The sequence below is a fragment of the Cervus elaphus genome, chromosome 11 (assembly GCF_910594005.1).
Source record: "Cervus elaphus chromosome 11, mCerEla1.1, whole genome shotgun sequence".
Lineage (NCBI taxonomy): Eukaryota > Metazoa > Chordata > Mammalia > Artiodactyla > Cervidae > Cervus > Cervus elaphus.
This window is the reverse complement of record NC_057825.1, coordinates 64,064,980-64,209,158: the sequence shown is the minus strand read 5'-3', so window position 1 is coordinate 64,209,158 and position 144,179 is coordinate 64,064,980.

Below are 144,179 nucleotides of genomic sequence, written 5' to 3'. Positions count from 1 at the left end.
TGACTATGTATATGTATCACCTGGGATCTTTTTGAAATGCAGATTCTGATGTAGAGGAGCTGAACTGGGTCCTGATAATCCACATTTCTAACCAGGTCCTAGGTGACACCCAAGCCACTGGTACTTGGAACACTTTGCATAGTATGACACTAACAGAAATTAAAAGGAATACCAAAAATAAAGTCCCTAAACACAGGCTACTCACTCCTGCAAGACAGCACCTCAACGTACATTTGACACTGATCTCAGAAATAAAGAACAGCAATTTCCACTAGGTACTTTCTCCTCACAAGGCTCTCCTCTCACCTCAACTGTCTTTCTGCTAAATTTCAGGATATTGGGAAACATATGTCTATTACTCAAACCCAGATCAGGAGATCTCTTCCTCCAAAATGAGCTTGACTTCTTACCTCTTTCTTAGAACTCCTCTTAAATGTCATGCAGCTCAGTACTGAATTTTCTTTAATTTTTGCCATTATAAATTTTACAAGCCAAGGGCTATGCCTCATATTTCTCTTAGCAAAAGTTAAGGACAAGAAGGGGTTTCCCTGATGGCTCAGCAGATAAAGAATCCACATACAATGCAGGAGACACAGGAGATGCACGTTCAATCCCTGGGTTGGGAAGATCTCCTGGAGAAGGAAACGGCAACCCACTCTAGTATTCTTGCCTGGAAAATCCCATGGACAGAGAAGCCTGGCGGGTTACAGTCCAGTGGGTCGTAGAGCTGGACTAAGCGCAGCAAGGACAAGACTCAATAAATATGTGCTCACTAAATCGTGTTCAGACAGACCTCAGGCATTATTAATATACAGATACTGGGAAGCTCTTGGCCTAAGCAGTTAGGTTGTAAAAAAAAAAAAATATGAATGGGTTACTGTTTAACTTTCTTTTATTTATTTTAATTGGAGGCTAATTACTTTACAATATTGTGGTGGTTTTTGCCATACATTCACATGAATCAGTCATGCGTGTACCTGTGTCCCCCATCCTGACTCTCCCTCCCACCCCCTTCCCCATCCCATCCCTCAAAATCATCCCAGTGCACCAGCCCTGAGCACCCTGTCTCATGCATTGAACCTGGACTGGTTATCTATTTTGCATATGATAATATACATGTTTCAATGCTATTCTTTCAAATCATCCCACCCTCACCTTCTCCCACAGAGTCCTAAAGTCTGTTCTTTACATCTGTGTCTCTTTTGCTGTCTTGAATATAGGGTCATCGTTACCATCTTTCTAAATTCCATCTATATGTGTTAATATACTGTATTGGTGTTTTTCTTTCTGACTTACTTCACTCTGTATAATAGGCTCCAGTTTCATCCACCTCATTAGAACTGATTCAAATGCATTCTTTTTAATAGCTGAGTGATATTCTATTGTGTGTATGTACCACAACTTTCTTATCCACTCATCTACTGATGGGCATCTAGGTTGCTTCCATGTCCTGGCTATTGTAAATAGTGTTGCAATGAACATTGGGGTACACATGTCTCTTTCAATTCTGGTTTCCTTGGTGTGTATACCCAGGGGTGGGATTGCTGGGTCATATGGCAGTTCTATTTCCAGTTTTTTAAGGAATCTCCACATTGTTTTCCATAGTGGCTGTACCAGTTTGCATTCCCACCAACAGTGTTAAGAGGGTTCCTTTTTCTCCACACCCTCCCTAGATTTATTGTTTGTAGACTTTTTGATAGCAGCCATTCTGACCAGTGTGAGAGGGTACCTCATTGTGGTTTTGATTTGCGTTTCTCTGAAAATGAGTGATGTTTACCATTTTTTCATGTGTTTGTTAGCCATCTGTATGTCTTCTTTGGAGAAATGTCTGTTTAGTTCTTTGGCCCATTGTGTGATTGAGTCGTTTAATTTTTTAGAATTGAGCTGCATGCAGGAGCTGCTTGTATATTTTTGAGATTAATTCTTTGTCAGTTGCTTCATTTGCTATTATTTTCTCCCATTCTGAAGGCTGTCTTTTCATCTTGCTTATAGTTTCCTTTGTTGTGCAACAGCTTTTAAGTTTAATTAGGTCCCATTTGTTTATTTTTGCTTTTATTTCCAATATTCTGGGAGGTGGGTCATAGAGGACTCTGCATGATTTATGTCAAAGAGTGTTTTGCCTATGTTTTCCTCTAGGAATTTTATAGTTTCTGGTCTTACATTTAGATCTTTAATCCATTTTGATTTTATTTGTGTGTATGGTGTTAGAAAGTGTTCTAGTTTCATTCTTTTACAAGTGGTTGACCAGTTTTCCCAGCACCACTTGTTAAAGAGATTGTCTTTTCTCCATTGTATATTCTTGCCTTTGTCAAAGATAAGGTGTCCATAGGTGCATGGATTTATCTCTGGGCTTTCTATTTCTGTTTAATTTATACAACATGTATGTGATTGAAATACTATACTATACTTCTTTAAAATAGGAACACATGGTATACCAGCTGCCTGCTGAATTTTTCTTCTATGTCTCTTGAACATTGAATATCTATATAATACACAACCTGTTCTAGCATCATGCTTAAAAATGAGGGCATTAGAAAGGTCTCTGTGGACCCTGGAATCTTCGTCCATCCATTAACTGAGACATTAAGTTCTCTTCTCTGAATTTCATGTCTTCTGCTTTTACACCACAACCTTATTAAAATGTGGGTATCAGCAGAAGGGAAACAGTTCAAAAAATGCATTATTAGTAATCTGTCTACAAGTAGAAATGAAGAACTTAAGATCCAGTTTGACAGACATAGGAACACAGAAAGGAAGAGTACATACCATAATTCTATACATGGCAGTTTCAGAAAGACCTAATGTTCCCAAAATTGACACTTGTCAAGTTGACTAAAGCTTCCATTCAAACATCATCTCAGAATAAACCAAGCATACTCAGTTCATGTAGTTAGTATGTGCTTAGTAGCTACTATGTATACAGGTGTGTGTGTCACTCAGTTGTGAGCAATGCTTTGAGACCCAATGGAATGCAGCCCACCAGCCTCCTCTTCATGGGATTCTCCAGGCAAGAATACTGGAGTAGGTTGCCATTCCCTTCTCCAGGAGATCTCCCGATCCAGGGTTCAAACCTGGGTCTCTTGCATTGCAGGCAGATTGTTTGCCTTCTGAGTCACCATGGAAGCCCTACATAGTTATATAGGATAATTATAATAAAATGAAAATTTTCTCCCCAAAAAAGTCACATGCAAATTAGGAGGTATAGTGATAGAAAGTAAGGAAATGAATTTATAAACAATAGGAAGAGCTATTATATAAGGTGTGTTGTAAAGACAAGGTCATTAGCTACTTCTCTCTTCTGAAGTTAAAACAATGCAGGTGTGCCCATGACAGTAAGGATAAAGTGTCCACTGATCCTAGTCAAACATTCTGGAGTCAGGTCACATTTATCTTTAACAGTACTTTTCTAAATATGCTTTACCTTGCATTATACATGGTCTAATCTTTTCATTATGCAAAGCATTAACATTAACCTTTCTTAGATAAAGGTGATATATTAAATCCATATTTAAGCAATTTCTAGAATAAACTCAGCTTGTTATTCTTTTTGAGTTTTTCCTATCGACAATGTCTAAAACTCCAAAAGCAGGAAAAACTAAGTGCAATAAAACCTGGATAACACACACACACAAACACATGCACACAAATAGGATCTAAACTAAACTTACACAGTTAAAAATAAATACAAACCAGAGAGTTTCAGAAAGTTCTAACCAGGACACAAAGACAGCGTGCAAGTCCATTTTCACCTACTACAGTTAATTCTCCTTCTGCGCTTATCTCAGGCAATAGATCTCTGTTTTTGCTTTCATATATTAATTTGCATTTTTTTTCTAGAATTGTATTATACAATTGTCAAAAGTTACCACATTGAACATTTTAAATGGAAGCAGTTTGTGGTACATACAGAATTCTCTCCCCTTCATAGATCACTGCCTTGTCATGGAGAAGGGCCTTGTGTTAACTCAATGAAGCTATGAGCCATGCCATGCAGGGCCACCCAAGATGGACAGGTTGTAGTAGAGCATTCTGACAAAACGTGATTCACTGGAGGAAGCAAACCACCCCAGTATACTTGCTGTGAGAGCCTCGGGAACTGTATAAAAGGCCAAAAAGATATGACACCAAAAGATGAGTCCCCCAGGTCTGAAGCTGTCCAATAAGCTACTGGGGAAGAGCAGAGGAGAAATACCCACTGCCCCAGAATGAATGAAGTGGCTGGGCCAAAGTGAATATGACACTCAGTTGTGGATGTGTCTGGTGACGAAAGTAAAATCTGATGTCGCAAAGAACAGTACTGTATAGGAATCTAGTATGTTAGGTCCATGAATCAAAGAAAACTGGATGTAGTCAAGCAGGAGACTTGTCAGGTAAGAATAAACATTGACATGCTAGGAATCAGCAAACTAAAATGGACGGGAATGGGCGAATTTAATTCAGATGACCATTATATCTACTACTGTGGGAAAGAATCCTTAGAAGAAACAGAGTAGGAGTAGCCCCCAGAATCAATAAAAGAGACCAAAATACAGTACTTGAGTGCAACCTCAAAAATGACAGGATGACCTCAGTTCGTTTCCAAGGCAAACCTTTCAACGTCACAATAATCCGTCTATGCCCCTACCAGCAATGCCAAAGAAGCTGAAGTTGATCAGTTCTACAAAGACCTAGAAGACATCCTAGAACTAACACCTAAGAAAAAAAAAAAAAAAGATGTTCTATTCATCAACAGGGACTGGAATGCAAAAGTAGGAAGTCAAGAGATACATGGAGTAACAGGCAAGTCTGGCCTTGGAGAACAAAATGAAGCAAGGGCAAAAGTTAAATTAATTCTGCCAAGAGAATGCACTAGTCATAGCAAGCACCCTTTTTCAACAACACAAGAGACAACTTTACACGTGGACACCACCAAATGGTCAATACTGAAATCAAATTGATTACGTTCTTTGTAGCCAAAGATGGAGAAGCTGTATACAGTCAGCAAAAACAAGACCTGGAGCTGACTGTGGCTCAGATCATCAGTTTCTCATAGCAAAACTCAGGCTTACACTAAAGAAAACTGGGAAAAACAACAGGCCAGCCGGGTATGACTTAAATCCCATATGAATTCACAGTAGAGGTAATGAATAGATTCCAGAGACTAGATCTAGTTAACAGTGTGCCTGAAGAACTATGGACAGAGGTCTATAATATTTACAGGAGGTGGTGAACAAAACCATCATGAAGAAAAAGAAAAGCAAGAAGGCAAAGTGGTTATCTGAAGGGGCTTTACAAACAGTGGAAGAACGAAGAGAAGTGAAAAGCAAGGGAGTGAGGGAAAGGTACATCCAATTAAACACAGAATCCCAAAAAATAGCTAGAAGAGACAAAGTGAAGGAAGTCACTCAGTCGTGTCCAACTCTTTGCAACCCCATAGACTGCAGCCTACCAGGTTCCTCCGTCCATGGGATTTTCCAGGCAAGAGTACTGGAGTGGGTTGCCATTTCCTTCAGGAGATCTTCCCGACCCAGGGATTGAACCCAGGTCTACTACATTGTAGGCAGACACCTTACCATCTGAGCCACCAGGGAAGCTCAAAGTCTTCTTCAATGAACAACACTTAATAATAGAAGAAAGCAAAAAAAGGGGAAAGACTAGAAATCTCGTAAGGAAAATTGGAAATATCAAGAGAGTATTCCGCCCAAAAATGGGCACAATAAAGGATAAAAATGCTAGAGACCTGGTAGACACTGAAGAGATCAAGAGGAGATGGAAAGAATACATGGAAGAACTGTGTAAAAAAGATCTTAATGAACTGGATTACTGCAGTGGTTGTGGTGAGTCACCCAGAGCCAGACATTCTGGAGTGCAAAGTCAAGTGGGGCTTAAGAAGCACTGCTGTTAATAAAGCTAGTGGATGTGATGAAATTCCAGGAGAACTATTCAAATCCCAAAAGGAGGATGCTATCAAGGTTTCACATTCCATTATGTCAACAAATCTGGAAGACCTAGCAGTGGCCACAGGACTGGAAAAGGTCAGTCCTCATCCCAATTCTCAAGAAGGGTAGTACCAAAGAATGTGCTAACCATCAGACAATTGCACTCATCTCCCATTCTAGTAAGGCCATACTTAAAATCTTGCATGCTAGGCTTCAAACATTATGGGGACCAAGAACTTCCAGATGTCCAAGTTTGGTTTAGAAAAGGAAGAGGAACTAGAGATCAAATTGCCAATATTCACCGGGATATAGAGAAAGCAAAGGAATTTCAGAAAAACATCCATCTCTGTTTCATCAATTATGCTAAAGCCTTTGACTGTGTGGATCATGACAAACTGTGGAAAGCTCTTAAGAGATGGGAATACCAGACTATCTTGCCTGTCTCCTGAGAAACCTGTATGTGGGTCAAGAAGCAACAGTTAGAACCCAGTATGGAACAACTGATTGTTTCAAGATCAAGAAAGAAGTACAACAGGACTATTTGTTGTCATCCTGCTTGTTTAACCTATACACTGAGCACATCATGAGAAATGCCCGGCTGGATGAGTTACAAGCAGGAATCAAGATAGGCAGGAGAAACATCAACAACCTCAGATATGTGGATGATACCACCTATTCAATGGCAGAAAGTGAAGAGGAACAAAAGAGCCTCTTGATGAGGATGAAGGAGGAGAGTGAATGAGCTGGCTTAAGACTAAATATTAAAAAAAAAAAACTAAGATCATGGTGTCTGGACCTGTTACTGCATGGCAAATAGAAGGGGGAAAGGTGGAAGTAGTGACAGATTTCCTCTTCTTGGGCTCTAAAATCACTACAGATGGTGACTGCAGCCATGAAATGAGAAGACGATTGCATCTTGGTAGGAAGGCAATGACAAACATAGTGTGTTGAAAAGTAACATTACTCTGCCAACAAAGGTCTGTATCTTTGAAGACCATAATCCTATGGTCTTCCCAGTTTTCACATATGGTTGTGAGAGCCAGACTGTAAAGAAGGCAGAACGTCAAAGAATTGATGCCTTCAAACTATGGTGCTGGAGAAGACTTCTGAAAGTCCCTTGGACAGCAAGATGATCAAACCAATCAATCTTAAGGGAGATCAACCCTGAAGATTCACTGAAAGGACTGATGCTGAAGCTGAAGCTCCAATATTTTGGTCATCTGATGTGAACAGATGACTCATTGGAAAAGTCCCTGATGCTGGGAAGGACTGAGGGAGGAAGGAGAAGAAGGCATCAGAGGATGAGATGGCTAGACGGCATCACTGATGCAATGAACATGAACTTGGGTAAACTCTGCTAGGTGGTATGGGACAGGGAGGCCTAGCCTGCTGCAGTCCATGGGGTCACAAAGAGTTGGACACGCCTAGGCGACTGAACAACAATAGAATTCTTTTAAAAAAATGATGAAACAAATAATAGGACAAGTTTTTAAAAGTTTTTTTTTTAATTTAAACATTTTGATCAAGAACTTGTTTACTGAGTCCCAAGATGTCACATAATTCTAGTTTCCTACTTCTTTCTCAAGAATGAAGAAAGCCTTGGAAAAGAGTGATTGATGAATCTCTAGAAGGACTACTCAGCCTGCCTTGGGAGCCAACAGATACCCCAAAGAACTGACACAGTTAGCTTGGTATTTCCAAGGTAATTTTGCCTCTGTGTCTATCTCTAAGTGTTATTCAACTACAAATAAGAGCAAACAGTTATAATTTCCTTAATTTTGCTTCCTGATTAAGCTTGTATATCAAACTTACACCCCAATTCTTCTCAGCCTAAAAATGATAGATAGATAGGCAGATAGACAAATAGATAGGCTTCCTAGGTGGTATTAATGGTAAAGAACCCACCTGCCAATGCAGGAGCTTTAAGAGATGAGGGCTTGACCCTGGGTTGGGAAGATACCCTGGAAGAGGGCATGGCAACCCACATCAGTATTCTTGCCTAGAGAATACCATGGACAGAGAAGCCTGGTGGGCTACAGTTCATGGGGTCACAAAGTGTCAGACAAAAATGAGTGACTAACAGACACAAATATACACACACACACAGACACACACACACACAGACACACACACACACACACACACATATATATAAGAGTGTGAGTCATTCAGTCGTATCCAACTCTGCGACCCCAACCAGGCTCCTCTGTCCATGGAATTCTCCAGGAAAGAATACTGGGGTGGGTTGCCATTTCTTTCTCCAGGAGATCTTCCTGACCCAGGCATCTAATGAGAGAACCTAGGTCTCCAAGGTCTCCTGCACTGAAAGCAGATTTTTTAACATCTGAGCTACTAGGTAAGCTATACACACACACACACACACACACACACACACACACATATACATATATATATATATATATACATATACATATACACCTATATATATACCTATATAAGCTCATATATAAGCTTCATGAAAGTTTAATCATCACATAGGGTTTTCCATTACAAAGAAAAATAGATTTGCCTTGGAATAATGTATCATAGTAGTATAGGAAGATGTGGGAGAAGGGGAATTAGGGTTATCCAAAATTTTTCAGAATCACAGTAAGCCTCATCACAAAAAGGTCCATGAGACTATAGATTTAGCTCCATTTGTACAGGAGAGAGTTCTAAATGGTAGGCAAATCAAACTCTATTTTTAATACCAGATAACCTAAAATTATCCCAGGGTGAATTCTTTGGTTAATTAAAGAATCACTTTGAACTTTAATTGCTTTGGAATTCCAAGGCTCCAGTTTACTTTCTTAAAGTAGGCTCCATTTATAAAGATTTGTGGGTTTTTCTCTGTCATCCTCATCTCCCTCTTGTTTATATCATCAAAAACATCATCTCCACTTAAACCACATTCACTGTTGGCCACATTTTTGCCAAGAAACAGAAAGAAAACATGGTCTTCGAAAAAAGCAAAAATCTTGGGAAGTGGGAGTTGATAAATCTCATTTCATTATGATGAAACACCTTTGATATCTTGACATTTAGTGCTCACACTAAATTCTTCTAAAATATATCACTAATCTGCTCAGAGTCCTCATGTGGCATCCTGGTATGATGAGGAAGCGAATATTGCAAAGTTGCCAAAAGACCAATTTCAACCTAATTAGGACTTGTGCTGCTTCAGTGGAGGCTACATAAACACTCTGTTAATATTCACAGCAGCAGCTTTGTCGATAACTCCCCCAGAATCTTCAAATTTATAATGGAAATCAGCAAACTATTGATTTCCTGACACTGATAGATCTATCCAGAGTCATTGCCTCCTTTCTCATGCCTCTGCCCCAATAGAGGGGACAAACGCCAGTCGCTCTAATCGGCTCCTAAACACTGAAGGATCATTGTTAAAGTACGGCTGGCATCCCTGATCATTAATTATAATCTTGTGCACATATGCAGTGTGATTGCAGGAAATAATCAGCTTTGTCTGCCAAATTGGCAACATTTAGAAACTAATTTGTTATGACACAGCATCAAAGATATTTAAACAACAAACTCAAAGCTCTGCTGCTCTGCATACATTGTTAAAATATCAGATAACATCATTAAAAAATAGTTAACATATCCAGAGGGAGGTGGTATGTATCCTTGAACTTCCATTGGAGTGGAATTATCAAATATAATGTTTATGGGCAGTCACATGTTGGGGATGCCCCTCCAGCATGACTGCCATTTAGGGGGCTGCCTAGAAGAGCAGCTGTCAATCTAGTGTAATTAAGTGGGCATTGGAAGGATGATTCAAAGTGTACCGTGGACAAAGATTAGACAGGATTGCTAGTTTTGTGTCTGGGGTACACTAGAATTAGAATTCATTTCCGTACTTAATTCTTGACAGGTCAAATCATAGCAGCAGCTTCCTCACACTTGTGTACACTGTAGTGAAGTAGAAGAAATGATTTTAAGGCAGTTATGTTCATTGCATGCCCAATGCTATTCTGTTCACTCCAGAGTGAGAATGCTGAATTACGGAACTCTGAGATGCACACTGTGGATCTCTCCCTCTCCTGACCTTTCACTCTGGACAGCAATGCAACTCTTCTGAGCCCATGTTTCTACCGTGCGCTATTCAGAGAACTTTTTTTTTTAATTGCATCTGATTTTTTATTTGCATAATTTTGTTATATGTCTATTTTCAAAAAACAGCAACATCTTAAAAATGAAAGAATACATGTACAAATTAAAGCTTAAAATGGTAGCATTTACAACAGAAAATGAGATAAATATCTGAATTCATACTCATATACAATAAATGCTGATATGTATCCACTCTTTTTTATTGGAGTATAATTGCTTTCCGATGCTGTGTTAGTTTCTGCTGTATAGCTCAGTGCTCTGTAATAACCTACAGGGCTGGGGTGGGGGGCGGGTGGAAGGGAAGCTCAAGAAGGAGGGGATATATGTATAAATTTGGCTGATTCAGGGAACTTTTAATCCAATGCTTTTCCTCCATTATTTCCTTTTATCTTCCTCAGAAGAATCAAGCCCAAGCCATGTGCTTCATCCTCTTGCCAAGTCTCTCTCTTCAACTCCCTAACGCCTCTCAAATACACACACATGTAAGTTTGCTTCATTTCTTTTACACATGAAAATACAAATTATAATACCATTTTATAACAGTTTCTTTCAAACGATTCCAAATACTTCTAGAAATGTTACTATTGATTCTTTTTTGTACCCCTCCAAAAGGAGTTAAATATTAAACAGTGCGAATAATCCACCTGTAGAAAGTAAAAGTCCTGAGTGCTTGTTGGAACAACAGTTCCCCCTCCACCCTGAGTGGGTATACACTTTGGCCTCTCTCTACACTTTTATTCACTCCATTTGGGTTGAGGGTGTAATTTGGGGAAAAATAAACAAGACTGACATATCCATTACTTTACTTGGACTGTGAAGAAAGCTGAGCACCAAAGAATTGATGCTTTTGAACTGTGGTGTTGGAGAAGACTCTTGAGAGTCCCTTGGACTGCAAGGAGATCCAACCAGTCCATCCTAAAGGAGATCAGTCTTGGGTGTTGATTGGAAGGACTGATGTTGAAGCTGAAACCCCAAAACTTTGGCCTCCTCATGCAAACAGTTGACTCATTGGAAAAGACCCTGATGCTGGGAAGGATTGGGGGCAAGAGGAGAAGGGGACGACAGAGGATGAGATGGCTGGATGGCATCGCTGCCTCGATGGACATGAGTTTGGGTAGGCTCTGGGAGTTGGTGATGGACAAGGAGGCCTGGCGTGCTGTGACTCATGGGGTCGCAAAGAGTCGGACATGACTGAGTGACTGAAATGAACTGACATAGCCAGAACCTCCTTGCTTCCTTTCGAGACTAAGCTGCCCACAGAAGCAGCCATTTATTCTCCACTGTTCTCCCAGGGCAACTCTTTGCCCACCTCTACCAGCTGGGGCCAGCCTAAGTCCAGTGCAATCTATCATCTGTACATAAGTCTACCTAATTTTGGAGCTTCTCATGTAAGTTCATTTGGCCCTTAAACTTTGCTAAGTCCTTCAACTTAGCATTTACCAAAAATAAAACTGACATTCTGATTGTTGTTGGCCATCTTTTTATTTTTTTTAAATTTTTCTGAACCTTGGCAAGGAAATAGGATGCTATTTATTGGACCTCCACAAAGATGACAACAGTTTCTATATTTTACATAAAAAAATACAAGCAGAAGATATTAAGAAGAGGTATAAGAATACACAGAAGAACTATACAAAGAAGATATTAATGACCCAGAAGCATGATGGTGTGATCACTCACCTAGAGCCATACATTCTGGAGTGTGAAATCAAATGGGCTTTAGGAAACATCACTGTGAACAAAGTTAGTGGAGGTGATGAAATCCCAGTTGAGCTATTTTAAATTCTAACAGATGGTGCTGTTAAAGTACTGCACCCCGGTATGCCAGCAAATCTGGGAAACTCAGCAGTGGCCACAGGACTGGAAACAGCCACTTCTCATTCCAATCCCAAAGAAAGGTAATGCCAAAGAATGTTCAAACTACCACACAATTGCCCTCATTTCACACACTAGCAATGTTAGTCTCAAAATTCTCAAAGCTGGGCTTCAACAGTACATGAACTGAGAACTTCCAGATGTTCAAGCTAGATTTAGAAAAGGCAGAGGAACCAGAGATCAAACTGCCAAGGATCATAGAAAAGTAAGAGAATTGCAGAAAAACATCTACTTCTGCTTCATTGACTGCACTAAAGCCTTTGACTGCGTGGGTCACAACAAACTGGAAAAGTCTTCAAGAGATGGGAATACCAGACCATCTGACCTGCCTCCTGAGAAACCTGCCTGCAAGTCAAGCAGCAACAGTTAGAATCAGACATGGAGCGACAGGCTGGTTCCAAACTGGGAAAGGAGTACATCGAGACTGTATATTGTCACCCTGCCTATTTAAATTATATGCAGAGTACATCAGGTGGGATGAAGCACAAGCTGGAATCAACGTTGCCAGGAGAAACATCAATAAACTCAGATATGCAGAAGACACCACCCTTATGGCAGCAAGCAAAGAGGAACTAAACAGTCTCTTGATGAAAGTGAAAAAGGAGAGTGAAAAACCTGGGCTAAAACTCAACATTCAAAAAACGAAGATCATGGCATCCAGTCCCATCACTTCATGGCAAATAGATGGGGAAACAGTGGAAACAGTGACAGACTTTATTTTCTTGGGCTCCAAAATCACTGCAGATGGCAACTGCCACCACAAAATTAAAAGACACATGTTCCTTGGAAGAAAAGCTATGACAAACCTAGACAGTACATTAAAAAGCAGGGACAATACTTTGCCAACAAAGATCTGTATAGTCAAAGTTATGGTTTTTCCAGGAGTCATGTATGGGTGTGAGAGCTGGATGGCAAAGAAGGCTGAGCATTGAAGAATTGATGATTTTGAACTGTGGTGCTGGAGAAGACTCTTGAGAGTCCCTTGGACTAAAAGGAGATTAAACCAGTAATCCTAAAGGAAATCAATCCTGAATATTTATTCAAAGGATTGATGCTCCATACTTTGGACACCTGATGAGAAGAGCCAACTCATTAGAAAAGACCCTGATGCTGGGAAAGATTGAAGGCAGGAGAAGGGGATAACAGAGGACAAGATGGTTGGATGGCATCACTAACTCAGTGGACATGAGTTGACCAAGCTTTGTGAGATGGTGAAGGACAGGGAAGCCTAGCATGCTACAGTCCATGAGGTCTCAAAGAGTCACACACGACTGAGCAACTGAACAGCCACAGCAGTATAAATAATAAAAATAAAACAGAATTTGGGAGAATAAAATATGCCACAGAGAAACTTCTAGTAAGGCTAGGACATGGCTGTCTAGGACTGCTTCCAACCAGGTGGTAAATCTGCCTAACACTAACCTATATCTTCTCCTCCATCTTGTATTTTATTAGTAAAGAAGCTGACATTTCAGTAACCATCAAACAGTCTTTTTTTCCTTCAATTTTTTTCAGAACTTGAAGTGGGGGAAGCTTTTGAAGAGTAGAAGCTATAATAATAGGAAAGTGAGAAAGAAGAATCACTGAACTAATATATGATTTAATTAAACAATTTTTGTTTTCTTCATTTTAAATTACCAACATACACAGACTGGATGAAACATACTCTTTGTTTCATGACCAGCGCCATCTACTCTCCTTAGTTATGTTATGTTTAATAAGGTACTAAATACCTACCTCTTCCCAGTCTCCGTTGCTGAATCCACTTCCTGTTCCAGTCTAAGAACCACAAAGTCATGAATCTGTTCTATTCTTAATCTATATTCATTCATTATAGGTTCTCACCCAATTCACTGGCTTCAAAGAAGAGCTAAGTATCTTGACCCTTACTTAAAATCCACACTCACATACCAAAAGGCTACATGATACTTCAATATAGCTAAGGAATATTTTCAACTTAACCTATCCATGACAGACTTCCAGATCTTTCTGCCCAATTCTGCTCCACATGTCTTGTGATGAAGCCTGCATGAACGGATGGATACACATGAAAGGACCAGTGGAGGGGAACCAAAACCCCGCCTTTAGTTCTTGGCCTTCACCAACTGTCAGACCTCTGAAGGAGGCCTTCCAAAACCAAGCAGTTGGCGACTGACTGCCCACCGACCACCTAAGCACTCACTGAGCTCGGCCATCTCCCTGGAGTAGAGTCCAGACATCTCGGCCGCACCCTTCCCACACGGCCCACACACACAACTGTCAGCAAATTAGCGGTAGTTATTTTATGTCACTAAGGATTCTGATACCTTTGGGAACAGCAATAAACACCTGATAGACTTGGAAACATAAGGTTTTTGGTGACTTCTCACCACAGTTAGAAGGAAATCCGAAGTCTGCACCACGATTGTAGTTTCTAAGACCTAAACCTTGTGGTCGCCGGCTCTCACAAAACCTCCTGCCACTCGCCATTGCCCACTGGAGTCCAGTCCTCAGGCCTCTGTGTGGCCCCACAAAAGCAGCAAGGCGCCTTCTACCTCAGAGCTTGTCTACAGCTCTTCTCCCTGGGGATTCTTTTCTGCTAAATATTAACTGATTTTACTTCTGCACCTCACCTGTCTTTGTTAGTCTATCATCTCCTCAGAGAGGTCTTTCCTGATCACTCCATCTAAAACAAAAAGCAAAACAAACAAACAAAAAAAAATCCTAGACACCATGTCCTCTTACCTGGCTTTACTTTTCTTCATCAATATCCTCATCTGATATCATATAGATGATTCTATATGTAACAGTATGTAACTATGTGTAACAAGCAACAGTAATTGCTTGTTGCATATTACTTATATTCCCAAGGGAATATTGGCTCAATAAGAGAGACAAATTGTTTACTCTTATTTTCCCAACACCTGAAACATGCTGTTGTATTTGCTCAGTTGCTAACTTGTGTCTGACTCTTTGCAGCCCCATGGACTGTAGCCCGCCAGGTTCCTCTGTCCATGGGATTTTCCAGGCAAGAATACTGGAGTGGGTTGACATTTCTTCCTTCAAGGGATGTTCCTGACCCAGGGATCGAACTCACATCTCCTGCATCAGCAGTGGATTCTTTACCACTGAGCCGCTGACAAATGCTGGCTAACTGAATGAATGAATCGTGTGACTTGACTGGAACACAGGATAAGTGAAGAGCAGCAGCAGGAAATAGGCCTTCATAGGAAGGAAGATTGCCAAGTGTCAACGGAAAAAGGTGCTGGACATTGTTGACACTCTGCCTACCTTCCTTGCAGTCCTAGGCACTGATCACCTGGCCTGTATGCTTTGCTTCTATTGGCTTGCACCCAAAATTTTTTCCTAAGGATGTCATGTGGGTTATGTTCAATACTTTGACTATACAGGCCAGAAGTCAGAAATGCTGGGAGTTTATGTCTCTCCCAGGGTGACTCATTGCCAATGACTGACCAGAAATATAAAGCCAGCCCACCTCCACAGCCTCAATGTGCAATAGACCTTGAGGTGTAATGTATATTTCAGAGCTCCTATGAGATCCAGTGGGTGTTCAGATGTCATCTGAATCATTCATAGATCTTCCCCTTCCGTCTAGATTCCTGCACTTCACTGTCAATTTCTCCAGGCAGCATCTCCTCAGGTAATCACTCACACATGAAACCTCTTCCCATCGTCTGCTTCCAGGAAGCTCCACTGTATCTTCCCTTTATGAACAATGGAAAGTCATTTATGGTCTCTGCATAAGAACACAATAATAGCAAGTATTCACTGGATGCTAAGTGCTTAGCCCTGTATTAAGAATGTTAAATGTTTTATTTCTTTTAATCCTCACAACCTAATACCATCCCATTTTGGTGTAACAAGTATTTGTATTTTAAAAGTCTATTCAAGCAGCAGTATATTAACTGGAGGCCATCTAGTCAAAGCTATGGGTTTTCCAGTAATCATGTATGGATGTGAGAGTTGGACTACAAAGAAAGCTGAGTGCCGAAGAATTGGTGCTTTAGAACTGTGGTGCTGGAGAAGACTCTTGAGAGTTTCTTGGACTGCAAGGCGATCAATCCAGTCAATCCTAAAGGAAAACAATCCTGAATAGTCATTGGAAGGACTGATGCTGAAGCTGAAGCTCCAATATTTTGGCCACCTGATGTGAGGAGCCAACTCATTAGAAATAATCCTGATGCTGAGAAAGATTGAAGGCGGGAAGGGAAGGGGACAACAGAGGATAAGGTGGTTGGATGGCATCACTGACTCAATGGACATGAGTCTGAGCAAGCTTTGTGAGATGGTGGACAGGGATACCTGGCATGCTGCAGTCCATGGGGTCGCAAAGAGTCAGACACGACTGAGTGACCGAACTGAACTGAACTGAAAGACACCAGAGAGGAGGCTCCTGCAGTAGTGCAGGCAAGAGATAACAAGTATTGGGATTTTGTCACCAGAAATAGAAACAGGAAGGCAGCCACCAGAAACCAAAGCAACAGAATTTGGGATTGGCTCTGCCCATATGTAGTGACTCCCTCAAATGTTCTTCACCTTAGTTTTCTTAATCGTAAAGAAATGGGTTTGGGAAAAAGTTGTCTGTCTCAGAGTTACTTCCCTTCAGGAAATCCAGGAAGACACTGGGCATAAAGTCTTTCAAAGTGAACTGAAATTCCCCATGACTCCTCACAGCATGGCACAGAAGGAACAATGTGGGTGGTAGGCTGGTCGTACTCAAGGGAAGATTCATATTCATGTATTTTTTTCTTTTTTTTTTTTTTGCTCATTGACTCTAGATAAATTAAATCTGATGAGTTTCAGAGTACTTACTTGCACAATGGGAATAACCATTACCTTACCTTACTTTACCTTATAGGTAAGGCTGAGAATTGTGAGAATAAAATACAAGGTGCCTAGTAATCTGAGTTCATTATTCTGCAACTTTGTCTCATCTTCTTTATCTCATCTTCTTTTTCTCATCTTTCTTTAAATCTAATTTCCTCTAGTTCAAAATTTGTAATAAAAACCCTTATTATATTTTGATCTTTTGCTTTATTAGCATTAGAATAAATTTCTTTCTCCAAATTTTATTGTAAAATAAAATGTATAAATTATATTATGGAGTTAAATAGGATTTTTTTATGTTGGCCTGGAAGACACATTATCATTTTTAATACTGCATCTATATGCTAAAAATTTACTGCTGAGAGTAAAAGATTCACAAATATATTTTCACAAAGGAAAAATGCTACATGAAACAGTTTTTTCATGAGGTTGTGATGAAATGTTATTTACCTTATACAAATAAGGAAAAAATGGAAAAAGGACAAGAAGTAAAGGGAAGAGAATAAGAGAAAGCAAAGAGAATTCAAATAAAAGAATTATAATATTGAGTCTTCTAATTCTAGGATACAGAATAGCTACTTACTAAGTCTTTAATTTCTCTCAGCAGTGTTTTGAGATTTTTAAGATAAAGAACTTGAATATCTTACATTAGATTTATTTGTAAAGGCTTAATACTTGTAAAAGTTTAATACTGACTCAATGGACATGGATTTGAGCAAACCCCTGGAGAGAGTGGAAGACAGAGAAGCCTGGCATGCTGCAGTCCATGGGGTTGCAAAGAATTAGACACAACTTTGCAACTGAACAACAAAAATACTTTTATGCTATTGCAAATCATATTTTTTAAAAATTTATTTTCTCATATTTAGTTAGTCAAAAATGATCATACATTTTTTTATACTGACTTTGATTCTAGCAAACTTATTAAATTAACTGCAATAATTTGTATATTCTTCTGATTTTACATGCAGTCATGTTAGCTAAAATTACAGTGTTGTCTTTCTTTATAACTTTTCTTTCTTTTTTGTCTTATTGAACTAAGATTCATAGTACAAAGTTAAATATCAATTATAATTGTGATTATAATTGCTCTGTGCCCAAACTTGCTCTGTGCCCAAACTTTGGAAGAAAGGATTTAATATTTTACTATCAAGTATGATACAAACTTTTTAAAATTCAATAGTGTTTTTCATATTAAATAAATCTCCTAGTTGAGACTTTAAAAATATTAATGGTATTAGATTTTATCAAATGCATTTTTATTCATGTATTGAGATAATCATACTAATTGATTCTGTTAATGTGGTGAATTATATTGATTCATTTTAGAATGTTAAAATGATTTGAGAGTGATTCTAATTATAGGAAAATTTTTGAGGTAGATGAACTTTGGAATATCATTAAAAGTAAGGTTTTAAAAAAAAATTCTAATTTTAAAATATATGTAAAATATATTCATGTGGTAGATGCTTTATCTCATGTAACTAATCTGTCTAAAAGAGAATACTCTATCTGTTTCAATGAAAACATGGACAAGAGAAACAGCCTGGAACAGCCATCAGTAAGAAATGTTGAGCAGTGGCAGAAGGAACCTGGTTCTTTACTGTACAGGTGAGTTGCCTCTCTAGTCCTCGTATGCCTATCCTCAAATTTTGTGGTATGTATGTAAGTCTACTTCTTCACTGAGCTTCTGTTACTTAAAGCCAAACACAATAATGTCTAGAAAAGAATATATTTCCATAAAATTAATTCAAACTGGGCACAGAAAAAGTGATGCTGATAAAATACATTAAAAAGTTATCAATTAGTTATCCTTGGCTTGCAAAAATACAGTTGATGCTTTTTCCTTTGAATTCATGATTGTTCAGAAATAAAAGGCTTCACCTATCTCTTGACCCAGCCACTTCATGCATGCGCATTCTGACGGTGCTTTAGCCCAGGTCATAGAACCATTTCCATAAACCCTTCACTCTGTCCTGGGAACTGGACAGTCAAAGTATTTCACTTGTGGGGTGAACCTTTAATCAGTAAGGGAAGGAAGCCAGTTGACAATTCTCCCTTTTTTCCCCTAATGAATTGTCCTGAGACACAGTATGCATGGCTTCTGCGAGGACTTTGCTGTTGGATTAAGCAATCTATGGTGCTTGGGAGTGGCCAACTTATCTGATAAGGCATCATCACCTTGTCTTTCCTTCTCCTTGTTTCATTGCCTTGCCCCTCATCCTGTTCCCTAGGATTAAATATACAAGCCGCCTGCTTCAGTCCCTCCTTTCTGGGAAACCCAAGCTAAAATAATACATTTCTGTATTCTGTGTTTGTAATCATTCACAGATAATACCAAGTCAAGTGATTATCTGGAAGAATCTATTTTATGCTATTTTCAAAAATTTCCCCACACAATCTTTATATTATTTTAAATTTTAAACCTCTCTTCCCATGCTTTAACTTAGTCATGATGATCCAAAAAAATAAAATAAAATCCCTACCATTTCTAATTTAAAGAATATACCTTTTAAAGTATGCAATCCCTGAACATTCCTTCAGGAAATATTTAGGTCATATTTTCATTTGAAAGTCAAGATACACCAAAAAACTTAGGTAATATCATGCCTAGAAGTCTAAATTATCACAAAACTTATCTTTATAACTTGCAAGATTAGACTTTAATTTGCCATTTTTTCATTTATCAATTAATATGCCAAATAGCATATTAAAAAGCAGAGACATCACTTTTCCAACAAAGGTCCTTACAGTCAAAGCTATGATTTTTCTAGTAATCATGTATGGATGTGAGAGTTGGACCATTAAGAAGGTTGAGCACTGAAGAATTGATACTTTTGAACTGTGGTGCTGGAGAAGACTCTTGAGGGTCCCTTGGACTGCAAGGAGATCCAACCAGTCCATCCTAAAGGAGATCAGTCTTGGGTGTTCATTGGAAGGACTGATGTTGAAGCTGAAACTCCAATACTTTGACCACCTGATTAAAAGAGCCGAGCCAACCCACTGGAAATGATCCTGAAGCTGGTAAAGATTGAGGGCAGGAAGAGAAAGGGGCAACAGAAGATGAGATTGTTGGATGGCATCACTGACTCAATGGACATGAGTTTGAACAGCCTCCGAGAGACAGTGAAGGACAGGGAAGCCTGGTGTGCTGCAGTCCATGGGGTCCCAAGAAGTTGAACGCTAATGAGTGACTGAACCACAGCAACATTTATCAATTGCATTATGAAATCTATGTGACAATCTTTAAATGTTTAATACTCATCACATCCAATGAATATATAATTTATCTTTCAAATAAAATATTTAGGTGTATTTTTGAATTCTTCCTATTGAAATCAAAACATATATAATAAAAATATTTGCATTAGAGTAATATATTTAAAAAATCATTTTTAGATGCATATATGGTAGGTTTTATTTGTAGACCTGAAAAAAACAGGTTTAAAAATATACTTTAAAACTTGCACTCCTTCATATTGTATTGGAAAAGTGGCCCTCAGTTATGTGAAAGGTCTTCTGATGAGCAGTAACCAAAGCAGTAGATGATAGCAAATAATTTCACTAAAAGTGAGCCTTGTGGCTCAGCTGGTCAAGTATCCGCCTGCAATGTGGGAGTCCTGGGTTCGATCTTTGGGTTGGGAAGATCCCCTGGAGAAGGGAAAGGCTACCCACTCCAGTATTCTGGCCTGGAGAATTCCATGGGCTGTGTAGTCCATGCGGTCACAAAGAGTCAGATACGACTGAGCAACTTTCACTATAAAACATAAAGGTTGGTAGAAATGGGTATTCTGCCTCTAAATACTTCTCAATCATTTATGGAGTCTGAATTTCACCTGTATAATTTTTATTTTTAGTTAAAAATGTTATCATATTAAGATTAAAATTTGGATGGGAGGAGCCAAGATGGCGGAGGAGTAGGACGGGGAGACCACTTTCTCTCCTACAAATTCATCAAAAGAATAACTGAATGCAGAGCAAACCTCACAAAACAACTTCTGATCGCTAGCTGAGGTCATCAGGCGCCCAGAAAAGCAGACCATTGTCTTCGAAAGGAGGTAGGACAAAATATAAAGGATAAAAAGTGAGACAAAAGAGCTAAGGACGGAGACCCGTCCCGGGAGGGGAGTCTTAGGCGGCCTTGCTTGGGCTAGGGTCCGGGCCTGAGTGCCCTGAGGACAATCGGAGGGAGCTTCTGTGAGGTGCCAACTTGAACTGTGGGAGACCAAGGGGGAGAGAGTTGACCGGCCGGAACACACTGCCGGCCGTTCGCAGAACAAAGGGAACAAAGGGACGGAGAAAGTCCCAAGAAGAGGTCGCAGGCTGCGGACCCGCCCAGCCCCGCCGGAGGCAGGAGGCAGGGGGGAGGGGAAGGTCGCGGCGAGACACAGGGCGCAGGCACCCGACCGGCGCGGGCGGGGACTGGGGCTGGGGACGCGGAGGGCGGAAGGCGCGCGCACCCGACTGGCGCCAGCGGAAACTGAGACTGGGTCCGCGGAAGGGAGTGAGTGCGCCACACCTGGGGATAGTGCGCCCATCAAGCCCCTCGCTGCCTGGACCGCTCTGACGGGGAAGGCACAGAGAGCAGGCGCAGCTTTTCCTTCCGCGCTTTTGTGTAACACCCGAGGGCTGGAACCTAGCGCAGCGCGGGGCGCGCTCCATATAGAACAGCCGGGAGCCTGAGCAGCGGCAGACGGAGAAAGCAGCGTCAGCCCCTCCCGGCAGCGCCAGCCCGCCCCCGCAGGGCCAGCTCCTCCCCGCAGCGTCAGCCCCGCCCCGCAGCGCCAGCCCCTCCCCGCAGCGTCAGCCCCTCCCAGCAGCGCAATGGAACTAGCTGACTGAATAGGAGTCCACCTCCGCCTGCCTGTGTCAGGGCGGAAATGAGGGTCTGAAGAGACCGGCAAACAGAAGCCAAATAAACAAAGGGAACCGCTTCAGAAGGGACTGGTGCAACAGATTAAAATCCCTCTAGAAAACACCGACTTCACTGGAAGGGCCCTGTAGATATCGAGAAGTGTAAGCTGGAACGAGGAGCTATCTGAAACTGAGCCGAACCCACACTGACCGCAGCAGCTCCAGAGAAACTCCTAGATATATTTTTACTTTTTTTTTCTAAGTAAGGAAAAAAAAAAAATTTTTTTTTCTTTTTATATTTTTTCTTTTTTATTTTTTCTCTTTTATTTTCCTTTAAAATTCCCTATTACTCCCCCATTACTCCTTAACTTTCATTTACATAGATTTTTACGATTTTTTTAATTAGGGGAAAAAAAAATTTTTTTTTTCTTTCTTTCTTTCTTTCTTTTTTTTTTTTTTTTTTTTTTTTTCTTTTTTTTCTTTTTCTTTTTTTTCTTTTTTCTTCTTTTTTTTCTTTCCGTTTTCTCTTTTATTTTCTATTTTTCTTTTTCTCTTATTTCTTTTAAAGTCCTCTAGTACTCCTCTACTACTCTTCATTTTCATTTTCACTACACTATAACCTTACCAAAAAAAAAAAAAAAAAAAGAGAAGCCCTATCTTTAAACCGAAGATTATTCTCTCCCAATCTTGACTCTCTGTTTTCTACCTCAGAACACCTCTATTTCCTCCTTTCCCCTTCTCTTCCCAATCCAATTCTGTGAATCCTTGTAGGTGTCTGAGATACGGAGAACACTCTGGGAACAGACAGCTGCGTAGATCTGTCTCTCTCCTCTTGAGTCCCCCTTTTTCTCCTCCTGCTCATCTCTATCTCCCTCCTCCCTTTTCTCCTGTTCATGTAACTCTGTGAACCTCTCTGGGTGTCCCTAACAGGGGAGAATCTTTTCGCCATTAACCTAGAAGTTTTATTATCAGTGCTGTATAGTTGGAGAAGTCCTGAGACTACAGGAAGAATAAAACTGAAATCCAGAGGCAGGAAACTTAAGCCCAAAACCTGAGAACACCAGAAAACTCCTGACTACATGGAACTTTAAGCAATAAGTGACCGTCCAAAAGCCTCCATACCTACACTGAAACCAACCACCACCCAAGAGCCAGTAAGTTTTAGAGCAAGACATACCACGCAAATTCTCCAGCAACACAGGAACATAGCCCCGAATGTCAATATACAGACTGCCCAAGGTGACACCTAACACATAGACCCATCTCAAAACTCATTACTGGGCACTCCATTGCTCTCCAAAAAGAAGAAATCAAGTTCCACGCACCAGAACACTGATGCAAGCTTCCCTAACCGGGAAACCTTGACAAGCCAATCGTCTAACCCCACCCACTGGGTAAATCCTCCACAATAAAAAGGAACCACAGACCTCCAGAATACAGAAAGTCCACTCCAGACACAGCAATCTAAACAAGATGAAAAGGCAAAGAAATACCCAACAGGTAAAGGAACATGAAAAATGCCCACCAAGTCAAACAAAAGAGGAGGAGATAGGGAATCGACCTGAAAAAGAATTTAGAATAATGATAATAAAAATGATCCAAAATCTTGAAAACAAAATGGAGTTACAGATAAATAGCCTGGAGACAAAGATTGAAAAGATACAAGAATTGTTTAATAAAGACCTAGAAGAAATAAAAAAGAGTCAATTAAAAATGAACAATGCAATGAATGAGATCAAAAACACTTTGGAGGGAACCAAGAGTAGAATAACGGAGGCAGAAGATAGGATAAGTGAGGTAGAAGATAAAATGGTGGAAATAAATGAAGCAGAGAGGAAAAAAGAAAAAAGGATCAAAAGAAATGAGGACAACCTCAGGGACCTCTGGGACACTGTGAAACGCCCCAACATTCGAATCATAGGAGTTCCAGAAGAAGAAGACAAAAAGAAAGGCCATGAGAAAATACTCGAGGAGATAATAGCTGAAAACTTCCCTAAAATGGGGAAGGAAATAGCCACTCAAGTCCAAGAAACCCAGAGAGTCCCAAACAGGATAAACCCAAGGCGAAACACCCCAAGACACATAATAATCAAACTAACAAAGATCAAACACAAAGAACAAATATTAAAAGCAGCAAGGGAAAAACAACAAATAACACACAAAGGGATTCCCATAAGGATAACAGCTGACCTATCAATAGAAACCCTCCAGGCCAGAAGGGAATGGCAGGACGTCCTGAAAGTAATGAAAGAGAATAACCTACAACCTAGATTACTGTATCCAGCAAGGATCTCATTCAGATATGAAGGAGAACTCAAAAGCTTTACAGATAAGCAAAAGCTGAGAGAATTCAGCACCACCAAACCAGCTCTTCAACAAATGCTAAAGGATCTTCTCTAGACAGGAAATGCAGAAAGGTTGTATAAACGTGAACCCAAAACAACAAAGTAAATGGCAACGGGACCACACCTATCAATAATTACCTTAAATGTAAATGGGTTGAATGCCCCAACCAAAAGACAAAGATTGGCTGAATGGATACAAAAACAAGACCCCCATATATGCTGTCTACAAGAGACCCACCTCAAAACAAGAGACACATACAGACTAAAAGTGAAGGGCTGGAAAAAAATATTTCATGCAAATGGAGACCAAAAGAAAGCAGGAGTCGCAATACTCATATCAGATAAAATAGACTTTCAAATAAAAGCTGTGAAAAGAGACAAAGAAGGACACTACATAATGATCAAAGGATCAATCCAAGAAGAAGATATAACAATTATAAATATATATGCACCCAACATAGGAGCACCGCAATATGTACGGCAAACACTAACGAGTATGAAAGAGGAAATTAATAGTAACACAATAATAGCGGGAGACTTTAATACCCCACTCACAACTATGGATAGATCAACTAAACAGAAAATTAACAAGGAAACACAAACTTTAAATGACACAATGGACCAGCTAGACCTAATTGATATCTATAGGACATTTCACCCCAAAACAAGCAACTTCACCTTTTTCTCAAGTGCACACGGAACCTTCTCCAGAATAGATCACATCCTGGGCCATAAATCTAGTCTTGGAAAATTCAAAAAAATTGAAATCATTCCAGTCATCTTTTCTGACCACAGTGCAGTAAGATTAGATCTCAATTACAGGAAAAAAATTGTTAAAAATTCAAACACCTGGAGGCTAAAGAACACGCTTCTGAATAACCAACAAATCATAGAAGAAATCAAAAAAGAAATCAAAATATGTATAGAAATGAATGAAAATGAAAACACAACAACCCAAAACCTATGGGACACTGTAAAAGCAGTGCTAAGGGGAAGGTTCATAGCATTACAGGCTTACATCAAGAAACAAGAAAAAAGCCAAATAAATAACCTAACTCTACACCTAAAGCAATTAGAGAAGGAAGAAATGAAGAACCCCAGAGTTAGCAGAAGGAAAGAAATCTTAAAAACTAAGGCAGAAATAAATGCAATAGAAACTAAAGAGACCATAGCAAAAATCAACAAAGCTAAAAGCTGGTTTTTTGAAAAAATAAACAAAATTGACAAACCATTAGCAAGACTCATTAAGAAACAAAGAGAGAAGAACCAAATTAACAAAATTAGAAATGAAAATGGAGAGATCACAACAGACAACACTGAAATACAAAGGATCATAAGAGACTACTACCAGCAGCTCTATGCCAATAAAATGGACAACTTGGATGAAATGGACAAATTCTTAGAAAAGTATAACTTTCCAAAACTGAACCAGGAAGAAATAGAAGATCTTAACAGACCCATCACAGGCAAGGAAATCGAAACTGTAATCAAAAATCTTCCAGCAAACAAAAGCCCAGGACCAGATGGCTTCACAGCTGAATTCTACCAAAAATTTAGAGAAGAGCTAACACCTACCTTACTCAAACTCTTCCAGAAAATTGCAGAAGAAGGTAAACTTCCAAACTCATTCTATGAGGCCACCATCACCCTAATTCCAAAACCTGACAAAGATGCCACAAAAAAAGAAAACTACAGGCCAATATCACTGATGAACATAGATGCAAAAATCCTTAACAAAATTCTAGCAAACAGAATCCAACAACATATTAAAAAAATCATACACCACGATCAAGTGGGCTTTATCCCAGGAATGCAAGGATTCTTCAATATCCGCAAATCAATCAATGTAATACACCACATTAACAAATTGAAAGATAAAAATCATATGATTATCTCAATAGATGCAGAGAAAGCCTTTGACAAAATTCAACACTCATTTATGATTAAAACTCTCCAAAAAGCAGGAATAGAAGGAACATACCTCAACATAATAAAAGCTATATATGACAAACCCACAGCAAGCATCACCCTCAATGGTGAAAAATTGAAAGCATTTCCCCTGAAATCAGGAACAAGACAAGGGTGCCCACTCTCACCACTACTGTTCAACATAGTGTTGGAAGTTTTGGCCACAGCAATCAGAGCAGAAAAAGAAGTAAAAGGAATCCAGATAGGAAAAGAAGAAGTGAAACTCTCACTGTTTGCAGATGACATGATCCTCTACATAGAAAACCCTAAAGACTCTACGAGAAAATTACTAGAACTAATCAATGAATATAGTAAAGTTGCAGGATATAAAATTAACACACAGAAATCCCTTGCATTCCTATATACTAACAATGAAAAAACAGAAAGAGAAATTAAGGAAACAATACCATTCACCATTGCAACAAAAAGAATAAAATACTTAGGAGTATATCTACCTAAAGAAACAAAAGACCTATACATAGAAAACTATAAAACACTGATGAAAGAAATCAAAGAGGACACAAACAGATGGAGAAACATACCGTGTTCATGGATTGGAAGAATCAATATTGTCAAAATGGCTATTCTACCCAAAGCAATCTATAGATTCAATGCAATCCCTATCAAGCTACCAACGGTATTTTTCACAGAACTAGACCAAAGAATTTCACAATTTGTATGGAAATACAAAAAACCTCGAATAGCCAAAGTAATCTTGAGAAAGAAGAATGGAACTGGAGGAATCAACCTGCCTGACTTCAGACTCTACTACAAAGCCACAGTCATCAAGACAGTGTGGTACTGGCACAAAGACAGAAATATAGACCAATGGAACAGAATAGAAAGCCCAGAGATAAATCCACGAACCTATGGACACCTTATCTTTGACAAAGGAGGCAAGGATATACAATGGAAAAAAGACAACCTCTTTAACAAGTGGTGCTGGGAAAACTGGTCAACCACTTGTAAAAGAATGAAACTAGAACACTTTCTAACACCATACACAAAAATAAACTCAAAATGGATTAAAGATCTAAATGTAAGACCAGAAACTATAAAACTCCTAGAGGAGAACATAGGCAAAACACTCTCCGACATAAATCACAGCAAGATCCTCTATGACCCACCTCCCAGAATATTGGAAATAAAAGCAAAACTAAACAAATGGGATCTAATGAAACTTAAAAGCTTTTGCACTACAAAAGAAACTATAAGTAAGGTGAAAAGACAGCCGTCAGATTGGGAGAAAATAATAGCAAATGAAGAAACAGACAAAGGATTAATCTCAAAAATATACAAGCAACTCCTGCAGCTCAATTCCAGAAAAATAAATGACCCAATCAAAAAGTGGGCCAAAGAACTAAACAGACATTTCTCCAAAGAAGACATACAGATGGCTAACAAACACATGAAAAGGTGCTCAACATCACTCATTATTAGAGAAATGCAAATCAAAACCACAATGAGGTACCATTACACACCAGTCAGGATGGCTGCTATCCAAAAGTCTACAAGCAATAAATGCTGGAGAGGCTGTGGAGAAAAGGGAACCCTCTTACACTGTTGGTGGGAATGCAAACTAGTACAGCCACTATGGAAAACAGTGTGGAGATTCCTTAAAAAACTGGAAATAGAACTGCCATATGACCCAGCAATACCACTTCTGGGCATACACACTGAGGAAACCAGATCTGAAAGAGACACATGCACCCCAATGTTCATCGCAGCACTGTTTATAATAGCCAGGACATGGAAGCAACCTAGATGCCCATCAGCAGATGAATGGATAAGGAAGCTGTGGTACATATACACCATGGAATTTTACTCAGCCGTCAAAAGGAATTCATTTGAACCAGTCCTAATGAGATGGATGAAACTGGAGCCCCTTATACAGAGTGAAGTAAGCCAGAAAGATAAAGAACATTACAGCATACTAACACATATATATGGAATTTAGAAAGATGGTAACGATAACCCTATATGCAAAACAGAAAAAGAGACACAGAAATACAGAACAGACTTTTGAACTCTGTGGGAGAAGGTGAGGGTGGGATGTTTCAAAAGAACAGCATGTATACTATCTATGGTGAAACAGATCACCAGCCCAGGTGGGATGCATGAGACAAGTGCTCCGGCCTGGTGCACTGGGAAGACCCAGAGGAATCGGGTGGAGAGGGAGGTGGGAGGGGGGATCGGGATGGGGAATAAGTGTAAATCTATGGCTGATTGATATCAATGTATGACAAAACCCACTGAAATGTTGTGAAGTAATTAGCCTCCAACTAATAAAAAAATTAAAAAAAAAAAAAAGATTAAAATTTAAGCAAGAAGAATAATGCTTTGAATCATAACATTTATAAAATATCACCATAAAATCAACAAGACTATTGGATATTTATTAAATGCATTTTATGTACCAAGACTGAATACTTTATATGTATTTATTCATTTCTCACAGCCTTACAAAGCAGTAATAATTATTATTCCCACTCTACACATGAAGAAAATAAGGTCAAGAACATTTAAGTAAATTGCCCCAAAGTCACATAATTAAGAAACAATGGAATTGAAATTTGAACTCAAGATGTCTGACTTTATGCTAAAAACTAGTTACATTATGAAAATACTGAATTGCTGAGTATATTCATTTCTTCCCAGTAGCAGTCAATATGACAGGCTTCAACTGTTTCTCAAAAGCCAGGGACATCATCTGGAGTATTTGAATGACAGCTTAATAGGTAGAGAATCCACATACGAACAGGCAATAAACAAAACAGCTAGGTAAAGTACATTTTCTAATAGGGAGACTTGAACACTAGGCAGGGGGTTCTAAAGACAAGCAAATCATCTTGGTTTTCCAAGTAGACACATTTTAAGGCTACAGATTCATTCAAAAATATTTCTATTACTCAAAATGTTTTGTAAAACCTCTTTGGGAACTGCCTTTCAGACTAGTTTCTAAGTTGCAAGATAAACTCATCACTATTCTTCTTTGGCTCTTAAACCAGAAGAACACAGTAAGTCCCCTACATATGAACCTTCAAGTTGAGAGCTTTCAAAGATGCAAATGTGTGTTCGAATGTCCAATCATGTAAGTTAGTTCGTGAATCTGGCAAACATTGTCACATGTGTGCATTTCTACAAGCTGTTATGTTCTTGTGTACTTTATGGTATAACACTGTATAGAGTACAGTAATACAGTATTTTATTTCTCGCCTGTTCACTAGATGCCAGTGTGCCAGTTGATGTACTGTACTACTATGCTTTTCAAGGTACTGTACTATAAGATTAAGATTTTTTTTTCTGTTTTTTTGTGTATTATTTGTGTGAAAAGTGTTATAAGCCTATTACAATACAGTACTACTATATAGCCTACTGTGTTAGACAAGTGGCTAGGCTAACTGTTAGATTTAACAAATGTGCTCTTGGAATGGAAATTGCTCATGTGTAGGAGACTTACTGTATCACAAACCATCAATATCTATCTAATCTATAAGACTTCAACCCAAATTAAATTCTACTCTAGAGATTAAGATCTCACCACACTAAAAATAATCAAAAGAATATATGAGAAGTCCTAGGAACTCCCAGAATATTTTAAGGAAAATCAGTGACTACTAAGGAGAAAGAAAAATTATTATTTCAGATTTATAAGATATCTGAAGATATTTTTAAACATGCAAACTTTCTTTTTTGGCAGTCAAGTCTTGATGACCTTAGTGTGAGTCAATTTTGAGATCTTTTCAGTGCAGAGCTGAAAGACTGTGAGAAGTAAGGGCTGGAGAAAAGAACACAGGAGAGGTGTTTGGGAAGGTATGTTTAACCTGCTACCCAGCATCCTAAGGGTTATTTAGGAATTATCAAGTGGGTTCCATGATAATTTTCTCTCCTTGCTTGTTTCAAAAAGTGATTCATGGGCTGATACTTCAACCTGGTATGATTTATGTCACAGTAATATCTTCAGCCAACTGAGATGTCTCATGCGGATGCAGCGTTCATTAACAGTCTTCGGTCAACATAAAGAAATTTGGTTAACATAGTATTTAGCTGCTCTCTAAAGAGTAAAATTTTCTCTACAGATTTTTATTCCTATATGTATTGGCCCCTTGCCCATTTTGTAAGCCCTGAATGGCAGGAATGCATCATCCCCAGGAAAGGCAGGGTGGGAAATGAAAGTAGAGCTGCCAAGGCAAAATACTTAAATTGTGTGATTGCTTCTCCATTCTTAACATAATAACTGTTTACTTGAGGAGATTATACTTCATCACAATGTCTACTTTAGTCAAAGCAGTTTATGCAACAATTCCCTACATTTTCCCATATTTCTCAGAATATACAGTTTCATATTACTGAAATTGCATTCAGAAAAGCAGTTTTGTACAAACTATTTCACTAGCCAATTGCTATCATCAACTACTGAAATAACAGCAACGTTAATCTTTTCCCTATACTGTACATTATTTTCTAGCATTTTGCTTATATTAAAACATTTTAGAATACTTAAGTACAACTATATATTGTGAGTTTTTGGAGTTGTTATTGGGTCATTAGTGATAAACATTCCTTAATTATCTACCCACCTTAAAGTCTGAAATGTAAAACTAACTCAGTCTTTTGAGTGTATTAAGGAGAAGATACCTTAACAGATTTAACACAGCTTAAAGCTTTTCCTTAAAAATGCTTGCAGCTTCTGCATGAGTAACAAATGTATTTTTCTTTGTTCTGCATAATAGAAATGACACATGAAATTAAAATAAGCTCCTTTTCAAAACAAAAACTGAACACATATAAATCTGCTATATACATTTCAGCTTTAGCCTTTGAGCTTTTAACATTTTCCTTTCCTATTTGACTGTGCATAATAAACAGTGAGAAAAGCACAAGGCTATTAATTATCCCTAAACAAGGACATTCCCCAATGTTGTTATTTGAATTGGTTCACCATTTCAAAGAAGAAATTTAAAATTTACTATAGAACTGGGCAATTATTTATAACTCTTTATTCACATTTTTTTTTCCTTCTTAAAGTCTGTTAAGGGGGTTTTAGGCCATCCACAAATGCAGATCAGAGGTACTTGACAAGAAACAGAGACCTGCACTATATATTCTGTTGACTACAGAGAATTTTCTCTTTCTTGGTTTGATCTCAAAGGAAGACCTCTGTGAAATAATGCATCTGCATGAATAGGCTACAGTTTTACTATAGTTTTGTACTGTATTCAAAACATTAGGCTTAAAGGGGGAAAAATGGCCCTTGAAAGTTACTACTCCATACAAATAGCTACAGAGTAAAATATACAAGACACACACAAACACACACACACTTACACCCAGAGTTTAATTTAATCATTTCAACACTGTATGGTTCAGAATATAAGTATGGACAAAGTCAGGTTGCCAATCAAGTTGCACTATTGAGATATCCTAATTTTGCAACAAATGAGGATATGATTAATACTAAATGGATCTGCATTCATCCTTGGGAGTTCTGACAATAACTCTTTCTAGTCTTTCTTACTGAGAGCGCTATATGTGTTTATCTTACATATTCCTAAAATATTAGGGGCACAATGTTCTCTGAGTTCTTCTGTTTTACCTGTTTTCCAGGTAAAATATGTTCCAATACCTATTATTTTAATGATGAAGCTAAATTGATAATGTCCTAACTATGGAATTTTGCACTAAACCCATTAGTCATAGAAAGTATTTACCCCACATGATTTAATGAAGTAAGAAAACATTCCTCACTGGCATAGACACTCAGATGAGCCAGAGTGTTTAGTTTAATATGGCCAGGCAGCCAGTTCACATAAAAAGGATTTTTGAGGAAAAACTGGAAGAGCAATGCTTCCTTCAGGAGGCCTACCATATTCACATCCAACCTGGCAAAGAAGAAACAGAATGACACCATATGTCATCCTAAAGGCTAAATAAGTTCAAGTCAGTTTGAAAAATGTCCATACTCTAATACAAAGATGATGGTGGTGGTTTCATCACTAAGTTGTGTCCGACTCTTGCGACCCCCTTTGACTATAGCCTGCCAGGCTTCTCTGTCCATGGGATTTCCCAGGCAAGACTACTGGAGCAGGTTGCCATTTCCTTCTCCAGGGGATCTTCCCCACCCAGTATTGAACCCAGGTCTCCTGCATTGCATGCAGATTCTTTACCAACTGAGCTATGAATACAAAGACAAATTGCAAATATCCTAGCTTTTAAATTCTAATATAGGATTACTCTGATCAGTCATGCTATATATTTTACTGCATACTGTCATTATTGATCACAACATGGCCCCTTTTTTTCGCTCTTGTTGACACCTCATTCCTCCAACCATTTCCCAGGCACAAGTCTTGCAAACTTAACATGCATCCTTTCTCCTCACCTTCCATATTTTAATTGATATAAATTTGCACTCATTAAGAACATATAGGGGGCTTCTCTGATGGCTCAGTTGGTAAAGAATCTGCCTTCAATGAAGGAGACCTGGGTTCAATCACTGGGTTGCAAAGATGCCCTGGAAAAGGGAACAGCTACCCACTCCAGTGTTCTGGCCTGAAGAATTCCATGGACTGTAGAGTCCATGGGGTCACAAAGAGTTGAACATGACAGATTGACTTTCACTTTCAGTCACTTTCAACAACATATAGGGTAGTTTCAATAAATGGACAGTAAAATGATATTTTACCCTGTATATCCTTAAGCATCTTACTTTTCATTGTTCAATGCTATGTTTTTGAGATGCCTTTATATGGACATACATCAGACTACTTAGGAATGAACTGACTTAAGTTATTGCCTCACACAAATAATTGTGTAAGTGTGTGTACCTGTGTCCCAACTGGACAACCAGTTAAGAAGTCAAAAAATCAGCCAAGTCAATTTTTGGTATTGAGATAATAACCAAAGGCTGATTGATTCACCCAGACACAATCAATTTACTTTAGGTCAAACAACTAGTTGATGTAATTTTTGTCTCAATAGAATGGTTGTTAAGACCTTTATGAAGGGCTTGTATCTTTGCTACATCTTTGTTGCCTAGTAAAAGGTCTGTTAGAATAATGACTTGATATTTAACTGGAAGTCATTAGTCTTCCTAGAATCCACTTGCCAAGCTCTTAGTATTTTATTAATATTTATAACATTGATATTTCAAGGATAACATTTTAAATCAACAAAAGGACAGAGACCTTGATGGTGCATTCTGTCCTACTAAGTAAGGCAGGTGTCAGTGATTCAAGTCTCTAATTAGCATAATGTCAATATGCAGTGTGTCCCATCCACCGACTCTTCCCTTTTAGAAATCCCACTTTCTGTAAATTTACATTTTCTAATGCTAGCGTTTCCTTCAAGTCAAAACAATAAATTCATTCTTTACATAAGAAGTTAAGTACTTTAGTTTTAAATATTAGTCTGTGAAAAAGACTCTAGCAGCTTCTTTTTATAAGCTTTGGGTGATATTTAAATCATAATCAGATGTTTTATAAATGGAATGTCTATAAGCAGTAAATAAAATTTTAATTAATTTAAACAAATAATGTGCCAATGATTAATTATAGTTAATTTCAATTTTATCTTTTGGTGACAGGTATCTAAGAGACTGATTTGTTTAGCTGTCTGGTCATGAGTCTTACTTTCCCTGATGAATGCTCTTCAGGAGCACTGGGGGCATAAAAATCATTTAAGGAAACTTTCAAATCACATATATTTCCTACATGAAGATACATTCTTTTGCATATGACAAGGGAATGGGTATATTTTCAAACATCTACAGTATGTAATGTGCCAAACTCTAAATCCAAATAATATAGTCTAAATAAGAAATCATTATACCTATTTTAACATGAAGAAGCAGAACCAGGAAGGAAGGGGCATGCTCTCGCATGCATGCTCAGTCACTTCAGTTGTGTCTAACTCTTTGGGACCCCACAGACCACAGCCTGCCAGATTCCTCTGTCCATGGGATTTTCCTGGCAAGAATACCAGAGTGGGTTGCCATGTCCTCCTCCAGGGGATCTTCCTGACCCCGGGATCAAACCCCCATCTCCTGTGTCTCCTGCATTACAGGTGGATTCTTTACCACTGAGCCACCAGGAAGCCTAGGAAGGAAGATAACTTGTTCAATTTCAGATAAGGAGTATTTGAGCCAGGACAGAACTAAGGACTTTGTCACTCCAGAGCTAATGGGGTTTCCTTTCAATAGTCAGCTCCCAACATATGAGTTACACTTATAATGAAAGAAGCCTTGAGGCACATTTGGACCTCAGAAATCAAGCATTGAAAGAAGGAAAGATACCAACTTTCAAACTGTCCTTTGAAGTTGGCCACATATCAAAATTACTTTGTTGGAAAAGGATGTAGGAACTGATTATAATTTCATTGATGGGACTATGGGACCCTTCAGACAGTGTCAATAGGTAATTTTAATGTTTTGATTCCTCACTTTGCCCATATCAACTTAAATAAAATATTTAGGAAAACTTGGTTATTCTTATTTTATTGATGTTTCTAACTTCTTCAAGTAGAGATCTCACATTTTCTTTGCATGTGGCAGGGGCTATTCTGATTATCAACTGTTGTTATCTAAGATAAACAATTCAGTAAGTATGTTAGCATATGTTTATGTTGGCTTAATTTGTAACAATGTGACAACATATAGGTAATACAGTAGTAAGTAGAACATGTCTTTAAAAAAGAAGTCTCTCAGACTGAGGGAAAAAAAATCACATAAAACTGGGTAATATTATGTGAGCACTGCAAAAGAAACTTTTTGATTTATGATATTATGTTACACACTTGGGGATACTTTAGGATAAAAGGGGTATCAAAATCTAATTCCTTTTTCTTTATTACAGGTACAACTATGAAACAATATTCACTAGATGGGATCATCAGAACCCATTTACAACTGCTATACTTTTTGAAAATACGGCAATTGTATCAGACATGCATTCATTACAGGCCTACTCTAACCAACCGGAGATGATGATGGCTTTTCTGAAAAACTACAGAATGTCAAATGGGAGCTGCTTCTACTTTACAAATATACTAGACTCAAAATTCAAAGGCAAAAGGTATATAAGTCAATGTTTACTATCTATCCTCTCAACTACCAATGTTTAAGACTCACGCAACTCACTGTTTATCTATTTTTATAAATATATGGTGTTATTCAAAAAGGGACACCAAAGATATACTGTCCATATATACCTAATGCAAAAAAAAAGGAAAATTCAATTAAAAGTTCCTATGGTAAAAAAAATTAAAAAAAAAAGAAATAAAAAAAATAAAAGTTCCTATGGTACCTTCTGGAGGAGGAAATGGCAGCCCACTCCAATGTTCTTGCCTGGAGAGTCCCATTAACAGAGGAGCCTGCAGTCCATGGTGCTGCAGAGAGTCGGACATGACTGAGAGACTAAACAACAACAAACAGTACCTTTCTATTCAGATTTTTCAACTTGAATGAAAATATCTCCCCAGTTGTGAATTCTCACTGTGAGTGCTTTAGGAGAATGGTACCTGGCCCAATTTTGAAATTTTATTGAGATTAAAAGTAAAAATACATGTTGTGCTCTATATTTTTTATTACATTTATATAATTTTAAAAATAACAACTGGAGTGTATAGATTACAGTGCACCATTGTGTGTGTTTGTGTGTGTTTTATATCTGTGTATTAGAAAAACTTCTAGTAAATCTTATGTTTTGAAAGAGAATCATGAAGGTGGCAATAGTGGCAAAGCTTTTGAATTTCTTTAAACACCCATTATCAAAGTGAGCAGAGGAACTAAACAGTAAAGCCAAAAACCTATGGACAACATTTACAACAAACTAGGTAAGAACTTGCCCTACCATCCCTCAAAACAAGCAAATAGGGACAAACCAACAGCAACCATTGCCAGTGAAGGAAAAAAACAGGCAGAAGCAAAGATATTTAGTCAACCAGACTAACCCCATAATAGCTGACAGGCAGTCACTGGATTTTTGATGGATCAACTTGAGAACAGTAGCTAAACTTGAAGGTGTTTACTCAACTCAAAAGCAGGCAAGTTTAAGGCGCTCATATTAGTAGTTAGGAGTTTTCCTGGTGCCTCAGACTGTAAAGGATCTGCATGGACTGCAGGAGACATGGGTTTGATCCCTGGGTCTGGAAGATCCCCTGGAGAAGGGAATGACTGCCCACTCGAATATTCTTGCCTGGAGAATTCCATGGACAGAGGATCCTGGTGGGCTACAGTCCATGGGGTTGCAAAGATTTGGACACAACTGAGACAGAAGAATTATACTAAAAAGATCTTCATGACACAGATAATCACAAGGGTATGATCACTCACCTAGAGCCAGACATCCTGGAAGGCAAAGTCAAGTGGGCCTTAGGAAAATTCACTATGAACAAAGCTAGTAGAGGTGATGGAATTCCAGTTGAGCTACTTCAAATCCTAAAAGATGATGCTATGAAAGTGCTTCATTCAATAAGCCAGCAAATTTGGAAAACTCAGTAGTGGCCACAGGACTGCAAAAGGTCAGTTTTCATTCCAATCCCAAAGAAAGGCAATGCCAAAGAATGATCAAACTACCATACAACTGCACTCATCTCACACATTAGCAGAGTAACGCTCAAAATTCTCCAAGCCAGGCTTCAACAGTATGTGAACTGTGAACTTCCAGATGTTCAAGCTAGATTTAGAAAAGGCAGAGGAACCAGAGATCAAATTGCCAATATCCATTGGATTATAGAAAAAGCAGGAGAGTTCCAGAAAAACAACTACTTCTGCTTTATTGATTATGCCAAAACCTTTGACTGTGTGGATCACCACAAGCTGTGGAAAATCCTTAAAGAAATGGGAATAACAGACCACCTGACCTGCCTCTTGAGAAATCTGTATGCAGGTTAGGAAGCAACAGTTAGAACTGGACATGGAACAACAGACTTGTTCCAAATTGGGAAAGGAGTACATCATGGCTGTATATCGTCACCTGTTTATTTAACTTATATGCAGAGTACATCATGAGAAACGCTGAGCTGGATGAAGCACAAGCTGGAATCAAGATCGCCAGGAGAAATATCAATAACCTCAGGTACACAGATGACCCCACCCTTATGGCAGAAAGTGAAGAAGAACTAAAGAGCCTCTTGATGAAAATAAAAGAGGAGAGTGAAAAGGGTGTCTTAAAGCTCAACATTCAGAAAACTAAGATCATGGCATCTGGTCCCATCACTTCATGGGAAACAGACGGGCAAACAGTGGAAACAGTGACAGACTTTACTTTGGGGGGCTCCAAAATCACTGTAGATGGTGACTGCAGCCATGAAACTAAAAGACGCTTGCACCTTGGAAGGAAAGTTATGACCAACCTAGACAATATATTAAAAAGCAGAGACATTACTTTGCCAAGAAAGGTCCATCTAGTCAAGGCTATGGTTTTTCCAGTAATCATATATGGATGTGAGAGTTGGACTATAAAGAAAGCTGAGTGCTGAAGAATTGATGCATTTGAACCGTGGTGTTGGAGAAGACTCTTGAGAGTCCCTTGGATGGCAAGGAGATCCAACCAGTCCATCCTAAAGGAAATCAGTCCTGAATATTCATTGGAAGGACTGATGTTGAAGCTGAAACTCCAATACTTTGGCCACCTGATGTGAAGAGCTGGCTCATTGGAAAAGAGCCTGATCCTGGGACAGATTGAAGGCGGGAGGAGAAGGGGACGACAGAGGATGAGATGGTTGGATGGCATCACCGACTCAATGGACATGAATTTGAGTAAACTCCGGGAGTTGGTGATGGACAGGGTGACCTGGCATGCTGCAGTCCATGGGGTTGCAAAGGGTCAGACACAACTGAGCAACTGAACTGACTGACTGACTATCTGAGCAACTAACACTTTCATTAAGGTGTGAAGGAAGCAGAGCAGACTAATCCCTGTGAACTGACACCTACTCTGAGGAGAAACTCAAGGAAAGGAATGTAAGCCAAATATTTTTTACCCAGCAAAACTAACACTCAAACACAAAGAATAGAGACAATGGTTATTAAATGCAGGAAGAGAAAATATCATTTCCATGACTCCTTTCAGAAAAATAAAGAAAAATCTTCAGACAATTACAATAACCAGAGGAACTTTGATACAAGTTTAGTAGTAAACATTAAAGATGGAGTTAAAAATGGAGGTTAAAGGGAGAAGATGGTTGGTAATGACTTTAGGCTCTGAAATTTTACAAACAGTACAACTATGAAAGATGAATGTATGACAAAAACCACTACAATATTGTAAAGTAATTAGCCTCCAACTAATAAAAATAAATGAAAAAAAAAAAACCTCAACATTCAAAAACAGAAAAAAAAAAAGAGAGTAAAACATGTTTTAATGAAAGATGAAGCAGTGGTAAGAGCACATCAAGGATTTTTAACAAAATAATCTCAATTACATGTTAAGTAGTGGCAGTACATGAGTACTGTTATTGCTACTCCAGGTTCTTTCAATTTCCATTTGCATGGAATATCTTTTTCCATCCCCTCACTTTCAGTATGTATGTGCCCCTAGGTCTGAAGTGGATCTCTTATAGACACCATTTATACAGGTCTTGTTTTTGTATTCATTCAGCCAGTCTGTATCTTTTGGGTGCAGCTGAGCACTTCATCATGCTATTGTCGTGTGCCCCGTATGGGTATTCTGTCATCATTTAACATCTTGAGAAGCAGGCTTTATGGTGAAGCAAAATGGAAATACACATGTCATATAAAATAAATTAAATTTAAAATTTTTAATTATTCAATTAGAAATATGCATATGAACCCATGAGTCACACATACACAGACACACGTGTGCACCCACAAATGCATATTCTATCTAATTCTGCCTACTAAAAATGCCTAGAAAAAATGACCCACACAACTGAGACCAATAAAATTCACTAGTAGATACATATGTTGGCCCTGAAATATCATTTTCTACTAAAAGAACCCAGAGCTTCTTGCAAGAATGGCAGTTCCCAGTCCATGACAGAAACTAAAGATAAAAATGGAGCATATTGTCATACTCTATAGCATGAGAGTTACCAAAATCTATTAAAATTATAACAAAAGACCTCAGTTATCAACCTAAAGAGGCTCCAACTGGCCAAAGTTGGGGAAAATTGAGCTTCAATCATGATAATAATTGCAACTGGGTGAAGCCCACCAAGTATGTTAAAACACAGGAATTCTTACTAAAGAATAAGTATTTTAAAGTAAAAACTGCATGGTTATATGTTACATTTGGAAGATAAGAATCCAATTAATGTTCTCAAAAACTGCTTTTAAAAATCAAGCAATGATGCTGTTTTTCCTACAGAAGTGAAAGCACTGGGTAGTATTCATTTTTATGAGTAGTCTAAATAATAATGAAAAAAGTTACAGAATCAGAACATCACCAAATTTGGCAACTACCTAAATTCTTACAACTAGGCATTGAACATGAACAGCTATTTACATCATCACAGAAAGAGAAACAAGGGGGCATTTTGCCCTTCTAAAAAAGATACCTAAAATCTTGTCAAGGGGATTATTACATGATTCTGAAAAGTCATCTGGATCCAGCTAGCTATACAACTTTAGGAAACACAGAAGTCAGAGGAACACATTAAACAGTACCTAATGTATGCACTCTTCAATATCCAAGCTTAGAAACTCTGTAGGGCTGATATTTATATTTTCAGTAAATAAATGATAAAGAAAAAAGCTATAGAAGGTGAACTTGTAGATTATAAAATAATTTTTAATTATGAAATAAAAAATTTGATAAGACTATTTAGCCTTAGAGATGTACATTTGGGTGATAAAACAATAGAGAAATTCAAGGAAGTGATTGCTATAAAAATTAAGATAGTGATCAGGGTGAAGAAAGTAGTAAGATTAGGATAAGGCATATACAATGACTGATAATATTCTTTCTTGACCTAATTGGTAGTTACAAGTTTTTCACTTGAAATAAGCCATTAAGTCACACATTTATTCGGTGTGATTTTCTAGACCTGTGTTTCATATGTTGACAAAGATTTAAACCAAAATAATAATGGATTAATATCCAACCACCATTGTATATTAATTTTAAATTAATTCATCTCATTGTAAAAATGTGAGATATAATTTAAAGCATATAATTACTTCAGGTATATTTGTGAATTCCTAGTAATTTACAAAATTAACATTGTTTTATTAGATTAGGGCTATCACACCTACAAGTGAGGAATGTAAAACAGATTCAATTTAAAGTAGCACCGACAAAACCAAAGAACAGCTTCAAAAATTCTTTTATCTACGGGAAACTGATGGTGTGGGAGGTGTAGTAACGTCTGGAGCTTTCACTGTGATGGGGCTACCATCTTGAGCACCAGAAACTGAGCTCCCACTTGCTCAGGCTGGGATGAGGGCAGAAATGAATCATGCCAAAGAGGCTGATACTGTGGAAATCACTTCCAGTCCTTCCGGTCACTTCTCTGGGTAAAGTGTCACCACGAGCAGAAAGCCAATCCTCCATAATGATGATTTACAGTTGGAAAGTGGCTTTAGGACAGATTTACTGTTGCCCTATTCACACCACTCTGTTTCTATCACCAAAAAACATTTTTCCTGTAAAAAGCAATGTTAGGAAAGGACATATACATCAGAGCATGTTAATAAACCCCCTTCCTTTTCCCCTTCAAGAAAGTGAGCAGTTCAAAAAGAAAGAGAAAAAATGTGCACTAAGAGAGTGACTAAAACATTGACAACATCTAAAGCTTGTACGGGAGAGAATAAACATTGCAGCAAATACTCAAGTCACTAGATATAAATTTATTGTCTAGAAATCTCAGGTTACAGTGATAATTACAAGATTGACACATCTTCAGAGACTGTATATAGACAGACATTTTTCTTGTTCTCAAGTACAGTGATTCTACAAATACCAAGCAATAACAGCCCCCACATACTGGTCACCTACTATGTGCTAAGTGATAAACATGATGATTCCATCTTAAAAAAAAAAAACTAGAAAACTTGAGCTTAGAAGAGTTAACTGACTCAAGGTTATATTGCTTGTTCTCTTAACCAATATAGAATTCCGTACTTATAAAAAGAGATGTTAATACATTACATTTCAGCTGTGATAATCCTTCTACAAAAATTTTTTAAAAAAGGATCAGATAGAAAATCTGATTTTAAAAATCAATAAAAGTTTTTTAAAACCCTGGTAAAAAATTATTAAATGAAAATTGTTCAAAGGAGGTGTTCAAAAACTAGTCCTTAAGAACTTTGCACACACAGATGCACAAGTGATTCCTTCGGGCCATGCAGGCCTTTTATGAGAGAAGGTCTGCATGGTTCTTCTTAAGGTCCATCCAGGAAGACTACCTCAAGAGAAAACTAGAGAAACTAGAGGTATGATTTGATTCCTAACAGCAGAGGAATGAGTCAGTTGTAGAACCAGAATGGAGATGTATTTGACCTTTCCAAAGGGACTCCCAGGAAAGAATACTCAGAAATAGGGGATCTCCAAAGGAGCCATGAAATGCTCAGGATAGGGGTGGACTTACAGAGAGACCACTAGCTTTAATCATCCACAATATCCATAAAGCACCAACATCAGTTCTCAACGCTATCAGTGCAGTAGCATGCTTTGTTAGCATTTAAAAAAAAAAAAAGCTTTCTTTTTAAAAATATAGATTTACTTATTTGGCTGCACCAGGCCTTAGTTGCAGCATGCAGGATCTTAAGTTGTAGCATACAAACTCTTAGTTGCAACATGTGGGATCTAGTTCCCTGACCAGCAATCAAACCCAAGCCCCCTCCATTGGAAGAACAGTCTTAGCCACTGGACCCTAAGGCAAGTTCCTTTATAACACCTTTTATCTCCTCCTTCCTCATACACCAAGTGGTCAGAAATTGTTTCGGTGAACAAGCTAGCGGAAGGAGCATGAAACCTCTGATGGGGTAAGAGAAAATGTCACTTCCCTTGTTCCTTATGGTAGATTTTCCACCTACTGCAGGGGGAGGACAGGAGTCTACAAATCGGGGGGCCTGAATATTATTTGGTTTTGATGGTATTAATCATGCTTTTTACTGAGCTGAGGCTGGGTGTTGGGATTGAATTTGATTCTTATTACTTGAGAGTAAGGAGAAATGTTATAGGGCCTGCCAGGAAGAGAGGAAAAAGAAGCTCCAGAGGTGAATTTAAATAGAGAAAAGAAAATAAATATAAAGTTGTTTTATGATTACCTTCCCTGAGTTTCAATTGCTCAACATAGGAGTTACATTGACATTTGTGCTTCTGGCCAAATGTGGACCCTGTAACATGTCAGTGGAATGATTATTTTTGCCATCATATTATTGCCCCATATGCCTCATACATAAGTCCTCTTTTTTATATCCAGGAAAATCTCTGTTGACATGGTTATAACTCACATGCCCAAGTGGTGTTTAAAAAAGGCTGACGACCAATAATTGTTTTCAGGGAGCTATTTTTATTGTGAAGGCACAAGTCTTCTCTGGGTTGCCTACAAAATGTCATCCTTATCCCAACTCAGCTGCAACTGTGCTTCTCTATTATTTGTACCACTCATGTGAAATTTATTTATTGGCTTTTATCATGATTTTGATCAGATACACATTCTGTCTTTATCATATATATGTGTGCTATCTTTCCCAAATTAGACCACATTCTCTTTGAGGACTGGTTCTCAAATATCTTCTTTATCAAATTAATCTATAGCACCTGACAGAACTTTACTCACATTGGGCTCAAGAAATAAGTAATGTCTAGAAATACTAGTTAGAGTTAGCAAACCATGTTTCATTTTGTGACCTCAAACACTTGTTTCTATTTCTGTAACAGCCTGATGCAGAATAAATCATTCTTTCCATAATTTGAAAGCATCAATTGTTAGGTGAATGACGCAAATAAGTAGAGGAAAACAATAAAGCAGGAAAGACTAGAGATCTCTTCAAGAAAATTGGAGATACCAAGGGGAGAGATGCTTGCTCCTTGGAAGAAAAGCTATGACAAACCTAGACAGTGTATTAAAAAGCAGAGACATTACTTTGCTGACAAAGGTCCATATAGTCGAAGCTATGGTTTTTCCAGTAGTCATGTACAGATGTGACAGTTGGGCAATAAAAATGGCTGAGCACTGAAGAATTGATGTCTTTGAACTGTGGCACTAGAAAAGACTCTTAAGAGTCTCTTGGACAGCAAGGAAATCAAACCAGTCAATCCTAAAGGAAATCAACCTTGAATATTCATTGGAAGGACTGATGCTGAAGCTGAAGCTCCAATACTTGGCCATCTGATGCAAAGAGCTGACTCATTGGAAAGGACTCCGATGCTGGGAAAAAGTGAAGGCAGGAAGAGAAGGTAACATGGTTGGATGGCATCACTGACTCAATGGACATGACTTTGAGCAAACTCTGGGAAATAGTGATGGAAAGAGAAGCCTGGCGTGCTGTAGTCCATGGGGTCACAGAGTCAGAAATGACTGACTGAAAACAACAAAGGAGAAAGAGAATACATCCTGTCTTATTAGACAAGGTTTCTGCATTTTATTCAAGCAAGTATGGAAGTTCAGGGCTTTAACACTGAAGTGTAGGACATTTCTACAGATCCAGAAGATTCAGGGGGATATGTGGTTTCAACATTATTAAAGGATGTGACTCAGATATCTAATCCCAAGGCCCAGAATCCCTATCCTTCCCAACCAGGGTCAGAGAACAGTAAAACTTGCTAGATTGAGAATTCAGCCTTCTAGGCTCTATTATCTTTTTAATGAAGTCCTAGGCACCAGCTTTTTCTGTCCTCTGGTTACAAGAAATAACATCCTTTTGTATGCACTGAAGGAACCTTTCTGACATTTACTATTTACATTAAGGTGGTGATAAATCACTCTTCATATTTCTTGGTCTATCTCCAAAAGATAACATACAGTCATTAAGAGTTATAGGATTCCGTGTCCCATATAATAACTACATACCCTGAACTTCTCAGGCACCTAAAATATTGTATGGCCAATGAAACTCTTTCCTAGTTTTCCATGCCATTTATCCACTGGTGAAAGCTGTAACCACTGCAACCAAAGGCATTCCAGAGCCTACCTGTACTCTACCTACCACCAGTGAGAGTGCTCTCATTACCAACCATTCACCGATGATTCAGTTCCAACATTCCATTAGGTCTGTTCTTTTCTTCAGTCCACTCTGGGGAACAACAGTCTTAGATTAGGTGCCCTAAGGTTTACCAAAACAGATGAGCACACAGGAAGCTTACTGGGGAATGCTCTCACAGATGCAAACAAAAATGAAATGCCTGGAAAGGAAGCTGAACTATAGGACTGGGTGAAAAAAGCTGAAGTGAGATGTAGTTGCAACAGAGGCCTCAGCTGATTCCATGAGATAGCTCTTCAAAGGTATCCCAGATAGAGGCAAGAAGATAAGCCTGTGTCCTGCCACACTGGCCATCACGTTATGTGGTTGTCTCAGGATGTAACTGGTCTTTTGAAAAGGAGTACAAGATGTAAGACGACAATGAAGTCATAGCTAACATCGACAACCAAGTTAAAAGGAGAAAACAAAGACCTTTGGAGATATTCAAGGCTGAGAAAATTAGTCCTATGTACCCTGTAAAGACATTTTTGAGGAAGCATTTCAAGACAGAAAAGAGAAGAGGATGTGATTCCAACCCTAGAGAGCATCAGAGAAATTCAGAAAAGACAGATGAGCCATTCTCACTGCCAACCAGGGGTTCAGATCTCTGGTCTTCCAAGGCCCCAGGTACAAAGCCATCTCACTGTTAGTCAATGGAAAGACCAAAGTGAGATTTTAATAGAACATTTCCTACTTGTAAATGCTTAATATTCCTTAAATATATATACATATATATTTAAATAGACTACAGTTGATTTATTAATACAACATCTTAGTTTCAGGTGCATGGCAAAGTGAATTAGTTATAAATACACACATATCCACTCTTTTTTAGATTATTTTCCCCTATAGGCCATTACAGAGTATTGAGTAGTGTTCCCTGTGCCATACAGTAGGCCTTTATTAGTTATCTATTTTATACATAGTAGTGTGTATATATCAGTGCCAGATGTCCAATCTACCTCCCCCTTTCCCCTGGTAACACCTTAATAAAGCCCTTATTTGCTTATTTAAATGTAAAAGCAAATACTACTATAGAAAAATGATCAAAGGACATCAATCAGGTTTGTGAAATGAGTATATCCAAAAATTTACTAAATACGAAATGTTAGACTTCACCAAGTAGTAAAAAACCTAGTGTTGTGCAGGTGAAAAAATATTTGCCTTCTCAGGCACTGCTGATAAGTGTACAAATTGTATTAATCATCCTGGAGGGTGATTATTAAGCTTAACAAGGTGTGACCCCCTTGAGTTAGCAGTCTGCACCAGGGATATTCAGAGCAATTCTGTTTGTAATAGCAAGGAATTAGAAATAGCCTAATCACCCAAAATAGGGTTGAATATATAAATTATTTTATTGAATTACAAAATAAAACAGTGTCTTGCTAATAACAAAGGTGTTGTACAAAAAACAGGTATTGTATAGTTTGTGAACCAATAACTTAGTTGTATCTGTTACGAGCCTTCTATTCTACAAGAAGGAGTGAGAAGGTTTGATATGCACACTTGTGTGTAGGGAGAGATGGATAGTAAAAGAAGTTAGAAAGAAGGAATATAAGGGGGGAATTTGACTCAGGCATGAACTGATTCAATTCCATCTTGTGGCAAGGGAGTATATAAATATGAAGCTAAGACTTTGCTAGTGAGTGAGCAAAGATCACAGATTCTGTGATATTCTTGGGGTTAAAAAAATTAGTATGTTGCCCCAAGTGACACAGTGTGGCACAAAGATTATTAGCATCCAAACACATGTCTTAGCCTAGCTTTGGCCCCTTGATGATTGATGACTTTCATTTGTTCATAAAGTCATTCAATTTACAAGCATTTATTGAGCAACAGTGGGTTTCCCTGGTGGCTCAGTTGGTAAAGAACCTGCCTGCAATGCAAGAGACCCAGGTTTGGTCCCTGGGTTGGGAAGATCCCCTGGAGAGGAAGCGGCTACCCACTCTGGTACTCTTGCCCAGAGAATCCCATGGATAGAGGAGTCTTGCGGGCTACAGTCCAAGGGGTCACAAAGAGTCAGACAAGGCTAAGTGACCGAGCACACACACATATATCATTCAGTGAAACAGCCATGAGATTAAATACATATCCTTGTATTACTTTATCTAAAACAAAAAATAATCCTTTGACTCGCACGGTCTGTCAGTGGTGGCAGTGACTGTCTCTACTTCTTCTTAGATGAACTGCCCTCTTCCCCCAAGAACACAGGCTGTCTGACCTGTCTAAGAGGGCAGATGGCCACCTCAAGGAAAGCAGGGGTGACATTCACGGCACAAGGGGGTAGACACAAGAGCGGGCAGCTGCAGTCTCAGCAGTCATCCAGTTAAACTCTAGGTGAAGAAGAACAAAAGAAAACCTAACCCAAGGAGTCTTTTCATGCTATGTCTAGTACCTCTTACTTTGTTACTGACCAGATGGGTAGGAGCTCTGAGAGTTAAGGAAAACAGGTGTGTTTCCTACAAAGAGAACAGGCCCAGCTTTCAAAAAGAGAAAGCCATGAGTGGAATCTGTGCTTCAGGCTCCTTCCCTCAACAGAATCATCAGGCTCCCCATGTGGGGGCAGCACGTGGGAATCAAAGACCTTTGTGAGCTCCACAGCTGGGGTAGGAAGTCTTGCTCCCAGTTCCTATGGAGCATCACATCATGCCCAGAAGCATGAGGATATCTTTGTTGTTATCTTCCTCACAGTGCTTTTTGATCCTACTAGAAGATCTGGGAAATGTCATTTTTTATTCATATAAATTCTGAGGCCCTACAAAGTTATTTGTTTCAGTGATTTTCTTTCACTAGCAATGAAATCCATGGGTTGATTATAGGCTATGTCTGTAAAAAATTGAAAGGATTTCTTTTATCCATTTTGCATTTGTATGCCTTTTCAGTTCCATCTGGAGTCCCCCTTGGTTCTATTCTGGGAGCAAGGTGAGTACCAATTTTAGCTTTTCATTTGTGAGAAGAAAATCTCCACAGGTTGAAGGGTTCACTGGATACTTAAATTGATACCCTCATTGTGGTTATATTAAGCTATGCAAATCTTTCCATAATGCAACAGGAAAATGCATTTTAACAGCACATGCCAATATATGTAGAGTCTTAGATTTTACTCATCTCAAGAAATACATAATATCCTTAACAGTTGGTCACATTTAGATGAAATCTGAACACATTTTGCATTGAGGTTACAGTTGATAATACATTATTCCACAGTCTCTTTTTCCCTGCCTTATCTCTTTCTGCCAAAGCAGTGATCTGGAAAGCCAAAGGTAATACAGATTTTACTTAAATCACTATGGCAACACAATAATTGCTGAGAAAGGTAACCTTGCTAATAAGTTGGGTGTTTTATGGGTGAAAGAGTTTTTATACCTACAGGCAAAGTTGGTAAATTAATTGACTCAATATTTATTTCAAGTGAACTCGATGACGCTCATCTTTGCTCCCTGAGAAGACCATGCCTTAGTTTATTTTAGTGTCCTCAACACTTACCAGACTGTCTAGTTTACTAACTGTTTAAGAAATAATAATTATATAGATTATAGGATGGATAAATAGACAGTGTGGACAGACTACAGTGAAATCATGAACCATCTAGGGGTAGGACAATGAATGAGCAACGACAAGTGCTTGTGAATCCAGCACATTATACAGTTTCTCAGTCTTGATTGGGAAACTCCTAGTCTTGTCAATCCCCCAGGAATCTCAAAAGAATGTTAAAGCAAATATTTAACACAAGTCCCAATTAACATATAAGGGCCATCCCCCAAGAATAATAGTATTTGTATAAAAAAAAATGAAATTAGTTGGAGGATCCAATAAAGGCCATTCTTAGCTATCAAAAGATGGAAAGGAGGAGAAGGAGAGAAGGGAGAGGTCTTTTCAGGAAACATTTAAAAATAGGACTACATTTGAGTAAAAGCTTTATGGTGACAGGAGACTACATTTCTTCACTACTAGTAAGCTAGAGTTTTAAACAGCTGAACACTTTAAGACCATGTGTGTTTACTTTTTCTCTCCTTATAGGCAAACACAACAAAACAGAATGTTCCTTCTTTGTAAAACAAATTCTAACCTCGAGATTCTGTGATGTTTTACAGAAAGTGATGAGAGTTCCGTGATGTTTTACAGAAAGTGATGAGAGTTAAAATACACTATTCAGAGATTTTTAGAGACTCAAAAATGATTGTTCCTTTGGGAATGGTACCTCCTAAATGAACCAGCATTTAATTGGAAACAGAAGATGCCATTGTCAAAGTTACAATAGACCTATTTCTCCAGGAAAGCATGCTCAAGTATTACTCACACATACTTAGCAAGCTCTCTCTCTCTCTGGTGAGCTACATGTGGCCCTGGACCTGCCTTCTTTCCTCCCCTGGCATGTAGTTGAGCTATAAATTTGTCATTAAAATTTAAAAACCTACACATCGTGTTCATAATAATAGTGCCTTTATTTTCAGGTTTACTGGGTGAGAGAATGTAGATCTTCAAATAGTGAGAGCAAGGCATAATTTTGATGCAGATTTTAGTCTTTAATTTCAAGCAAGATATAGATGTTTTGCAAAAGGAAGTCCTGTAGCCTTTGGTGGTCAATGGCAGATCAATCAGAGAGAAACAAAGAGATTTAAATGGCTTCAAACCATTAGATTTTTGCTAACTGTTGAGGTGGTTTGTTTTTTGGTGGGGGGAGAATTATGGAGCAGGGGGATAAGAAAAGACCAAGTCTTAAACAACTTTGGACCGAGGTCATGGAATCTCAATCACATAACCTTGTCACCCCTTGTTCCAGATATCTATTGCTGCATAACAACCATCCCAAAAATTACTGGAGTAAAAATATAAGCACTTGATTATGTTCATAATTTTGTGGGTCAGGAATTTGAGTAGGGTGCAGTGTGGAATGGCTCCCCTTTGATGCATAATGCCTGGGCCTCAGTGAAGGTGGCGTGGATGGGTGCAGTTGGCTGGGACTGCTCAACTGTGGTCTTGGTTCAGCCTGTTGAAGCTTCATTGGTTCTTTTCTACTTTGTGTCTGCTGGCACTGAAGTGTTTACAATGGCTTCTTTGCCCACATGTCTGATGCCTAGAGTGGGGTGCTGGAACAGTTAGGACTATCTGTGTATCTTTCTCCATGTGGCTAGACTGACCCTCCCTGCAGCCTCGCAATCTCAGGCCCTGGGATGTCTTACACAGAGGCTGGCTCCCCCAGAAACAAACATCCTAAGAGCAGTTTGACTTAGCTTCACACATTCTAGAACATCACTTCTACCCCAATCTATCGGTCACCCAAGCCATTAAGAAAAGATCAAATTCAAGATGCACATCTCAAAAGGAGAAGTAAGATATACAGCCATTTTCAATATACCATACCTCCTCCTCATAGTAAAACCCCATATCATTTTTCAAGTTTTACTATATTGTTTTGTTTAAAATCTTTTAAAAAGACAGAAGAAAAAGCAATGGCATAATAAGACCAAAAGATTCATTATCTTCCATTTTAAGAATATTCTCACCCTGGTGGTTCCTATTGAAATGGGAAAAAGATAATTACTGGTAAGCTTGGTTGTCTGGTCAATAAGTTTCCCTTATGAGACAGAAATATAAATACCATGGAATGCAAAATCAAGTGTATAAATCTGGCATATTTCAATCCACTTAAAATGTAAAGCTATTTTTGTTGTTACTGTTCTTGTTGATTGTAACTCTCCAATGGATCCTTGTGAAAGAATTTAAAGTAGACTAGTTCCAATTACAGGGTCTTGAAAGAATCCTGTATTGTTATTTTTCGTCACTACCTCCCCATCGGGATTGGGTAATTTGCACACCTGCTGCCTTCCTTGGATGTGGTAGCCATTTCTCAGGCTCCCTCTCTGGAATCGAACCCTGATTCCCCATCACCCATGGTCACCAAGATAGGCACAGTGATTACCATCGCAAGTTGATAAGGTAGACATTCAAATAGGTCCTCTCGCCACCATGGAGTGCGGGGAAGGGGTGTAATCAGCCTGAGGTTATCTAGAGTCACCAAAGCAACTGGCACCTACCTTTTGGCCGAGGCCAGCCAGGAGAAAGCTGATGGAGGCTTTACCAAAATTGAAAAAGACATGTATCCCATTGTTCATTGCAGCACTATTCACAATAGCTAGAACACGGAAACAACTTAGATGTCCATCAACAGATGAATGGATAAAGAAGCTGTGGTACATATACACAATGCCATAAAAAGGAACGCATTTGAGTCAGTTCTAATGAGGTGGATGAACCTAGAGTCTATTATACAGAGTGAAATAAGTCAGAAAGATAAAAATACTGTGTACTAATGCATATATATGGAATCTAGAAAAATGGTACTGAAAAATTTATTTGCAGTGCAGCAATGGAGAAACAGACATAGAGAATAGATTTATGGGCATGGGGAGAGGGGAGAAGAGGGTGAGATGTATGGATAGAGTAACTTTGAAACTTATATTACCATATGTAAAATAGACAGCCAACTCAGGGAACTCAAACAGGGGCTCTGTCTCAACCTAGAGGGGTGGGATGGGGATGGAGATGGGAGGGAGGTTCAAACGCGAGGGGATATATGTATACCTGTGGCTGATTCATGTTGGGGTTTGATAAAAAAACAACAAAATTCTGTAAAGCAATTATCCTTCAATTAAAAAAATAAATAAATTTTTTACAATGTAAAGCTTTTTTTTCTAGGGTAATTGTGACCTTCCAACTTTCTATGTTTTCCCTCATTCAAAACACTTTAGGCTTACCTAGTAAATGGGTCTGAAATTTCTTCTTGTAGGATACATCTAAATGTGCTGTGATTAACAGGATTATATCTCAAGTGTGTTCTAATTCAACTGTATCTGTGAATTTTGTAATTTGGCTTTTATGAACTCTTATAATAAGTCAAAGTTTACATGGAAATTATATTTATTGAGTTTTCAGTCTGTGCCAGGGAATATTTTAGGCACTTAATGTCTATTAACTTATTTAAATCTCAAAATGGCCCTATGAGTAGTATTATCTCCATTTAATAAAAAAGATATCTAAAACCCAGCAAAGATCTTGCCCTAGGTCATACGAGGTAGCTCTGGGATTCAAATCCAGATAGCTAGCTTTACTCACTGTTCTAACCACCATGGTATATCCTGTCTAAGTACTCTCAAAAGTTAACAGCTGGAGACAAAAATGACTTTACCTAATTTCTCTAACTCTGATGTGTTCTTCTGTATATAAATTTTGAAGGATGAATCCTTTGTCTCTATAACTAAAATCCTACCAAAACAGAAAGAAAATACAAGCTCAAGAAACAAACAAAATATGGAGTTAATTTTCTACTGTTTCTAAGTAAAGGAGTATTAACACATGCATTAGAACATATTTTGGTTATCTGTAATCGGAGCCACTTGAGGAAATGGCAACCCACTCCAGTATTCCTGCCTGGAAAATTACATGGACAGAGAAGCCTGTAACCCAGTCCATGGAGTAGCAACAGTCAGACGCCACGGAGCAACTGAGCACGACTGTGACCTGGATCTAGCACTAAAATCCTGCTGGGCATCAGGGACCACTCAGGCTAGATACTGTTGCTTACATTCAGGTTTTCCAAATCATGGAACATAATCCCCATACATAAGTGTCAAGGATTTTAAGAGCCTACCCTTTCTGTTGACATATACAAACAACAGAAGGCAGGAGTCACTGTGCAGCTAAAAGTCTCAGTTGGCTTTGACCTTTTCCCAGCATGTCCCGGTACAAATCCCAGGTACCCTTAGTAGACCAGGCATATCAAATGGATGATATCCATAGAAACTTAAATAAAGCTCTATCAGACACAATTCTAGATAACAGGATAATGGTGGTATCCGATTGGGCCTCTGAGTACATACTGGAGTACATGTCATCTCTACTTCGGAGAAGATAGAAAAAAAGGAACCAGGAAGAGTGACAATCAGGAAAACCGTATCAAAACAGACGTCCGAGACTTCCCTGGTGGTACAGTGGATAAAATCCACCTGCCAACACAATTCAATCCAATCTCTGGTCCAGGAAGATTACACATGCCACAGAGCAACTACACCTGTGAGCCACAACTGCTAGGTCCCTGTGCTACAACTGTCGAAGCCGTGGAACTAGAGCCTGTATTCTGCAACGAGAGGCCACCACAACGAGAAGTCCGCGCGCGGCGGTGAGGACAGCCACCATGCGCCACAACTAGAGAAAGCCCACGCACCGCAACAAAGATGCAGTGCAACCAAAAGTAAAATAAATTACATAAAAGACAGACACCTTCAAAGAGCAAATGCGATACTCGAGACGTGTAAACACAGGGCACAGAAAACAGTGAGGGTGAACGGGGTTTCAAGAGAGCAGAAAAATTCTCCACTATCATGTCGTCTATTGCCATTTGCCACATCATCGTCATAAAGCAAGTGTGGGGTTTTCCTAAAGTCCACAGGCTCTTGTAATTAACTGCTCCAGAACTGTATCCCTCATTAGGTCCTGTGGGGCAGTAAGGACAAGTCATAATTCTTTACAAGTCTAATCTTCATCATCAGAAATGTTACTTTCTGGTGAGTCTTTTTCCATGAACATGAAACTAGATCTAAACATCTAGGACTATCCCCTCCTGGGTCAAAAAGCCTCTGGATAAAATAACTCTCTAACACCCCTTTCTGAGACATGAGTTCTAATTTTTCCCATTTTCTCTTTGGGCTTGAGCCTTTTTGCTGTATGCCTTTTCCTGGAGCTTCAAAACCTCCATGATCAAGTCTTACCCACTCAGTTGACGAGTAAACAGGAGCTTAAACTCGCCTATTATAAATTCAGTTTATACTTGAATCCTGGAAGCTGGAGCCTCTTTGGGGAATGTAAGTGGGTAGAATACAAATATTTCACTTTGTGCCTTTTATTTTCTGAGTTAAAAAAATCTTACTTTTTGTACTGCCTCATATTAGCCTCTCTAAGATAACTTGAACCATTTTCTTTGCCCTTTTATTGAAGCCAATGGGGCATTGCAAATTATCATTGTACTACTGAGTCAGTAATAGCCACAGAGTTTTAAAAAGCATTATTAAAGGAACTAATCTGAATGCACATCAACTACTTTTCTCATTTGAATAATACAGCCATGTAATTTTTAAAACTGTATTAAAATGCCTAGTTTAAATTACAGAATACAGTTCCCATTTATGAGGCTCTAACATGGATTTCCAAAGCAAGGATTTGCTTAAGTTTTGTTTTTATAATGCTTCTGAAATAAATTAGAAATGAAAAGAATTAATAAACAAATTCTTAACCAAGATTTTAATTCAATGTGCTGATATAATTGTCTTAAAAATTATTATATTTCAAGGACTATCACAATTTTCCATGCAGTCTAGCCAGAGCAAAGGAGGAGAACTAGTCTCTTTTCTCCATTTCTCCAACAATCCTTAAACAGAGAAAGACAACAGCAACAGGAACTAACACACAGCTGCTTGATTTAGATGAGTGGCACCATGTCCCGTGTTATAAATTAGCTTATTTAATCTTCCAAACAAGTCTAAACATCAACACCTTACACTATATGTAAGGGATTGTTACTTATATTCTCTCTGCTTTATACTCACCTACTAGTCACCACTATGTGTGTATGTGTGTGTGTGTGCGCGCATGTGTGTGTGTGTGTGTGTGTGTGTGCGCTCAGTCGCTTCAGTCACGTCCAACTCTTTGCAATCCTATGGACTGTAACCCACCAGGCTCCTCTGTCCATGGGATTCTCCAGGCAAGAATATTGGAGTGGGTTGCCATGCCCTCCTCCAGGGGATCTTCTCAACCCAAGGAGAGAATTTGCCTCTCCTGTTTCTCCTGCATTGCAGGTGGATTCTTCGCCACTGACCCACCAGGAAAGCCCCCTGTTATCACTATATGTATCCCAAATCTTCAGCACAACCATTAATGCTAAAAACATGTCTACTCTGGAGACACAAGATTGATGGTGGTATGTTTTGGGGGCTTCACAGTGATATGACCAGAGCTAAGCTTCACAAATATAAATCTGAAATCAATATGCACTGTATAGTATAGAAAATGCACTACTAGACAGAAATCCCAACAAATGCCACTGCAACAGCTCAGTAATGACACAATGAGCCCTGCATCTCTGGGAGACAGGAGAAAAGGAAGGAACCAGTGGTGAATGAATTGTGGAGGCATCAGTGCCTGGACCTGAGGAATTTGTGAAAGACAAGAGGCTAGATGAATGGACTTTGTAATGAAAGGCAAGAGTGTTAACAGAAATAGTGCAGATGGGTCAGACAGAACAGGATGGGGAGACTTCTTTGAGACAGGTTGGTTTAAAGTCCTAGTAAAACATGTAGGTAGAAATGCCCTACTTTCCTTTTTGACCAGAAGAGTGAAATGAAAATGCTGTGTTGCTTATGAAAGCAAATCAAATCAGAACAACAAAAGGAAAGACTGAACAGAGAGGAGGGAGGAGATGTGGGTGACAGGGAAGTGTTTTCCTACTTTACTATGCACAAGGGAGGATTCTGTATCTTCTCTGTACTGTTGACAGAGAAGAAGTTCTGCTGTTCCCAAAGAAGAAAAGTGATGTGACTTTACCAAATCACCCAATAGGATGGCCCCATCAACAAATCAAATGAATAATTAAAACTCCCTGGAGCCCACAGTAAGAGGGGCACAGGCCACTCCTTATCACTTAGTTTAATTACCTACTTCCAAGTCAGTTCAAAATAAAGAATGAAGAAAGACAAGGAGCGAAGACGCGAGGGAGGGAAGGGGAACAAAAGGCAGACAGAAAACAACAGAAAAGAAGTAAAAACCTGTTTTTCTTTGGCTTTGCTGTTAAGTAGGTGACACATAAGACTTGTTAACTCTTGTGGAGTTAACTGTAGGGCTTATTAGAAAGCACGTAATTTGTCTATTTTTTTCCAATATATGTAGCTATCTGATTTTTTAACACAGAAACTTATTTTTTCATTTTCTACTATTTAATGTTCAGTATGACACTGAAATGGGCAAAGTTAATTGGTTACAATTCAAAACTCTACTTTCAACATTTCATTTTATAAGATACCTATAGGGCAAGATCCCTTGATCGCTGCCAGAAGTCTCCCACACAGAAAGGTCACATGTGCACCTGTTCAAAAGAAAAGCAGCCCCCAGCTTCATCAGGCTTCTTTCCTCCCAGGATTCTCTGCAACTATTAGGAATGCTTTTAGTATTTGGTTTCTTAAAACAACAAAACTGCTCTTCCCCAGACAAGATAAAGATTTCTAATGATCTGTTTTCTTTGGTAATATGTATGTCTAGAATGAAATTACCAGCTTCTGAAGCCATTCTGAAACTCTCTGACAGACATTACCATGTTGACTTTGGTGAACAACCACAAATATTTATCAAGCAGCCATCAATGCCTTTGCACACTCCTAAGCATGATCATGTGATAAAGGAAGATTATTTGATACAATTCTTCAATTCTTTGTCTGCCTGGGTTTCCTAACATAAATTTAATATTGATCATATAGGCACTAAGATAAGATTAAAATGAAGCAGCATCTCTGGGTGCGTGCTCAGTCGTGCCCAACTCTTTGTGACCCCATAGCCCACCATGCTCTCTGTCCATGGGATTGTCCAAGCAAGAATAACTGGAGTAGGTTGCTATTTCTTTCTCCAGGGCATCTTCCTGACCCAGGGATTGAATCTGCGTCTCCTGCAGTGCAGGCAGATTTTTACAACTGTGCCACCTGGGAAATCCCAAACTAAAGCAGAGACCAGAGTAATTATGCAGAAAACTTAGACCTCAAATACAGTTGTATCAGGCAAAAGTGGGGGTGGTATTTTACTCAGAGAAGGTTCAGTGTTTTTCTCTGGAAGTGATCTAAGAATACTCTTGCCTTTTCTGCATACCACCTGAGTGACTGTCTCATTGGTGGGCTCATTCAGGTAGCCAGTTGTTTTCCTAAAATATGAACTCCCCTCATGACAAAAACAGAGTGGCAAAATGAAATTTGTTTTCCTTCTCTGAGAAAGTTCCTCCTCTGCATGGGGAGCACAGGGATGTGGAAAGAACATTAGCACTGGAATTTCTAAAGAACTGAATATCAATCCCAGTTCTGCAATTTGTCATTGTTCATCTACTCAGCAAACACATCTCCAGCACATGTTACAGAGAAGATGGTACATTTAGGACTGGAGGTGTAAAGGTATTTCCTACCTTTAGGAGAGGCAGTCAAACACCTGGGTGCTATTCATTGTGCTGAGTGTTACATTGAAGACTTGCACACAAAGCCATAGGATTCTGCAAAGCCCTGAGAAGAATCTCCCTGAAGTAAGAGGGAGTATTTGGGCTGAGATCTAAAAAGTGACTAGAGCTCTTCACATCCTCACTTCCATCATCTATCAAATGAGACACATGCGTTTCTCCTACTGCTGTTTCAAAGGTTTATTCTTTGTAATGCACAAGTCAAGAGACCTGGTCCAAGGTCTGGCACTGAGTCAGTTCCTCAGTAATTCTCCTTTTTGCTAACCTGGCTGAGAAATCTCTGTGCTTAGTTCACTTATTCATTTTTTATAGCTTTCTTCCCATCTGAAGTGGACTTTGATAAGTCTAGTAGAAGAATTGAGTTTCCCTGATTTTTCCACTTTGAGTTTTCTAGTTGGTTTGTATACCTCTTTTTTTCCCCCAACTTGACTGTAGTTTGCTACAGGACCAAGCCCATGCCACATGCTCCCTTAACATCTCCCTTCCTGCTTAGCACAATACCTGTATGCAGCTGGAGCTGGATGGGTGCTCATGAAGGAAGGAAAGCAGGGGCAGGCATATAGCTTGTTCTCAAATGATACTACGGAGAAGACAATGGCACCCCACTCCAGTGCTCTTGCCTGGAAAATCCCATGGACGGAGGAGCCTGGTGGCTGCAGTCCATGGAGTCGCTAAGAGTCGGACACGACTGAGCGACTTCACTTTCACTTTTCACTTTCATGCACTGGAGAAGGAAATGGCAGCCCACTCCAGTGTTCTTGCCTGGAGAATCCCAGGGACGGGGGAGCCTGGTGGGCTGCCGTCTATGGGGTCGCACAGAGTCGGACACAACTGAAGCAACTTAGTAGCAACAGCAGCAAATGACACTGAACTGGATCAACAAGCTGACTACAAGCAAATTCCAAACAGCAACAACAAACATTCCAAAGCTGAAAATAGCCAATAGTAACACTCTGTAAAACTAATTCTCTGTTTACTGTCATTTTTGCTATGACTGGTATCTTTAAAAGTCAGCCTTATTAGCATGCAGATTTACAACTACACTCTGAGCTCTGAGCCTTATAATGCCCTGTCTAGGGCATTACCTCTAGGGATTTATGTCTAATTCTAGTTAGTAAGTACCCATTGGGCAGAATGACAGAGCCATTCGTGTTTCACCAGCAGATGATGGTGATGATATTATTATTTCCACAATCAGTTTGGTGATGGTTGTTTGAACTTCATCATGTCTAATAAGAGAAAAAAATAAAAGAATTAATATTTGAAAACTCACTGTATTGTCTTTAGCATCATTATGGCCATTTTTATGGCAAGTACTCTGACATTTAAGTGAGTTCCCACTTACGATACTGCCACCATAATCTTCTCATTTTGTAATTGCTTTTGAAACTTACAAGGTTTAATTTCTGATATTACTCCTCAATAAAAAAGAATGCATGTATTAGATTTATGGAAAATTATCCTGAGGATTTTAAATAGATTGTTATTTTAATGTTGCAAGAGCTCAATATAGCAACAGGTCCTATTGTTAGCAGCTGTAGCATGCATGAGTTACATGAACTCCCTGGGCTATACAGCCATGGGGATTAATTGCATTCTGGGGGTAGCAACTCTTGCCTTGGGGTTGTAGAATAAATGCATAATAAAGTATTCTGAAATAAGCATCTTATCTGGCTGTTCCTAAGAGACCCTCTGACTCTGGGGTGGAGGTAGGATGTCTGTCCCAGCACACTCTCCTTGACTTCCAAAGCCCAGACAGAGAATCCCACTCAAGTGTGGGAGTTTCACTAGGTGGCAGTGATGTCAGCCAACTGAGGAATATGTTTCAGAAGGCAGCAAGTCAGGGCACGCCTATCTGACAGCTTTTTTTCCATATGATTGATTGGCTAGAAGATCAACAAGCCAGAGATCAGACATGATCTAAACATTCAGCTGTAGGACTTGGTATTTGGATAAAGGGAAAATTTCCTCTGGCCAATGAATTGGAACCCAGCACAGAGATACTCTTTTTTTCTCCTTTGGAGAACATTCTTTTTTTTTTTTTTTTTCTTCCATTTATTTTTATTAGTTGGAGGCTAATTACTTTACAATATTGTAGTGGTTTTTGCCGTACATTGACATGAATCAGCCATGGATTTACATGTGTTCCCCATCCCGATCCCCCCTCCCGCCTCCCTCTCCATCCCATCCCTCTGGGTCTTCCCAGTGCACCAGCCCTGAGCACTTGTCTCATGCATCCAACCTGGGCTGGTGATCTGTTTCACCCTTGATAGTATACTTGTTTCAATGCTGTGGAGAACATTCTTAAATTAACATTATAGTTAACATTCGAATCATCTCCAGCAGTCTTACCAAGCTTAGATATTTCTTCCAAACAAAATCATTTTGCTTCATTTGTACCCAATGCAAAATATATATATATATACACACACACACAAACACACATATACATACAGATATATATTCCCAAACCTCTGAAATGCTATAGGGTTCTCCTGAAGATATCTTACTCATCTTTTGGCTCTAATCATTAATACTCAGTTATTTCTCAGTCCTAATATTATTCAACTTACAAAAAACTGTGTTAGTTGGTTCTTAGTTTTTTTTTTTTTTCTGGATCATATAACTACTGAGGACACCAAAGTGTCAGTGAGTTGAAGCCAGAAATGTAAATAAGGAAGATTTTCTTTTTCTTCTTGCATAGTTCTGCAGTAAGTCCTATAAAAATAATTTTTCTTGTAGTCTGGCTTCTCTCTACATGATAACGTCTACTCAGTTCTAGAAACAGGAATGCTAAGGATCAAAGAGGTTATGTAAAGGCACCTTTGCTTTAAGTGTTGAGAAACTAAATTTAACAAACTTTGAGAGGGAAGAGGAGGTATGTGATATGATCAAGTGAAGAAATGTCCCTAAGTAAGTAAAAATCAAGAAATTATTTGCTTAAAATAGGATAACCTAGGCAACTGGGGAGCCTGTACCATGATGAATTTCAACAAGTCTAACCTTGGATTTGTTTCCCTAACTTGAGCATTTAATCCATATTAGACATTAGAAGAAATCAAGCAAGTCAATGGAAGAAATAACATCATGTTGCCAGTTAACAGTTTTCAAACAGACTCAGAGTTTTAAAAATCAGCCCCATTTTTCAGTTAATATTTTAAGGATTACAAGTATAATCTCTTGATAACCTATTCAATGATTTACACATAATCATAGCAAAAATGTTCTGCAACTACCGTTGACACCAGGAATCTTCACATTTCAGTGAGTCGCTAAAAAAAATCCTGCAGCGTTGAGCTGTCAGCTCAGAGGAAGTTTCCTTGAGTTTCTGAGGCCGTCAGACTACTGTCTCCTCTGCCTGTCCATTTCTATAGCAGCTTTGTTGTGTTTTATGATGACAGTCTCAACCCCTTGAGACTAGCCATAGGGAAGGTACAATAGATGCATTATTTGTATTGTTTGGTTTTCTATGAGACACACATTGGGAAACCACTACTTCGTGAAACAGCATTTGCAGGAGGTCTCCAGGGGGCACCTCTTACCAATCTCACTGTCTCAACCCAAGGCTGAATGACAATAAAGAGCGGGGAAAATTAAAAGGAAAGGTGCTTTAATTGAACCTGTATTTGTGGAAATGTGATATAAACCTAGAAAACACCTTTCTTAGTCCCTGCAATGAGAAAGAGGGCTTCTCCAGAGACAGTCTGCAATGACAGCGAAATCATTACAGACTAAAACAGAAGCCCCCTCATTAGCTAAAGATGTACTTCAAGAGTCTTCTTTAAGAAAATGCTTATTCTTCCATTGGCAAATAAAATAAGGTTAGGGAAAATAAAAAGTAAAATGGAGGAGATCTAAAACAGGAGTCAACAAACTTTCTTAGTAAAGGGCTTTGCAGGGCACACACTCTCCTTTGCAGAGACTTAGCTCCGCCACTGCAGTGTGGATGGAGCCACTGAACACAGCATGAGCAAGTGGGCAAGGCTGTGTCACAATAAAATTTTATGTATTAAAAATGGGCTGTATTTGACCTCGGGAGCTATAGTTTACTGGCTGCTAATCTAAAGTATTTTCCAGGGACCTCCCCAGTGGTCCAGTGGTTAAGAATCTGCCTGCTGATGCAGGGGACATGACTTTGATCCCTGGGTCAGGAAGATCCCACATGCCTTGGAGCAACTAAGCCCATCTGCCACAATTCCTGAGTCTGTGTTCTAGAGCCTGTGCTCTGCAACAACAAGCCGCTAGCTACAATGAGAAGCCTGCACACCACAATCAGAGTAGCCCCCGCTCACTGCAACTAGAGAAAGTCCAGGCACAGCAACAAAGACCCAGCACAGCTAAATAAATAAATAACATTTAAAAATAAAGTATTTGCTAACCCAGCTTCTCATTCTAACACTGCGGAAAGTGTGAAGGGATGAAGTGCATTGACTGTCAGGTCTAAACTCCAGGTCTTCAGAGGTTGAGTCCTGCCCCCATCCCCCATGCCACTGGCACAATGCTCTCAAACCAAACCTTGCTTGCAAAATTGGGAGGTGAACACAGAACTCCTGAGAGGGCCGGTGCCTCAGATAATTTATTCCTCCAGAGCCACAGGAGGAAGGTCAGCCTCTCAAAACCTGCAAACAACATGACTTGCAGCTTAGGTACGGTGGGAAAAAATATTGGATTTGGAATCAAAAGCTGAATTTGATTCTGTACCATCATGGTCTTATTCACCAACTCTGTGTACTCAGGCAAGTTGGGATGTTCATGGCTTTCATTTTTCTTATCTCTAAGAGTCAATATTTAACTCAATAGGAATCTTGTCAAGATCAAATGAGAAAATTTGCTTAAATATCCTTTATTAACTACAAGGGACTAAACAAATATGAGTTATGTCAATATATCAATAAAATGCAAAGCTAAAGCAATGGCTGCCTTCAGGTAAGCTGTGATCAATGTCTTATGTGATGGGTTGTGATCGGCAAATACAAGTTCCTTGTGTGCATAAGCCACTTGACTCTACTTCAGGGCCTTCAGCATCTCCTAGTCTTGATAAGCACACGAGTAAATATATCATTAAAAATGTAATAAACTGTATATATAACCAATCATAGGAGGTGTCAGGATAGAATCCTGATTTTAAAAAAACTACTACAATGATATACTCTGTTAGGTCAAAGAGTAAGCAGCCTTTTCATATTTGAGAGAAAGCCTGTCAACTTGAGACACAAACTAGTTCTAAATTCACAAATTATTTGCTGAACTAGGGTATATAGGAAACCTCCTAGGGTTGGGCTGATAAAAATTTCCTAATGCTTCCGGCCCCTCATAGACTTCACATTCACTTCTCTAAAGTCAAGTTCCAACCAGGGCATGCCTCACTTCCTTCAGAGGTGTTCTATAAGGACATTGTGAGGCAGGAAGAGAAAGGACAGCACTGCTGGATAATCTGTTTGGACTTGTCTCTTTCTGCTGAAAACAATAACTTACTATAGGAAGCATCCTAGAATCTACTGATTTTTTCACTTTAATGCAATAGTCTTTTTAGAGCTACTCTACTCCTATCATTTATTTTAGTTCTGTAACACCAAAAAAGAAAAAAAAAAAAAGGACACCCTAGAATCTATTAGAATTAAAAACAAAACACTTTGGAAGAAATATTCTTACTGTCCATGGCTTCTACTAGTATTTATAAACTGTTTTGGCCTAAACATTATGGATCACTGCAATTCTGAAAGACACTCAACTCCCAACCTGACCCAATCAAGTCTAGAAGCCCCATCTCTATGGAAAAGTCTGTAAGGATGGCAAACCGCTGATAGGGAAAAAGGAGGGAGTGGAAGGAAAAGCAATAGAGACATGGATGACAGCCCGTATTCACTCAAGCACAGCAAGGCTTGTAAGCGAGAGCACAAACTCACTGGGCCAGGTATGACGAAGTGGAGCAAAGAGCGCTGGTCTAATCCCAAATACTCTACACTCTTCTGGGAGCCCTCCTGTAAATCACTTTATTCTGTTTCCTCCCACATACTTCTAGAGGGTATGAACTGCATACCCAATCTCCCATCTTGACTGTTTCATGGATTCCCAATTACAGGTGTTATAACAGGGATTTTATAAAATGGATTACAGAAACTAAAACAGGGAGATTCTCTTCTGCATATCACAGTGTGATAACAGTACTGGGGCTTACTTTCCTGAGTTCTGCCTTATAACGCAGCCTCTACGTTAACACAGACCTGCGGCTATATAATGAACTTTATAATTAACGCTCAGACTGGGTTTACTGAGAGTTGTCTTTCTTATGGCTTCTTTCACTCCAAAGCAGAGATGATCCTTTCTTGGTACCTGGAACTATATGCCCACTTCTCCCAAATCTGATGGAAAACTCTAGGTAAAATGCTGTGTGCGCTCTGATTCCCTGAGCCATGGGATGAACACACAAAATACTAAACTTGGAAAATCATGAACCTGGAAAAGTAGTTCATGAAAAACATTATAGTTTATATTCAGAACTGCAACTTCATATCTTAACAGATTTATCCAAATGAAATACCTCTTCATATCAACGAAGAAAACACCAGCTGATATATATTTATGCTATTTACTACATAATCTAAATACTTGGAAATTTGAATAGAATTATCATCAAGCAGCCCCTTAGAGATGAGCAGTTCTCAACTCTGATAGCACAATAAGATCATGTTTTGTTAACTTATTTTTATTGGCGTATAGTTGCTTTACGACGTTGTATTAATTTCTGCCGGACAATGAAGTGAATCAGCTCTATGCATACATACGTCACCTCCCTCTTGGGCTTCTCCCTCCTATCCCCCCCAGTCCCGACCATCGAGGTCACCAGGAGCACTGAGCTGAGCCCCTGTGCTACACCACAGGTTCCCACCAGCTGCCTACCTTACACACAGTACATACGTGTCAATCCTGTGTGTGCGCTCAGTCACTCAGCTGTGTCCGACTCTTTGTAACCCTGTGGACTGTAGCCCACCAGGCTCCTCTGCCCATGGGATTTCCCAGGCAAGAGTACTGGAGTGGGTTGCCATTTCCTACTCCAGGGGATCTTTCCAACCCAGGGATCAAACCTGTGTCTCCTGCATCTTCTGCAGTGCAGGCTCATTCTTCACCAATAGCACCACCTGGGAAGCCCCAAGTTGTCAATCCTAATCTCCCCCAATTTGTCCCACCCTCTCCCTCCCCACTGTGTCCACATGTCCATTCTCTACATCTGTGTCTCTATTTCTGCCCTACAAACAGGTTCATCTGTATCATTTCTCTAGAGTCCACACATATGCACTAATACATGACATTTGTTTCTTCCTTTCTGATTTACTTTATTCCGTAACACAGACTCTAGGTCCATTCACATCTCTACAAATGACCCATTGTCATTTCTTTTTATGACTGAGTAACAGTCCATTGAGTATACGTACCACATCTTCTTTATCCATTCATCTGTTGGACATTTAAGTTGCTTCCATGTCCTGGCCACTGTGGAGAACAGTATGGAGGTTCCTTAAGAAACTAAAACTAGAACTACCATATGACCTAGCAATCCCACTACTGGGCATATACCCTGAGAAAACCATAATTCAGACATGTACACCAATGTTCACTGCAGCACTAGTTGCAATAGCTAAGATCATGTTTTAAATTTTAAAGTGACCAGGGTCCCTCTCCTAACAATTAATCAGATGCAAGAAAAACATTTGTAGACCTCATTTTTCATGCACAAGTCTTCCTTCCTTCATTAGCACATATTCCAATACAGGAATATATTTTATTTCATTTTTCATGTTTTCACTGAAGTATAAGGAGCACAAGAGGATGCTGCTGCTGCTAAGTTGCTTCAGTCGTGTCCGACTCTGTGCGACCCCATAGACGGCAGCCCACCAGGCTCCCCCGTCCCTGGGATTCTCCAGGCAAGAACACTGCAGTGGTTTTCCATTTCCTTCTCCAATGCATGAACGTGAGAAGTGAAAGTGAAGCTGCTCAGTCGTGTCCAACTCTCAGTGACCCCATGGACTGCAGCCCATCAGGCTCCTCCGTCCATGGGATTTTCCAGGCAAGAGAACTGGAGTGGGGTGCCATTGCCTTCTCCAACAAGAGGATGCAGCCCAGCAATTATCATCTTCGGAAGGATGATGTTGCCTAAGAAAAGGCATCTGTGGAAGCTGCTCCAGGTGGCCTCTGAGATCTCAGAGACTTTCTCACTTCTCACTAACTCATATTTTACCATCTGGAAAAAGAAGGCAATATTTGCCTCTGACCGTTCCAGATCTGAGTAAAAAGATAATTAAATACGTGAGTTTCTAGGAGTCCTCTCCATAAGAAAGGATGAAGACATCATGATATCGTGATAGTTACCGCGGCTGTCACCACTACTGCTACTTCACTGTTGTACTACAATCTCACTGTCACACTGTTAACAATCTTCCAGGGACCAAAAGTGACAGGTGTAAAGTGATATTTTTCAGTGTCATACCTGCTTTGTCTTGTAAAGAGAAGTCTAAGAGGACCTCCGAGAAGGCCAAAAATATAATATTCCTGTAAGCTAAGTCCCTATAACCTCAGAATGAATGCACATGCTCATGATTTCAGTTTCTCCACCCCTCCAATTACCATGACTTTTCATTCAAATATAATACAAAGCTTCAGCTGATTTGAATAGTGCTATAAAACACTGGAGAGGCTCTCTTAGAGCATTCAATTGTGTCAGGCTTTCCTGAATCCAGCCTCCTGAATATCAGAACTATTTCTACCTGGCGTACAGAGGACAAGCTTCATTTCATATCTGCCTCTTACAGACTCATGTGACTTGCACACGGCAGTAAATGGTGCTGTGCCCCTGAAGGACCCTGTGCCCGGAGTCTGAAGCCCCTTCCCTCACAGGTACAATGAGAGAAACCAAACCACCTGAGGTCGACATCATTCCACTTTAATTACCTATGTAATTATTTCCAAAAAAACCAACAGGATGCTTTTTAAAAAGCCTAACTATGTGACTTTAAAATTCAACTTGAAGAACAAACCAAATATCATTGGCTAAAATTGCAAAGAAATCTCCGAATAATTTAAAAGTATGTATGGGAGCGTGGGGGCCTTCCCCTGCCAGATATTAAAACATATGATAAGGTTATAACAATTACAGGAATTTTCACTCTGGCTCAAACATTACAAAATGGGATAGAATAGAAAGTACAAAAACCAACTTATGCTTACGACTCAGTGAGAAAATGATCAAGTTTGGGACTGCTACTGTGATTAAAATGTTCATCCATTTCTAATTGTTACTCATAGTATACAGAAAATATGTATTCTTTACATTAAATTGGTGACTGGCCATGCTATTTAACTCATTATTACTTTCTAATAGTTTTACAATTGATTCACTTTCAGTTTCCAGATCAACAAAATTATTGCTTGCATATGCTCTGTTTATCTCATTTTATTTAAATACACTTATTAGTAGGAGTATTAGTACTGGTTTCAGTATTTTCATGCATTGATTAGAACTTCCAGAATTATGAAGGATAATGCAGGTGATAAGAAGCATCCTTATAATGTTTCTACTAAATGGATATTGGCTGTTAGTTTTAAACACATTTCTTTAACTGTGTAAAAGAGCCACTGTATCTCTAGCTTACTGAATATATATTTTGATTGAAGAATATATACTGCACCTATAAATGCCTCTTCTGCATTTACTGGAGGATTTTCACAGGTTTTTATCTTATATATGTGATGAATCATGATCATAGATCATATTCTTAAATTTACTAAACTGTACTTGGTATAGTTTTTATTTAAAATAATCAGAATTTGATAAAACTGTATTTCATATTTTGGCATCTTTAGACACAAATTGGTTTATGGTTTTCTTTCTGTGTTATCCTTGCCAGGTGCTAGTCAAACTATTAAGTAGTCCATTTTTAGAACCAGTACTAAGGCTATTACCTAGCTGAATAGGCAATCGAACAGGATAAGCTATATTATCCAAACCCACCCGAGGTGGAAAGTTAGAGTTCAACTGTTAGGCCTATTGAATGCAACGAATACGTACATATTTTAGCTTTCAGTTTTTCTTGTACAGATCAAAACAGCTTTGAGAATCACAGCTGTGTCAATGTAACATTGGGTTTCCCATGTAGCTAAGTCTGTAAAGAATCTGCCTGTGATGTAGGAGACCTGGGTTCAATTCCTGGGTAGGGAAGATCCCCTGGTGAAGGAAATGGCAACACACTCCAGTATTCTTGCCTGGAGAACCCCATGGACAGAGAAACCTAGCGGGCTACACGATTCAGACATGACTCGGTGCTCTCTTTCAATGTAATATCAAACCTACTTGTATATTTGGAAATTAAAACTCTGTCATTCAGATTACCAGCTATGTGCACAATACACATAGACAAGGAACATTAGGTTCATTTTGTTTTTCATTAATTAAATTACTGACAATGTTTGGACTCCATGAAAAAACTCAAGGCAGAACAAATTTTGGTAAGAACTGACATTCTATAAGAACAAATTTGTGTAATAGAGATTAATAGTCATTTCTTCACATGTTGACTACTGTGAAATAGTAGGAAGTATGTGGGACATGGAGTTAAAACATCTAGGCTCAAGTTAAAGCTGCAAACTAGTTGAAGAATACAAAAGCAACATGCAAAAATCAGTTGCGTTTCTATACACTAACAATGAACAATCCAGAAAGAGAATTAAGAAAACAATCCATTTATAGTGGCATCTAAAAGAACAAAATACTTAGGAATCACTTAACCAAAGGAACAAAGACTTGTATACTGAAAAATGTATATATATAATCCTGAATGAAATTTAAAAAGACATCAATAAATACAACTGTGTTCATGAACTGAAAGACAGTATTATGGTGCCAATACTACTCAAAGGTATCTATAGAGTCAACACAATCTATCATAATCCCAGTGATGTTTTTTGAAGAAATAGGAAAATCCAACCTAAAACTCATGGAATCTCAAAGGACCTCAAACAGTCAAAACAATTTTGAAAATGAACAAAGCTGGAGGGAGCACACTTTCAGATTTCAAAACTTCAAACAGAGCTATAGTAATCCATAAAGTGTAGTACTAGCACAAAGACAGACATATATATATAGCCCAATAAACCAAATACAGAACTTAGAAATAAACCATCACATATATGGTCAAATGATTTTCAGCAAGCATGCCAAGACCATTCAATGGGGAAACGACAGTCTTTTCAACCAACAGTATTAGGAAAACTGGATATCTATATGAAAAAAATGAAGTTGGATCCTTATGTTACACTATACACAAAAATTAACATAGATCAAATGCCTAAATGTAAGAACTAACACTATAAAAGTCTTAGAAAAATATAGGGAAAAGTTTCATGACATTGGGTTTGGAAGTCAATTCTTGATATGACACCAAAGCACAAGCAATGAAAGAAAAAAAAAAAACAGATAAATGAGACTTAAACAAAATTTTTTAAAAAATTATGGATCAAAGGACACTATCAACAGAGTAAAAGAGAAAATAATTGCAAGTCATATCTGATACAGGATTAATATTCAGAATATATAAAGAACTCATACAACTCAGCAACAACAAAAGAAAGCTCAATTAAGAACTAGTTAAAGGACTTGAATAGATGTTTATCCATAGAGGATATATGGCAAGCCAGCAAGCACTGGGTAGAATGGCGAGATTCACTAATTATCAAGGAAATGTAAATCAAAGCCCCAGTGAGATACCTCATATGCATTAGGCTATTAAGAAGGGAGGGAGGGAGGGAGGAAGTAACTATTGTTGACAAGGATGTGGAGAAATTAGAGCCCTTGTACTTTGCTGTGTTTGGGCATGTTAAATGGCATCACCACTGGGGAAAAAAAAAAAAAAGACTGGTGATTCCTCAAAACATTAAAATATAGTGACTATATGATTCACCCCCATTCTTCTGGGTATGTACCTAAAATAACTGAAAGCAGTAACTTGAACGATAATTGCATCATAGCAGCACTATTCACAATAGACAAAAGGTGGAAACATTCCAAATGTCCATCAATGGATGGACAGATAAATAAAATGTGGTTAGTCATACAAAGGAATATCATTCAACCTTAACAATGAATGAAATTCTAACCCATGCTATCACATGAGGGAACTCTGAAGACATCATGCTAAGTGAAATCACCTAGACACAAAAAGACAAATATGGAACAATTTCACCATGTACCCAGAATTCTCTAATTCAAAGAAATAAGAAAATAAAATGATGGTTGTCAAGGGCTGGAGGAGAGGAGAAACAAGTGTTACTGTTAAATGGGTAGAGAGTTTCAGTTTGAGAAGAAGAAAAAGTTCTGGAGATGGACGATAGTGATGGCTGCTTAACAATGTGAATGTACTTAATGCCACTGAACTTTACACCTAAAAATGGTTAAAATGCTAAAGTTTTATATATTTTATAATAATTTTACTCCCCCCCCACCCCCCACATACACTACTACTCTAAGTTGCTTGAGGCCGGGGATTCTGTTTCATTTCTCCCTACAGAAATCCCTGTCCACAGGCCCACCAGATGGAACAGGGTTTGACACCCAGCATGTTAACTTACTGACTATTTGACTATTAGTAACTTCTCAAAGCCTCTCTTTCTGTATCTATAAAATAACAGCTATAGATTCAAAAGGAAGAGGATACATGTATACCTATGGCTGACTCATGTTGAGGTTTGAAAGAAAACAGCAAAATTCTGTAAAGCAATTATCCTTCAATTAAAAATAAATTAATTAAAAAAACATCTACCTTTTGAGTTGTCATGAAAACTAAATGAGCAATGCATTTTAAAAAACACAATTATGGTGCTGACAAATGGTAAGTACTAAATAACTGTTCAGTGTGACTCTTACCCTGGAGCTCAGCACAATAGCTGACAGTTCTCACCTTTGATACCACTTGTGTGACCAGCTATGACCTTAGAGTTGGTTTTCTACCTTTAAAATAGGATCAGTGTAGCCTCTATCACTGAACTGCTATGATGCCTAACTGAGATTATGAGAAAGTGCTTGAAAATTATGGGACTATACAAGAGTAAGATACTTCACTGCATAATGATAAAATGCATTAGAAAGTAAATTGAGAAATGGTTTTTAAAAGTACTTGCATTTGCCACAAAGAACAGTCTTCAACACTGATTTTAAATGCAAAAACACATTAGAAAGGAAAATATACAGAAACCTCTAGATCTGAAATAACAAAATTCAGGTTTCCCAGACATATATGAAAAGACTGAGCACACACGCAAAATAAACACATATTTCATGGTGGCACTGACACACGTGAAAAATAAGCCATACCCCTCATTCTGAAACGCTTCCTTATGTCTCACTTCATGACCAAGGAAAAGCTACCTTCCACATGGGTTCTGGTCTGGTCACATACTCCGCCTCAATGAGATTTCCTTGAAAAAACCAAAGCCCCCACAGCAGAGTGAAACCAGATGCTTAGTGACGGGCGGAGAGCAGCTGGTTTTTCAGACGGAGCATTTTGGGGGTTGTCCTATACCTGGAGGATGGCTGCCAAGAGCCACGCTGCACATGCACCTTTTCCTCTAAGGCAGCAGAGGGCGCTCCAACTCCACGAGAGACAGATGCTTTCCCTTCCTGGCCTCTGAAGAGGGGTGAACTCCAGACCCCTGTTCCCGCAACTGAATTCCACTGAAAGCATACTCCTATTCCCTAAGAATGAGCAGCACACTCAAAAAAGAGTAAATGGAGCCTTGGTGAGGGGGAATCTTGTGGCCCACCAGACAGCAGGCTGCCTCACGGCTCACCAACTCTTCCCACACCTCTCGTGTTCCAAGGAGTTGAAAATGTCTGCAGCAGAACTTGGGAAGGAACAACCAATACCTCCCACAGTTCAGAAGCCCAAACCAAGCTTCAGTTAGGAATATTAAATTACAGCCAAGGAACTCTGAGCAAGAAGCCCAGCCAAGCACTCTTGCCCATTCTCAATAAAAATTCACACAGGTGAAGGGGCTAGGATGCGGGCTCATGGCACGCTATCAGGAAGGTTTAGGGAACACATACAAAGGCAGTGGCTCTGCTAGCTTTGACCAAAATAAGGAGTCATCTTCCCTAAAACGTGTAGAAATTTCTGAGGCTAACTTTCATTGTGCAAAGAAACTCTGTTACCTTCCACTGTGGTGTGCTGAAAAACTGCAAAACAACCTAAAAATGTAAGAGATTTTACTAGGTTGCCTTTCTTTTCTCCTTGACCCTATTATTTAGTTAGCTGGTCAAATGGCCTTAATTAAGGGGAAAACCCCAAATACAATGTTTCTGTCCAAAACTCATTCCATTCCTATTGCTTAGGAGCCCAGAAACTTCTCTATAAGGGAATCCAGTGAGGACTTCCTTTTCTCTCCGTTTTCTGCTCTCCCTGGCACATCTCCACTGTCCTCATCCTATTTTTGCCATCTCATCTCCTTCAGTCAACATGCATGCCTTCTTTCCAGATCAGGCAAGCATCACAAAGAAATAATACAACCATCCAGATTTGAATCTGCTTTAACGAATATGCCATTAAAGTCACCTTGCCTCCATGGCTTTGCAGAACTGGTGAAATTTACATTGAAGGAAACAGCATAATGCCCGTCCTCAGGCAATTTAACAAGCTTCAGAGAATGGGACACACGAAGACTGTGTAATAGACGGTCAGCTACGGTCAGCTCGAGCGAAGCACTCACTGTGCCTTGTGTATCTTGACAGCAAGTGGTAGGCCCTGCAATAGACCTTAAAAAGATCGAAACCAGGTTCAAATCCTGGCTCTGGTAGAGTATTTTACTTAACTTCTCTGAGCTTTCATATTTTCAGACACAAAAATAGGAAAAATCTCTAGTGTTGAAAGGATATATGTTTCATATTCGTATTTCAACAGCAACCCTGGGTGTTCAGTCAACAGGAAGCTCTTCTTTGGATTAAAATAATGAGTTAAATGCTACGCAAACTTTCTAAAACTCAGATTTGTCAAATATTATGTACATCCAGAGCATGTGTGTGATTCTGGCCTAGAAGAAGTTCAAATTCTTCCTTTAACTCTCTTCATATCAGGATATACAATGTTAACAAGCTTCATGGGAGAAAAAAGTAGGGCTATATACTTAGCTACAAATTATTGCCCTTTTTCCTGTAAATTCCAGAAAAAGCTTATGTTGTTTATTTGAAAAAAAATTCTGGTGTCTCTGAAAATGAAAAAACAGGCCTGAAGAAAATGGACAAAGAACAACCTGGTTTAAGATTTGTGTCAAAGGCTTTGGAGCGATCCTCTCAGCATTTCTAAATCACACTGCACATCTGGCTTTCTTTCCAAATAGTATATTGATCACTTGCAGCCAAATTGTGGTATTTCAAACAGCATGTTCCTTTATCACCATGGAACTAGCAGTTTCAGATTCCGTAATTGAGAGCTACATAGTTTATAGGAATTGATATTCAGAATAAGACTTTTTAGTTTGAAGCTGAATAATGATAGATGTGTGGAGCTGGTTGCTTGCTAGGAAAAAATAGTACATTTCAAGTTTCCATGGTCTTGCCAGGGAAAACAACACCTTATGTATTCTTTCAGGAGAGAAAAATATTTCCATCTATCACACCGGTTTAGAAGACCTAATTCTAGAAATGTCATGGTGATAGTTTCTTCTTTTCTGGGGATGGCAGCTCAAGACTAAACAAACAAATTGTCAATGCACCCTCTCATGCCAGCAAACTCATTTCTTCCATATTATTTACAGCACTGTTATTCTGTCTTTAATGCTCAATTTTTGAATTAGGAGAAAGTATAGCAGAGACAATGTAGCACCTAATTCTCCATGACATGTCATGATATATTTGTATCTTTCTAAACACAGTGAAAGCAAACACAGCCCTTTGGGCCATATTTACTATTTTTTTTAAGTAGAAGTCAATTGACTTTATTAATTTTATTTTATCCACATTATTTGGAAAATATCATTAATGATATATCTAGCCTTTTCCTTGTTGAAAAAAATGCATGTTTCAAGCTTTTATTCAAATATAAATCCTAAAGTTAGTTAAATTTGCATAAGGTATTTAGAGATATATGTATAAACCAATAAACTCTCCAATTGATTATAGTACAAACATGCCTTATCCTGACTTCCTTTTTTTTACAGATCTTCTCAAATTCAGTGATTTTTAATCAAAATGGATTTTCTGATTCACATCTCATTAGATATGAGTTTGAAAGAAAAGACAGAAGTATTTTATGCAAAGTTCTAGAATGTGTAAAATCTGAGAGACTGTTCCCATAGCAGCTCCTGAGTAAAATGTAATCAGTCCATTTAGTAAGACATAAACTACTAACCTACAAGTCTAAAGGAAATGTCCTGTTCATGCAGATAAGAATGTTAGTAAGGAACATCTTCTACTTTGACACAGGAAATAATTCAATAGCATGTGCTATTCTAAAAAGCATTATTTTCAACAATTAATAAAATAGCATGTGATTAAATGTGGGATGCAGCTCCTCTATAATGCCTTTTGGGACTACATCAATCTAACCTTTATCCCTTTCTCCTCTCAAGTTCCATAATGGGGTATAGCATGCAGTTTGGCATTTCAAACTTTTAATGATTGATATATATTGATTTATATTTTACAAAGACTACATATTCTTTGTGGTACACAACAAAATTATTCTCTCTCTCTCCATATATACAGTTTCTTTTAAAAGTGACAAGCATAGAACTACAAAATCATTTTTTTCATAATAAATTGTTTTAGGAAATTTTATTGAATACAAATAAGACTTTCTGAAATCACAGTGATTCTGTGATTACATTAATACAAAGAAATCATGAAAGGCTATTTGTAAAGGCTACAGTCCTTTAACAATTATTTTTTCACTTCTCAACCTGTACAGAGTCACATACACACACACACACACACACACACCAGCATTAAGAGAGAAAAGGGGGATCATCATACTTTCCTATCAGATTCTGAGAAGAGTAATTTTACAAATTTAAAAATCACTATTCAGTTCAGTTCAGTTGCTCAGTCATGTCCGATTCTTTGCGACCCCATGAATCACAGCATGCCAGGCCTCCCTGTCCATCATTACTTGAGTATAATTATAAATTTTTGCTGATGGTTCTAATGAAGTCTATAAAACTAAGTGATAACCTTGAAACCAAGTTAACTAAAACATGTTTAGAAGCCGAGAGAACTGGGTTTTGAAATTAATAAAACCCATTGGTAAAGTCTGCAAACTCTAGTATATTTCAAGTGATGATTATCTCCAGAATAGTCTTCTTAATTTTGTGGGAGTACACAAAATAAATTTAAAGTTTTATTTTGTTAATCTTGACATGTTTTATTTTAGAGTAAAAGAAGATGGAATTAATGAGGATAGAAAATTTTCTTTCTTGTAATATAAGAATTGTGGAAAGTGTCTTAAAGGATTTTATGATCCTAAAGATATATGAAAATAAAAATATTCTTTTCTAAATGAAGTGGCCAATTAGATAATAGTGCATCTTTACCTTTTAAATTCAGTAAATAAACCTTGTGTCTGATTTGCTTCTCACAGAAAAGATAGCCACTTGAGCATAATGAATTACACAGTAATTTTCTGTACATGTGAATTTAAAATTGTAACTATTTTTGCAGGAATAGTGAATCCTATTTTAGGAACTGAGTGGAAAGTGCTGTGCACCAAGGCAAAGGAAAATCAATCTGTATGAAATTCATTTGGCTAAGAAAAGAAGGGAAAGGTGAAACTGAAATAGGGAGAGTCAGTCTTCAACTCTGAGACATACTTTATTTGCACCCCTGATACACACATAACCACTGTCACTTTATTTTACTATTACCTGAATGCATGTTAAATTCTCTTTTGTGGTAAAGAATCTGCCCGCCAGCGCAGGCGATACAAGTTCGATCCCTGGTTCAGAAAGATCCCACATGCCACGGAGCAACTAAGCCTACGCGCCACTATTGAGCCTATTGAGCTCTAGAGCCCGGAACAGAAGCTGCAGAAGCCGACACGCCCTCCAGCCTGTGCGCCCCAACAACAGAAGTCACCGCGATGAGAAACCCGAGCGCCGCAAGTACAGAGTACCTGCAAGTATATAAAGTCCCTGTGTAGCAATGAAGACCCGCACAGCCAAAAATAAATACATACATCTTTTTTAAAAATTCACTTTTGAAGCAAGGAAAGTTTGCGATACATTGATGTTTCCTGAAATAAACAGGAACAATGGCTCCTTCACTCACCTGGTCATCTTATCACTCTAGAAAACGGAAGTTGTCAGGCTTTGTATCTGCATTATAATTAGCTTGTAGAGGCAAGATCATAATGAAAGCACAATTTACCTTATTACAGGCGTTTGACTGCTTACTCACTCTAACTGGAATAAAAAGTGAGTTCCACTATGTACATTCGAAGATTTACTCAATCCATTTTCTAATATTTTCCCTCCAGAAAAGCAAAAGTGTGATTAGCAAGCGTGAACACTAAAAACAGTTCCTGAATTGAGACTTCCCATCCTGCCTCCATGGGATCAAAGTAGAGAGGAGGGCTCCAGAACAAACTCTGGGAGTGTTGTCTGGCTGCCAGAAATGGTGCAACTGGTTTCTGTGGCAAGCTGTAACTACACTGACTCATGAAAAAGGTCTACATTGTTCCTAGAAGTAATACTAATAATAAACCTGTCAGTCATAATAAGTCATGAATGGAAAGCTCTTTGTTGGGCACCACCATCAAGGACGAGCTGCAGGTAAAGAATTATTATTGATAGCCAAATGCAGAGACTACATCTTCAGATGCTGCGGCCTAAGGTCATGAAGATGAGGGATGCAAAATAAAAACAGCTCTCATCGAGCAATAATGGATTTGCAAGAATTTGAAACAAAACTTTCCTTCTAGCTACTACTTTCATGTTGGGGAAATAAAATACATGTACAAAATTTAAAGCTTTGTGTGGCTAACCCTTTCTGACCCCTTTTACATTCAGTTATTAATAACAATAACTATGATAATAATGCTTATGCCCAAGACTGGAATGGGGGTTAATTAGTTAATATTTATAAAGCTTTCTGAAAATGAAAACTACTATTGAAATATTAAGTATATTCTTTTCTCCTTTCACTCTTTACTTTCAGTTCCTTCTTTTATCATAGATCAATCCATTTTTCCTCCTGTCTGGCTAATTTTTTCACTGGTTATATTTTCTACTCTTTCTTCTGTTCTTGCCCTTGACTCTGCATTGATTCCTCCCACTCTCACACTTCAACCCTGTCTTTACTTTTCTCCCCTGCTATGCTTTAGGCACCTCTTTCTCATTTTAATTTCTTCTCTCTAGTCTTTCTTTATCCACTCCTCACTCTCTTTCCTCTTCTGCATGTATATTTATCCACTTTACTTTCCTCATTATTTTGAACATCAGAAAAATATTAAAACTGATATAGTTTTTAGTTAAACTTTTATCCCCATGATATGAGTTATTGAGATAAAGTAGATAAATACAACTGGTTGTCCCCAATCCTTACCTACCTGATGTGAAGAACTGACTCATTGGAAAAGACCCTGATGCTGGGAAAGATTGAAGGCAGGAGGAGAAGGGGATGACAGAGGATGACATGGTTGGATGGCATCACCGACTCGATAAGTCGTGTCCAACTCTTTGCAACCCCATGGACTGCAGCATGCCAGGCTCCTCTGTCCTCCACTATTTCCTGAAGTTTGCTCAGATTCACGTCCATTGAGTCAGTGATGCTGTCTAACCATTTCATCTTCTGCCACCCCCTTCTCCTTTTGCCTTCAATCTTCTTTTTTAAACTACTGATTTGTGCCAGGTCTCGGTTGTGGCATATAGGACCTTCAATCTTTGCTGAGGTACAGGATCTTTAGTTGCAGCATGCGGGGTCTGGTTCCTTGACCAGGGATTGAATCCAGACACCTTGCATTGGGAGCACAGAGTCTTAGCCACTGAACCAGCACAGAAGTCCCTAAAGGACTGTTTTCAATGAATCCTTTCCTGCTATAACATCCTGACAACTTACGAGCGTTCAAAGTCTTAATGACACTATGAGCTGTCAAAAGCCTTATCAGAGGGCTAAAGTATCGTGTCAGGTTTCAGCTGGTCTCACATGTGTATTTCCCATTGTATGTGCAACTTCTAAAGGTATATTCACTAACAATAAAAAGATTGGAAATTATCGATTTACCATCCCCTTTCTAAAAGAAACAGTGAAAAGATAATGCAGCTGTCTCCTTAAAGCCTACACGAAGAATTCAGTTGTAGTTATACTCATCAAGCAATTAAAAATTCTATATTTTAATAATACATTTTAAGACATCCCATTGTTTAAGATATCTACTCAGATTTTAGAAACAGAATTCCAAATTTTAGACCTATTCAGTTTATAAGCTCAGGACTCAACCAGTTACTACTTATTCTCACTCATCTGAATACAGTCCCTTTATCTAAGTACATAGATTTCTAACTGAACCATCTAACTCAATCATTAAATAGTGCTGTATTCTTGCTCAAATGCTTTAGGGGCTTTGAACTGCTTTAAAGTTCAAAGCTTCCCTGGTAGCTCAGCTGGTAAAAAAAAAAAATCCTCCTGCAATGCAGGAAACCCCAGTTCAATTCCTGGGTCGGGAAGACCCCCGGGAGGAGGGTAGGGCAACCCACTCCAGTATTCTTGTCTGGAGAGTCCCCATGGAGAGAGGAGCCTGGCAAGATACAGTCCACAGGGTGACAGAGATTCAGACATGACTGAGCAACTATGCACACACAACAGAGTCCAAAGCTTACTAGTTAAGACCCACAAAATCATACCTCAGCACATTTTCGAGTTGAGTCAAATACTTCATAAACATGTATTGTGTGCTACATCAGGTTCAGCTGTGCTACATTTCGCATGTATCTGCCTCAGAAAGAACCTAGGAAGCACAAATTATTGTATCTAAAGCTAGAACATCCCACAGAACTCTTGAAGCCTACCAACCAGTAGTTAACTGGTCCCACAAGTTCTACGCTTCCCAGCCTCTGTGCAATTTCATTCTTCCAATGTGACCCCGCCACTCCTCTCTATCATTTTTTAAAAGCTTTACCAGAAAATTGGAAGTGATTATCCCTCATCCTGGTAATTAGTGCCCTGTACACTTATTCTGATGATTAATCAGGCACAGTCTCATTATATTTACTCATCAGACATGCACTGAATTCCTACCATGTTCAGGAAATTGTGCTAAGTTTTGCAGAAGCTGTGGAAATGTATGAAACAGTTGCTACTCTTAAAGGTATTTGTCTTCTTGGGGACACAAATAAGTAAGAAGGCAATAAGTAATGATGAAAGCCATCAAGTAAATATTACAGGTACCCAGATGAAGAAGAAATATTTTCAGCAGGTTTTAAGTAGGGAGTGTTCAAAGTGGATGTACGAAGAGAATCAAGGTCATCCATTGAGGAAGAGACTAGGTTATACTGTCCAAAAGGACACAGTCAGGACTGGAGACATCATATAGACAGCCAAAAGTTTACACTGCATTAAAATGTAAAGCAAGAGGAATAATCAGTCAATTAATGAATGGCTAAAGAAGGTGGCAGATTGTTTTAAAAGGATATATTTGTTACTTATTGCTGTGTAACAAATTATCCCAGAATGTAACGGTTTAAAGAAACAAATTTTCATTTATTATCTCATAGTTTCTGTGGATTAGGAATCTGGGTGCAGTTTAATTCAACATCTCAAATTTGAGATACTTTATTAGACTACAATCAAGCTGCTTGTTGTTGAAGTCTCATCTGAAACCTCTCACTCCCAAAATTAATCACATGGATATTAGTTAGCCTTAGTCCACTGCTATATAGGTCTTTCCATAAGGATAATTTATGACAAGGCAGCTGGCTTCTTCAGTGTGAGAAATCTCAGAGACTCAGTGAGACCAAGAGAGCAAGTTTTGATCCAAGGCAGAAAGTCAATATTTAAATCTCAGAATTGATGTCATATCACTTCTGCCATATTGTGTTCATTGCAATCAATTCACTAACTCCAGTTCACACTCAAGGTGAGGGAATTACACAAGGGTGTCAATGCAAGTACCATGTATTAGTTGCTTAGTCGTGTCCGACTCTTTGTGATCCCATTAACTGTAGCCTGCCAGGCTCCTGGAATACTGGAGTGGGGTGCCATTCTTGTCTCCCAAGGGTATGAATACCAGGAGGTATTCATGTTACTGGGGCCATGTCAGAGACTGCTTTCCACAGCAAAATGATAATATAGTGAAAGAACACAGAGCAAAATGCTTCATGAGTGCTTAGGAAATAGCAAGCAGTTCAAGGAGGCTAGAGACATTTCAAAGTAATATGGAGAGCTCTGATACCACTGAAGAATCTGATTTATTAAACTACTGAGGAACTCTTGAAAATATTTCCAGTAACACTATGATCAATGATTTTTCAAGAAAACTTCAACTTATTGTATTAAGAAGTATAAGTTTGGGGGAGGAACCTCTGAATAAAGGAGTACCAGTAAGATGCTTACATAACAGCTCAAACATTAGATCCATTTGACACAAGAGGAGGAAAGAATGTCCAAAAAGATTTGGTTATTTTTCTCAAAATAGCACAAAGTATTTGAGATGGAATGGAAAAGATATGCCTAGACATTAAAAAGTGAAGTTTTTTTTCAAAAGTATCAGTGGGAAAATAATGTAGAACCCAATCACAGTGAACAGATGCAGAGGAGGGAACTGGAGGAACCCAGGACAGACTTTGTTTTCAGGAAGTTTGGTGATGTTGGGACAAATGAAAGTATGATAGTAACCAGGGGAAACTGTAGTTGGGGCAAGTGAAGATTTAAATACATTCTTTTGGCTGAAAGGAAGCAGGTAGTGGAAAGGAGAAGAATTTAAAGACGTGTGAGAAAAGAATGACTTTATGGTACTAAGTCTCAGAACAGACAAAGGAATGAGGTATTAAAAAAAAAAAGCACAGATGTGGCATTATTCATGGAAAGACACAGAAACAACCCTTCCTCCAAAAGACAGGAGAAAATGTATGTATGTGGGAAAGCATTTTTAATCTATGTGGTTTCATAATAAAGTCTTTGCTATCAAAATTATTTTAAGGACCATGCTCTATTCTGGCCTGTGGGTTACAAAAAGATATCATCTAAGGGTACAGTTAGTTATATGCAAGGCAATAGAAGCTGAATCCATAATAGTTTCCCTTGTCTAATATTTTTGTTTATTTCATATACCTTCACCTATGGGATCTCATGGAAAACCTATTCTTATAAAATAAACAAAGTAGTCATAGAGTTTTATGTTAATATTAGGTTACATAATTTAAAAAGATGGGATGGGGAGGGAGTTGGGTGGGGGGGTCGGGATGGGGAACACATGTAAATCCATGGCTGATTCATGTCAATGTATGGCAAAAACCACTACAATATTGTAAAGTAATTAGCCTCCAACTAATAAAAATAAATGAAAAAAAAATTAAAAAGAATGTTATTTTTCCCCTAGATCATCAAGAATTCTATTCATTGAGTATCTGAGCTCCTGCAATATGCAAATACAAGAACAAAAACGCCTTGCCTTTGAAGAACTCACAATAAAGGAACAAGCACCTGAATTCCTCTGCGACAGAGATGATGGCATAGGATTGTTAGTAACAAATTTACGGGAATTCAAAGGAGGTAAAGGTAGCCACCAGTTATGATCATCAGGAAATCTTCATGAAAGAGACTACAATTTACATGAGGTTGACAGTTATAAAGACATTTAAAGGAACAAGGAAGACAAAGAATGTTCTAGGGTCAAGTAACAACAGGGATAAAAACATGAAGGTGGGAGAGTATAGAAAATGTTCAGAGAAAAATCAATTATATCAATTAGGCTTAAGGGCAGGGGCAGGAGAGGAAGAGCTAGAGATAAGCCTGGAATATCTGGGGCCGTAATAAATTGTGTCTTAATCAGTGAGTCAGTAGATGCAGATCTATGTTTTAAGAACCTCAATCTAGCAATAATGTGCTTTGAACTCAGTAGAAAAAGACATGAGCCTTTGCAGTACCACAGACAAGTGATGGGAACATATATGGAAGCAATGTCTCAATGGAAAGCACAGGTGGGACATGTGAGGCACTGAAAGATAAAATCAAAAGGATAAAGCAAATGACTGCATGTGAGGGTGATTAAGGGAAAGCCAAGAACAACTTCAAAGGTTTCAGCTTTGTTGCCTGTTGCCAGGAATTCTTAAGAGTTTGAAAAACGAATAGTCTTTAAGAACAGCAATTTAAGGGCCCATAGAATGAAGCTTGGAAATCAATGCATATTTCACAAAATTCACTCTTTGAATCTAAGAGTTAGATAATGATCTAAGTGGGAGGGACAAGCTATAGGGTTTTAAAAATCTGCAAAGGTAAAATTTTTACCATATTTACAATATTAGCTCTATCAAAAGATGAGAAGCAAGGCTGGGAGAATATCACTCTAGCAGTATCCTACTACAGAGACCACAACTAGCAGAATGCTAGCACTCAGAAAGAAAACTACTTAGTAGATACCAATGGCACTGGTATTAGTACATACCAATGGTAAAGCATAGTGTGCTTCTGTGAAGAGGAAAAAAAAAAAAAGACATTTTGCCAGAACATTGTGCATGATCCATCCTCTATCAACTACTAACTCTTCAGGATCAAGCATCTTTATGAGAAATGCTACAATATCTTTAGCTTATTCCTAATCAGAGAGACCTGAGAATGGCATCGAACCATAAAGAAACTTGAAATTATAACAAGCACAAATCAGCCAGTCATGGTAATGTATTTATCCCCCTGGTAATGGATATAGCAAATAGATGCTTGGTCCTGTCATTCTGCTCTTTGAAGTACAAAGACTCATCTCAAATTAGCCCCTAAGTTCTTTATTTTTTATTCTATTTTCTTCTTTTTCTTAAATCAGCAAATCTACTACACAGGCTTTTACTGATTTTAGAGACATGTCTCTTAAGCCACTGGTATATGAATTACAGCAGTAAATAGCTTCGAAAGTGCCTCTAAAGCAAAATATGGAAATTCCTACTCCATTCTCCCAAGAGAACAGGATGAGCAGTCATTATGTTCGTGAATTCAGGATAGCATGCGTATAATTGTTTGTCTCTTTCTCTCTTTGAAGTATTTTTTTAATGTGAAAATTCAGACATATTCAAGGACAGTTTGCCAAGTTGGTCAAGAACACTACTATACCTACATATGAACCAAGTCATAAATCTTCTATACTTTGACTATGCATATATGACACAAGACCCTTATTTCTCCCTTGTGGTTGCTTGCTCAGAGACAATAAAGGTCTATGAAGGAACAGTGCTTCCCTTACAGGTAATATTTCACACATAACTTTTTGCATCTTTTAACACATCACGGTAACTGAGACAAATTTGGATTAAATAAGCAAGAAAATTCCCTTATGTATTTGTTAGTGTAATAAAGCTATCTACATGTTTCTAGACTTTATGTCTTCTAAGAACAAATGAACAATTCTCTAAATTCTTCAGGCATTTGGTTCAATTTGTGTGTCGGACATTAACTAATTAGTTCTACATCAATCTCTCTTGGCTATCCTGTAGAAAGCTAGCAAAAGTAAAAAACCAGCCAGGATGACAAAAACAAACAACAGCAACAAAATATTTGCCTCCGTTCTGAGAGGAAAAGTCTGTCATTAAAAAAAAAAAGTTTAAAATTCAGATCCAAAGCTCATTTCACTTTCTCATGGGAAAGCAGATAACTATTATGAACATTAACCACATTACCAGTAGAAATGAAAGGAAATGTTTATTTGTAATTTTTCCCCTAATACTTTAAAACAAATAGGTATACATCCTTGGGATTTCCCTGAATACACCAAAGAAAATGACACTTTTAATAAGTAAAGTAATTCATTAAAAAGGGAATTCCAAACTGAGAGTGTCATTCAAATTTTCTAAAAATATAATCAGAAAAAGATAAGAAAAACTAATGCAGTGTTACTACTTCTATATGTCCCCACTTCACGGAATTATAATGTCTACTCCAAAAGAATCTCTAATTTCTCAGGTTTCCTATATAAAAAGTATCTCTTTTTCTTTGGGATTTGTTGCATGTTGATTTTGTCAAGGTTCTTGCCTGCAAGTAACAGAAGCCAGCTTTGGCTGGAAGGATATATGGAGGCTACTGAAATTGATGGGCTAACTGCAGAATTATCTGGGACAGTATATAGGAACTACAGGACCTATAGGAGGTAGGTGACAGGCATTAGAGAATACCACCATGTCACACTCCAGGGGTAGTCTGAACTTGCCTTCACTCCACTCCAGCACCACAGTCAGCCCCCTAACAGGCCCAGCATCTTTACATCATCATCCAGATTCAGAATCCCAGGTTAGAGCCTCCAACTGATGGTACCTCAGACATGTAACCACACTTTAAGTCACTGAGAATGGGAAGAAGCTGGAGCTCTCACGGAGGCTGGAGCTTCACATTTTGGGCAAACAGAAAACATGTATGCTACAGGAATATTATGTGCTCTACACATCATCTAATTATATACCTAGTTAGTAAGGATACTGGTTTTTTTTTTAATTTGGAGAATGGGATAGTGGGAAATGGACTGAATACTCTTAGAAACTTCATTATCAAATAAGGTAAAGATTGGTCAGTATTTTTATAACCTATAAAGCCTGGAAGGATAAATTATCTCTATCCATCGTTTTTTACCCTTCTCTCTTTAAAAAATATTTCTATATTAATAAATGCCATTTTAATACTAAAACTAATGCAACATAAAGTTATTGGTTATGAATAAGTTACTTTTATGCAAAGCACTGTTCAAAGTGTTTTACATGTATTCATTCATTTGTCTATATTAACTCATTTTATTTAGTGGAGTTTCTAAAGTTTTTCTGAAATCACTTTTAAGAAAATAACCACAGGACTGCTCAAAAGATGGCAGAACTACCCAAATACCCCATGTTAAAATTGGTTCTTAAATATCTATATAATTAACTGGAACAGTGAACGAGGGGTGATTCTCATTTCATAATGCATGTTTGTCACTCTAATTCAAACATAATTATAGCACAACCAAGATAACACAATAAAAGCATAAATGCAATTTTTCTCGACAAAGTATTCTTAGTGAAATTACAAATGGTAACTGGAAAAAAATCCAGGCTGGAGAGGGTTAGGGCAAATTGATTCAATAGGCTAAAATTATTAACAGCTTTTAAAAATCACCACCATTATGTCAAATAACTATGGACATTGAACTGTAGTTCACATAGTCTATCACAGAGATAATCCAAATCACATACAGTCTAAAAGCATAGGGCACTGGTTGCCTACACAATACCCACACTCCTGTTCTCATTCACCAAGAGAACTCCAAAATCTACCCAGATAGAAGGAAACATTGCTCAACCTCACAACGAATTACAAGCAGCAATCATGCGGTGGTGCTCTAGGAACATTGTTTATATAGGGTTAACTCTTTTTGAACTTCCCCTAGTCCTTACTTCTGGTCCGTTTGGCCCTTCGCCCCTCTCTTGCTTACACCCTGCCTGGAACACAGATGTAATGATTCAGCTCAGTGCAGTCGCTCAGTCGTGTCCGACTCCTTGCGACCCTATGAATCGCAGCACACCAGGCCTCCCTGTCCATCACCAACCCCTGGAGTCCACCCAAACCCATGTCCATCGAGTCGGTGATGCCATCCAGCCATCTCATCCGCTGTTGTCCCCTTCTTCTCCTGCCCCCAATCCCTCCCAGCATCAGGGTCTTTTCAAATGAGTCAACTCTTCGCATGAGGTGGCCAAAGTATTTGAGTTTCAGCTTCAGCATCAGTCCTTCCAATGAACACCCAGGGCTGATCTCCTTTAGGATGGACTGGTTGGATCTCCCTGCAGTCCAAGGGACTCTCAGGAGTCTCTCCAGCACCACGGTTCCCTCTAATAGACAAATGTAGGCTCTAAGGGGGGCCCCCTGGTGGCTCATCTGGTAAAGAATCTGCCTGCAATGTAGGATCCCCCGGTTCAATTCCTGGGTCGGGATGATCCCCTGGAGAAGGGATAGGCTAACCACTCCAGTAACCTTGCCTGGAGAATCCCCATGGACAGAGGAGCCCGGTGGGCTACAGTCCACGGGGTTGCAAAGAGTCAGACATGCCTGGGCAGCTAAGCACAGCACCAGATATAAGGTGGGGCTTCCCAGCTGACTCAGTGGTAGAGTCCGCCTGCCAATGCAGGAGACACAGGCTGTCCCTGGGCTGCAAAGAGCCCCTGGAGAAGAGAACGGCAACTCACTCCATTGTTCTTGCCTGGGAAATCCCATGGACAGAGGAGTCTGGCGGGCTACAGTTGATGGAGTCACAGAGAGTCAGATACGAGTCAGCAACTAAACAACAACAACACAGGCTATAAGGCAACACTAAGGATTTAAGCCACAAGCTAAACAAGAGACGGCAGACTAGAAAGACGGGAGATTAGACCCCTGAAGGTGGAACAGAGACGGTATAACTACATTGGCTGCAACCCAGTGCTCTTCTTTTATATAAATTCTATCTTTCCTGAGTCAGTCTAACTTGAAGTTTCTGTTATGATAATAAACAGCCCTAAACTGGTACAACTCTCTTCCCTCTTGAGCCTGATGTTATAGACGGATATATCACATACAACATCCATGGAGAGTTCTAGTGATGGTGACTGGATACTTACCTAGCAGCTTACTATTAAAAATGTTTTCCACAGACAAAATCTTATTTAAGGCAATTAAAGATAAGTGAGGTTATCATTTCAAAATGATGAAGCATACAATGGAAGCACTAGTTACATCAGATTGTACAACATCTTTTCTCATCTTTCTATTACTGTCTTTCCTCTAATTAAAGCTACACTAATGTGGGCTAACTTACTTTAATATTTGTTGTCGTATGTTGGAAAAAAAAACATTTGAACTTAGACATGAATTTATTTACTACCGTACTACTGTTGGAAATTAGCTGCTGGAATTAGAAAAGATTTAATAAAAATAAATGAAAAATAAAAATAAACTCTCTAAGCTTAGATCAAATGCAATGCCCTCTAATTTAATAGAAAATACTCACTAATTGTTAACCCTCAATTCACCCATATCTCCAGCCCCCACCTTTGCCAACTACCAATCTGTTCTCTGTACTTACGAGTTTGATAGGGTTTGGGGGAATTTTGTGGCTTGGTGTTGCTTTTTAGATTTTACACATAAGAGAGATCACACAATATCTGTCTATCTCTTTGTCTGGCTTATTTCATTTAGCGTAATGACCTCAAGGTCCATTCAGGTCACAAATGGCAAGCTTTTTGAGTAAGTGAATAACATTCCATTGTGTGTATAGACACACACACAGAACAAAAACATACACATATACACATATATGACACATTTTCTTTACCTGTTCATCCATCAATGGATACTTAGATTGTTTCCATACCTTGACAATTGAAACTCTAGTAATCTGAGAAGTGGTAATGTCAGGTGAAATTATCCCCATTTCTACAGATGGTAAAACAATTTCAGATGTTTGCTTTCTAATTTGCTTGGAATTATAGAGCAAGCAATTAGAATATCTTTGATATAGACGCAGGTCTTCAAATTCAGATTCCATCTCTTTACACACTATATCATACTACTTTATCTGTGAGGGTTTTGTTTTTCCAGATAATATTACATTCCTTAAAACAGCCATATATTCCACCAATAACAAGTAAATGCATGTACTTATTCTTCATATTAACAACTTTAATCCATTGGGAGAACATTCAATTCACAACTCAATGGCTATGGCCAATGAGAAACACAAGAGTTCACAGGTAATTTACTGGAAGTCTCAAAGTCTTTGACAAGTTCACTTTAGAAGACCACAGGAACATCATTTTAGAAAACCTCCGTTGTTTGATTTAGGGTCCCAAAACAAATGAGTCAAAGCAATACAAATTGGATAGAAGGAATTATTATTAAATGAGAAAGGAAAAGGGAAAGTCTTGTAGATCCATGACTGATCGGAAATGTAAAAGAGTTTAATCAGCTGAATATGAAATAATGGGATTTTAGTGTAAATCATTTATATAACCACATAATCTAAGCTTACTACTTTTTGCTTTCATTTTTCTCTATGTAAAAAAAAAAAAAAAAAAAAAACACTCTATCAGACTCATTGAAGTGTGAACTGTGCAGTTTGGCAAGTATCAACTGATCACATGTTCACCCAACCACTGGTAGTAGGTAAAGAAATCAGCAGTCTGTATTACATTGTGTGGGCCAAAAAGTTTGTTTAGATTTCCCATAAGATGTTATGGAAAACCCTGAGCTAACTTTTTGGCCCACCGAATATAAAAGAAAGGTAAAGAATGAGCCCTAGTATCAAAATAAAACAACAAAAACAGAACTGAAGACTGAACTAGAGTAATCAAATTTTTTCTACACAAGTAAAAATAAATTCATAAATTAAGAATCATATAAAGAATAAAGTTTACCCACAAATCAGATATAGTAAACCAATAAGAGGTTGGACTTTGATGTCAGGAAGACCTAGGATAGAGTACTGACTTTGGTACCAATTGGCTCTGAAGCCTTGAACAAATCACACAACCTTGAAAAAAGCCTTGCTTCTTTACATATCAAATGTGAATAATGAGAGTTCTTCCAAAAGTTGTTGTGAGAAGTCAAGGAGATAATGCCATTGCATGGTGGCTAGTAAATACAGTTAAATGCTCAAAAATGTATAATTTTTATATAGATCATAATTGAATTTTTTCTAACGTCTCAAAGCTCTCTCATACATCTCTCAAGTCAAAAAAGGGAATAATTTACAGAGAAATATCTCCAAAGTGCATTGCCATTATCAACTTATTTGTGTATGTACATATGGGAGTGCATGCACAAGTGTGCCCAGCACACCTTGATGGAAATCTATCTAGGGGACTTCCCTGGTGGTACAATGGATAAGAACCTACTTGCCAACACAGGGGACATGAGTTCGATCCCAGGTCTGGGAAGATTCCATATGCCACGGAGCAACTAAGTCGGTGCAGCACAACTGCTGAGCCCACAGGCCCCAGCTGCTGGAGCCAGTACACTCCAAAGGCCCGCAAGCCGCAACGAGTGAGCCTGAGCACCTGTAGCCTGTTCTCTGCAACAAGAGAAGCCACCACAATGAGAAGCCTGCGCACCACCACAGCCCCCGCTGGCAGCAACTAGAGAAAGCCTGTGCACAGCAGAAAAGACCCAGCACAACCAAAAACTAATTAATTTTAAAAAAGCAATCTGAGGTTGGTTTGTTTCTTCTTAAGGTATCAGCTTAGATTAAATGATAGACCAAAATAGACTACATTCTTCTTTATCTAAAATATACTTATTATTGGAGGCGAGAGTAGTTAATACCAAGATGGGATTTCTTTATTGAAATCTATCTTGTTGAAACACCATCCCATGAAGGACAGAAAGGGGTGATTTATATAATAAATAATAGCCTTAATGATAAATAAGAATGAGGTCAAATTGTGATTCCTAAGAAAAGATACGTCATCTTCTATGTATCTTGATTTCAACAGGGCTGGAAAACATCAGATCTGAGTAAGGAAAATGCAGTAAGTATTCTCCTATGCTTTGGCCCACCTCACTACTCAATTGTGGAAGTGTGTTTGTGCTGAAGACAGGGCACGTAAGGGTGAAATGTTGTTTAGTCGCTATAAGGGTGAATAATGGCATACAAAATGTCTTCTGACCCACAGCTGGATTTTTATTAAGGCTGTGGTGTTGCTTCTTGGAGTCGTCCAGACTCCTCAATTATCTGAATTATGTACTATATATCCTGTCAAGCTACAATCTCCTATTACACAAACTATTTCCTGGACCCCCTGTGAAGTTTACCACCGGAAGTCCTCATTCCTTAAAGCTGAACTAAAGAGTACCTTTGCAGTAAAGAGCAATGCTCTACTTCCCAGAAGCACTGTAGCACAAATGACTCCATCTTGCTTAATATGTTTTAACCGCTGGCTCTGAAGCAATGGTATTTAAATGAAAACTAAGTCGAAAATTAAAAACTCATTAATTCACAATACGCCCTTGCTTAGTATGAGGCAGTTTGGATAAAATACAAGTCTACCTATGAGGAAAAAGTTGACTACAGGAATTAATATTGTAAACAGGCCAGGGGAAATATTTATTTAAGAGAATAATTTATATTCAAACCTTCAGAAGAATAGATAGGTTAATTACAAATATTTTGAAAATGTTCATTAAAATCCTTTCAAGGATTTTTAAAATTATATGACTATCCTAGGCTGGTATCATTCCACATTCTGAAAAATATTAAAACTGCTGCTTTTTATAAAATTGTATGCAATGAACACTTTTTCCTGGGGTTAATCTGAATTTTTACCACTTACTTTAGAAAATAGGCAAAAATAATCTTTTATAATAAGTGGTCAAATTTCACACACTTAAAAATATTTATTGTATTCTTTGAAAAATATGCATATATAAATATATACGTGCACACACACAACACATACAGGTATGCATATACAGACTTAAGTACACATATACATATGCAGAGACACACACATATGCATACACATGCTATTTATTCCATTCACTAGATGAATTGAAAAACACATCAGGGTCATCGAATCACTTTAGGGACTGAATACAAATATCAAAGAATATTTTACTGGTAAAAAACAGCCAGACAAAAGCTTCATCTAGGAAAAAAAAAAAAAAACATATATTGGAGCCAACAAAATTTTGTAAAATTTTGGCAGGCATCTGTAAAATATATACTGGGAAGGTAAGTCTACTCATCTTTTCAGAAAAATATAGAGGAGGACCAAATACACAATATGAAAACAAAGTCCTGGAATCCAGAACTGGATTTGAGGAGGAGGAAAGGATCACAAATCCCAGAGATCCTTTTACATATATTTTGATGCTTTTCTTTTGTGTACAGTATTGATGAGTGTGTCGTGTGCTCATTGAGAAACCAGCCCTCGGTAATTGTCAGGGATCTTCATTCTGAGTGCAGACTCCACTGGAAATTAATTGCTTCGGTGCAATCTGAACCACATCATAAATGTCATGTAGAAGTTGCAGGGAGTGAGGAGGCAGTGACAGCTCAATCCGCACTGTTTCATTTAAAGGTGGGTAAAACACACTGAGACAGAAGTGCTCTTCATCAATAATTTAGTCCGCGGTGTAAAGCCAAGCCGTGCCAAAGATGCCAGGGGAGCCGCTGCCTCCCTGGTTTAATGACACCAGCAGGGAGGGGTTGAGGGGCCAGCTCAAATCAACATTCACTGCACATCTGGGCATGTCGGCAGATGAAGATATCAAGGACTGAGCTGACAGGACAAAGGGTTGAAAAAAGAAGTGTAACCTAGAAAACCTTTACTTTGAATTCTTTGTATAAATTCAAGGGAGATGACAGTTCCTAAGGTCATCTTATATAATAAAACTTCAGTGATCTACATAGAGAGTTTTAACCCTTTCCATCATGTAATCAAAGACGATGCAAGTTTAGTGTCTAATGTTCACTTTAAGACTCTAAAACATTCCTATTTGTTTCCCCCAAAAGACTTCTTCGATGAACCAAACGTTAACAGGAATTGCCTGATTTCATCTTGTGAACCCTGATTATACTTCATCAGAAGTCCCACTGCATTTGGGGGCCGGTCCAATGTCCTCTTAACCTACGGGAGTTTAATATCATGACTATTTCACAAGGTTTGCAAGAAACCCAAAATCTAGTTTGGGAGCTTCTATTATAATAATATTAAAGAAATATGTAAAATGGTACAACCATCCCCCTCTTATTGTCCTTTCTTTTTTAAAAAATGAAGGTAAATATGTGTTTTCACTACCTGAAAGGTGCTATTTCTGGTATTCTAATGCAAAAGTGGACAGGGCTTGAAAAAATGAGGATTATATGAATAATATGAGTGCAGACCTTGTCCTGGATCCTTTGAGGACACCATGCATTCCCAGGTTGAGGTATTCTTGGAACCCCAGGGGCCAAATTCAATTATCTCATCCTATGTTTTGTGTATTTGGAGGACATCACAGTCTCACTAGGGGCTGACTGGATTTTCACACAAGGAGATTCAGTTCTCACTGAAGGAAATTTACTGAGTTCCCATTTTCTCCCTAATGGCTTTTCAATCTAAAAACTGAAGTTAGTAACATTATTAATGCTAATCAGAGTTAAGGGTTTGAGTTATGTCACTACAGAAAAGAAGAATGAAAGACAACCATAATTTACAAAGAAAAACATAAGATGAGCATTAAGTAAATTTAAAATTTAATATTCTGGTAATATTTAACCCATTTTAGGTGATTAGTATTCAGACCATTATTATCCAAAACTAGAATGTGTGAGAAAACAGCAGCCACACTAGTTTCAAAGTGTGAGCCAATAAATCCAAATGTCCATTAATTCCTAGACATGACTAGTCCATCTTAAAGATAGACAGAAAATATAAGGGTAGGACAGAAAACACGTAATATAATTAACACACATTTTGAAAATGCCTTTTATGAATCAGTACATCCATCAGTGGCTATAAAATCTGGGGAGCATGACATGTGAGACTTAAACCATTATTACAGATCACTTCACAGTTTACCCCTCTCTTCCAAATGTCTGTTAACTAGGAAAGGTTATGGATTTCACCATTAACCTGTCGATTTGTTCTGTAAACTCAAAAAGAAGACTGCCAACCATCTGAAAGATGGACAGGTAGGCAGTGATTCTATAGGATTTTTATTTGACAGAATAAAACAATATAACACAACACAGCCCAAGTCTAAGAGGGGTTTCCTCATTGGAGAGAGAGAGAAGGAAATGGCAACCCACTCCAGTATTCTTGCCTGGAGAATTCCATGGACAGAGGAGCCTGGCAGACTACAGTCCACGGGGTCACAAAGAACCAGAGGCAACTGAGCAGTTATCACTCTTCATTGAAGAGAAACCCATGTAGCCTACGAAAGGTCTTACTAGAAAGAAAAGTGACTTTGATTTAAAATCTACATGTAAAGTATGTAATAAAGGGTCTGTAATTATTTTAATAATTGTCAAAACTAAAACTCTGTGTGAGCATATGTCAAATTCTCCATTTTATGTGCTAATAAAACAAAGTTAATCAATAAAAGTCATTTTCGGCTAAAAAATTTATTCCTTCACATTTGGCTTTATTCATTGCATTACTACAGTTAAAACAGAAAGTACTGCTTGATTACATTTTTTAAAAACAGAGATATTCTCTCTCCTCAAGAGGGAGGAGGCTATTGTATTAGAAAGCATTAAGCTGAACCACAGAAATAACTGATGCTCAACAGTTTTTTTACTTATATAAATGCAGTTTCATAAGGCTCACACTAATAATTCTTTACTTCTTACAAACTAATTTAAGAAAGAACTCTGATGGACATTTAAATATTTATTGAAGTCATCCATTCAGTACTTAAGAGCTTTTGAAGCTCTTCTATGTATCAAACATTGTCTTTAAAAAAGCAACTAGTAGTAAGAACGCTTGCTTCTTAGGGACAAATTGAGAGAAACAGGGACATTGGAAAAGACCCTGATGCTGGGTAACATTGAAGGCAGGAAGAGAAGAGGTCGACAGAGGATGAGATGGTTGGATGGCATCAAAAATTCAATGAACATGAGTTTGGGCAAACTCTGGGAGGTAGTGAAGGATAGGGAAGCCTGCAAGCTGCAGTCCATAGGGTCGTGAAAAAGTCAGACGTGAGTGAGTGACTGAACAACAACAAAGGGACATAATGTGAGTTTAACTAAGATATTTGGGGTTATGTTAAATGACAATAGAAATGGGCAAACTGCATCTTTGAAGTTATATCAGTTTAGTGAAAACAAAATGTAACAGTAAATTTTTTACTTTTATATTTTTCATATCCATAAAAGCAATATCACAGAGTCAATGCATAGGAAACTGCTACAACTTGCTGGTGGCAAGAAAGACCTTAGAAGAAGATATTCATGTAGGTTATAGGAGCCAAAAATAGAATAGCATGTGTCACAAATACCAAATCAGTGTCCACTTTACAAACAGAAGATGCTCATCTCTCTCTCCATATTCACATGTAGAAGTCCCTAGAACTCCAGATGGAAATGAATGTTATAATTATCCCCAGACCATTGTAATCCTAAATGGGAATGGCTGGAATGTCCCATCCAAAGGATGGGTGCTTTTAAAAAGCCCATTAAACAAAATATTACTTAATGCAAATGGCAGCATTATCAGAAAGGCTTTGATAATGTAGCCTCCAATTGTGTTCTCTTGATTTGTAACTTTCTTTGAGGGCTTGGGGAACATGAGTTGTTTAAAGCACCTTTTAAGACAGCTCCTAATTTCTTTCTGACTTTGAATATTCTCTTTTCACTACAGAGCAGAGGGAAACCTGTAGCTCTGATTAGAATGAATTTAGATTATACAGAAGGCCTGCCCTACAATTATACATGTTCCAAGATGAAAACTCAGAGACACCGGCAGTCCAGGGTACAAGGCCTAAGTGGTAGGTAATAGAATTTCCTTTCAAAACTATAGGAAAAAAAAAAAAAAGCAGAATGAGTAAAACCTTTGTCAGGAATGGATAAAATGTCTCAGAAGAGCAGATTTCTTACAGATAATTTACTGCAGAAAAGTCACAACCATTCTAACATGACTAGTTACTTGAGCAAACCTTGGGTTTGGTATATGTATGTATATAGGTACACTCTCATAAATGTTTATCCAAAATATATGTCTGTACATTACTCTTGGTAGCAAATTTTTTAAATTAAATCTTTATTTAGAGGATAATGAAACGTAAGTACTTCTTCCCAAACACCAGAAAAGGCACTTGTTTCTTACATTAATAATTAGGATAAGTGACTCTCTTTTGTCAACTGTTTGGAGTTATTCATTAAACCTCAGCATGCTTTGAGCCTTGGGTGTTGGTATTTAATTGAGTAACTATGATCCATAACTTTTGTTGATCCCTGAGAATAAAATCCACAACTCATTATATGACTAAAAAAAAATTTAAACTAAAATTTTATTTTACATTTACATCATGTAATGTTTCCATGAAATTACAAATTAATCTTAACTTTATATTAGTCACAAAAGCTCAAAAAGAAACCTAAACCTAGTCAGAGTATATAGCAATTATTATATATTGTATCACATAGCATATATAATACATATATGAATAGCCTCTAATTGTTGCTGTTGTTGGGATATGTGAGTGGCAGAACACTCAGAAGAGGAACTCCTAGTTTTAAAGGAGTAAACAACAGGAATAATAGGAGGAATCACTATTCTAAACCAATAATTTTATGATTAAATATGAATATCTCAAAGGGATAAATAAAGATTATTAAAATAAATCTTATCCAAAGTGTAGTCTTTTTTAGCTAGTTATTTGAACACTAAAATAATAACCATCTAGGCAATACTGGATGAAGCAAACAATGTCATTCTAAGAAATCAATTTTTCCTTCATTTAAACCCAATCTCCATGCAGAATCACACCAGGCCTGCTGGTGATAAGAGCCAATACTGCTCTGGTCCCACTAACCAGGCATCTACCCAACATGCCAGTAGACGTAATTTGCCATAAAGTTAAATATCTGCTATAAGAGGGGACCATTCACCTGGACACTTCTTTCTTTCCATCTTCCCATAGAGTGAGATGGCAATAACTATTCATTGCTATAAGGAGGTGGGACAGAGTAGAGAAGAAGTCTTCTTAGGGAAGACAAGAAAAGATGTAATTAAAATAAGGTAAAATCTAAAGTCTCAGTTACCTTGACTAGTGTTGTGAGGTCCAGGAGAAGAGAAGGTGCTTTGGAGACCTTGCAAAAAAGGTTGGGGGAGGTTATGATGTGGGTAAGTGGTAGAGGGTCCTGAGAGGAGTCAGGGAAGAAACATTCCAAATAGGCTTTTTAAAAATTCACTTGGGTTTGCACAATATGTTTCTTGAAAGAGTTTTAAGCCCAATATATAAAAAGCTGACTATTTATACATTTGATTCCTTAAAAGCAATTAGGAATACAAAGCAGATGGTCCAGCATTGTAGATTTCCCTTTTCATATTGCTTAAACACTAGAGATCAATAAGTCTAATATAAACAGATGATTTCCATAGCAGGGTTTATAATTAGCTGGCACTGAATGTGTCCAAACTCTAAAATAATTAGCAGAAGCATGTGGCACACCATTAAAACCTTGTGGCTTGTCTGCATTTACATTTATAATTATTAAAGTTAATTATGATGCTTGTGGTGTGGTTCCAAGCTCCTTTACAACTTAGATTAAATATTTTTTTTAATCCCATAACTTCCTTTCTAACCTTCCTTGGGCCTCTGGAAAACAGTGAAATCTGACCAAGTTAGGAATGTAGAGCTGCCAGTTTTTTGCTCCAAAGAATAAATTCTAATTTTATCATGAAAGAGAGGCTCTTCTTAAAGAGCTGGCAGCTTTCTCAACTGATGACAATATTTCGATCTTGAATTTTAATTTGTCCATAAATGGTGGGGATAGGCAGGATAACAATGCTTATAAGTCTTCAGATTGAAAGCTGTCATTTTTGAGAGCTAAGTGAATGGCAAATCAGTGCCAATATAGCCTCCTCAATTTACTATATAGTCATGGAGAATTTTAATAACATACGTTGTTCTTGATTCAAGGTCTAAAGGTAATCTCCATTCTCTTAGAGTGCAGGTAGCATTTCATAAAGTGGGAACAAGCAGCCAATCTTTATTTTTAAAGCTTGCATCACCTAAAAATGGCATGTACTAAACCCCCACTTGTGCTAGGAGTACTGGGTACAAGAAGAAGTAAAAAACAGACACTGTCTTCTCAGCCAGAACAGTGAAGAGTCTCAATCTCAGCACCAATCTGCTAAAATCAGAAGAGCAGATTTCTTTAAAATTTGCATCAACAAATATGTTGACGGCTTTGTAGATTTTATACTCTAGTGTCATCTATTGTCACTGCAAAAACTGGTCAGTGTCCTTAATGCAAATATCATTAATCTTAAGGTTTGTAACGTCTAGTCAAGAATATTTTGCCAGCATTTGTACTCTGTACCCTTTACTCTGTAATGTTGGAGGTGTAGTCCTTAACCTATTTACAAGTCAGTAAAGCAGAAAAGGAATTATCAAATTCCTTTTGACTCATTTGCTCACAGATACTTCTGCTATAGAGTCAACTTATCTATACTCAATCAGTGTAATATATGAACTTCCTTTATAAAAGGACCCATTGACTTACCCAATTTAAAGCAATTTGTCTTCTCGTGCTCTCCATTTGCTAAAATTCTACATAAAATCAATATACAGTTAGCATTCTACCAAAAAACCCACTGTATTCTATTTTACTTTTCAAATAATGTCTATTAGATTTTTACATTGGTTTAAATGTAATACTCTTGTCCACCTATAAATTGTAAAACACATCTCTATAAAATATCTAACAACCAACTTCATTATCCCCCTAGGGCAGAGAGAGATTTTTAATAGAAACAGTCAATTTTTCAACATGAAAAAAAAAAATCTTTTTTTCATCACTCCTCCTGGTGTATCACTTAGAGATAAAAATTAAAATATACTTTATTTAAACTACTAATACTCAGATATGCAGATGACATCATCCTTATGGCAGGCAGAAAGTGAAGAACTAAAGAGCCTCTTGATGAAAGTGAAAGAGGAGAGTGAAAAAGTTGGCTTAAAACTCAACATTCGGAAAACTAAGATCATAGCATCTAGTCCCATCACTTCATGGCAAATAGTGAGAAACAATGGAAACAGTAAGAGACTTTATTTTTGGGGGCTCCAAAATCACTGCAGATGGTGATTGCAGCCATGAAATTAAAAGACATTTGCTCCTTGGAAGAAAACCTGACCAACTGAGACAGCAAATATTAAAAAGCAGAGACATTACTTTACCAACAAAGTTCTGTCTAATCAAAGCTATGGTTTTTCCAGTAGTCATGTATGAATGTGAGAGATGGACTACGAAGAAAGCTGAGTGCTGAAGAAATGATGCTTTTGAACTGTGGTGTTGGAGAAGACTCTTGAGAGTGCCTTGGACTGCAAGGGCAATCAAACCGGTTAATCCTAAAGGAAAACAACCCTGAATATTCACTGGAAGGACTGATGCTGAAGCTGAAGCTCCAACATTTTGGCCACCTGATGTGAAAAGCCAACTCATTAGAAAAAAATCCTGATGCTGGGAAAGGTTGAAGATGGCAGGAGAAGGGGATGACAGAGGATGAGTTGGTTGGATGGCATCACTGGCTCTATGGAGATGAGTTTGAGTAATCTCCGGGAGTTGGTGATGGACAGGGAGACCTGGTGTGCTGCAGTCCATGGGGTTGCAAAGAGTCAGACATGACTGTGTGACTGAACTGAACTGAAACTACTAATATTGGAATGAAAGGAATTCATGTTAATGTCATTGCTAGTAAAATACGTAGATACAAAGACACTGCAATTTTAATGTAGTAGATAAAAAGGGAATGATGTAATATCAGAAGAGTGATTTTAAGAGTACAGATTATTTTAATAAACCTTTAATAATTACAGTCAGTGAAATTTTATGGTTATTATTGGCTAAGAGAGAAACAGAAGGTGAAGAAAAGAAGGAAGATAGAACAAGATGGACCAATATAATAAAACCACAAGACTGGGGAAAAAACACACAGGAGAACACAGAAGGGGTCAAGGAGAAAATTAAGGTTGTGGAATCTACACATTAGAAATATCTGTTTCCTGGAAAAAAAAATCATAAATCTTGCCCCTGCCCATATCTTCATAGCTCCAAGATCTACCCTGTTTTTCAAGATCCAAGATGAAACAATTTCCCCCAGAGCAAGTCTTATTCACACATTAACCCTGGTATCACTACAATAGAAGCAATGAATTTAAGAACTCTTTAATTATCGTGTGCTAGGTTATAGTTATATGTGTGTGCATTTGACCTATATACAATCTGTGCTCCTCAAAATTTTCTCTGAGGACCCCTGAATCAAGCTGTTAGTCGTGTATTATTATATCTAGCAAAACCTAATTCTTATAACAATCTTTATTTACTGAGATAACCCAGAAAGATAAAAAGCAAAATCTAAACAAGAGAAAGCATTTATATGAAGTTTTGTGATATTACTATATTGTATTCCTACAATAATTCAATGTCATCATTCACACAATTTAATTATAAAAACATGAATTATACCATTCTTCATCAGCATTACCAATATGTTACACTTTCTGGCTAATATGTTCAGGGCAGCTTGTTAGATTCTGGAGTCACGAAGATTAACCTCAAGGGGTTCACAGCCCAATGGGGGACATACAAGAGGTCATGAGGCAACAACAATACAAGGCAAAACCTACTCTGTGAAAAACGCATGGTAAAAACCATACTTAATAGACATTCAGAAAAGATAACAGTCACCTCAAAAGCCTCACTAAAATAATAAAACTTGAGATACATTTTTATAGAAGGATAGGATATCCAAAAGCTCAGTGTAAGATACTGAGACAAAGTACTCCAGTTCTCCCTCCCCTTAAAAAAGGCATGGGTTGGGTGGGATATTTCAAAAGAACAGCATGTATACTATCTATGGTGAAACAGATCCCCAGCCCAGGTGGGATGCATGAAACAAGTGCTCGGGCCTGGTGCACTGGGAAGACACAGAGGAATCGGGTGGAGAGGGAGGTGGGAGGGGGAATCGGGATGGGGAATACATGTAAATCTATGGCTGATTCATATCAATGTATGACAAAACCCACTGAAATGTTGTGAAGTAATTAGCCTCCAACTAATAAAAAATTAAAAAAAAAATGCAGAAGAAACAGTTTAACCCATAGGCACACACAAAAAAGAAAAAAAAAAAAAAAGGCATGGGTTATGCATAGACTATATCAGAGAAGAAAGAAGCCAATTTGGAGAAATAAGTAAATGTCACCTTGCATGAGGTCTTGAAGCAGTTTATATTTCAGTCATCAAGTGATAGAAAACTTTGGAGAAAAATGTTTTTGTGCAGGGCCTGTTTGGGTTCTTTTTTGTCACTCTGTACAGTATCTTTTAAAAATCAGCACAATTTTCAACTCTTTTGCCCATGTCAATATATCTTTGGCCTACAGAGAATAAAACTGAGGTCACATCCCCTCTACAGCCCGTGTTTTCATTTCTCAAATCTCCAATTAAAAAAAAAAAAACATACATATTCCTCTCTTAGAAAACTCACATTCTTCTCCCAGACTATTTAAGTCTACTTCATGTCCATCACACGCTTTCTGGCCCACACTTAGGTTTCCTCTGGCTCAGGCCAGACCAGGGGATGTCTGGAATGTGACAAGGTAGTATGGCCTGCCAGGTCTATTCTGTTAGCAAATTTATTTTCTTCTCTTAGACGGATGATCAAAATGTCACGGTGTGATGCTTTAGCAGGCCTGGGAGCTCCCACCTACAGCTGTGGGGCTTGAGTGGGACCCGAAGCCAAGAATGCCATAAGGAGCACAGACAGTGCCTCCACCATCACTGCTTCTCCTGCATTGCTCATTCTCCTGCTAAATGATGCAATGGGACCCCCTCAGGGATTCTGAGTCTGATCATGTTTTTCTTGCTATTTTTTTACTTCCATCTTCCCTTCACTAAAGCAGCCCAAACTGCTGAATTTTTCATGAAACAGATAATATCATTGTACACAAGATAATGGCATTCAAATACATCCATCTGCTTGTTAGCTCTGACTACATTGATTGTAATTCTACTGAAAGAATATTTACCAAAAAAGTGATTTCTTTTCTGCTTTTGTGGTATTAAAATTCCACATTTTCATAAGGAAACTATAGAGGGACCCGTATAAGTACATAAGCTAAGAGGGGAAAATGAACTGAGAAATTAAGCGGCAGTCCCTGGGGCTCATCCAAGAACAACAGTTTACTTTTTCTCAAAGATGGATTTGAAATCCAGATGAGTTTTATGACTCAATGATTCTGTTCTTCCATCAGCTCAAGAAAGGATGGTGGAAAAGTGCTTTTCACTGCTATGATAGACAGGGCCCAGACAGTTCCTTCAGAGACTGGAAAGTACAGAGTCTTGCCACTCACCACAAGGGGATGGCAGTGACTGGATGGAGCACAATGGAAGAGCGAGACTCCTTCCTCTGGCTTCTCCCAGTCGCTAGGGCTGTTGGAGTGATAGGAAAGAAAAGGTCAGAGTGAAAGAGAGAAGGCAAAGGAAGCGTGTCCTTCCCATTTGTCCTTTCATAGTCTAGAATGTAGTCTGATCCTAGAATGAGGGATCAGACAAAGAGAGTTCACTAGCTTTTTGCACATCTCAGGCCAAAGACAAAGTTTTTTCTGTGTATATGAGGTAATGTTACTCAAGAGTTCCTTAACACTATCCGCTTCCGTTCTCTTATTCATAAAATGATGCACTTAAGCATTTATTTACGGTGCTGTTCTAATTGCCATTCTCGTCTTCAGAAGTCAAATGAAAAACTAATTCGGTGTGTTGGTGTATGTGTAACCACTATGTCATGAGATGTTGTTTTCTCTGCGCTTTTTCTTTGTCCTATTCAACCACAGTCATATCATATTAACTGGCTCGGATTCTTATTTGAATAATTGCTAAGACATTCTGTAACTGGCATGAGATTTTTAATTGAATGTTCAATTAATTCAATTACCCCTAGCTTTCCTAAATTCTAGATAATTACCCCTAGCATCTTTAAGTTCTGGACAAAGAATTTTTTTTAATCCAGTATGCAAAGGAAACAGCAAGTTTATTTCAGTCCAAATTGTCTTCAATCTTCTAAACCAAAAGGGAATGACACATTGCACTTAACCTAAATATTGTCCAAATGAAAGGCTCTATTAACTCTTTAATACTTACAAGATTTGGAGAAAGAAACTTCCTTTGGACTTTCATAAAATATTAAAGACTCAGTCAGAAATTCTTTCATTAATAAGAGGTAATTTTAGTGAAGAACTTCAGAGGTGCCTCTACAGTAAACACACACATTTGTCTTTTGAACGACATCCAGATTGGGAGAGGGTAGGTACATAGGAGTGTTATGAGAACATTTTATGCAGTGCTATTTTCAAGGACCAAGGGATAAATGCAGCTTCCTGGGGATGTGGGGTGATTTCTTCTATGTGCTCCATGCCATATCTAGAACCTTGTGTGAACTCAACAAAACAATTAAGAATTAAGCAAAAATGCACAGTCTTCCTTTATTATTTTTGGTATTTATTTCCAGTCATTGCTGAATCAGAAACTACTGTGATCCTGAATTCCTCTTCTTCTTAAAACATGTTTTATCATTTGTGAAACTGAGAGGTATACAAATGGTGCCAATGCTTGCTATCTGTGAAAATGATAAAGTTTTGTATATTCTTCTGTATTTCCAAGACAAGTTGAAATTCTATTTAGAAATTACTCATTAGTCTGAAGTGTCTCTTCTTTTATTTTTTTAGCTGAATGAGTGTAATGAAAATCATATGGCTCTTGGATCTAGATCCCCCAATCCATGTATGACACACAGTTCTCATTTCATTAATGGGCACTATAAAGATCATACCAAGAGGACAGGAGTTCCTGTGATATTGTTTCAAAACTTCTTGGTAATTAAGTCTGTCTCTTGATGTCAGATTTACTTCAAATAACTACCACCTTTCCATACCAGTGCTTAGCCACTCTTTTCATAGTAAGTTACACTTATTTCTAACAACTAATTAAACCGTCACAATTTCTACAACAGAAAGCAAAGGCACTGCAAAAGCAATAAAATGATCTTATTTTAAATATTAATAAGAAGTAAAGCAGTAACAACAAACTGCATAGATACATCTTGCTCGAACATTCTTCTGAGGGTTAAATCACCAAAAAAACTAAATAACCAGAAAGGAAAGTAGGTGAGATGACTGTCTATCTTGGTTCCATCTTATGGGATGAAAGAAAAAACTTCATCTTTTGTATTTTTCTAATAAACTCTGAAGTACATTGTAAAGAATCAATAAGTAATATTAGCAGCAACAGTTTCATTGTAAGTCAATGGTTCTCCTTTATATACTATAGTATACAGATATTCTGCAATATTTCCACTTTCACCCATATAATGAGAATTGTGCATTTTAGTCTGGATTAGAAATATAAATTTTAGATTTTCAATACAGATCTATCATCTCCCATAACCGTTTCTACAATTGCTTACAACTCAGGCAAGATAACTGATTCTTTATAGTCTACTAACTGTGTCTATTCTTGTAAATACGTCCCAACCACAGTGCTTCTCCCTAATTAACCATGACTGCTGCTAAGTCACTTCAGTCGTGTCCGACTCTGTGTGACCCCATCCCTGGGATTCTCCAGGCAAGAACACTCGAGTGGGTTGCCATTTCCTTCTCCAATGCATAAAAGTGAAAAGTGAAAGTGAAGTCGCTCAGTCATGTCCGACTCTTCGCGACCCCATGGACTACAGCCTAGCAGGCTCCTCCATCCATGGGATTTTCCAGGCAAGAGTACTGGAGTGGGGTGCCATTGCCTTCTCCAAATTAACCATGACTACGTATATGGAAATGCAGAAACACTAGACCCAGGTCTTTTTAGAACATGTGAGACAATTGTTCCTAAGTCCTGCAAGTTTCATAATACCAGAGAGAGAAAGAGAGAATAATTACTCAGTGTCTACTTCGAATGCAATTGTGTCAGTGACATGGTAAGAAAGAATATATAGTCACTACTCTGAGGGAGCTTATAATTTAAAATAATAAATAAGAATAACAGTATAATATAAATGAAACATACACCATAACACAATATACAATTATGTTCTAATGCTATGGTATTCAGAGAAAGAAGTTAATTTGGGCATGATTGTTAAGAGAAGACTGTGCTCAGTGACCATAACAGGAAACAACTTGATCTGATACATAAGAAAGAAGGAAAAGAGAATGAAGGGAGGGAGGGAGAATGGAAGGAAGGGAGGGGGAGGGAAAGGAGAGGGAGAAGCAGAGGGAGAGAAACCTTAGAAATCACACAGACCAACTTTCTCTTGGTACAGATGAGGACATCAAGAGTCAGAGCAGTGATGTGAGCGTAACTTAGAAAGCAATGGGAAAGAATGCTCAAACTACCACACAATTGCACTCACCTCACATGCTAGTAAAGTAATGCTTAAAATTCTCCAAGCCAGGTTTCAGCAATACATGAACCATGAACTTTCAGATGTTCAAGATGGTTTTAGAGAAGGCAGAGGAACCAGAGATCAAATTACCAACATCTGCTGGATCATCGAAAAAGCAAGAGTTCAAGAAAAACACCTATTTCTGCTCTACTGACTCTGCCAAAGCCTTTGTGTGGATCACAATAAACTGTGGAAAATTCTGAAAGAGATGGGAATACCAGATCACCTGACCTGCCCGTTGAGAAACCTGTATGCAGGTTAGGAAGTAACAGTTAGAACTGGACATGACACAACAGACTGGTTCCAAATAGGAAAAGGAGTACATCAAAGCTGTATATTGTCACCCTGCTTATTTAACTTATATGCAGAATACATCATGATAAATGCTGGGCTGGAAGAAGCACAAGCTGGAATCAAGATTGCTGGGAGAAATATCAATAACCTCAGAGATGCAGATGACACCACCCTTATGGCAGAAAGTGAAGAAGAACTAAAGAACCTCTTGATTAAAGTGAAAGAGGACAGTGAAAAAGTTGGCTTAAAGTTCAACATTCAGAAAACTAAGATCATGGCATCCGGTCCCATCACTTCATGGCAAATAGATGGGGAAACAGTGGAAAGAGTGGCTGACTTCATTTTTCTGGGCTCCAAAATCACTGCAGATGGTGACTGCAGCCATGAAATTAAAAGACTCTTACTCCTTGGAAGGAAAATTATAACCAACCTAGACAGCATATTAAAAAGCAAAGACATCACTTTGTCAACAAAAGTCCGTCTAGTCAAGGCTATGGTTTTTCCAATGGTCATGTATGGATGTGAGAGTTGGACTATAAAGAAAACTGAGCACCGAAGAATTGATGCTTTTGAACTGTGGTGTTGGAGAAGACTCTTGAGAGTCTCTTGGACTGCAAGGAGATCCAGCCAGTCCATCCTAAAGGAGATCAGTCCTGGGTGTTCATTGGAAGGACTGATGTTGAGGCTGAAACTCCAATACTTTGGCCACCTGATGCGAAGAGCTGACTCATTTGCAAAGACCCTGATGCTGGGAAAGATTGAGGGCAGGAGGAGAAGGGGACGACAGAGGATGAGACGGTTGGATGGCATCACCAAATCGATGGACACGGGTTTGGTGGACTCCAGGAGTTGGTGATGGACAGGGAGGCCTGGCGTGCTGCGGTTCATGGGGTTGCACAGAGTCGGACACGACTGAGCAACTGAACTGAACGGAACTGATACATTTATCCCCTCCCTTTTGAAACTCCCTCCTATCTCCCTCCCCGTCCCACCCCACTAAATTGATACAGAATCCCTGTTTGAGTTTCCTGAGCCATACAGCAAATTCTCATTGGCTATCTATTTTACATACAGTAATGTAAGTTTCCATGTTACTCTTTCCATACATCTCACCCTCTCTTACTCTCTACCCATGCCCATAAGTCTATTCTCTATGTATGTTTCTCCTTGTTGTCCTGTAAATAAATTCTTCAGTACCATTTTTCTAGATTCTGTATATATGCATTAGAATATGTTTACCTTTCTCTTTCCAGCTTACTTCACTCTGTATAATAGGTTCTAGGTTCATCCACCTTATTAGAACTGACTCAAATGTGTTCTTTTTATGACTGAGTAACATTCTATTGTATATATGGTACTCCAGAAATTAAGCTGATAAAATCAAAGTTTGCAAAAGAGCTAAATTCTGAGCCTAATTTGTATGACTTACTGAAATATCGTATTTGTTTGTCTTTCACAACCCTCCAATCCAGATTAACCTTACCTATTATTTTGGCCCTGCAAACTTCTTTCCAGTAGTCATGTAAAGATGTGAGAGTTGGACCATAAAGAAGGCTGAGCACCAAATAATTGATGCTTTCAAACTGTGGTGCTGGAGAAGACTCTTGAGAATCCCTTGGACAACAGGATGATCAAACCAGTCAATCCTAAAGGAAATCAACCCTGAAAATTCATTGGAAGGACTGATGCCGAAGCTCCAATACTATTTTCTATCCTATGCAAAGATCTGACTCATTGGAAAAGACCCTGATGCTGGGAAAGATTGAGGGCAGGGGGAGAAGGGGACAACAAAGGATGACATGGTTGGATAGCATCATTGACTCAAGGGACATGAATTTGAGCAAACTCTGGGAGACAGTGAAGGACAGGGAAGCCTGGCATGCTGCAGTCCATGGGGTCACAGAGAGTTGGACACTACTTAGTGACTGAAGAGAGACAACAACAATCTTCTGAAACTTTTTATGCACATTTCCAAGGAAGCCAGAAACCTGTTCAGAGAAGCTTTCCTTTCCTTTAGGGAATGCACTGTTCTGCCTTCTGCCACCAGGGAGGTTGCTAAAAGCATCATATAGTAATGATACTACACTGGTTTCAGAAATAGCTTTACATTATAGAAAACTTAAGAGTATCACAAAGAAAAAATAACAGTATAATCTCCATTTGCAGATCTTACTAATAACTCTAACTTCTTCCTCCAATCTCTCTGATAAGTCAAGATTCTGCCTAAATAAATCTGCTGCAAAATTTTTATATAAAATTCTACATTTAATCACAGATATGTCTTCTATCACAAAAATAAATTTTACAAATTTGAGTTTCATAATCTTACAATCCTCTCTTCTGAAAGATTTACAAATATTTTGATAGGCTAGGAGATCCCAAATGTATGAAGTCCATCGTGCCCAGCGTGTGCTGATTCATTATCATTTTTTTTGGCTTCCTCATTCCCTCATTAGTTCTAAAGGCTGAACTGGTTTAAATTCCTTTGAATAGAGGATTTATCAAGATTATTGTCCAAGTGGTTAAGAGTACAGAGTTCCAAGACCAACACTTAGATGTGTGAATTCCAAGTTGCCAGAGTAATTTTTCTCCAAGTGTTTTAAATAGCTCTGAAAGCCAAGTACAGAGACACTAAGGGAAGCAGGAGATTCAGAACTGGGAGAGACAAAAACAAAAAAAGCGTGGGCTAAAGCCAGGGCATATGTCTCTAGCTGCTTTTAAGTGGCTAGTGGGGTAAGAGGGCATCTAGGCTTAGACAGAATAGAGAACAGTTGTGAAGGGCATGCTCTATACACTACACAGAAAGTCTCTTTCTTCAAAAGAAATTAAATAACTTCTTAAGGTTCTCTGCAATCCATGCCATTTTGGAAATTAAATGGAGATACTTTTTTTTTTTTTCCCTTGTACATTTCAGTATAAAATGCAGTCAGAATCCAAAAATTTTATTATACTTAATAGTGTTTTTTAGTTTATTTTTTTATTGAAGGATAATTACTCTACAAAATTTTGTTGTTTTCTGTCAAACCTCAACGTGAATCAGCCATAGGTATACATAAATCCCCTCCCTTTTGAATCTCCCCACCATCTCCCACCCCATCCCACCCCTCTAGATTGACACAGAGCCCCTGTTTGAGTTTCCTGAGTTATAGAGCAAATTCCCATTGGCTATCTATTTTACATATGGTACAGTATTATTATACTTAACAGTTTTTAAAAATTAAAATCAAGAGCAAAAACAAATGTTGATGCTGGACATAATACCTAAAATATTCTGAAAAAATTGTAAATCAGGATATTGAAATTCTAATATGTACTAGAATTATAGAAATCATACTATCCTACAGATCCAATATATGAGTTTAACACAGCAACTGCGTATGTGATAGTTCTTTCTGCCAAGGCAAAGCTGGGTACGCTGTCTGTGTTCTGTTCTATAGTAAAAGAAAAAATGTCTATGCTTTTCAAGAGAACATTGAAACAGAGTGTGCACTCATCTGGAAAATCCTCAGGCCTGCACTGAGGAATCCCCATTGCTATTTCAAACCCTCATGATAATCTAATCTATGGAGATATTTTTCTTAATGAATGAAAATGGCTTCAAATGACTATAAACCTATGTTAAATTAGCACCCTGTTAACTTAATACAAATAGCATCTTAAGCCAACTGAAATTAAGTGATCACTAAGAAAGACTATTCTGAGACTTACCAGTCTTTTATCTAACTGAAAAGAATTTTTATTTCAAGTGATATATAAATATAATTAAAATTATCTGATGATCAAACTTCAAGCCATCTGACATACTGGGATACTAATTCAAATATAGAAACAAATTTTTTTTCAAAAATTCCCTGAATAGCAAAGTGCAACCAAAAAGAAGAAGAAGGAAAATCCTTACCCTTGTGCTCTGCTCAGGTAACCTGAGGTACCCCACATAACTGGATATAAAATAAAGCCAGGGGCTAAAACTTTGGGAGAGCAGTAAGATGCTGGGGTGCCATCAGAAGGAAAAGACAGAACAATGCCCAGCAGGTAGACCTACACAAGCAAAATATTTTGAAATGATTTGTGTAGAAATAAAATGTCCTTTGCTGTAAATCAAAAGTACTTAACTCCTAGCATAAGAAGATATGTTACAAGAGATAAGAAAGATGGTACTTCTCAAATTTAGCATGTATTAGAATCACTTGGAGCACTTCTAATAAAACAGACTGATGGGCTCACCCAAATTTCTGATACAATAGTTCAGGGGTGAAGTCTAAGAATTTGTATTTCTAACAAATTTTCATGTCAAGCTGATGCTGCTTTCCTGAGAACTTCTCTCTAAGAGCTGCTGATCTAGGGTATGAGATGTAATTCTTTAGTGAAGAACCAGAAAAACAGAGGTAAGCAAAGAAACTCACTCAAAATGAGACAATGTAGATCCCTAAATTGACTTAGAGGTTCATCTTAAAGCACTCAGCAGTAAATTATTATTCTGTTATTTCAAACTTTATGTTTTTTTACACGTATAACTAAATTTCCCTGGAACATATTTTTCTAAGCATGGAGAACATTACTAAAATCAGAAATTCATTTGCTATCTTACGAAGCATTGGCATGATTATCTAACTTGGTCTAGGATGTGGCAGCAACTGCTAAGTATGAACTTTGCCTTATGAACTGGTTGATAGGAAGCAATTTCCTTAAAAGCTATTTACAAATCAGGTTCTTTGTTTATGGGACTGTTTCCTTTGCAGGGAGGGGGGGCTTCTTTCTTTTTCAGAGGGGTCTGTGTTGAGGTTAGTAATTGAACTGCATTTAAAAATGTACAAAGGGACTTCTATTTAAAGGAATCTTCTAGAAAATCCTTGCTAATGTGAACGATTATTGCACACAAATTTCTCTTTCTGATAAGCTGGTTTTTCATGTACCTGTTTTGGCAAAAAGCAAACTACACTGCTCCTAAAGATTTCGGATTTGGAAAATTGCTTTCACCTTTTTATTTCTCTCTTGAGGTAATTCTCCTTCCTCAAGTTAGCCGCATAAGTCAAATCTTCACATGTGTTACTTTTAATTTCTTTTCATCCTTGAGAAAATGAAAGCATCAAGAGATGCTTCCTTTAGAGTGAAGGGCTTGTTTGAAACTCCAATGCTCCAAGCAATGCCCTAAGTAGGTCAAATTTCCAAGCTGTAATTTCAGCAGACAAATTTGATTCCTCAAGACAATAAAGGAGGATAGTTAATGCAAGAGAGTTTCAACTGTCCAATCTTGATCTACAAGGTCTCTGTAGTCTAACCCGATGCAACCCAGCCACCTATGGCACGCTAACACTAGCTTTAGCAGGGATATTCCTTCCCTGGTGGCTCAGAGGTTAAAGCGTCTGTCTGGGATGCAGGAGACCCGGGTTCAGTCCCTGAGTTGGGAAGATCCCCTGGAGAAGGAAATGGCAACCCACTCCAGTACTCTTGCCTGGAGAATCCCATGGAGGGAGGAGCCTGGTGGGCTACAGTCCATGGGGTCGCAACGAGTCGGACACGACTGAGCGACTTCACTTTCACTTTCCTTCCAAAATTCCAAAACTATGCTCATACAATTCTCCATTCTGAATGTCTTCTACCCCCCAGTTTATGTTGTATCCATCCATCATCAGGTCTGACTCTGTAAGGGCTTCCCCAGCACGCCCCCTCCCAGTGCTCTCACCATTTCCACATTCCTCCTAAATTTCCTTTTGTGCGATTCAGTATCGCACATAGATCACATAAGATCATACCCTGCCTGGTGAAAGAATTTAACTATTTCACTGTTTGCTTCTATCCTTTACTCTACAACCAGTTCTTAGACATTAAGAATACCTTACCCAGCACATGTCTCCACAGTAGTTTCTTGACATATAATTATTCAATATTCTATGAACAAGTGTTATTCTGGCACCTTTAGAGTCTAGTTAACAGACAAATGAGCTTCGTAGAGTTGTTCATCTGAGAAAAGTATACATTTCCTTGAGATTGCTTCATCCAAAAAGAAATATTTGGCCACTTCTTTGCCAGGGCAGATGGGGAACAAAGCGCTAACATGTGGTAGCCCTGCTCCTGGGACTGTGTTGTCCTCTCTAAGAGGTCAAGGTCCATCCACGTCTCCACTGAAAACATTCTGTGCCCCAAGTAATTGAAAGTGTCTGTGGTGATACAACAAGGGGCTCCAGTGTTATAAAGGGGGTGTGGTATCTCTTCATACACAGGCCAGTGCTACGTGTGATGTTTAATCTGACCCCCAGTGGGGTGAGGGTGGGCTTCCCTGGTGTTTCAGTGGTAAAGAAGCCACCTGCTGATACAGGAAACGGGTTCGATTCCTGGGTTGGGAAGACCACCTGGAGAAAGAAATGTAAACTGACTCTAGTATTCTTGCCTGGGAAATCCCATGGCTAGAGGAGCCTAGCGGGCTCCAGTCCATGGGTTGCAAAAGAGTCAGGCACTACTTAGCGACTGAACAATAACCCCAATGGGGAAAATCCCCCAATGCAGCTTTACCAAGCATGACAGTTAAGTCTGTGCTTTAGAAACAGGGATCTGGGTTTAAAGAGTTACTGCCTTTTACTGGTGGTTTAACTTTGGGCTAGTTACAATTCATCCTTAGATGCCAGGTTGCAAAATGGGGTCAGAATGGCCTCTGCATGGGCTATTTTGAAGAATCAACTTGGATAATGTCAATGAAGAACTTAACAATATCTGATATAAAGTAGTAATTGTAACTGGCATTAATGAGATTTTAGTCAAGCAAACTTAACTCACAAATATGGACCATTAAGACAAAGGAAAACGATACAAGGCAACTAGCTAAATACAGACCTTAGCCTGGACACCTCTGGCTGTTAATCACAAGCCATTGAGTTGCCCCATTTCATAGGCAACCAGAATTTCTGTTGTTGGGTGTTTGAAAGACAAAAAATGAAGCCCTATAAGAAAGAGAAAGAGGGTGTATTTTCCCACAGCCTGGGCTGCTGAGCTAACATGGCATCCATGAATGGCTGAAAGTGTATCTCCTACAGGACTCACAGCGACAGCTTTCATTTTCTCCTATTTTTCCTTTTAATTCTTTTCCTCGCCTGATTTGCTTTTTCCCCCTCTATCACTAGCCCTAATCAATGCAGCAGGTCAGGTTGAAAGAATGGACAGCCTCAGAGCCACATACACTTAAACCACTTTAATGCAAATATTGATCGTAAGAGCATAGACACAGGCTGGGCTGCATTTTTTTTAATGGGCGTGCTTTTTTTCCTGGGGCTGTGATACCCATGATAAAACAGATCACCAGAGATCTGAATCCCACCATCTTCTCTGCACAGGAATGCATAGGGAAATCTAGAAGGTGGGCCACATTCAGTACTCAGCGTGTAAACCTCCCCAGTCTGTGCTTGAGTAGCTGGAGGGACCAGAGTTTCTTACCCACTTAAACATCCTTCCTCATACTTCCTAGATGAGCTATTCAGGGGCACAATATATCAGAACGAGTGTGGAATGTTGTACTACAAGAACAGTTGTGCAACAATACCCACTATAGTAAAATATTTAATTCTTGTGTATGCAAGATTCTCAAAGCATTGTATCCAAAAGCCAGTGTCCAAGGCATATTTAGCCACAGAATCCAAGTCTGAGCTGAAATCCAAACGGAGAGATCAAGGGCAGGAAGGAATTCTAAGGGCCACTTTGAAATTTGATACTAAAAAGATCTGATATTCTATCTGTAGGCATTTTTAGGTTGGACTGGAGCAGGGGGAAAAAAGAAATGAAAGAAAGAAAAAGAAAACCTGTTTGTACAAAGAAAGCCTGCTTGGCTTATTGCCAAGAAAGGAAGCGTCATAAACTGGGTAGAGTTTGAAAGCAACATAAACCAAGCTAAAACCAAAGAAAGGAGGGGAAAACAACTCCACTTGAAAGCCCCAAATGAACCCCAGTTGCTTCAAAGCAATGTTAGTTGCTTTCAGATGTTTTTTAATTCATTTTTCCATGGGCCTGTGGTTTCTGTTTTTGTTGCCTGCTATAACTCGAAAGGAAAATAAAAAGCAGCAACATTCTACCACATTCAGGGAGACGGCGGCTGTGGAGACAGAGACAGAAGACCAACACAGTCTTTGTCACCAGATGAAGAAGCCTGTTTGCTTCTTCTCCAGAACTCACCCAGCTACTATTTCTTTATGCAAAGGGGGAAATGTCATCATAAAAACGGACAAGCAAGATGTGTACACCGGGTGGACAGAATGTTCTCCGCGGGCTTATCAGCCTCCGAGAGAGAGATAACTGGAGGTGAAGGGGACAGCGAGTGGTATGCAAAGCGGGAGGGAAGCAAGGGGGAAGGAAGCCTTTGACCTTGGAAGAGCTGAGTACTAGTGGAACAGAGGGAGGGCGGGCCAGGGAGCACCGAATGAGGAATCCCTTGCTGTAATATATTCGGGTAAAAATGGGGCTGTCATCTTGAGCTACAAGTTAGAAAGTTATTACTTTTAATATGCCACTACCTTAGGCCTATACTGTTATGTAAAAGAAAAATAACCTTGTGTGACAGTTTAACATTGATCGATGTGCCTGCCAAATGCAAAGAGATAAATAAGCAGGTGATGAATAAACAGCACTTCAAGTAAAGACATTACGCTGCATGCATAAAACGGCGCCAGGCACCTACGAGCTGTGGGTGGCCGAAGGTTGGCCATTTCATGCCCACTCAGTAAAGCAGACTTAATCGCTTCCAATATTTTCTGTTAAAAAGCACGCTTAATGAGCCAATTTCACAAGCCCAGAGAAACTGATTATTATCTCCGAGTTCCAACAGAGTTGGTTGTTTTCCAAGAGCCAGCTTTTTTTTTTTTTTCTTGACGGGATAAAAACCTTTTTTAAAAAAGAGAGAGAGCAAAAGAGAAAGGGAGAGAGAGAGAGAAAGAGAGGGAACGCGGAGCCAGCCAGAGGGCACGGAAAGCCGGCTCACGGGGGCGAGGCAGCCACTAGATGGCAGTGTTATCCCGTGGTCGGCGCCCCGGACGCAGCTCGGAGCTGGACAGGAGGCTTCGGCTGAAAGATGGGACGGTAAATAAAGCTGAAAGCAGCTGCCTGAAGAGTTCATACCCTACCCTCCGCCCTCCGTGGACCCTTTGTCCACAATTATTCCATCCTCCAGCCCGTACAAGGCGAAGAGACAAAAGGGGCAGTCCCCGAACGGCCTCCCTCCCGCTAACAGCCCAGGGCTCCGATTACTCTTCTATGCTGCCGCTTTGCACAAAGTCCCCGGGCCGTTACCCGGTTAGGGCTTAGTTCTCCCCGGTGTTTTTCACCCTGAGGGGTTTGCAATTCCTGTACCCCCTCACAAGGGGCTTAAATCCCAGGACGAGGTGGCAGTTAAGTTTTTCACCGTTTACTTTGGGGCAGATTCCTTTTTTTCTTGCCTCCTCCTCTTACACACTCTTTTTTGCCCTTTTAGTAAAATGTGTGGAGGAAAGGAATTTGGCCTCAAAGGCACATAAGCCCTAGAGAAAAGACTGGGAGTAGGGAAGAGGAGAGGGACCGCCCCCTTAGGAAGCCAGTTGTCTTCCAAACAGCATAATTGTGTGTCTTCCTTCAGCTACACAACAGGGTAAAAGCCACAGAAGAAAGCATTATTTTCACCAACTGCAGTTATTCAATCATCACTAGAAGGGACGACCCAGCAACTAGACCTCAGCATATAATTAACTCAGATATTAAAAAAAAAATTGAAATGAACTGTTGTTAGGTTCTAAATTGAGATGCAAGTTAATTATTTATGAATATTCATAGAAAACTTGAACAATTTCCAAACTTGGCCTTTAGTTTCTCATCAGTTAACCAAATAATTGATGCTTTTTTTTTTCAGTAAGATACATTTTTATAGATGTGCAATGCAGCTGTCAAATTCATTAAGATTTTTGGAATTCATTTTGTCTCCTAATGAATCAAAAGAGAATAGACTTGTTGACAGAGGAAAAATTATTTTCATCTTATTTTTCCTTCTAGTCACCTATAAGAGAAGAATGAAATCATATTCAGCAAAGATTGGGCAATCATGGGAAAGAAAACTGGGATACTTGAGGTACTTTCAGAAGAAATAGATTAAAATCCAACCTTCTGTGTGTGGACAGAGGCAAGGAGGGGGAGCAGGAGGTGTTTAAACAGAGGGAGGAGGCCACAGACGTGAAACTGGTAAAAGCAAGAAGGTACCCAACTCCCAGGAACTTATTATAGGTCACTGTTGTCACTATTCTCATTAGTTACTTTGAACAACAACAAAAAAAAAACCTTAGATGTCCCCAAGTTCCACTTCAACATTCTAGTCCTTGCCTCTCCTCCCTCCCTGAGACACCCAGCCCCCTCTCCACATTTAAACCTCTTCACTGCCAGGGAGCCAGTTACCACCCAGAAAAACTCATCTCTGCTGACATATTAACTATCAGCCTCATGGGATATTTCCACCGACTGCAGATCTTGGTACCTGAGGTACAGCCAGCTATTCATTAGGGTCACTCAAAACAAAGGTAAAGTGACTTCCCTGCTAGACCAGTGTCTAGGACCCCATGCTCCCAGGGCAGGGGGCCTGGACTTGATCCCCGGTCAGGGAATTAGATCCCACATGCCACAACTAAAACTCAGCACAGCCAACTATTTTTTTAAAGGTGTAAATGGAAAACATATCTGGATACTTTAAATCTTTAATTGAAAACAAAATGCAGCAAACATAATAAAGGATTAACAGGAATGTGTGATAACCCATATTAGAAATCTGTCATTTTGGTGGTTTAATTCACCCATAAAAATCCTATCCTGTTTTGTGCCAGGCGTGGCGCTGGGTGCCGGAGACAGAGGCTCATGTGTTCCTCTCAAGGAGCTCACTGGCTGGTGTTCCAATTCAGTGATAGAACAGAAAGCCACATGTGCCCAGCAGTGGGGCCCACGTCTTAGGAGGCCCTGAAGGCTCCTACAGTGGAGGGTGAGTTGGTGGAGAGTAAATTAGTTTCCTAGGGCTTCCCTAACCAATGACCATAAACTGGTTAGCTTAAGATGACAGCTCTGGAGGCTAGGCAGTCTGAGATCAGTGTTGACAGGGCGAGTTCTTTCTGAGGGACAGAGGGAACACCGCCCCTGGCCTCTCTCTTAGCCGCTGGTGGGGTAGCAGTCTTTGGGGTTCCCCGCCTCATCGGTGGGGCTTCCCGGATGGCAATCACCTGGCAATGCAGGAGATACAGGAGAGGCGAGTTCCATCCCCAGGTCGGAAAGATACCCTGGAGAAGGAAACGGCTACCCACGCCACTGTTCTTGCCTGGGAAAACCCATGGACAGAGGAGCCTGGAGGGCTACAGCCCATGGGGTCATGAAGAGTCAGACACGACTGAGCACACAGGAGCACACACTACAGACGCATCACTCCCGTCTCTGCCCCTGTCTTCAGAAAGTCTTCTCCTTGTAAGGTATCAGTCATATTGGATTTAGGGGCCCATTCTAATCCAGTATGAGTTCACTGTAACTAATGACATCTGCAAAGACCTTATTTCCTAATAACATAACATTGTGCAGGTCCTGGAAAACATGAATGGTGGGGCGGGGCATACTATTCAACCCAGGACAGAGGACACGTCAGGCAAGGATGCCCAAGACAGCAGAACAGCCTGAGAATTGTAAATGGTTCCTTGCAGTTGCAGAGTAAGAGGCAGCAGAGGTGTAGAGAAAGGTAGATTTTAAAAGGGAGGCTGAAATGGATCTAAAGGATCTCATGAAAGCTATTAGAGAGTTTGAATACTGCACTGAAAGGTGGCTTAAAAAAAAAAAAAACAGGTGAGTTTTAACTAAGTAAATACTAAAACCACACTCTGTCAGAAGCAGATATTTGAAGAGAAACACAAGAGGAGGCAGAGGTACCAGCTGGGGTGGTGTGACAGTAATGCAAGATGAGGCTGTTATAACACAGGGCCGAAGAGGGGAAAGGAGGAAATGCAGTTTAAATTGTTTTGATTAATAAATAACCACTGACAGAATTGTAAGTGGGTCAGATTAACAAAATACATGTTGTTGGAGAAGGAGGGTGTCGAAAGCTGAGAAGGGTCCCAAACTCAAGCCAGAATTTTGGCAGGAGAATGCAAGGTGATTAGCAAATCTTTAAGCAAAGTCAGAGATAGATTTTTTTAAAAGGAACAGACTTGAGCACATTGAAAACTGGTTCAATTTTGTGTATGTTGAAAATATACATATAAAAATATACATACATGCACACACGCACACACACACACATGTCTGTATGTATATAAGTTGGTATAAGAGGCTGGGATGGAAACACACATCTGGATGGAGAGCCCTCAAATTAGATGTGAGCAGGAGCTCCCTCAGAGGGTAGGGGAAATGCACGAGACAGGAGAGTTGGAAGAAGGAAGGAATGGTTCTCAGCGCCAAATGCTGAAAAGAATTCACAATGGTACTGAGAAATTCAAAAAGAAAGCAATGGAAAAGAGAATATTTAGACAGTGAGTCCCCCTTCCTGACACTTAGCTATAAAGGGGAAAGGAGAGACAAAGCAGATGGTAATGGGAATACTGGAAAATAAAGCTGGATGTCATTGAAGGATGGGTTGATGATGTGTTTGCTAGCATAGAGAGTGAGTTAAGCATTTTTATATACAGATATGAAAATCCTGTAGAAAGGAATAAAGAGACAAGTGCGAGAAGGAATAATCAAGAATGTAAGACAAATGGGCCCCTTTCTATGTCTCTAAAACAAGCCCACCCATCAGACCCGGGTTACCTTATCTCACAGAGTTGTTGGGAGGATCATATGAGATAATGATGTGAAATCACTGAAAAATCAATTTAGGATGGTGCAAATGCCCAGTTATTATTTAAATGATGGTGTTTACAGTGTTGAAGTCCTAAATGTGTGATAGTTTTTGTTTTTATCAAGTTTGCATAATCTGCAGAAACTAGAACTGTCAGTGCAAACCTCTACTCTCCCCCGTTCAAGCCAGGAACGGGCAACTCTGAGGCTTTCCTTGTTTTGAAGTCATCCCACCCAGAAGATTTCCCTGCAGGGAAAGAGAAAGCATTTGGAGATCTGGCATACTTCAATATTCTTCCTTTTTCTGACACAGAAACCATGGCACGTGATGCCAAAACTGTACTTTCCAGAACCCATCATAGATATCAGTTCCCTGGATGTATACCAATTAGATTAAGGCTTCACAAATCCATCAAGAAATTCAGCACAAGGCTTTCCCTCCTTGTGGCACATTAGTGGATCTTTACTCTGACACACTCATGGAGAATACCAATATAATATTTAATTGATAACTAAGGTGAGACTTTCACCCTTAGCTGAGATCTCTAAATAATGAAGCTACAGCTACAGACAGCAACTTGACCCATTAAAGAGATTATGAAGAGAGAGGAAAAAGAGCAGTATTTCCACTCTACACAGAACACTTCATTAAAAACAATCCTCAATAAATATTGAAACAAAGGTACTTCTCTCTCATTTATAACCAACCCACTCACCTTTTACTCATTGATATGTTCAATGACCAGTGTGTTTGCAGTACTTCTAAGTACTCATGTTCTGTCTTAAGTGGTCAGAAAGATGATCACAGAACAAGATCCTCAACTGTAATAAATAGAACAGTACACACTTAATACCTGCCAGCAAAATGGGTTGCGATATTAAGTCAATTAAGACCAGAATTCAATTCAACAACAACAACAAAAAGCCCTCAAGCACCAAGCTAATCATTAGCTGATTTTTTTCCCTATTATGAAATGCATATGCTGATAATTAATATGACGTATGAGGACAGTTTCTATGGAAATACCAGAGGAAAACTAGTGTGGTGCACGTTATTCTTATCAATCCTAACGCAGCAGAAGCTCCTATCTGTTCCATCAAGGTTCAGACCATTTTAAAACATACTCCAAGTAGCTTAAATCAATTCTCTGCTTTCTGTGTAAATTTGTGGGGGGGAAAAAGTCATTTCTGAGATCTAAAATTTAAGCTAAGAAACGAAAACATGAAGGTCACAGACCTGCCGAAAGTGCAGATGTAGCAAAGGACAGCTGCAGCTCTAATTATGTATTAATCTTACATACTCTATACATGAGTACAGAAAAGCTCAACTGCTGCAGTATTTAGAAAACTATAATAATGGACGTAATTAGAAAGAAAAGGAAAGTAACTTAAGAGTGGCCACAAAACACATAATTTCCAGAAAATGCAAAAACATACAATAGATTAGCTACTTGAGTTTCTCAAATTGAGACTTCTACTCAAAATCTTGAGTTACAAAAGATGTAAATTTCTCCATAATATTAAAGAACAATAACCCATGATTTTTTTTAATCTATAAAGTGAGCAGATGACATTCTCACATTATTTTTACAGAATTATTAGGACAGGAATAAGTAAATTGATTGGTCAAGAGATTACCCTTATATTGAGATAAAGACTATAATTAAAGAGAGATCTCTGTGAAGTGTTATAATAATCAAGATAATATCTTGGTTTAATATATTTTAGAAGCAAAACTAACAGCATTGCCAGTATGCTATTACACTCTCCTACATAAATACCATGATTCTGTCTGTGAAGCACATTGGTATGAAGTGCCAAGATTTCCATATTTAATGTATTCAAAAAATGTCTAGATTAAAATATATTAATATTTTATGGAATATATACATAAAATATATACAAAATAAATGTGTGCATGTGGCCCTCCCCTCCAGGGGTTGGGAGGAAAAGTTGTGGCCTTTTTTGTTCTGAATAGCTTACTTCAGCTTGTGTTTTCATTTCTAAGCTCTAGTCCACTGAAAGTATGTAAAGGCCTAATGCATCAATAACTAATCCTGACTGAATTTAACATTGTATCTATATCCATATAAAATGCTTTAAAGTCTACCTTATTTGAAAATACTAAAAGATGCATTCTGAAACTGCTTATGAAGGTGACAGCCTGGCACACAGTAGGTGCTCAACAAAGGCTTACAGAGTGAGAAGCACACGCCAATGGGGAGAAGTCACCACCCCTACCAATGGGGAGAAGTCACCACCCCTACGTTAGGCACCACACCCTCCCCGGGACAGCCAGTTAATCTCTCATCAGTTAGAAGATTCCACTCTTTAACTTTACTCCAAGTATCTTCACGGGCATCCCTTTCAAACGTGAAAACAAAAACAAACACAACCCTTCTTGAAAGGAGGTCTTAAATGGTGGCATCAAAGAATATGTGGCGTTATTTGGACTGTAGTCCACCAGGCTCCACTGTCCATGGGGATTCTCCAGGCGAGAATACTGGAGCGGACTGCCATGCCCTCCCCTCCAAGGGATCTTCCTGACCCAGGGATTGAACTTGTGTCTCATGTCTGCTGCATTGGCAGGCAGTTTCTTTACCACTAGCACCACCTGGGAAGCCTCTGGAAACTGGATAACAAGTATCAAAAGACTAGATTGCTGTTTTGGGGGTTTTTTAACCCTTCATAACATGGAATACCAAAATGCCATTACATTTTGACTCTGAGAAAATACACATCCTCCCAAAAGGGTCAGATTTCCACACCACACTGGCAGGTCTACTGGAAGCTTGATTCCCAAACTCTGAAGTTACAAACTTTAAGTCTCTATTTCCTCCCCTAAAATAGACACATAAGTAAATCTCGAGAGTTTGTACTGAGGATTGCAAGAATAACGTTTGTAGCTTAATCTAGGTATCCTATATATGTCAGACTCCCTCTCCTTGACCTTTTCTCATTAAAAATAATAATTAAAAAAACACAGTATACTTCACTGCTTTCTTAGGCAAGATATAAATAACCAAACTAATTTTCCTTGACTTCTCTCAGCCAAGTGATACTAATACATTATTTTATAACATAACCATAAAATAGTGCTTTGTTTACATTCTAAAAAACTTTCTCATATAAGATACACAAAATTTTTCCTTTCATCATTTATGGAGAATAGTTTTCTCTAAAGTATATTCATTTTCCTTCATTTTTAATAAAATTATAAACCTAATAAGCAAAATTATGCATATTATAGTAATTTTTAAAATACATTAAAAAGCACAAAGAAAATTAAAAAACCCATAATCCTCTTACTTAGAGATAGTAACTGCTAATTTGGGGGTTTTATTTCTATTCTAAAGATGTGAAAGGGATAATTCTCTGCATGCTGTTTTGTAACCTTTTTACATTTTTTAATATTTTATGAACATTTTGAAGGCCTGAATATTATTAAATATCCTATATAACATATAATATAAAGATCATTTTATGGCTCCCTATTATTGTATTTCCTGTATATACCATGAATTATTTAATTGAAATCATATTATTAAACATTTAGAGCTGTTGTCATTTTTAAGCAAGAGTGATATATTGAACCACCATGTACTCATGACCTAGCTTCAACAATTACCAACTCATAGGTCAGTCTTATTTCATCTATATCTTCACCAATTCCCCACTTTAAGAGATAAGAACTTTTTAATAAACATAACTATAATACCATTGTCTCACTTCAAAAAATTAGCAATTATTCTTTCATATCATCAAATACCCAAGCAATGTGTAAAAATTGCTGATATCCCTGCCTGTCTTCCCTCCCTTTCCCCTACCTCCTCTCTTAATTGCTCAAATCAACATCCAAGTAAGGTCCACACACAGCAAATAATCAATAAATACTTTTTAATCAGTAGATTTCTTTCCATCTCTCTTTTTAAATTCCCTTGCAACTTATTCGTTGGGGGGAAAAGAAGAAAATATTGGCCAATGAATCGAAAGTATTTCCTGTGTCTTGAATTTTGCTGATAGCATCATCATTGGTGTCATTTAACACGTCCCCCTATCAACTATATTTCCTAGAAATAGGAATTTAGATTTAGAAATTTTCTCAGATTCAAGTTCCATGTTTTGGCAATACTATTTCATAAGTGGCATAGTTTGGTGGTATGGTAAGCTACCATCGATTGGTACATAATATTGGATTGCCTATCTTCTGTTCATATAAGTGGCCATCAATAATCAATACCTAGATCTACTAATCAGTATTATAAAATAGTTATACTCTAATTGAAATAGTTTTCCTAATATAAATAATATACAATAGCTAAAAATCTTAGTACTTGTTCACATCTATGTGCTCATTTTATTTAAGAAAATTTCCTAAAAATTAAATATCTGAATCAAAGAAGATTTTCATTTGAAAATTTGTATTACCATACATATTGCCCAACTTACAGGAAAGTTATAACTAACATGAATCCCAGTATTGGGTCACTGTTGTTTTAAACATTTCTGTAAATCTATTAAAACTATGAAACTCACTGTGGTTTACTTTGCAATAGTTTGCTTATCAATAGGACTAAGCATGCTTTCCTTAAATTTAAACTTGTATTTCTTCTTTTGTGATATTCCAGTTCTTGTTCTTTGACAAAATATTTTGTTGGGTGTCTATATTTTTCTTTTTTCTTTTTTCCCACTGGTTTCTCAAATACATTAACTTTTATGTAAACATGATCTCTGATGAGTAGCAGTACTGTAATATATAAAGACTCTGTGTACCTGTAACATCCAGTTACTCTCCAGCCTAACATTTTATTCAAGATCTCGTCAAAAATGGCAAAGCAGACATCTGCAAAATATGCTGAACTTGACTTACAATTTCAGGAATAGCATTTCAATCCGTTACAATGAAGGACTGAAGTAACCATTGTCTAAGGTCTACCATTGTGCTCAGCAAATAATTTTCATTCCAAGTCTGTTTTTGTCTTACAATTTAAACATTACACCAATATACTTTAAAGAACACAGAACATTATATACACCAGAATATGCCCTAAAAAACCTCTATACCATCACATTAAATTTATAGATTCATTTATCTCTTCACTGCAAATATTCTTTTCCCCCACCAAGAATGATAAGCAATAAGCATTGTTATTATGATGCACTTAAAAGGTAAAAGGAAGATATCCCAGTTGTATCACTATAAACATAGAGGTTTACTATTGTCATTTAAGAGTCCTTTACCTAAATATGCCACATGCCCTAGAACAGGCTCTAATTCTGGCATAAATACCCACAGAAGCAGTCATGCATGCTCAGTCCAGTTTTCCATATACATGTTATCTAAAAAGGGGAGGTTAAAGATAATTGCAAGTCTAGGACTGACATATTAGACTTTATGGCATGCAAGCCCAAATCTAAAACTAGAAACAGTAATAATATTTAGTAAGAGAAGTAGAATGTTAAATCTACAGAAGTGGGGAAAATGCTTAAAACTGAATGAAGTAGTTAAAACCTACAATTAAGTCCTGGACATATCAGCATTCACATTTGTGCCTTAAGAACATGTAAATAAAACTAATTCGTGCTCAAGTCATTTAGCACTTAGCTAAACTTAGTTTCCCAATTTCAAGCACACATAATGTATAACATAGACAATATAGTCTCCTATAAAGAACAGAAAAGCAAGGAAAGAAGGGAAAAATAGAGAATAAAAGGCAGGGAGGAAAATTTGCTGAGAAAATATTTTTCATTTCAGAGAAAACCATCTTTCAATTATAATTAATCACATGCTCATTTGACTATAATCATCCTCATAACTGTCCACCTTTGAAATTTTAAGATGATCCTCATGTAATGTTTAAATAAACCCAAATGTTTCACAGTAATTTCCTTAACACACTACAGACTGACACAATTGAAAATGTAGTCAAAATTCTAAACAAATTTCAAAAGTGAAAATAAATTCTCATCTCTTTGAAAATGAAAAATCTTCCTTTAGGACAGTTATTTTAAATCATGTCCTATCAAATCAGGTGAGAAAAGCCTAACTGTGTGACCCTGGACATTGTTTAAGCTTGCTAAACTCTGTATGAGAAGTAGTAGGTAACAGTGGGTCTCCCTTGTAGAGCTACTTTCAAGATTAAATAAAATAATACAAGTAGATACCTTCATACAGAAACTGACATAGATGTGCTCAGTGAACATTTTTATTGGTATTATCAGAGTGGTGATTATCACCATTATATCACCCAAAGTGTCTGGAAAGTTTTACATCAAAAGAGTTTGCCATAAAAATACTTGACCTATAGAAAAACTCTGCTCATATGCTAAGAATTCCTATTATACAGTAGATCTGTTTTAAAGTAAGTGTTTTAATGGTTTTAATGATGGCCATAAACTGAAATCAGTAGTTCTTAATGAGAAGGCAGGATTTGTCCCCACCCCGCCCCACCCCACCCCACCCAGAGGACATTTGTCGATGTCGGAAAACATGTTTGTTTGCTAAAAAGCAGCTCAGGAGAGGTTGCTACTGGCATTTATCTGGTGGGCAGAGGTCAGAAGCCTACAGAGCACAGCCCCCAACAACAGAGACAATGGTGCCCAAATGTTAGCAGTGCTGAGGGTGAGAAAACATGCAGTGAAGTCTATACATCTAAAAGAAATAGTCAGGCCTTCCCCAAAACAAGTAACTTTTGAAAAACTCAATGCACTTTCCTCATTTATATTAAACTGCAATTGGATTCAGACATAATTTATACAAGTTTGCTTGATGCAATAGGGTTGACAAAGCTTAGTTTCATAATCTTACATAGCTTAGTTTCATAACCAGAGTTAAATATCTTCCTATTTAAATATACATTAATTTATTATTCTTTTCTTAAATAATCTAGCAGCTTATTTACACTTTTTGGCAAAATTCTTAAGAGGCAGTAAGTAATTTCTTACATTTGATGTTTAATGTTTAAAACGTATATTTTTGTCTCAGTGATTTCAGTAGGAGAAAATGTACACTGTGAATACATGTTAGCCATATGGAAAAGACAATGAGGTTTAGTAATTAAAACTGAAAAGGTAAAGAACTATGCAGTAATTAGAACACTGATTAATCAGCTGATAATTTTATCTTGATTAATGCTGCCAGTTTCTCTTCTTATTGACCTAGGAAAGGTAGGTTTAGACCAATTAAATATAAATTATTCTCCTTTTTTAACATTCTGGGAAGCTTCCAGTATTCTAAGTTACACTACATTTAAGAAGTACTATTGAAATGCTTTTACTAAATTGGGCAGCTCAACAAAAGATAGAATTAGGCTCATGTTCCAAACGTGTTGATGCTTTTATCTAAGGCTAAATTATATAGAACTGGTTTATTTCAATATTATCCAGTGAATATTAAAAGTAGAATAAATTGCTATTTTTAAAAATCCTGTGATAACATTCAAACAGTTAATAAACCACTAGATACCTTATTCACCTTACCATGTCTAACGTGAGAAATTAAAAGAACTAAAGTCAAAGAATATAAGTAGTTATTATATTTCATGGAACCCCTGAGCTATGCTGGCTAACACACACACACACAAAACTGTTCTAGTATTAAGGAGATACATTCATCAGTTCTTAGCCAATCAGTTTTCTTTTTTTCTTTTGCATCTTACAGGCTTTACTGAGATATAATTGGCATATAACATTGTATAAGTTATACAGTATGATAATCTGTGTGTATAATGCAAAATGATTACCACAACAAGGATACCACATCCACCACCTCACATAGTTACCTCACCTATTTTTTGCCCGTATGGTGAGAACTTTTAAGATCTACTCACTGAGCAACTTTCAAGTACACAATATTGTTAACTATAGTCCTCATACTGGATGTGAGATCCCCAGAACAAACACTCACCATTTACTATATACTTAATATATGCCATGCTTTAAGTAGACTGGGTCACAATTCTCACTGCTCTGTGGAGCAGGCACCAGCATTTCTACTCACTATTGAAACTAGACCTGGGGGTAACCAATTTGCCTCCTGGAGAAGGGAGTGGCAACCTATTCCAGGATTCTTCCCTGGAGAATTCCATGAACAGAGGAGCCTGGCAGGCTACAGTCCGTGGGGTCACAAAGAGTCGGACACTACTGAGTGACTAATACACACACACACACACACAAAATCTGCAGGCTACAGTCCACGTCGTCACAAAGAGTCGGACACTACTGAGCGACTAATACACACACACACACACACCCCCCCAATCTGCCTACAGGTACACAGCTGGAATGGGGTAATTTTCAATTTCTCTGGGACACAGGAAAGTGAATAAGACAAACCATGTACTCAGTGACTACATATCTCATAGGGGAAAGCAGGTAACACAACAATAGCATATTTAACTACAGGTAACTGTATTTACTTATTGTATCTAGTTGGAACTAGACATTAAAGTTACCATTTGAGATGAGCATTTTAGTAATTGCTTTTCTGTCATAGATTATTTTAATCTATGAAAGGCACATATTCTTTAATCTTTAAAGGCACATATTCTTAAAAGAATACAAAAATTGACTACATTTAACCAAAGTAGATACAACCTAGGACAGAATAGAGACATTAAAGAACCATGATAATTCCTTTAATCTCCCACTAGAGCATTACTATGTCCCATAACATAGAAGATATGACAAATACGCTGCCCTGAACTTGGGTACCTTATCATTTTACTGGGAAACAGTTACAAAGTCTCTGAACCAACCATGGAGCAACACTAAATGAAATACAGTGAAACACCAGATTGAATATTATTGCAATCTCTGATTTCTTGTTCTCACCTTCTAATGTGGAATCCAATCTCACCTGTCTAGAGGTCCTTGATAGATCAGTTTGTGAAAAACCAATTTCCTTCATCCCTTCCTGCCCCCATATTCTGATCCCTCAGTCTCTAGCCAGTGCCGAAGCTTTGAAGATGATAAAGTTGGCTAGCCTTCCGTGCTGGGCTTAGTCACTCAGTCATGTCCAACTCTTTAAGACCCCATGGACTATAGGGTGTCAGGCTCCTCTGTCCATGGGATTTTCCAGGCAAGAATACTGGAGTGGGTAGCCATTCCCTTCTCCAGGGGATCTTCCCAACCCAGGTCTCCTACACTGCAATCAGATTCTTTACTGTCTGAGCCATGAGGGAAGCCCCTAGTCTTCCACAGATGATTGTCTTTATAGACTACAGTCTGAGAGGGAGACGTCAAAGCAGGACTCTCAGTACTACATAGTCTTAGAAAATTCCCATAGATACGTATGGAGTGCTTCCTTGAGGCCTCAGAAGGAACATGAAGATGATGTTATAATAAAAACAGCAACCCCCCAAAACAGCTTTGCCTAATATTATCTGAGCATTTTCTATGAGCGAGGCACTTTAGAAAGGTTAATATTTATTGCATGATTAACCCTCAAGCAGTTCAATGAGTTAGGGTTTATTTTAGCCCCATTTCAGAGATGAGGAGACAAAGAATGGTGAAAACGAATGCAAGACATGTTGGAACTGAACTCAGAAAGTTAACCCCACTATATATGTTGAAGGTAACTAAAGAATGGGGTCGGTGAGGAGGGACCTATACTGAAGGATCTATGAGCACTATGCAATGGATATATACTTAATTCCACTGGCTAACTGGCACCATCAAAAGTTTAAAACAAGAGAAGTGAATTTTTACAATATGAATAATACTGTAGCAAATTAACACTATCAGCAGTATGAAGATAGAACTGGCAAGCTGAAAGCCCTACAATTTGCTAAACTGCTTTCAGCCTCATGGTGGGGGTGTCTATATGTGAAGAACAAATAATAATTCACTGCAGAGATGCTGGATTGGATGAAGCACAAGCTGGAATCAAGACGGCCAGGAGAGATATCAATAACTTCAGATATGCAGATGACACCACACTTATGGCAGAAAGCAAAGAACTAAAGAGCCTCTTGATGAAAGTGAAAGAAGAGACTGAAAAAGTTGGCTTAAAACTCAACATTCAGAAAACTAAATTCATGGCATCTGGTCCCATCACTTCATGGCAAATAGATGGGGAAACAATGGAAAGAGTGAGAGACTTTATTTTGAGGGGCTCCAAAATCACTGCAGATGGTGACTGCAGCCATGAACCTAAAAGACACTTGCTCCTTGGAAGGAAAGTTATGTCTAACCTAGACAGCATATTAAAAAGCAGATACACTACTTTGCCAACAAAGGTCCATCTAGTCAAAGCTGTGGTTTTTCCAGTAGTCATGTGTGGATGTGAGAGTTGGCCTATAAAGAAAGCTGAGCACCAAAGAATTGATGCTTTTGAACTGTGGTGTTGGAGAAGACTCTTGAGAGTCCGTTGGACTGCAAGGAGATCCAACCAGTCCATCCTAAAGGAGATCAGTCCTGAACATTCACTGGAAAGACTGATGCTGAAGCTGAAACTCCCAATACTTTGGCCACCTGATGCAATGAACTGACTCACTGGAAAAGACCCTGATTCTGGGAAAGATTGAAGGCGGGAGGGAAAGGGGACGACAGAGGATGAGATGTTTGGATGGCATCACCGACTCAATGGACATGAGTTTGAGTAAGTTCTGGGAGCTGGTGATGAACAGCGAAGCCTGGCATGCTGCAGTCCATGGAGTCGCAAAGAGTCGGACACAACTGAGCGACTGAACTGAACTGACGGGAAGAGGTGAGTATGAGCAGGGTATTAAGAGACACAAACTACTATGTGTAAAATAAACAAGCAATAGGATATATGGTACAGCACAGGGAAATACAGCCATTATTTTGTAATAACTTATTTAAAAAGCCCCTGGAGAAGGAAATGGCAACCCACTCCAGTATTCTTGTCTGGAAAACCCCATGGACAGAGAAGTCTGGCAGGTTACAGTTCATGGAAATGTAAAGAGTTGGACATGACTGAATGACTGAGCACATTTAAAAAATATTTATTTGGCTGTACTAGGTCTTAGTTGCAGCACGTGGGATCTTTAGTTGTGGCATGCAAACTCTTAGTTATGGCATGTGGGATCTAGTTCCCTGGTGAGGGATCAGATCTGGGCCCTATGCAATGGAAGCATGGAGTCTTAGCCACTAGGCCACCAGGGAAGTCCTTATAATAATTTTAAATAGAGTAAAATCTATATATATACTGAATTGTGATATTGTATATCTGAAACTAATATGATATTGTAAATCAACTGTACTGTAATTTTTTAAGTCAATATGGCTGGAGGGGAGAGCAACTGGAAGACAAATGTAGAAAAAGGAGATTAGGTCAAGATACTGCAGAAACTTGATTGCTAATAATATGCCTTTATTTTGTTGGCAGCCTTTATAGCACTTATGATCAAATATTACTTGCTCAATTACATTTCCCTTAGTCTACTAGCATTGGTTCACTGGATTGAACATGTGGTGGACAAACAGTAAATGATTTTTATTAATCTAACAATAAATGTTACTTAATTAAATGTTAATTTATTATTTTACCTGTAGAGGACTTACTCTAATCAAAACCAACAGAAACATGGATTTCTATGAAAACACAATATATGCATGTCTAGAAAAAAGTAAATTTCATGTTCTATAAAATCAGACAGTAAAAAGGACAGATTTTAAGACTCTAAGTCATTAAACTTATAACAAGAGAACATCAATTAAAAAGTCCTAATTCTTAAAATACTTGCACAGTTTAAAAGACACTAAATAACTGATGAGAAAATACCATGATAAATACAGGCCTTTACTTTTAATAATAATGGGTAATGGTAATGATGGAAGAAAGCATAAGGAAAGGTTCAGGCTGCTGAATTATGCGAAAAGAAACAAAATGTACACAGTAAAATTGTTCAGTTAGGTCAGCCAAGACAGAGCACGTGGTTAAGTGAGCCAAAGGGCATCATGGGCAGTGCTCCTCTCCTCCACCACTGACATACAAGGCTACGTTAGTGTACTTCAAGCCTAAATATTGCTACTTGCTCATGCAAAATATTAATTGCACAGGAATCCACACAATTTCCATTCTAAGCAGATATTATTCCCATATTTACAAATTGTGTAAGAGTTAATTAATGTTACAGAAACACACATATAGCACTACAGACCATAAATGGAGGTACTGAATATTCAAATACTAAGTAGAGAATCTCTTCTAAAAATAAATTAAGCATACACTGAAGAATATTTATAACATGTGAATACATATGAATAAAAAAGCTATACAACAGGCAGCCACACAGTCACCATCTAGCTTCAAAATAACATTATTGGAATTGTTGATGCCACCTACCTCATCACATCTCCATCAATGGCTGACACTCAAGAGGTAACCACCATCCTGAGCTGAGTCCATATCATTCCTTTACCTGATTTGTAGTTTATTCTAAATATTATATTTTCTGGTTTTGCATGTTACATTTTGTTTGATAAATGAAATCACATTGGACAAAATTTATGCCTTGGTTTGTCCATTTGATATTATGCTTTTTAGATTTAATTGCGATGATGCATGTAGTTGTACCATATTCATGGGCACTGCTGTATCATCTTGCATTTCATAAAAATACAAAAATTCATTTGTCCATTCTACTGTCAATGGATATCTGTGACATTTTCCACTCTCTTGGTACTATAAGCAAGGTATTCATGCATATTCTTTTACCTGTCTCCAGGTGCTTCATACGCAGCATTTCTTTTGGGTAGATACTACTCCACTGCAGGGAATTTGTGTTCCACTTTATTATATAATACAGACTGACTTATAAAGTGGTTTTAACTACTTTCATTCCAAATACATTGTATAAGAATTTCCAATGCTCCACATACCATACTGTAGATCTTTTTTTTTTTTTTAACTTTTATCAATCTGGTAACTGTAAATGCTATCTCATTGTCATTTCAGTTTGTATTTTCACACATCTTTTATTTACTTGTAAGTCAGGCATCCTTAATGAGACGTGAACATTCATCTATCCATCTTTTCTTCAGCATTATTTGGCTTGTAACTATAAATCTGTGAGAATATCTTTGTATGTTATACAGTCTAATCCTTTGCCTCTGCATGTATATGTTGTTAGTACATTTTTCCCAGTTTTGGTCCATTTTCACTTTTGTAACGTCTATTAATAAATAGATATTTATAATTTTGTGAAACAAAATTAGTTTGTTAATTTTTTATTAAAAAAAAATCTTTTCCTAAGCCAAGAGCATAAGTATATTCTCCTATATTTTCTTCCAAAAGATTAGAAATTGCCTTTCACATTTGATATTTTTAATGCAGGGGGGATCTTTGTACATGATGTGAGAGGTAAGGAGAAGATTTTTTTCCATCCTGACAAGAGTTGGCTTAGTACTACTCACACAGCCAATACTTTCTATCCAACTGATCGGCGATGGCAGTGCTGTCCTAAAAGAAAGTGTGTGTCTATTTCGTCTATTTCTGGAGTCTCCCATTGCACAGCCTTATTTGTCTAACCCCATTAAACAATAAATATCTTAATAAACCTAACTTTATAAGAAGAGTTCATATCTGGCATGTCCTCTAGGCTTATCCTTCCTCTGCAGGAATATGTTGGCTCTTCTTTTCCTTGCTTTTCACAAACATTTTAAAATCACATTATCCAGGTTCACATCCCCGCCGAATACATGATGATAAACCTTTCATTAGCTCACCACTTTTCAACACGTGCTCTTTTGTGTCAGAAACTCTTTATCTGGTTAAGAAAGTTTATTTTTCACCTTGTTTGCTAAGAAATTTTATCACCATTTATCATTTAATTTTATCAAGTAAGTTTTTGGATCTATATGATGATCCTATTATTTTCCAACACTATGCCAACCTTTCATTCCTATTACATACAATTGTGCTTACCATATAACATTTATACATACATTGCTTGATTCATTCTGCTAATACTTTAAGTTTTTAAATCTAAGATCTTGGTGAAATCAGTCTGTAATTGTCCTTTCTAAAAAAAATATTTTTTTGGCTCAAAAATAAAGTTGAGTAGTAGTCTTTTTTCTCGCCTCTGAATTTTTTTAATGAGATTGGAATTCTTTGTTGCTTAAAGCCTTATTAAAATATTTCAATAAAATCGTGGAGCAACGGTGATTTTGAGAAGATTAACTACTGGTACAATTTCTTAATGAATATAGAGCATTTGCATGTTCTTTCTGTCTTCTGTTTTGGTAATTTATGCTAGGAATTTGCCATTTTCATGTTGTCTCAAGTTTGTCAGCTAAGAGGTGTTAATAATGTCCTATTATTATCTTTTTAAAAAACTGATGAATTTTCACTCTCTAATCATGTCTTTGAAATGAGTTTAACCCATTTTAATTTTTAACTGAAAAGTTTAGTTCATCCATATTATGATTACATATACATCCTTCTAGTTGGTGCTTCTATTTACCCTTTTTTATCTGCTTTTTACCTATTAGATTTTTATGCTGATTTTTGGTATTAATTGATATTTCCCATGTTATAGTTTTCCATATAATAATTTTGGAGCTATACATATATTTTATCTTTCAATGGTTGTATGCATGTATTAAAGACATACATGTATTTAGTAATACATACTTTATGTATTAAAGACACATATTTAATTTAAAACTTAAAGATAAGCAATCTTTTTAAATTCCTCACAAACTTTATAAGAAACTTGGACAACTTTAACTCCCATCACCTCCTCCAGACAAATACTATTTCGATAATATTTTGGTTAATTATTCCTTCATGGACTTCCCTGTAGCTCAAACAGTAAAGAATCTTGGAGACCTGGGTCGGGAAGATCCTCTGAAAAAGGGAATGGCAGTGCACTCCAGTATTTTTGCCTGGAGAATCCCATGAACAGAGGAGCATGGAGAACTACAGTCCGTGGGATCCCAAAGAGTTGGACGTGACTGAGCAACTAACACTACATGACTAATTATTCCTTCAAATTATTATTTATTTTCTTGGGCTCCAAAATCACTGCAGAGGGTGAGTGTACAACCATAGAATTAAAAGACACTTGCTTCTTGGAAGAAAAGTTGTGACCAACATAGACAGCATATTAAAAAGCAGAGACATTACTTTGCCGACAAATGTCAATCTAGTCAAAGCTATGGTTTTTCCAGCAGTCATGTACAGAAGTGAGAGTTGGACCATAAAGAAAGCTGAGCACTGAAGAACTGATGCTTTTGAACTGTGGTGTTGGAGAAGACTCTTGAGAGTCCCTTGGACTGCAAGGAGATCCAACCAGTCCATCCTAAAGGAGATCAGTCCTGGGTGTTCATTGGAAGGACTGATGCTGAAGCTGAAACTCCAATACTTTGGCCACCTGATGCAACAAACTGACTCACTGGAAAAGACCCTAATGCTGGGAAAGATTGAAGGGGATGACAGAGGATGAAATGGTTGGATGGCATCACCAACTCGATGGACATGAATTTGAGCAAGCTACAGGAGTTAGTGATGGACAGGGAAGCCTGGCGTGCTGCAATCTATGGGGTCGCAAAGAGTTGGACACAACTGAGCGACTGAACTGAACGGATTCCTTCAAACTGAACTTATGTTATATAGTCATTGTTCATTTAGATTCCTCCACAGTTCTTCCCAAATTCTCCTCAAATTCCAGAATGTCTCTCTCTCTCACCCTCTCTTTCTTCTCTAATCTCAAACCTCAAATGGAATTGATCTCCTTCCTGAAGAACCTATTTTAGAGTACCCTTTGGGAAGGGACTAATGGTGATAAACTCAGCTTTTATTTTTCTGAAACTTTCCTCACATTGCTTCTTTTTTGGAAAAGTATTCTAGATGCATAATTATAGATTGACAGTTATTTTTGTACCTATTTTAAAGACACAATTCCATACTTTCTTTCATCCCCCATTACTGATTGCAATGTCAACTCAATCTAATCACCTTTTCTTTGTGTGTGCATTGCTTTCACTTGCTGAGTAGCTTTTTATATATTTTCTGTGTCAGTAATTTGCAGGTTTGGATTAAACTTTATCCTCTGAGACTTTCTAATCTGACAATTCAGTTTTTTCCATCAATTCTGAAAACTCTTGACCATTATTTCTTTAAGTCATACTTCTTTTCATTCAAGTTTTTACTTCTGGGAAACCAGTTAGACATATGTGATATTTTCCCTTATTATACATCTTCTTCCATATTTTTTATCCTATTATCTTTCTATGCTGTATTCTGGGTATTTTCCCAGGTATTCCAGTTTCCCATTTTTTTAATACTTTGCTATTTAATTTTTTGAAATTATTTTTAATTGTATATAGTATATTGTTAATGTCAGATGTTTCAAATCTGATCAATTTTGTAGTTTTATTTGTATTTTCCTACTTATATTTTCATTTTAAACATATCTGTATTTTATACTTGCATTTTATTTTTATTTTATATTTGCATAAATTATCTGAAATCTTCTCACATTTAATATTGTTATGTCTTGTTTCTGTTGGCTCTCGTTCACGGCTATTTATTTCCTTGTGTGTATGTGTAAGTGTTAATTTCTGATTATGCACTGGTTCAAAACTGGGAAAGAAGTATGTCAAGGCTGTATATTGTCACCCTGCTTATTTAACTTTATGCAGAGTACATTATACAAAATGCTGGGCTGGATGAAACACACGCTGGAATCAAGATTTCAGGAAGAAATATCAACAACCTCACATATGCAAACGATACCATTCTAATGGCAGAAAGTGAAGAGGAACTAATGAGTCTCTTGAAGAAGGTGAAAGAGGAGAGTGAAAATGCTCCGTTAAAACTCAACATTCAAAAACTGAAGATCATAGCATCTGGTTCCACCACTTCATGACAAATAGATGGGACAAAAGTGGAAATAGGGTCAGATTTAATTTTGGGGGGCTCCAAAATCACTGTGGATGGTGACTACTGCTACAAAATGAAAAGAGGCTTGCTTCTTGGAAGAAAAGCTATTACAAACCTGGACAGTGTACTAAAAAGCAGAAATATCACTTTGTAAACAAAGGTCAGCAGAGTCAAAGCTATGGTTTTTTCAGTTGTCATGTATGGATGTGAGAGTTGGACCGTAAAGAAGGCTGAGCACCAAAGAACTTATGCTTTCAAACTGCAGTGCTGGAGAAGACTTGAGAGTCCCCTTGGAGAGCAAGGAGATCACACCAGTCAATCCTAAAGGAAATCAACCTTGAGTACTCATTGGAAGGACTGATGCTGAAGCTGAAGTTGCAGTATTTTGACCACCTGAGGCAAAAAGCCAGCTCACTGGGAAGGCCCCTGATGCTGGCAAAGATTGAGGGCAAGAGAAGGGACCAACAGAAGATGAGATGGTTGGATGGCATCACTGACTCAGTGGACATGAGTTTGAGCAAACTCTGGTAGATAGTAGACAGGGAAGCCTGGCATGATGCAGTTCATGGGGTTGCAAAGAGTCAGTCTTGACTTGGGGACTGACAATGAACTTTCCTCCCTTGTATCTTTATCTTTTGGAATTCTTTGAGGTTTGATTTGAAAGTAATTTCCTTTAAAGTTTACTTTTGTTTACTTCCATAAAGTCCCAGATCTTTAAATGAGGTCCTATTTTAAAGTGAGTTCTTTGCATGAGGTTGTTCTGTTTGCTTGTTTTGTTTTTCTACAGAGGATATATTAATTCAGGTCCAAAGAAGGCTACCTTGTGCTATGAAGTCTCATAAGTCCTTCTACCTGTCATCAAAGCTTGTACAGAAAATTTCTCTAGTTTATCTAAGTTTATCCTAATTCACTCTTAAACTGAAAGTGCAGCACTTTCTGTTACCAGAGTCATGCAAAAGGTTTCCGAAAGACCTCCTGATTTATGTGGGGAGTAGATCTGATTCAAGCCCGTGCACTTTGCAGACATCCAAACCAAAGGTCAGATCACTAGTTACGTAAAGGCCTCCTAGACAAAGATCAGCTTTAGTATTAGAATGCCTTTCTGGATTCGCACCATCACATTACTTTTGGATTTTGAGGAGATCAAATTGTTTTTCTAGCTCTACAATATGCATTACAAGTTTTATTTTACCTTTAAATTTAAACATTTTCAGGAGGTGTGGATCAGGGTATCTCATCATCATATTAGCAGAAAGGCAGTCAAGAGTCCCCTCTCTTTCCACTGGTTCATATAATAAATTCCCCACCACCACCTAATCGCTGCTGGATAAATATTGGTTGAAAAGGTGAAAGAGTGGATGATACAATAATGGCTCCTCTACACCATCCTCCACCAGGGGTGGGTATTTTTCTGTAAAGAGTCAGACTGCAAACATTTTAGGCTTTACAGTCTGTGTGGTCTCTCCCTCAAATACTAAACTCTGCCTTTTCAGTGCAAAAGGAGCCACAGACAATACCTAAAAGAATGAGTATCACTGTGTTCCAATTAAAAAAGAGTGAAGGAAAGGGAGAAAGAAAGAAATGTGTGCATTACCTAAGTAAGTAGTGGTGAACGCTCACTGGCACAGGAAAAACTCAATTTATCTAAGCACAGGAGTAATGTCTTGAGAAATGAAGTATGAACATTTCTCTGAAGTAGACAGGCATGGCGAATCTCCACCCTACACACCAGCTTCCTGGGAAACCAAGGAACTAAGCCACCTTTCCAGCTGTCCTATGAGAGCTCACATTCCAAAACCCTGCCCAGTAATCTCTCATCAGTAGTAATATTTGCACTGGGAGTCATACACCATCAGCAATATTGTGTCAAACTTTTTCAAAGAATAGAAAATACACTCTAGTATTAGAAAAAAGGTGGAATTACATTAATTGGGATTGATTATAATGTATGCCCTTGACCTGGGCAACACTTATGTGATTTTCAGATGGCAAAATTGAAATTAAAAAGGTTTCTCACTTGTATATGATCCTTTTGGTGTTTCACAAAATCAAATCTTATAAATGTATTGTAAAGGCTCTTTGCAGGAGGCAAGGCATCCCATGGAGTCATGCTTTAACAGTTTGATCATTAACCTAGCCTGGACCTTTCACAAATTTTAGTTATAAATTGTAAAACATAAGGAAAGGTTCAAAGTTTATAAAAGTGTTTTCCTTTAACATCAACGATCATAAATAATAGCAACAATTCATCTCATGGACAGCCAAAAAAATCAAACATGACAAAAATATCCACAAGGATTATGTTACCTTTGCAGCTAATATACAAGGAGAATAAATGTTCAAAGTTAGAGACATCTGTTCTTTTTAGACATGTTGGTCAACTTTTGTCTGGACTCCATATGATATTTTCTAGTTCGAAGAAAGAAAAATATTAACCACTACCCTAATGCGGTACTACTCAAATAGAGTTTAAAATCTTATATAGAATACAGAGTTGTGTCTGAGTCCCCAGCTGGGCAGAAATGTGGTCAAGCCTATTAGTGAAATCTGGGCTACTTGAGGTGGTATTTACCTGCTTCTCCTCAAATATTCTTTGGCAGAAGATGAAACAAAAACCTGAAGTCCTGTGCTACTCTCTAGATCTAGATAACTCAGACGTATCATATATCATTGGAAAAGACCCGGATGTTGGGAAAGATTGACGGCAGGAGGAAAAGGGGACGACAGAGGATGAGATGGTTGGATGGCATCACCGACTCAATGGACATGCTCTGGGAGTTGGTGATGCACAGGAAAGCCTGACGTGTTGCAGTCCATGGAGTTGCAAAGAGTCGGACACAACTGAGAGACTGAATTGAACTGATCATATATCATTATTTCATAAACTTCAGTTCTTGAAGGGTCCTACATTTCATAACATTTAAGACCTTAAATTTTCATCAAAAAAGAGCACATCTTTTTAAAAACTGTAACTATAGATATAGGGATAAAAGTGATATATTCTTAGGCAATGGTGTTATATCATTATGGTATGATCTATAATAGGCTTTTAAAAAACCTTTCTATCATTTCCACATTTTCTACATGAAACATGACTTGCTGTCATAATCAACGGAAAAATACAAACCCATACACACACGATGAATGAGGTCAGTGTGGAAGGTCCAAGTTTGCCTTCAGTTTACCCCATGCAGCTTGGCAGTAGCACTCACTGCCGTGGGCTTTTTCAATCTGTTGGAGAACTCACTGCCCCCACCCAATTCTGACTCCCAGCATGCTTCTGCTTATCCTTTGTTTTTTTTTGTTTTTTTTTTAATTTTTTTTAAATTTTTTTATTAGTTGGAGGCTAATTACTTCACAACATTTCAGTGGGTTTTGTCATACATTGATATGAATCAGCCATAGATTTACACTTATTCCCCATCCCGATCCCCCCTCCCACCTCCCTCTCCACCCGATTCCTCTGGGTCTTCCCAGTGTACCAGGCCCGAGCACTTGTCTCATGCATCCCACCTGGGCTGGTGATCTGTTTCACCATAGATAGTATACATGCTGTTCTTTTGAAACATCCCACCCTCACCTTCTCCCACAGAGTTCAAAAGTCTGTTCTGTATTTCTGTGTCTCTTTTTCTGTTTTGCATATAGGGTTATCATTACCATCTTTCTAAATTCCATATATATGTGTTAGTATGCTGTAATGTTCTTTATCTTTCTGGCTTACTTCACTCTGTATAAGGGGCTCCAGTTTCATCCATCTCATTAGGACTGGTTCAAATGAATTCTTTTTGACGGCTGAGTAATATTCCATGGTGTATATGTACCACAGCTTCCTTATCCATTCATCTGCTGATGGGTATCTAGGTTGCTTCCATGTCCTGGCTATTATAAACAGTGCTGCAATGAACATTGGGGTGCACGTGTCTCTTTCAGATCTGGTTTCCTCAGTGTGTATGCCCAGAAGTGGGATTGCTGGGTCATATGGCAGTTCTATTTCCAGTTTTTTAAGGAATCTCCACACTGTTTTCCATAGTGGCTGAACTAGTTTGCATTCCCACCAACAGTGTAAGAGGGTTCCCTTTTCTCCACACCCTCTCCAGCATTTATTGCTTGTAGACTTTTGGATAGCAGCCATCCTGACTGGTGTGTAATGGTACCTCATTGTGGTTTTGATTTGCATTTCTCTAATAATGAGTGATGTTGAGGACCTTTTCATGTGTTTGTTAGCCATCTGTATGTCTTCTTTGGAGAAATGTCTGTTTAGTTCTCTGGCCCATTTTTTGATTGGGTCATTTATTTTTCTGGAATTGAGCTGCAGGAGTTGCTTGTATATTTTTGAGATTAATCCTTTGTCTGTTTCTTCATTTGCTATTATTTTCTCCCAATCTGAGGGCTGTCTTTTCACCTTACTTATAGTTTCCTTTGTAGTGCAAAAGCTTTTAAGTTTCATTAGATCCCATTTGTTTAGTTTTGCTTTTATTTCCAATATTCTGGGAGGTGGGTCATAGAGGATCTTGCTGTGATTTATGTCGGAGAGTGTTTTGCCTATGTTCTCCTCTAGGAGTTTTATAGTTTCTGGTCTGACATTTAGATCTTTAATCCATTTTGAGTTTATTTTTGTGTATGGTGTTAGAAAGTGTTCTAGTTTCATTCTTTTACAAGTGGTTGACCAGTTATCCCAGCACCACTTGTTAAAGAGGTTGTCTTTTTTCCATTGTATATCCTTGCCTCCTTTGTCAAAGATAAGGTGTCCATAGGTTCGTGGATTTATCTCTGGGCTTTCTATTCTGTTCCATTGATCTATATTTCTGTCTTTGTGCCAGTACCACACTGTCTTGATGACTGTGGCTTTGTAGTAGAGTCTGAAGTCAGGCAGGTTGATTCCTCCAGTTCCGTTCTTCTTTCTCAAGATTACTTTGGCTATTCGAGGTTTTTTGTATTTCCATACAAATTGTGAAATTCTTTGGTCTAGTTCTGTGAAAAATACCGTTGGTAGCTTGATAGGGATTGCACTGAATCTATAGATTGCTTTAGGTAGAATAGCCATTTTCACAATGTTGATTCTTCCAATCCATGAACACGGTATGTTTCTCCATCTGTTTGTGTCCTCTTTGATTTCTTTCATCAGTGTTTTATAGTTTTCTATGTATAGGTCTTTTGTTTCTTTAGGTAGATATACTCCTAAGTATTTTATTCTTTTTGTTGCAATGGTGAATGGTATTGTTTCCTTAATTTCTCTTTCTGTTTTTTCATTGTTAGTATATAGGAATGCAAGGGATTTCTGTGTGTTAATTTTATATCCTGCAACTTTACTATATTCATTGATTAGTTCTAGTAATTTTCTGGTAGAGTCTTTAGGGTTTTCTATGTAGAGGATCATGTCATCTGCAAACAGTGAGAGTTTGAGATCACAACAGACAACACTGAAATACAAAGGATCATAAGAGACTACTACCAGCAGCTCTATGCCAATAAAATGGACAACTTGGATGAAATGGACAAATTCTTAGAAAAGTATAACTTTCCAAAACTGAACCAGGAAGAAATAGAAGATCTTAACAGACCCATCACAAGCAAGGAAATCGAAACTGTCATCAAAAATCTTCCAGCAAACAAAAGCCCAGGACCAGATGGCTTCACAGCTGAATTCTACCAAAAATTTAGAGAAGAGCTAACACCTACCTTACTCAAACTCTTCCAGAAAATTGCAGAAGAAGGTAAACTTCCAAACTCATTCTATGAGGCCACCATCACCCTAATTCCAAAATCGGACAAAGATGCCACAAAAAAAGAAAACTACAGGCCAATATCACTGATGAACATAGATGCAAAAATCCTTAACAAAATTCTAGCAAACAGAATCCAACAACATATTAAAAAAATCATACACCACGACCAAGTGGGCTTTATCCCAGGAATGCAAGGATTCTTCAATATCCGCAAATCAATCAATGTAATACACCACATTAACAAATTGAAAGATAAAAACCATATGATTATCTCAATAGATGCAGAGAAAGCCTTTGACAAAATTCAACACTCATTTATGATTAAAACTCTCCAAAAAGCAGGAATAGAAGGAACATACCTCAACATAATAAAAGCTATATATGACAAACCCACAGCAAGCATCACCCTCAATGGTGAAAAATTGAAAGCATTTCCCCTGAAATCAGGAACAAGACAAGGGTGCCCACTCTCACCACTACTGTTCAACATAGTGTTGGAAGTTTTGGCCACAGCAATCAGAGCAGAAAAAGAAGTAAAAGGAATCCAGATAGGAAAAGAAGAAGTGAAACTCTCACTGTTTGCAGATGACATGATCCTCTACATAGAAAACCCTAAAGACTCTACCAGAAAATTACTAGAACTTATCCTTTGTTTTTCAACATAAATCCCTGACCTGACTTGCCAGGTTCTTCTTAAAGTGTTTTGTGTTACCAACCCCTCAACAAAAGTTAAGTGCTAAATGTATACTTTTCTTTCTCAGAAAAGAAGCTGACCAAAGTGGTTCTTAAAGATGTAGTCCTGTTTCTTGCCAAATTAGATCAGGGGAAGGGGATCAGTAGGAATAAAAGAAGAAAAGAGTGTCTGGTTTCACAAGGTTGATAGTGGCTCAGTATTTCTACTTATTAATGATGGTTATCAATTTCTTAATACTGGATGCTGGGGATTTACATCCATACAAGGCTTGAGAAGCAGTTGTGTATATCATATGTATCTTTGCAAAGTTAAAAGGAAAAAAGAAAAAGCCCTTATTACTAGAGGAGGGGACTGACTGGTTAAAAATTGGGCAAGGAGCACATCAAGGCTGTATACTGTCACCCCGCCTATTTAACTTTTATGCAGAGTACATCATGTAAAATGCCAGGCTGGATGAAGCACAAACTGGAATCAAGACTGCTGGGAGAAATATCAATAACCTCAGATAAGCAGATGACATCACTCTTATGGAAGAAAATGAAGAGGAATTAAAGAACTTCTTGATGAAGGTGAAAGAGGAGAGTGTAAAAACTGGGTCAAAACTCAACATTCAAAACATGAAGATTATGGCATCCGGTCCCATCATTTCATGGCAAATAGACGGAGAAAAAATGGAAATAATGACAGACTTTATTTTCTTGGGCTCCAACATCACTGTGGACAATGACTGAAGTCATGAAATGAAAAGAAAAGCTATGACAAGCCTAGAGAGAGTATTAAAAAGCAGAGACATCACTTTGCCAACAATGGTCTACAGAGTCAAAGATATGGTTTTTCCAGTAGTCATGTATGGATGTGAGAGCTGGATCTTAAAGAAGGCTGAGTGCCAAAGAACTGATGCTTTTGAACTGTGATTGCTGGAGAAGACTCAAGAATCCCTTGGACTACAAGGAGATTAAACCAGTCAATCCTAAAGACAACCAGTCCTGAATAATCATTGGAGGACTAATGCTGATGCTGAAGCTCCAATACTTTGACTACTTGATGCAAAGTACCAACTCACTGGAAAAGACCCTGTTACTAGGAAAGATTGAGTTGAAGAGGAGAATGTGGAAACAGAGGATGAGATGATTGGATGGCATCATCAACTCAATGGACATGAGTTTGAGCAAACTCTGGGAGATAGTGAAGGACAGGGACACCTGCTGTGCTGCAGTCCACGCAGTTGCAAAGAGTCAGACATGACTGAGCAACTGAACAACAACTAGAGGAGGGGAATGAGAACAAGCAGCACTGTAGCTGTCCCACCTGTTTCTCCTGGAACCAGCCCATAACCTAATCATGATCTTCTAAAGTCCAGAGAGTAGACTTCACTTGATCTTCAGAAAGTGTTTAACCACTTCACTGTATTGTAATTTAACTATTTCATGACTTTTTACCTCTTACTGTATTTATGGAGAACTAGAGGAGTCAATACAAGATTTCTCAAACTTTGCTACTTAAGGACACTGAGCAAGAATACCAATTTCACCTTGGGACTTGATAAAAATGTAGAAACTCAGTCCCCAGACAGAACCTACTGAATCAAAATCTGCACTTTTGAAAAGAATCCAGGTGATTAAAATGCAATGTTTTCAGTGCCAGAGCATTGATACTCACACCCTTTTAGACACCAAAACAGAGGAGCAACAATATGCTAATAACATAAAGTAGAGCAGGGACAGTTGTGTCATTTAGAAAAAGCCAATTCGGACATCCTGCTACACCTCCTCCCCAGCCTATTACTATAATATTGCATTCATTGTAAGCCCCCTGGTAACAGAAGAAACTTCTGTGATATTGTGATTTGTAATAAATATTTATTTGGTCTTCATGCTATTTCTGGGACAGAGCTCCTAAAACTCTCAGAATGTTTCCAGTGAGCAGAGTGATAAAGGTATCTTTTGTTATATTAACGGGGTGACCTTTGGAATGCTGATGGATCACCTAAAGATGAGCGCCGATACCCAGACGAACCAACCATGTGATTAAAAGCTTGAAACTTTCAGTCTCATCCCTTGGCCTCCCAAGGAGAGATGATCTGGATATTGAATCAATTGTCAAAAGTCAGTGATTAAATCAATTACGGCCATACAATGCCATGCTGTGCTAAGTCCTTTCATTCATGTCCAACTCTGCGACCCTATGGACTGTAGCCCACCAGGCTCCTCTGTCCATGAGGTTTTCCAGGCAAAAATACTGGAGGGGGTTGTCGTGCCCTCCTCCAGGGGATCTTCCCAACCCAGGGATCCAACCCACATCTTTTAAGTCTCCTGCATTGGCAGGCAGGTTCTTTACCACTAGCACCACCTGGGAAGCCCGTACAATGAAGCCTCTATAAAATCTCAAAAGGTGGGGTTTGAAGAGCTTCTGAGTTGAGATTAGGGGAAAATGGCAGCCTGGAGAAGGCAGGAAGTTCCATTCAGTTTCCCATCCCTTGCCCTAGGCTTCTTTGCCATTGGGCTATTCTTGGGTTGTATTCTTCTATAATAAACCAGTGATCTAATAAGTAAGACGTGGATTACTATGATATTGAATGGTTTGTCTTAGAAACAGAGATTATTCTTCATTTTTGAGACTGCACCCAAGTACTGCATTTTGGACTCTTCTGTTGACTATGAGGGCTACTCCATTTCTTCTATGGAATTCTTGCCCACAGTAGTAGATATAATGGTCATCTGAGTTAATTCACCCATTCCAGTCCATTTTAGTTCATTGATTTCTAAAATGTCGATATTCACTATTGCCATCTCCTGTTTGACCACTTCCAATTTACCTTGATTCATGGACCTAACAGTCCAGGTTCCTATGCAGTATTGTTCTTTACAGCATTGGAATCTACTTCCATCACCAGTCACATCCACAACTGGGAGTTGTTCTCGCTTTGGTTCCTCTCTTCATTCTTTCTGGAGTTATTTCTCCACTCTTCTCCAGTAGCATACTGGGCACTTACCAACCTGGGGAGTTCATCTTTCAGTGTCATATCTTTTTGCCTTCTCATACTTTTGTTGTGTTCCATACACAACAAACTGTGGAAAATTCTTCAAGACATGGGAGTATCAGACCACCCAACCTGCCTCCTGAGAAATCTATACACAGGTCAAGAAGCAACTGCTAGAACCAGACATGGAATGACAGACTGGTTCCCAATTGGGAAAGGAGTATGTCAAGGCTGTATATTGTCACCTTGCTTATTTAACTTATATGCAGAGCACATCATGTGAAATGCTGGGCTGGATGAAGCACAAACTAGAATCAAGATTGCAGGGAGAAATATCAATAACCTCAGATGTGCAAATGACACCACCCTTATGGCAGAAAGGGAAGAGGAACTGAAGAGTCTCTTGATGAAAGTGAAAGAGGAGAGGGAATAAGTTGGCTTAAAACTTAACATTCAGAAAACTAAGATCATGGTACCTGGTCCCATCACTTCATGGCAAATAGACGGGGAAACAGTGGAAACTGTGACAGATTGTATTTTCTTGGGTTCCCAAATCACTGTAGATGGTGACTGCAGCAATGAAAATTAAAAGACACTTGTTGCTCCTTGGAAGAAAAGCTATGACCAAACTAGAGAGCATATTAAAATCAGAGACATTACTCTGTCAACAAAGGTCTGTCTAGTCAAAGTTATGGTTTTTCCAGTAGTCATGTATGGATGTGACAGCTGGACCATGAGCATCAAAGAATTGATGCTTTTAAACTGTGGTGCTGTAAAAGACTCTTGAGAGTCCCTTGGACTACCAGGAGTTCCAAGCAGTCAATCCTAAAGGAAATCAGTCTTGAATATTTATTGGAGGGACCAATGCTGAAGCTGAAACCTCAATACTTTGGCCACCAGACTAATCGGAAAAGACCCTGATGCTGAGAAAGATTGAAGGCAGGAGGAGAAGAGGATGACAGAGGATAAGATGGCTAGATGGCATCACCGATTGGATGGACATGAGTTTGAGCAAGTTCCCGGCATTGGTGATGGACAGGGAAGCCTGGCGTGCTGCAGTACATGGGGTCACAAAGAGTCGGACATGACTCAGCGACTGAACTGAGTAAGATGTATCTCTGAGCTCTGTGAACCACTTAGCCAAATTCACTGAACCCACAGAGGAGATTTTTTGGGAACCTGGAGTTTATGGCCAGTGGGTCAAAGTACAGGTAACAATGTGGACTTGTGATTGACATCCTGATTAGAGGGAATCAATAGAATCTCCAATTTACAGCCAATGGGTCAGAAGCACAGGCAACAGCATAGGTTTACCAATGGCATCTGAAGGGCAGGGGAGCAAAGTCTTGCAAGACTGACCCTCAACCTGTGGAATCTAATTCTATATCTGGGTAGAGAATGTGAGAGTGTTACTCACTTAGTCATGTCTGACTCTTTGTGACCCCATGGACTGGGGTCCACCAGGTTTCTCTATCCATGGGATTTCCCAGGAAAGATGTTGGAGTGGGTTGCCATTCTTTTCTCCAGGGGATCTTTCTGAGCCAGGGATTGAACCTGGGTCTCCAGCATTGCAGATAAGATTCTTTACCGTCCGAGCCATCAGGCAAGCCCATCTGGGTAAAGTGTTAGAATTAATTTGAATTCTTAGGCACCATACTGGAATCTGCAAACTACTAGGTATTGTGTGGGGAACTCCCCTCTTGTTTGGGGAAACACCCCCCCACAGTCCACCACACACACTGCAACTGAGTCCAGAAACCCATTTAAGACCTTTCAGTTCACAACAGTTATCATATGCTTTCAATTTCTTTCTTTAGTAACCACTGCACAGCTCCTCTTTCTCCCTTCGCTCCTGAGGTTTTCTCACCTAATCAATGTAGACTTGCTCCTCTAAAATTAAAGCAGCAGCTTCTAGATTAATTTGACCTTCTAAATTTAAACGTTCAGAGAGAAAATTTTCTCCCAAAACAAAAACTCAGTTGAGTTGCTAAGAGAGTATATTGATACTCAAAGCCAGAATAATTCAATTTCTGTATACAAAAACATTAACATTAAAAGTAATTATGTCTAACTTCCATAAAATCTGAACGCAGTTCAGTCCTTCAGATGAATCCAGTTTTTAGTGCTAAGGAGAAAGTGACTGTCAAGTCACGATCACAATGCAATCCTTTCAAAGAATTCATTTTAATTAAAAACCAAGTG